Source organism: Homo sapiens, chromosome 13 (genome assembly GCF_000001405.40).
Source record: "Homo sapiens chromosome 13, GRCh38.p14 Primary Assembly".
Taxonomy (NCBI): Eukaryota; Metazoa; Chordata; class Mammalia; order Primates; family Hominidae; genus Homo; species Homo sapiens.
Window position 1 is genome coordinate 66,009,061 of NC_000013.11, and position 144,179 is coordinate 66,153,239.

The window sequence follows — 144,179 nt, forward strand, 5'->3', positions numbered from 1 at the left end:
TCTAAAAGGCAGTGCATCAAAAGACATTTGCTTTCACCTGGCAAGTTTAGTAGTACATCTTTACCATGTTTTGGGGGCTATGTTTGGTCTCTGACACTGCAATGTAAGTTATTCTGCCAAGAACTTGAACACCTATCGTTTTGAGAGGTGACAGCATGCTGGCAGCCCTCACAGCCGTCGCTCGCTCTCCGCGCCTCCTCAGCCTCAGCGCCCACTCTGGCTGCGCTTGAGGAGCCCTTCAGCCCGCCACTGCACTGTGGGAGCCCCTCCCTCGGCTGCAGAGGCCGGAGCAGGCTCCCTCAGCTTGCCAGGAGGTTTGGAGGGAGAGGCGCGGCGGGGGGGGAACCGGGGGCTGCGCGCGCGGTGTTTGAGGGCCAGCGTGAGTGTGGGCGTGGGCTTGGCGGGTCCCACACTCGGAGTCGGCCCAGGGCAGTGAGGGGCTTAGCACCCGGGCCAGCAGCTGCAGAGGGTGCACCGAGTCCCCCAGCAGTGCCGGCCCACCGGCACCGCGCTCGATTTCTCACCAGGACTCCCAGGGGCTTAGGAGTGCGGGTGCACAGCGCAGGACTGGCAGGCAGCTCCATCTGCGGCTCCAGTGCAGAATCCACTGGGTGAAGCCAGCTGGGATCCTGAGTCTAGTGGGGACTTGGAGAACCTTTATGTCTAGCTAAGGGATTGTAAATACACCAATCAGCACTCTGTGTCTAGCTCGGGGTTTATGAATGCACCAATCAGCACTCTGTATCTAGCTAATCTGGTGGGGACTTGGAGAACCTTTATGCCTAGCTAAGGGATTGTAAATGCACCAATCAGCACTCTGTGTCCAGCTTGAGGTTTGTGAACACACCAATCAGTGCCCTGTGTCTAGCTCAAGGTTTGTGAATGCACCAGTCAGTGCTCTGTGTCTAGCTAATCTAGTGGGGACTTGGAGAACTTTTGTGTCTAGCTCAGGGATTGTAAACGCACCAGTCAGCACCCTGTCAAAATGGGCCAATCAGCTCTCTGTAAAACAGACCAATCAGCTCTCTGTAATATGGACCAATCAGCAGGATGTGGGTGGGGCCAGATAAGGGAATAAAAGCAGGCTGCCGGAAGCCCCAGCGGCAACCCCTTTGGGTCTTGTTCCACGCTGTGGAAGGTTTGTTCTTCGCAATAAATTTTGCTGCTGCTCACTCTTTGGGTCTGCACTGCATTTATGATGTGTAACACTCACTGTGAAGGTCTGCAGCTTCACTTCTGAGGCCAGCGAGACCAGAAACCCACTGGGAGGAATGAGCAACTTTGGATGGGAGGAACGAACAACTGCAGATGTGCCGCCCTCAGAGCTGTAGCACAGTGAACGTCTGCGGCTTCGCTCCTGAAGCCAGCGAGATCACGAACCCACCAGAAGACAAAATCTCTGAACACGTCCGAACATTAGAAGGAATGGACTCCGGACACGCCTTTTTTTTTTTTTTTTGAGACAGTGTTTTTCTCTGTCGCCCAGGCTGGAGTGTAGTGCAATCTCGACTCACTGCAAGCTCTGCCTCTCGGGTTCATGCCATTCTCCTGCCTCAGCCTCCAGAGCAGCTGGGACTACAGGCGCCCGCTGCCACGCCCGGCTGAATTTTTTTGTATTTTTAGTGGAGACGGGGTCTCACGGTGTTAGCCAGGATGGTCTCGATCTTCTCATCTGCCCGCCTGGGCCTCCCAAAGTGCGGGGATTACAGGCGTGAACCACCGTGCCCAGCCACTCTTTAAGAACTGTAGCAGTCACCGCGAGGGTCCGCGGCTTCATTCTGGAAGCCATTGAGACTGAGAACCCGCCAATTCCGGACACAATTTCATAGTACATCAGTATGGTCCAATACAGGTAGGTGGTGTCCTGATTATAACACTGTACAAGCAGGAAATTGATGGTGTCCCACATGCCTTGTGCAAAGGTCAACCTTAAATAAGTTTTAGGAGTCTTAGTGAAATTTCTATGAATCAAATGGAATGTGGTATATGACGTAACTATATCTTTAAAATTGAAGAAAAGAACAAGTGAAGAAACGTTATATTTGTTAGGTCTTTTAGGTTCTGGAGGCAACGTATGCCAGCTATAGGATTCTTTAGTATACAATTTACCAAGTAATGTGTAAGGCTGTAAGGCTGACAGATTTGACTTGATCCCAGAAACAGCAGTCCAGGTAGTTCTGGTTGCAACAAATGCAACTCTGCCTTTCGTTCCTTGTGATAGAGTAGCCTCTGGCGCTTATAGAGTTTGTGGCGGATAGACTTAATCTTTTAAGTAATATGTCCTGAGTACTCAGCCCTTTTAATGACTGAACACCTATTCGTGTGGGAAAAAAAAGTGAATATATCACCTAAATGGCCATTATGAATTGGGTTTTACCTGATTTTTTTCAAGTCACATAGTTGGGTATACCCACCAGAATCCATCATAAGGAGCAGTAACTTGCCATCTTTGAAATATAAAACGTTATTGAATGAGAATTCCTCCTCCCTACTTATTATGTTTGTCCGTCACACCGTCCACAAACTTACTAAATGCTTTATTTTCTGACACACTGTTCCACAAAATTCTATTTCTGATCAGGAATATAATTTTATTGCAAGAGACTAGGGCAGTTATTTAACACTCATGAGACATTAGTTTTATTGGATATGCTATTGCTCATATATGTAATAAACAAACTGTGTAAAACAAATAATACACCAACATAGGCATGGAACCAGCTAAGAGAAAATATGTCACGAAACACTGTCCTGGGTGACACTGCTCATCTAGTCTCACATAGGAGATACCAGTGCTGTTTCTCTTATTCAATAAACAAAAGACTTGGCTTAGTAGTGGTATCTTACACTATTATGTCTCAAGACACCAGATTAATGCTACATTATTTGGGCAATTTTTTTTTTTTTGAGATGGAGTGTAGTTCTGTTGCACAGGCTGGAGTGCAGTGACGAGATCTCAGCTCACTGCAAGCTCTGCCTCATGGGTTCACGCCATTCTCCTGCCTCAGGCTCCTGAGTAGCTGGGACTACAGGCACCCACCATCACGCCCGGCCAATTTTTTGTATTTTTTTTTTTAGTAGAGACAGGGTTTCACCATGTTAGCCAGGATGGTCTCGATTTCCTGACCTTGTGATCCGCCCGCCTCCGCCTCCCAAAGTGCTGGGATTATAGACATGAGCCACCGCGCCTGGCAATGTGTTTATTTTCACTAGAGATTTGCAGTTTCATGATATATATATTTTTCAACTTTTATTTTAGATACAGGGAGTACATGTGCAGGTTTGTTACATGGATACATTGTACCAAGGTACTGAGCATAGTACCCAATAGGTGGTTTTTCGACCTGCACCATCCTCCGTTCCTCCACCCTCTACTAGTCCATAGTGCCTATGGTTCCCATGTTTATACCCAGGTGTGCTCAATTTTTAGCTCCCACTTATAAGTGAGAACATACTATTTTTGGATTTCTGTTTCTGCATTAATCCATTTAGGATTATGGCCTCCAGATCCAGCCATGTTGCTGCAAAGAATATAATTTTATTCTTTTTTATGGCTGTGTAGCATTTCATGGCGTATATGTACCACATTTTCTTTATCCAAGCCACCATTGATGGGCACCCAAGTTGATTCCATGTTGCAGATAGCATGGCAGTGAATATGAGTGCATGTGTCTTTTTGGCATAATCTATTTTCTATTTTCCTTTGGGTATATACCCAGCAAATTATATCCATGACCATATCAAAGTGAATTAATATGGAAAGTAGAATAAAATTAAGGTTTAGATTTAGAGACTCCTAGTTTATCAATTTACGTTATGTCTTATTTTAAAGAAAGTTTTCTAACTCATCTAATCCTAGGTTTTCTTAACTTCCCAAAAGTGAAATTAAAACAAACCTCATAACCTGCCTTCAAAATATACTACAATGCTATAATCACAATAACATAGTACTAGCATGGAAACAGATGTATTGACCAATGGAACAGAATAAAGATCCCAGAAATAAATCCACATATTTACCATCAATGGATTTCAAATACAGATGCCAAGAACACACAATAAGGAAAGAACAGTCCCTTTATTAAACAGTGTTGGGAAAATTGGATATCCACATGTAGAAGAACAAAATTAAAATCTTATCTTGTGCCACATAGAGAAGTCAACTCAAAATAGATTAAAGACTTAAACATGAGTCTTTAAAGTTTAAGACTACTAAAAGAAAACATAGGAAAAAAGCTTCATAACATTGGTCTGGGCAATTATATTTTAAATATGAATTCAAACGCACAGTCAGCAACAGCAAAGATAGACAAATGGAAATACTTCAAACTAAAATGCTTCTGTAAAGAAAAGAAAACCCAACATTCAAAAAGGAGAGAGATAATCGAAGGAATAGGAAAAAATATTTGCAAACCACACATCTTGTAAGAGATCAATATCCAAAAAATACATAAATAACTCAAATAGTACCTAAAAAAGAAATAACTGATTTAAAATTGGGCAAAGGATCACAATAGACAATTCTCAAAGGAGGTCATTCACAGTATTTTTTAAAAAAGCTCAATGTCACTAATCATCAAGAAAATGCAAATTAAAATTACAATGAAATATCACCTCACAGCTGTTAGAAAGGCTGTTATCAAAAGATGAAAAACAACAAGTACTGGTGAGAATATGAAGAAAAGGGAATGCTTTCACAGTGTTGATGAGAACGTAAATTAGTATAGCCATTATGGAAAAAAGTATGGAGTTTCCTCAAAAAGTTAAAAATAGAATGACTCTATGATCCAGCAATCCCACTACTGGGTATACATCCAAAGGAAATGAAATCAGGATGGTGAAGATAAATCTGCACTCCCATGTTTATTGCAGCATTTTCACTATTTACAGCAGGCAAGCTGTGAAAATGTTTATCAATGGATGAATGATTTTTTTAAATGTAGTGTATATACACAATGGAATTTTACTGTCTTAAAAAAGAATGTAATCTTGTCATTTACAACAACGTAAATGAACCTGGGGAACATTATGTTAAGTGAAACCAGTCAAGCACAGTAAGACAAACACTGTATGATCTTACTTATATGTGGAGACCAAAACAGTTGAACTCATAAAAACGGAAAGTAAAATAGTGGTTGTCAGAGGCTGGGGTAGGGCTGGGGAAATTGTTGGTCAAAGGATACAAAATTTCAACTGGACAGGAAAAACAAGGTAAAGAGATCTATTTTACAACATGGTGGCTGTAGTTAATAACAAGGTAAAGTATAATTGAAAACCACTAAGAGATTACATTTTAAGTGTTCTTACCACAAAAAAATGATAGATATGTAAGGTGATGCACATGTTAATTCCATTTATCCATTCCACAGTGAAAACATATTTCAAAGTATCATGTTGTACATGGCAAATACATACTTTTCCTTGCCAATTTAAAAAATAAACTAAAGAAAAATTAAAGTATATATATATGTATATATGCATAGACATATAATGTTTGCTAACATTGCTTGGAACACAGCAGACATTTTTTAATTGGTACCTAATGTTATATAACATTTCCTGCATTTTACTTAGGGCAACACCTTGAAACACACTCATTAAATGTTGGGCTGCAAGAAAACTATGCCTTCTGAAATACTTCCTGCTTAATGTTAAAAAACTGCACTCTAATAATTTTAGAACATGTCTATAATTGAGAGTAAAAACACAAAAATGCAGAAAACGACTATTTGAATAGTATATAAAATTTGTTGACCTTCTATCTTGTGCCAAGTACATTTAATATGTTTTTAAATTAATCTTTCCACTACTCAGTGAGATGTCACTGCCTCTTCATATCAAAATCTCAAAACTGTAGAAGAACCCTTATTTTAACCACAGTGTCTTCTCATCTTAGTCACCAGAATTCCTGAGTCACATTTTGATTGAAAAAACTCATGTAAAATAGATGCCCTCATCCCATCTGAAAGCATGAACAAACTTCCTGCCCTACCTCCATTTACTGTCATCCTCCAAAGGTTATCTTCTTTCAGTACAGTTTGAAACAAAGTGTTGTTCTCTTTTTCTGGATCATTACAAATCCTAGGTTTTTGTTTTTCTTTTAGTTTGTTTTTTAACTATATGATCCCAGCACCACCATACACACCTGTTTTTGTTTGTTGTTTCCTGAAAGTAACTGCATAGAATTCCCAGGCTGTCAGTTTTCTTTGCCAGCCCCCATAGTGCCATAATACCACTAAAATAGGGATTTGGGGGAAAATATGTTTTACTGAAGATTTAAGGTACTGGAAAATGTATTATAACTAGAGTTATGATGCTAACTCCAGCTTTTATGAAAACCCCCAAATTTCAGCAGTTTTACATAACAAGTCACAGTTGTCTACACAGTTTTGAGGTGGTGAGTCTTCCGAGTGGCTCTCTACCTATAAGTAATTCTGCAAGCCAGGCTCGATTTACATGGCTGCTTTTTCTTTCCCTGTTGCCCACCACTTCCCATCATCATATACCACATCATTCAGGGAATCCTCTGAATTCATTGCCCCAAAAGCAAAGCAAACATAGAAAATGATATAAAACATGTTACAGCCAAGGTAAGAATAAGTGTATTTCACTTCCATCCACCCAGGAAATGTTTATAATATTAGCTATAAATTTTGAAATGACTTATTTTAAAATGGTTTGCAAACTTTATATGTATACATGCACATACACATCACACACATTCTGGAATCAGTGACCTATCCCATATTAATTCTAAGGAAGGCTGGAAAAAGTAGTTTTCATGTGTGCCCAGGAAGGAAAAAGTAAGATTGTTAAACATCTAGCTAGTTTGTGTTACTGAGTAATCATGGACAATACATGAAACAAGAGAACATTGAATATTACATAACACTCTTCTATGTGTTATGTCTCTCTAGACAATATGGAGCTTCACTAGCTAAGTTCTGCATGAGCCCTGGTCCCCCATCAGGTTTCCAGCATCTGGGTTTTTTTATTTCTCTTCACACTTTCTTCAACACTAGTAGCCACTTCCAAAACTTATGTAACTACATTTTGCAAAGTAATTTAACTCTTATTTTTTCTTAAACTTCTCCCATCTATACACTGTTCTTACAACCATGCCTTGGTAAATTAAAAAGAAACATTGTTTTTCTTAGGCAAAGGAAATATTCTAAGAGGAAATTTTCTGTCCTGCAAAGCCAACCAGCTCAACATGTAGATAGCTTTAAAATAGACAAGTTTTCTCCTTGTCATAGAATCTTTCAAAAGCCCTATACCTTTTTTTTCATAAAGCAAAAGCTGTTTGCAACACCAAGAGGTGGCCTACCAAATGAGAGATATTGATGGAAAGAAACACTCATCATAGTTTTTGTGCCTGTTATTCAGAGGTGCTGTGTGAATTACATGAGATAATATATGCAAATGCTATGACACAAAACAAGTGCTCAATAGATCTTTTTTCCTCTTCTTTTATCCCTTTCTTTCTCCTCTAACTTAGAACCTTTCCTCTTGGTTCTGACTGTCCCAACATGAACTTGACATTTTCAACCCAGCATTTATTATCTTCCCTGGGACATGAGGTCTGGAGATATGGGTCTGAAGTTCTGAAAACACTGAAAATAGTGGGGAAAAAATAGAATATTGTTTTCCCAAATCAGCTTTATTTTAAGGAAAGTTTACTATTTTAAAAAATCTATTCTGTATTAGTACTCTCTAAACACAATTATTTCTTTGACTTATTTTAGTGGTGTTGTTTCTAGAGTGGTAACAGGCACTAGAAATATACTCCCAATGTGGCTTATTAGGTAATGAAATTACTTCCTTAGATTATATATAATATACAATGCTTCAGACAGGTGAGCAGCCTAATTGCTTTTCATGTCTGCTCTATACTGGTCCAGAAACAAAGGGTTGAATCTGTAATTTAATATTTTTCTTCTATTAATTATATTTTTAAAATAACTACTTCAAATACAGAACTCAGTTTTCTTTTCTCCAATGTGGCCCCAGAAATTTACATACTAGTAACTGGAAACAATCACAAACACCTTCTTTCTTATCTATCCCACAATTGTTTAATAAATGTTTGTGAGAAGATAAAATACTGCTAAATTACACTAAACAGAACATTGGTACAGACATGAGAATGGCTGATACATAAGTTTACAAAACTTTGCTTATAACTAGTTTTGATAGCAGTTCTCCCAAATCTCTCTGAAGGGTAGATCAAGTTGTACATATTAGTTCTAGGATGTCTCCATGTGATATACAATCTTGCTCTTTCCTTAGGTTCAAAAATCCCTACCTTTTCATTGAGAGACAATCTCTCACTCGACTCAAAGACTAAACAAGCACATGTTAAGCTTGCCTGCCCAACATCAAATTTCTGGAGACAAAAAAAATTCAAAAATACATGATTGCGCTAGAAAACAAGAAAGAGAAAAGTCTGAGTCTCATAAACTGTGCAGAATTCTTCAAACATAGAAAACAGACAAAATTCGTTTGAAGAAGGAATCTATATCTAAGATATATGCCAGAGTGTATTTCTGTCATTACGGGCTCATGGAGAAAAACAACTGAAAAGGAGGGAAGGGAGGCAGTGTTATCCTAAAAGGTTATTTCTTTGATTAACCTGAAGAGGCAGCCAGGAAATGTTTCCTCTGTATGCTGCTAAGTTGTATCAGGCAATAGCCACTGAGGCATATGCCTGCAGGCAAAAGCACAAAGTTCAGGAATTTGGTGTAGAGAAACAGGGCAATGCCCCAGACAGTGGACGATACTCGGGTAGAATGTGATGCCCATAAGCAGAAGATTTGCTTCTAAAGCACTGTGCCCACTGCCTTCCCTGCCTTTCTACTGCTCCTCTAGTAAGGAGCAAACAAAAGTTGTAGAACCTCCAGCCAAGTCTTTAATCACAAGTAGGCTGGGCAAAGGATCCTAAAGGCAACCTAACAGATATCTCATGTAGGAAAATAAGTACATTTGATAGCCAACACTGCAGAACAACTTGACCAAAAGGACTAACACGAAGAATCAAAATTAATAGAGCAAGCAGAAAAGATGATAATTTTTCTAATTACAGCACTTAGGTAAATTAATGCCATTATGTAATGTTGTAGTTATAGAAGAAAAACCCCAGATTAGGATTTGAAAAAGTCAGTAGGTACAATCAATTGTATGGCAAATTTAAAAAATACCCAATTAATTAAAATGGGAAAAAGCCAAAAATAATTTAGGGCATGTCAAGTACATATACACACATATGTAATTTAATATAAAATGGTTAGCAAGAATAAAAGTTAAGCACCTTTTTATCACAGCATATTAAAACAGGTGCCATTCTCTTGGGGGCAAAAAGTTTCTCAAATTTAACCTGTTTTAGTCTTTTCAAATTACAGATGGATGTCTAAGGCCAAGAGAGAGGCAGTGTTTAGAGTAAGAGCCCTCTGCAGACCATCATAAGGATGCACCAGAAGGGAGCCCTCACATTAAGATTCGGATCACCCCTCTGCAAAACACAACTTTCCCTTCACTCTTCTGTCTACTTTTGTATTGACCAAAGCCTATTCCAGTGGGAGCCTAAGATCCCTTCTTTATCCTGGTAAGACCCTTTTCCAACTCAGCACTCATACTTCCTTTAACGCTGACTTATGTCCTTTTGAACCAATGCCATCATGCCCTTCTTCCTTGTTCATAGCAGTCCAATAAAAAGTCCCAAATCCCAGATCACGCCTCATTTCCAAACCCCTAATTCTACTGTTTTTGTACAACTCTCTTCTCATCTAAAAATTCTTCACTATATCCTCTGAAACTCAATGTAAATTGCCAATATGCTCCTCTTTTCTCCTCCATCTTTTCTTTTTCTTCCTGAATTAACTTCTTGAATTTCTTTGTCTGCCTCTGATGGTACTGCTTCTCCTGAAGCCATTTCAAGATAGGACTTTTCCAGAGTCCTCATCATACTGGATTTGGAGGTACAGTGACTGTTGTTCATTATGGCACTTAGAATATTGCCCTTCTCTGTTCCTTCTGCTTTGACATTCAAATAATCAGATTACACCTCCCATCACAGTTCCTTGAATTGCAGTCATTTACCAATTAAGTTACTTCCCCTTATTCCTTGAAGATTTTAGCCCCAGGGTAATAATTTTTAGCGCATATTTTCTTTAGTAGCTCGACACTATTTCTGTCATAATTTTTCATAACATCAATATCTACACTCATGTTCCTGTCAACATGTTGGCATCTTGGGGTTCTAACTTTCTCTCTTTCAATTATCTTTTCCTCCATTCTATCTTATCCATTCCTTTCTGTGATCCTACTTTGATTTTATCATTACCACAACTTTATTCCCTTTCTAATCAGAAAATGCCTAGCTCTCCTACTGCCATTTCCTATGTTTCTAGCTATTTTCTACAAATACCCCAATTTGAACAATCTCTCAACCCACTTCCATTAATCTGACTAAATTATGCTTGGTCCCTCACTCTCCATGTCTTCTTTTCCTGTCTTACCCAACTTAAATCACATGGTAAACCGTTCTTGTTTCTTTCATATACCCTTCAGTCCACTGGCCCTTGTCTTTTTGTCATAGTCTTTTAGCAAAACAACAATCTTGGTTAAATCTATCTTTCTTCCTGCTCTATGATGAATGTGGCTAGAGGAAAACTCACTCCTAGTGATTCATCTCGTTTTAAATGTAGTAGCTTCTTAGTTCTCGCAGCAGTTTCAATCTATTAGCCAAGTCCATTTTCGTTTGGACTCTTAGCTAGACTCCTACCATCTTAGACAATTCTTTTATTCTTTCTCTTCGCTTTTCAAATTTCCAATGTCTTCTCTCTTAAGTTCATTCTCAGCCAGTGATTGTATTGAATAGTGCATCATGCTCCTCTGAGACACCTTCTGTTTCTTTTTGTTTGTTTGTTTGTTTGTTTGCTTGTTGCTTGGCCCTTGGTTTCAGCGTGCTTTCACTTCAGGTGGCCAGCACCTAGGGCTTTTGTTCAGAGAGCTGTCTCCGATTAATGGAGAGTTTTGCATCAGACGTACTAGGGATTTGTCACTAGGGAAAACAAAGAACCACTGATGCATGTTGTTGTTCAGCTAACTTTCCTTTAGTCAGGGTTACTCTTCAGCATGATTTATACTCCCAAGTTCCCTTACGAAATCAAGTTTCTGGCTGGGCGCTGTGGCTCACGCCTATAATCCCAGCACTTTGGGAGGCTGAGGCAGGAGGATCACGAGGTCAGGAGATCCAGACCATCCTGGCTAACACGGTGAAACCCCGTCTCTACTAAAAATACAAAAAAATTAGCTGGGTGTGGTGGTGGGCGCCTGTAGTCCCAGCTACTCCAGAGGCTGAGGCAGGAAAATGGCGTGAACTCGGGAGGTGGAGCTTGCAGTGAGCCGAGATCATGCCACTGCACTCCAGCCTGGGCAACAGAGCAAGTCTCAAAATTAAATTAAAAATAATAATAATAATAATGAATTTTATCTTAACCTATTTTCCTTTTCAGCTACAATCCCATTTTTCTTATTCTTTGTGCTATGAATGTCCTTGAAAGTATTGTTTCTACTTGCCACTTTCAATTCCTTTTCTCATGAACCATTCCAGTCAGGTTTTTCTTTTTTTTTTACATCACTACCAAGAAAATGCTCTTACTAAAGTTACCAAAGACCTAAAGTAATAGATTCTAAATCCAATCACTATTTCTCAGTCCTTATCTTACTTGACCTATGAGCATCCTTTGATTCAAGTGATCACTCTTCTCCCTTAAAAAAATTTCTCCACTGAGCTTCCAGGGCACCTCACTCACCTGTTTTCCATTAACCTTACAGTTGGTACTTGCTGTCCATCTCTCCAGCTTCTATATTTTAAGTTTATTTTGGCCATGCTCTTTGAATCTCATCTTAAATACATATACTCACGCCTTGGATAATTTCAACTTATCTTCTGGTTTTAAAATCCATTTACATCCTGATGAATTCTAAATTTAAGTTTCTATTATACTTCTTTTTACTTCAAACCCATTTATTCAACTCTTTACTTATTACATGTACTTAGATGTATATAATTATCCAAAATGTAACATATCCAAAACTGAGCCTCTAATATTCCTTTTTAATTTTTTCTTTTCCCACGATAGTTCATATCTCAGCCAATGGCAACTTTACCTTTCCAGTCATGTAGGCAAAAATATTTGAATCATTTTTGACTCACCTTTCTTTTGCCTCTCAAAACCATCAGGAAATTCTCTGGCTTCTCTTCAAAATTCAGAATTAGACCACCTTTCACTTTACAACAAGCTAACAATCTTTCTCATGTGGGTTATTGAAATAACTGTCTCTATTGTCTTTCTTCTGCCTTGTTTTCCATTTCCTCTCAAAATTGCAGCCACTGTGATCTTATTAAAATATAAGCCAGCTCGTGTTATATCTTTGCTCAAAACCATCCAATGTCTTCCCACATCACTCAAAGGAAAATCAGAATATATATATATATATATATATATATATATATATATATAGGCCTTAAAGTACCTACAAGATCTGACCTCTTCCATTACTTCTGAGATCTCATCTTGTACTGCCTCCGTCAAGTACTTTTCTTAACCATAGGTAACATCTTTCAGTTTATCAAACAAGCCAGACACTAAATCCTTCCCTCCCCTCCCCTCCCCTCCCTTCCCCTCCCTCCCTCCCTTCTTGTTTCTCCCTCTTATCCTAAATCAGATTAGTTCTTTATAAAAGGCACTTTGTCATCTAGGACTTCACTGGCTTCCTTGCCGAAAATTTCAGTTCTCCTTCCTACATTGTTTTTATTTCTTAGCACATATCAGTATCTAAAATTCCACATATTTTACTTTTCTGTCTTGTTTATTGTCTATCTATTTCATAGATTTTAAGGATGATGAAGTCCGAGATATCTGTCAGGTGTTTCCACTTATGTATTCCCAGTACCTGGCACAAGATCAGAGCATAATAAATACTAGTTGAATGACTAAACACATGTTAGAAATCATTAACTCTGAGAGGTGGAACACTACAAACTAACATATCAAAACAAAGAAACTTCATTTATATCTTACTGGTGATTTTTTTTCTGAAAAGTAAAAGATGCTCAAGTCACACAAATTATAAGAGCTGAAGTTTGGGCAATTCACCTAATATTCTCTATTAAATTTTTAATATCAGCTATTTAGATTCTAGTATTCCCTTATAACAATCTATTTCTTTGTGATATACGATTATTTATTTTTTCCAAAATTATGAGTATTTGCTCCATGTCAAAATGCACTTCGTTGTGATTATCTCTGTGATGGCGATTGTAATCATTGATCTTTCATGTTACTGTCGTGATTGTTTTGGGGAGCCAACAACTGTACCCATGTAAGATATCAAACTTAACCAATAAATATGAGTATATTCTCAGTGTACCACTAAAGAGCCATTTCCCTATCTGTCTTCCTCTCCTGGGGACTCCCTATTCTAGACACAGTATTGGAATTAGGCCAATTAATAACCCTTCAATGGCCTATAAGCATTCAAGTGAAAGGAAGAGTCACATATCTCTCACTTTAAATCAAAAGCTAGAAATGATTAAGCTCAGTAAGGAAGGCATGTAGAAAGCTAAGAGAGGCCAAAGCGTAGCCCTTGTGTGCCAAACAGCCACGTTGAGAATATGAGGAAAAAGTTCTTGAAGGAAATTAAATGTGCTATTCCAGTGAATACATGCATGATAAGAAAGTGGAACAGCCTTATTGCTGATTGGAGAGAGTTTTAGTGGTCTGGCTAGAAGATCAAACCAGCCACAATATTCCCTTAATAATTGGGAACAATCCTTTCAAAAAACCAGCTCCTGGATTCATTAATTTTTTGAAGGGTTTTTTTTTTTGTCTATTTCCTTCAGTTCTGCTCTGATTTTAGTTATTTCTTGCCTTCTGCTAGCTTTTGAATGTGTTTGCTCTTGCTTTTCTAGTTCTTCTAATTGTGATGTTAGGTTGTCAATTTTGGATCTTTCCTGCTTTCTCTTGTGGGCATTTAGTGCTATAAATTTCCCTCTACACACTGCTTTGAATGTGTCCCAGAGATTCTGGTATGTTGTGTCTTTGTTCTCGTTGGTTTCAAAGAACATCTTTATTTCTGCCTTCATTTCGTTACGTACCCAGTAGTCATTCAGGAGCAGGTTGTTCAGTTTCCATGTAGTTGAGCAGTTTTGAGTGAGTTTCTTAATCCTGAGTTCTAGTTTGATTGCATTGTGGTCTGAGAGACAGTTTGTTATAATTTCTGTTCTTTCACATTTGCTGAGGACAGCTTTACTTCCAACTATGTGGTCAATTTGGAATAGGTGTGGTGTGGTGCTGAAAAAAATGTATATTCTGTTGATTTGGGGTGGAGAGTTCTGTAGATTGATAGAACGCTAGCAAGACCAATAAAGAAAAAAAGAGAGAAGAATCAAACAGATGCAATAAAAAATGATAAAGCGGATATCACCACCGATCCCACAGAAATACAAACTACCATCAGAGAATACTACAAACACCTCTACGCAAATAAACTAGAAAATCTAGAAGAAATGGATAAATTCCTTGACACATACACTCTCCCAAGACTAAACCAGGAAGAAGTTGAATCTCTGAATAGACCAATAACAGGATCTGAAATTGTGGCAATAATCAATAGCTTACCAACCAAAAAGAGTCCAGGACCAGATGGATTCACAGCCAAATTCTACCAGAGGTACAAGGAGGAACTGGTACCATTCCTTCTGAAACTATTCCAATCAATAGAAAAAAAGGGAGTCCTCCCTAACTCATTTTATGAGGCCAGCATCATCCTGATACCAAAGCCTGGCAAAGACACAACCAAAAAAGAGAATTTTAGACCAATATCCCTGATGAACATCGATGCAAAAATCCTTAATAAAATACTGGCAAACCAAATCCAGCAGCACATCAAAAAGCTTATCCACCATGATCAAGTGGGCTTCATCCCTGGGATGCAAGGTTGGTTCAATATACGGAAATCAATAAATGTAATCCAGCATATAAACAGAACCAAAGACAAAAACCACATGATTATCTCAATAGATGCAGAAAAGGCCTTTGACTAAATTCAACAACCCTTCATGCTAAAAACTCTCAATAAATTAGGTATTGATGGGATGTATCTCAAAATAATAAGAGCTATCTATGACAAACCCACAGCCAATATCATACTGAATGGGCAAAAACTGGAAGCATTCCCTTTGAAAACTGGCACAAGACAGGGATGCCCTCTCTCACCACTCCTATTCAACATAGTGTTGGAAGTTCTGGCCAGGGCAATTAGGCAGGAGAAGGAAATAAAGGGTATTCAGTTAGGAAAAGAGGAAGTCAAATTGTCCCTGTTTGCAGATGACATGATTGTATATCTAGAAAACCCCACTGTCTCAGGCCAAAATCTCCTTAAGCTGATAAGCAACTTCAGCAAAGTCTCAGGATACAAAATCAATGTACAAAAATCACAAGCATTCTTACACACCAATAACAGACAAACAGCCAAATCATGAGTGAACTCCCATTCACAATTGCTTCAAAGAGAATAAAATACTTAGGAATCCAACTTACAAGGGACGTGAAGGACCTCTTCAAGGAGAACTGCAAACCACTGCTCAATGAAATAAAAGAGGATACAAACAAATGGAAGAACATTCCATGCTCATGGGTAGGAAGAATCAATATCATGAAAATGGCCATACTGCCCAAGGTAATTTATAGATTCAATGCCATCCCCATCAAGCTACCAATGACTTTCTTCACAGAATTGGAAAACAACTACTTTAAAGTTCATATGGAACCAAAAAAGAGCCTGCATGGCCAAGTCAATCCTAAGCCAAAAGAACAAAGCTGGAGGCATCACGCTACCTGACTTCAAACTATACTTACAAGGCTACAGTAACCAAAACAGCATGGTACTGGTACCAAAACAGAGATATAGATCAATGGAACAGAAAAGAGTCCTCAGAAATAATGCCGCATATCTACAACTATCTGATCTTTGACAAACCTGACAAAAACAAGCAATGGGGAAAGGATTCCCTATTTAATAATTGGTGCTGGGAAAAGTGGCTAGCCATATGTAGAAAGCTGAAACTGGATCCTTTCCTTACACGTTATACAAAAATTAATTCAAGATGGATTAAAGACTTAAATGTTAGACCTAAAACCATAAAAACCCTAGAAGAAAACCTAAGCATTACCATTCAGGACATAGGCATGGGCAAGTACTTCATGTCTAAAACACCAAAAGCAATGGCAACAAAAGCCAAAATTGACAAATGGGATCTAATTAAACTAAAGAACTTCTGCACAGCAAAAGAAACTACCATCAGAGTGAACAGACACCTACAAAATGGGAGAAAATTTTTGCAACCTACTCATCTGACAAAGGGCTAATATCCAGAATCTACAATGAACTCAAACAAATTTACAAGAAAAATCAAACAATCCCATCAAAAAGTGGGCTAAGGATATGAACAGACACTTCTCAAAAGAAGACATTTATGCAGCCAAAAGACACATGAAAAAATGCTCATCATCACTGGCCATCAGAGAAATGCAAGTGAAAACCACAATGAGATACCATCTCACACCAGTTAGAATGGCAATCATTAAAAAGTCAGGAAACAACAGGTGCTGGAGAGGATGTGGAGAACTAGGAACACTTTTACACTGTTGGTGGGACTGTAAACTAGTTCAACCATTGTGGAAGTCAGTGTGGCAATTCCTCAGGGATCTAGAACTAGAAATACCATTTGACCCAGCCATCCCATTACTGAGTATATACCCAAAGGACTATAAATCATGCTGCTATAAAGACACATGCACACGTATATTTATAGTGGCACTATTCACAATAGCAAAGACTTGGAACCAACCCAAATGTCCAACAATGATAGACTGGATTAAGAAAATGTGGCACATATACACCATGGAATACTATGCAGCCATAAAAAATGATGAGTTCATGTCCTTTGTAGGGACATGGATGAAATTGGAAATCATCATTCTCAGTAAACTATCACAAGGACAAAAAACCAAACACCGCATGTTCTCACTCATAGATGGGAATTGGACAATGAGAACACATGGACACAGGAAGGGGAACATCACACTCTGGGGACTGTTGTGGGGTGGGGGGAGTGGGGAGGGATAGCATTAGGAGATATACCTAATGCTAAATGACGAGTTAATGGGTGCAGCACACCAGCATGGCACATTTATACATATGTAAGTAACCTGCACATTGTGCACATGTACTCTAAAACTTAAAGTATAATACTAATAATAATAAAAATAATAATAATTGGGAATAATCATTCCAAAGCATAATCTAGAGCAAGGCCCTAAGTTTCTTTAATTCTTTGAAGACTGAGGTAGGTGAGGAAGCTGCAGAAGAAAAGTCGGAAGCTAGCAGAAGTTTGTTCAGGAGGTTTAAAGAAAGAAGCCATCTTCATAACATAAAAGTATAAGGTGAAACAAAAAGTACTGATGCTAAAGCTACAGCAAGTCATCCAGAAGATCTAGCTAAGATAATTGATGAAAGTGTCTATAATAACAGATTTGCAGTGTACACCAACAAAACCTTTTATTGGAAGAAAATGCCATCTGGGACTTTCATAGCTAGAGAGGAGAAGTTAATGCCTGGCTTCAAAGCTTCAAAGGACAGGCTGACTCCTTGTTAGGAGCTAATGCAGCTGGTGAGCTGGTGACTTTAAGTTGAAGCCAATGCTCATTTACCATTCCAAAAATTCTAGGACCGTTAAGAATTTTTTTTTAGTTATTATTATTATTTTTTCTTTTTTTTTTTTGAGACAGAATCTTGCTGTTCTCATCCAGGCTGTAGTGTACTGGCCTGATCTTGGCTCACTGCAACCTCCGCCTCCCGGGTTCAAGTGATTCTTCTGCCTCAGCCTCCCAGGTGTCTGAAATTACAGGCACCCACCACCATGCCTGGCTAATTTTTGTACTTTTAGTAAAGACAGGGTTTCACCATGTTTGCTAGGCTGGTCTCAATCTCCTGACCCCAAGTGGTCTGCCCGCCTCAGCCTCCCAAGTTGCCAGGATTACAGGCATGAGCCACTGTACCCTGCCAGAAATGTGTTAAATCTACTCTGCCTGTATTTTAGAAATGGAACAAAGCCTGTATGACAACATACCTCTTTATAGAATAGTAAGCCCACTGTGGAAAACTACTGCTCAGAAATAAAAGACTTCTTTCAAAACAATAGAGCTCAGTGACAACGCATCTAGTCACCCAAGAGCTCTGACGGAGATGTACAAGGAGTTTAATATTGTTCCTAAGCCTGCTAACACAACAACCATTCTGTAGCCCATGAATTAAGAAGTAATTTCAATTTTCAAGTCTTATGATTTAAGAAATACATTTTATATGTCTATAGCTGCCACAGAGAGCGATTCCTCTTATGGATCTGGCAAAGGAAATTGAAAACTTCTGGAAAAGATTCATCATTCTGTATGCCATTAAGAACGTGTGATTTACGGGAGGAGTTCAAAATAGAAACTTTAACAATTGTTTGGAAGAGGTCGATTTCACCCCTTATGAATGACTTTGCAGGATTAGATTTCAGTGGAAAAAGCAACTGGAGATATGGTATAAATAGCAAGAAAGCTGGAATTAAAAGTGAAGCCTGAAGATAGTTCATTAACAGTGAATCGCTGAATTGCTACAATCTTGTGATAAAACTTGAATGGATGAGGAGTTGCTTCTGATAGATGAGCAAGGAAGGTGCTGTTTTTGAGATGGAATCTACTCTGGGTGATGATTCTGTGGCAGATTGTTGAAATGACAAAAAGAATTTAGTGCATTACATAAACCCAGTGGATAAAACAGTGGTAAGGTTTGAGAGGATCGACTCCAATTTTAAAAGTAGCTCTACTATGGATAAAATGCTATCAAACAGCATTGCCTGCTACAGAGAACACTTTCTTGAAAGGGAAAAACCATAAATGTGACAAACTTCCTTGTGGACTTGTTTTAATAAATTGCCACAACCACACCAACCTTCAGCAGTTGCCAACCTGACCAATCAAGAGTCATCAATGTCAAGGCAAGACCCTCCAGGAAGAAAACGACTATGATTTACTGAATTATCAGATGATATATCTGAGGTATATAATATCTATATTTGTGTATACCAAGGTATATACATTTTAGATATAATTCTATTGCACACTTAATAGACTACAGTGTAGTACAAACATAACTTTTATATGCACTGAGAAACTAAAAAATTGATGTGGCTTACTTTATTGCAATATTCATCTCACTGTGGTGGTCTAGAACCAAAACATAATGTCAAAGGTATACCTGTATTGTGAAAGGTATAAAACGTGTTTCTTGGTTCAATTTTGGTAAATGGATGTCCAAATGTCCCAGCACTCTTTGTTGAAAAGACTATCATTTCTCTATTGAATTGCCCTTTCTCCTCTGTCAAAATTTTGTAGACTGTATTTTTGTAGGTCTATCTCCAGGCTCTTTTTCTGTTCCATTTATCAACTAGTTAGGAAACACGCTCACTATTTCCAGTTTCTGGATGAGATTGTAAAGATTTGACACCATTTCTTCCTGGAATGGTTGATAGAATTAACCAGTAAAACCATTTGAGCCTGGTGCTTACTTCTGTGTAAGACCATCATCACTGATTCAATTTCTTAAATAGATACAGTGATAATCAGGTTACATATTGCTAATTTTGTGAGTTTGGGTAGTTTATATGTTTCAAGGATCTAATCCATTTCATCTAAGGCATTAATTTTTGGCCATAGAATTGTTCATAGCATTCTGTAATTTTCCTTTCAATGTGCACTATAGGATCAGGATTGATGACAGTTGTTTTATTTGTGATGTTGTTAAATTGTGTCTTCTCGATTTTTTCTTAGATAGCATGATGAGAGGTTTATCAATTTCACTGATCTTTTAAATGAATTAGCTTTCAATTACTTTAAAGTTCTTTGATTTAAATATTTATTCTGCTTAGTGTTCTCTCAGGTTTCTATATCTGTGGTTTGGTTTCTGTTGATATTTTGAAGACTTCTTGTCAATTCTTTCTTCATGTATTTCTTCTGCTCAAATTTCTCTTCTACTTCTGATATTCCAGTTACACAACTGGAATCATAAAATTCCTTTTGAAGATTTTCCACAATTTTGGGATCTTCTGATATGCTTTTGTTTGTTTTCGCATTTTAGTTTGCTGTCATGCTTGCTGTGGCTATAGGTTCTAGAAAATTCAGTTTCCTCTACTGTCCTTGTTTATGTCTCCTCTCTTGGCTCTGGGTTTCCTAAGGACTCCTCAGAGAGATTCTGTGCCTTACAGCTTTCTCAGCTACAATCCACAATTATTTTTACTGGAGCCTGCTTGATGTAGTGTTTAGGTGTGAAAGATGGAGAGTATAATATAATCTTCCAATTAAGTGTCAGTCTTTTAGTAGACTTCTGTCACCTTCAAACATGTTTATCCAGTGGAATAGCTTCTCCCCCTCAGCTCCCTCAATACTCTAGTCTTCTCCATGGCTACCGTGCTCTGTTTCTTTAAATACTTGAACATGTTGACATTTCCCCTTTAGTTGAGACGGGAAGATAGAAGGAGATAAAGTGGAAGAAATACCCTTCTCCCATGTGGGATAAAGACCTGCAAAGTTCTTCCATCTAGAGAGTAAACATTTATTACAGAGAGAGCTCAGTTTGTGTTCCACAATGATTACACTCTTACCATCCTCCTGCCAGAGTCATGCACATGAGAACCAGGATGAGGTTTCCAGAGGTAAAACTCACAAAAATATGCCATCCCCAAGACTACAGACCCACAAATTTCTCATTCAGTTACCATTTTGCAATCAGCCTCCCACTTTAGTCAAAAGTACCATGTAAGTTTTTCTACCAGTTTATGGTTTCAGCACCTTTTACTCCTTGTAGGCATATCTTGACTGTGACTCTATGCATTTGCCTGTCTTTCTAGATTTGAGGGTGTTGGTTTGTTCTGTGACCTCAAAGAAGAATGGGACAAAGAAAAATTGTTGATTTTCAGTTTGTGAGGATGGAAATGAAAACCTTCTAATTCTTTACAGTCATAGCTGAAGCTAAAAGTCTCTTCAATTTTTATGCAGTGTCAAGGCTGAATATGTATTACCTATATCTTATAGTTTCTAAAAGTACCTCCTAGGGGTGATGGTAACAAGACACACTTAAACCTTAGAATTCTTCTTTTGGGAATACTTACAATTTTAGAAATCTTTTATGCTATTTAAAGCAGACAAAGTTTTCTTAAATTTACTGAGAAAAGTCACTAGAGAATTCTGCTAAGAGAAGTCACTCTATTGATAGCTATTATTTACAAATCATATCTAGATTTATGATATGGAAAGAGCAGAAGGAAGAAGAACATTTCGATCTTTGAAAATAACAAATAAAAATATTTTATCCTTTTATGGGGGAGATGAGATACAGAAATACTTTTTCTCCTGTAGCAACCATTTCTTTGTTGAGAAGATGTTTATGAATCTAGAGGGACAAGAGAAATAATTTTTTATTTTCACTGAAGGTACACAGACATAGAAACCCAACAGCTTATGACTACCAATTTAATGTGTGATCTTGGGGGAGACAGATGTTTCAGCTTTGTCCTCTGTAAATTGTGAGTGATATTTTCACTCCACAGGTGTCTTGTAATTATATTAGAAAATGCATCTAAAACTTCAAAATCACTACATATAGTTGACATTCAGTGATTATTAGTTGTTGTTGTTTTTATTTTTTATTTAATTCTGTTGCCTACCATTTCCCAACCTAACTCACATTTTTCTGAAGGGACATTGGTCCTTACATTCTCACTTAACATTGGATTTGCCCTTGTGAAGAAGAATAGAAGACACAACCTGACAATAGAAAAATAACATTGAGTTATTTGTATAACCTGAAATCTATGCTACTTACTTTGCACATATTATCTTATTAATTTTCACAGTGTGTCTGTGTTTACAGATGTAAATCTAAAGACCAAGATATTTTAATGGCTTTGCCTAAGATCATGCACATAGAGAGTGAATAAACTAGAATTTCAATATAGTTCTATCAACAGCGATAACCATATTCTTATAAGAAATCTAGAATTTCATAAAATATATTTCATATATGAATAATGTCAATTTTCAGGAAATGGACAAAGACTGACCACCTAAAACATGATAACATAATTGTAGTATCTGAAGCTAGATATCAGGTAGATGCAAATTCAAAAGCAAATCTGAATAGAATATGTTTTGCCTAATGAAATTGGCATGGTCAAGTGAAGAAGGAACTGATGGGATTTTCTTGTCAATCACATTTTCATAAGCAAACAGCATTATTTTAAAAAGTACTTACAAGATAGATATATAAAACAAAAGTAGAAGCTCCATATAATATGATCTTCCAAAATATTCAACCTTCTCTCTGCTATAAATCAGAAACTAAGCTAACTTTAGGATGCTGACTTGGTAAGGCTTAGGCTAACAGAATAACTAAAATAATGGCATAAAATATGTTTTAAACATGCATGCTTGTGTGGATATTTTAGAAAAGTGTGATTGGTATTGCTCAATACACAAAGTAATTTTATCAGAGATTGCATCTGGAAGAAAAATGAGAGAATTTGCTTCTTGAATTGGTGTATCATGAGCCACACGTGAAAAAAAATTTGCTATCTATATGTGCAATTACTGTGAAATAAACATGTGTCATCTGAGGTTATTTTTAGTTAGATGATGTTTATCTAAAACCCCTTGTTTCATTTAACTGTAACTGATACTTGATCTGTAGTGTTATTGTTTTACAGCCTGATAATAAGGCATATAATATCTAGGAATGATAAAAAAATGCCTGATAGGAAGTCATTATACACAGTATATCCTATCTGATGATATGCAACAATTTTTTTCTTCAAGTACTTACTGAATATCTAATCATTGACAGGCTGTGGGCTAAGCACTAGAAATATAAGAAACTCAACCCAAAAATCACAATGAAAATTGTGTTAACAATTTAGCACATAATGACTATAAATGTTATGATCACAAGTATACCCAAGTTTGGTTCATATGAAGCCAAATTCCTTTATTTTTTTAAGATTTCTCATATATCACAAAAGACAAAGACCAGATTAGAAAGTATAGGTTGGTGGTCTGCCAACCTATTCTTTTAATTACAATAGGTCTAAGTAAACATTCTTGAATCGTAGCTCACTGGTGCTATGGAGGTTAGCATTCTGCATTTGACAGATTTAAATCCAAATTCGCCTACCTAGCGGCGTGTAACTTTTGAGCAATTATTTAACCTCTTCAAGCTTCATAGTTTTTTTAAACATTGAACAAGATAAAATTTAAAACCTTTATAGAACATAATATGATCTTAATTTTTCCTCTTAAGATTTATAGGAGCAGTTAAAAATAATTCCTCTCTTTTTCTTTGAGACTACAGAAATGTTCTTACAAAAACCTAAGTTGTGTGGTAGAGCTGAGATTAATATTGTGAGAACTAGAGTGAGACAGACTCCAAAGTACTTAAATTAAGGTTCTATTCCTTATAGACTGTGTTTGTGAGAAGATACTCTAAACCCAATGAAACTTAGTTCCTTACCTATAAAATGCAGATAAAAGTATCTATTTTATATAATTAATCTGAGAAATACATTTTCAAAAAAACCTGTTAATCATCTGTACTCGTTAAATTATGACCCTTATTCAATTAAAATCAAGCAACTTTCTTCACTCTCATTTATTCTTACTATTATTAACATGTAATGAGGTAGAATGTAGGCTGAAAGCAGTATTTCCTATCTCAGATGCCTATGGAGGAAAGCAATATAAATAGGTGAATCTGAAGCAAAATAATACAAAAAGAGAAGGAGAGTGTGTAAACTGCAAAGTGCATGCCCACGGAGAACCTTTTCAAATTGAAAAAGTTTTAAATGCTAGTTGGACGAAACAAATCAAACCTGTAGGACTAATCTGACCCATTGGTCCCATTCTAAGTGGCTTAACATGGTGCACGAGGGAGTTAGAGTATAAAACAAATAACTTTGTTCTCTATAGTACTTTTCTTCTTTTTGGCCCGGGGAAAATGTCTCCATGTGTTAGAACATAGGTTGTATATTCTTCAAAGATGCATGGCCCTAGAGGTTTAAAAATAATTTCAGAAATCACACACCTAGTGATTGTAAATCTATATAGTAACTTTTGGAAGAACTGTTGTTGGTAGGTGACTTACACCATTTTTGCAGTGGGAATTAAAAATAAAACACACAAGGAAACTATATCTGTACTTGTAACTTTAAAGAATTTTGTGCATGCTCCTCTGAGGTTAATCCTAATTCAAGACTAAGGAAAAAAATGTGAAAAGCGGCAGAGAGCTATGCTTGTCATAGCCTAGTAGGACCTGTCATGTTCCACATCACACCCTAATATCTAAAGTAAATATTTATTAGAATACAATTTTGAGGCCTTCCTTATTACAGGAAAATGAGTTTGCTCTTGGTGTTTTCTTAAATTGTCTATTTTTAATCTTATCAACTCCTAGGCAACTTTTTCGTCCAATAGATAAGCATGGAAAATTTATAATCTTCAGTCTTTCTTTGTGTACACCTGGTATGCTCAGAGCTGTTGGAGAAAAATGTCGCAGTTAGAAATTTAGGCTCTCGGTGGGACATAGGCAACTCTTCCATGTTTCCAGAATCAGCTTAGCTCCCATTATCCACAACAGCCATTTAAAACCTCCTCCACCCTCATTATATCTCCAAACCCATGTCTCTACTCTGAGCTTGAGATTCCACCTTCTACTTCATAAAGAAAGAAGAGACTCTCAGAAAAGACTAGTCAATTTTATGAATCTTAATTAGAGAATAAACAAAACCCTCCCCTATCTGGCACATTCTCCCCAAACCACCCCAAAACACAACTACACTAACAAAAACAACTGAGACTAAAGATAAACTATGGCTTCTAAACAAAGAGGTAATAACAAAGCTTCTCATTGTGTTGCAAATTAAGTGAGGTGCCTTTTATTAGAAGTTACAATTAGCCTATCTGTTCCTTGAGGATAGAGAGGAATTTCATTTGACTTCTCAAATACTTTCTGTACCACTCATCAATAGTGGCATCTCATAAATATTTGGCTGAATAGATTAGTATACACGTGTAAGTACCAGAGTACTTAGATGCATTCTTGAAAGACTAAAATATACGACAATCTTTCATTGATATATGATTCTCTGACAATTATGTGAAGAAAATATGAAATTTAAATCTAAATTGTGTAGCTTAGAAGAAAAACATAGTCCATCCCCTTAGAAATAAAATCAATGCATTAGCTACTCAATTGTAGAATAGAATGTACTAAACATGAAAGCATTTCAATTAGGTCTTCCTTTTTCCAATTAAGCTGTTTCATTTCTTTCACATTCTTACAGTTCTCTTTCCAAATTGCATTGAAAGCTATATGAATGAACGGGGTTTCATTTCCACAAGCTGCTTATTACTTTTATGATTTTTGGTACATATAACATAAATAAACTGGCCATCAGAGAAATGCAAATCAAAACCACAATGAGATACCATCTCATACCAGTTAGAATGGCAATCATTAAAAAGTCAGGAAACAACAGGTTCTGGAGAGGATGTGGAGAAATAAGAACACTTTTACACTGTTGGTGGGGACTGTAAACTAGTTCAACCATTGTGGAAGTCAGTGTGGCAATTCCTCAGGGATCTAGAACTAGAAATACCATTTGACCCAGCCATCCCATTACTGAGTATATACCCAAAGGACTATAAATCATGCTGCTATAAAGACACATGCACACGTATGTTTATCGCGGCACTATTCACAATAGCAAAGACTTGGAACCAACCCAAATGTCCAACAATGATAGACTGGATTAAGAAAATGTGGCACATATACACCATGGAATACTATGCAGCCATAAAAAATGATGAGTTCATGTCCTTTGTAGGGACATGGATGAAATTGGAAATCATCATTCTCAGTAAACTATCACAAGGACAAAAAACCAAACACCGCATGTTCTCACTCATAGATGGGAATTGAACAATGAGAACACGTGGACACAGGAAGGGGAACATCACACTCTGGGGACTGTTGTGGGGTTGGGGGAGTGGGGAGGGATAGCATTAGGAGATATACCTAATGCTAAATGACGAGTTAATGGGTGCAGCACACCAGCATGGCACATGTATACATATGTAACTAACCTGCACATTGTGCACATGTACCCTAAAACTTAAAGGATAATAATAAAAAAAAAAGTATGCAATTTCACAATGGAAAAATTTTTTATTCAATACTTACCCATTCAAAGGAAGAGGGGGTGTAGAGGGAAGGAAAGAGTAAAGAAATACTGTATGGAGAAAAGTAGGAAAGTATATTAAAATGAAGCAAATCAAATAGGGGTGCATAAAAAGAGAATGGTGTAAATAGAAACAGCCTGTAAACTGGGGAAAGCAGATATTTATGCCTAAATCTGCTTTCCATAGAATATGTGCTCCTGGAGGAATGGCAGCATGTCACCTCCTGCTTTGATTCTATGTAGTCTCTGCTCTGCTGTGTTTAGTGTGGTCACTGAAAAATTATATTAACTCACCAACTAAGTAACCCAGCAGCATAAGTAGAGGTCTTCTTGCTGCAATGCTTTAAGGTATGAATTAAAATGTAAACTGGTAAATTATCAATAAAGCTGACATAAAACTTTTTGTTCCCAAAGATAGAAAGCAAAAAGAGCATGGCCTTGGGGTAATACACTATGCCTAAAGGCTAACCAAGTCTCCAGCCACATATTATATTAGAGTGTTATTACATTTTGTCTATTAGGGGCATAGTACCCTTGAGATTTTACAGGGTTTTGAACATAAATCCTTTGGAAGCTCTAATTTTAGTTGATGCAGAAGTATATACCATGGCTCTAATGCTCATGAATGGGACAATATACCAAATCATTTCTTGAGATGCCTAATGTGAGTGTCAAATTACCAGCCTCCACCAAGCAAAAGGGAATGCTAATTAAAGGGGTAGGACATGTTCCAGTTGTTCTAATCAAAGAGAGCTTAATCCTTCCATAAGCTGGCTGGCTTTGTTGGAGGAAATTCTGAACAACCTTGTTACTTTTGATAACTGTAAGCCACTGACTCATGGCCCCTTGACAGCTAGCTGAGCATGTAATAACATTTCTCTGTATTTTGGGACTGGCTTAGCTGGCTTTATAATAGATTATTGTGGATGTTAAAGTGAAATGTTAGTCTTTCTTTAAAGCTCTGTATTCCCCAGTAATTAAGGTTATAAAAAGGGCACAGAGCACAATACTGTTTCAAGGTCGCCAAACACAGATGTAACAGCCTTCCGTTTGTGTAAATAAGGTATTAACCATAGGTTTATTCTGCAATTGTGTCATGAAAAATAGGTTTTTCAAGAACAGTTTAATAGAAAAGCATTTTGAGGTGTATTAAAAATGCGGTCTTTTTCCTTTTAGTTCAAAAAAATTAATGGCTAAGAGGAAAAATCAAGTGACATTATAGAAAAGCAGTAAAAACGATAAAAAAAAAAAGAAGTTGAATGTTATCAGGTAAGAGAAAAACCAGACACAAGTGCACAACTTCATCCAAAAGCATTTGAGGTCATTTGGTATAATAAGAATCTTGGAGAAATCACAACCTTTGGCATGAAAATGTCTACAGAGACCACACAAACAAGGATTTCACTTTTACTTTCAAGGTGGTGACAGTTATTGGCTGTTTGTGTTTCCGATTCATTGTAAATGGAAAAAAGCCAAAGAAAAAGTTCACCAAAGAGAGCCATTTAACTACTTGTTTCAAATAAAGAAATTAATATAATTTCATTCAACTCTAGTTTTGATATTCACTCACCATTTGAATGAGATCCTCATATTAGTCATTACAATAGGGAGAAATGTTTCATCCTGTATTTCATAAGAAATACTCCTTTGTGATGTTCATTTGCTATATAACTTAAAATTTAAAAAAAGAAGAAAGCTCTTCTATTTAAGTATTGCAAAGGTAAAACAACTTCCTATAGAGCAGAAGAGTCACACTAATGGTGTAGACTTCTATTCAGAATGATCCTAGCGTTGGGAAAGAATAATTTACAGTGTCAGGAAGGCAATCATATTTTCATTCTACCAGATAAGATCAGGGCAGGTACTCCCCAAGGAGTGAGGCTCTTTGCTTCATTTTTGAACTGATGAAAGAGAAGATGTGCAATGCTTTATAGTGCAGACAAAAATGTCATACCAGTAATTGCTATGCAGGTGCTTAAGTACATGCCAAGTAAAACCATAAATTATATTTCTCATGCATTAGGCATTAATTGTGTCGGTAGTTAAAAGAACAATTACCACATAATATGTAACTTTTTAAAAGATGGAAATAATCAAGAAAATCATTCAGATAACCTTTTGTAAAGAATTAAGACTTCTTTTCCTTTCAAGGTATTTTACATCTCTTGTCCTATTTATCTTCTAAGCAGAAATCTTCATTTTAGTAAAACTCCTTCTATCAGGATGCCATATAGAATATACTGAAGGTGTCTAAAATTTGTCAGATACAACTATAATTAATAATGTAATGAATTTATTTAAAGTTATATGATAGAAAAAAATGAAGCTTGCATAATGTTCAGGAAGTCAAAGCCATCCTAGAATTCACCAGCCCCTTCTCTCTAACCACATAAATTTACTCAGTTCGAACTTTGTAATAAGACAGATAAATGTCTCACACCCCAAAACCCAGTAACCTTATTTGGCCTGCTCCTTCTGTCTGCACTTTTCTTGACATAAATTCCACCTCACATTGGCTTCTGGTGAGCCCATTAACCCAATCTTGGCCAATCAGAGCTCTGCTTTGGTATTGTTCAAACAAAAGTTGGAGAAAATAAGTGTCATTTTCCTATACAGCCTTAAGGCAATAAACAGACAAGCACTGCACTGACCTTGGCTGTGGATCAAGTATCACTGAGTGATTAACACATAGAGGGAAACTAAGGAAAGAGCAAGAGAAGGAAATATGCTATTCAGGTTTCTGAGTCCAGTTATCCTAAGGCTATCTGTACCATTGACCTTTCTGAGATTCAGTTAAGTAAGCTTATTTCCAACCCGCTCTGGTCTGTGATACTTCAGGTTTCTGTTTACTTATAAACAAAGGAATTGTGGAACATACATCTGCATTCCCACTTGACTTTGTTATTTGTTAACATATTATGTATTAATTGCTTAAGATGTATACTGCTTGCATTTGAGTATAACTCAACCAGTTCCTAAGTAAACAAACTTGGTCTCTGGTCTAAGCCTCTCTGTGATTTAAATCTCTTACACATAATTACGTACTAACCATACTTGCCTCATGTGAACATTATGAAGATTAAATTAGTTAAAATATGTAAAGGAGTTAGACAAGTACCTGGCACAAGATAATAAAAACCATTAAAACAATAATATTAGGTTTTATTAAGATTATAGAGCTGGCCACTTAAATTGATCATTACCTTTAATCATAACAAAAATGTGTATCAGGTTGCTATTATTCTTCCCATTTTACAGATAAACAGAATAAAGAAGTGGCAGCCTCAGCATTGAATCTCAAGTTTGTTTGAATCTGATTTTTATGTTTTTCCTTTCTATCAGGATACCTTTGGCAATATTAATATGAAACTTATCCCATAACATTATAGTCTATAATATAAGATTCTGCCTTCTCTTCTAGATCATAAATTCTGTAATGGTGGTAACTATACTGAGTTCACTTTGCTAACCTCAGTGCTTAGCAGTGTACATGTTCTCCCTCTCCAACTCTTCCCCTTCCTCCTTTTCTTTCCTCCCTTTGCCATGTGAAATACACATGTTCAAGGGCTGTGTGATCTGTCTGAAATTATTTGGTATGACGCTCTTGGCTACCCATATTTTCCCCACTTCCACAGAATATTGTCATCCAAGGAAGAGCCTTATTTGCTTCCTTTGTCTGTGGCCTGATAATTGCTTTCTACTTAGATCTGGTAGGTTCTCTTTCCTGCTGATAACCTTGTATCTGTTCTCACTGTTCTGGGTTTTGGAGGGAGTTTCCAAAATAACTCAGCTTTCTATCTATGGTCCTACTCTCTCCAATATTCATGGCTTATGACATGTTCCCACAATCACATTGCCTTTTATTCTAAATTTCCAGCATAGGCCTGGTATGGAGCTCTACTCTAGATCTGCTAACCTTGATTATTAATGATTAGTAATTGCCACTTTTGATCCAAATTCTTTCTTGCTAGCACCAAGATAAATGTTCCTACTCCAAAGAGCAACATCTCTCTCCAGCACATAGCACTTATGCGTTTCCAGAAGGCCATGCTATCACCACAAGGCCATGCTATCACCACAAAGCCATGAAGTTATAGTATGTACATATAAAGCCAGAAGTGATTAGAGCAAAGGTGGCTAGGTAATATAATGTCACCATGAGTCTCAACGGCTGTGGTAAAGCCTAGCAAGTTACCAGTGACAAGTTAGGCCAGCTGAGGTCAGTGAAGTTCATGGCTCAGTAAAGAATGGTTTATATTGTAGGAGATTCTTTCTTACTTTTAGTTATATAAAGAAATGTCTTCATTACCAGATCAAACTTCCTTGTACTTGTAATATATTTTTAGTTAGCATGAGTGCCATATCCAAACATCTGTTATCTATTACCCTGAAAATACTAAATTTATTTTAATAATTTCATAAGATTTGTTTAAATGTATTACTTATATTTAAACAACTAAAGTATCTCTGTGTAGTCAATAACAGGTCATATAAAAATGTCCTGAGACTGTTAAAAATGACCTAATTAATATTAACTTATTAACTTTGGCAATCTTTGTTTAATAATTAATCTAATAGACTTTTTCAGTGTAACACAGTAGCTATCATTACAAATATTTCTGAATACTGCAAAAGTGGTAGGTTAGAGAGCTATGCAAATGGAAATTATGTGCCCCTTTTCTCAATACATAATAGAGTGAAGACATAAATAAAACCTAGATTAGTTAGCTTTCTATGGGGATTACCCAATAAACAGTGAGACATATGGATTACTACTTACAGGCCACCAGTGGGGAGTGTAAATTTGTGTAGCCACATTGGAACACTATTTGGTGTTACTATTACACTCCTATATCCTGTGACCCACCAATTACACTTCTAGCTATACCCAACAAAGAAGAAATGAACAATTTTGCCAAAGACGGGTAAAATAATATTAGTAGCACTGTAATAGTCACAAACTAGGGGAAAAAACTCAACAGTTTATTAGAGTAAATTTTTCTTTTAAATGTGGTATAGTATACTAGAAAATATTATAAAGTAATGAATGCACAAATGAATACAACATGTAAAAACGGGAATGAGTGTCTTAGTTCATTTGAGCTGCTGTACCAAAATACCATAGCTTATAAACAACATAAATTTATTTCTCACAGTTCTGGAGGCTGGGAAGTCCAAGGTCAAGTTGCCAAGAGATTTGGTATGTAATGAACGTCCACATTCCAGTTTTTGCTGTGGCTTCACATAGTGGAAGGAGTGAGCAAGCTCCCTTGGGTCTGCTTTTTAAGAACACTAATTCTGTCCATAAGTGAAACTCTCATAACCTAATCACTTTTCAAAGGCCCCACCTCCTAATACCATCATTGTGGAGTTAGGATTTCAACATATAAACTTTGGGGAACACAAACTATCAGATTATAGCAAAGAGCTTCACTTACATAGTATTGCAGAAAACAAATCAGACTCAAAATCATATACCATATTTTAAACAACATAGACTGGATTTGTCTGAACTGTATACAAATAGAAGCCAAGATAATGATTATGCTTTGGTGGGGTATAGCAATTGGAAGTTATTACAAAGGGGTCTTCCTGGATACTGATAATGGTTACTTGGGTGTATTCACCTTCTGAAAATGCATTGAGCTCTGCAAGGATAATATGTGCACCTTTCAGGTTGTATGCTATCCTGCAACAGTTTAACGAAACCAGAAAAAGGAGTCGTACAGTAGAGTATTAAAAATGGCAACTTCTGCAAGTGTTCAGAGAAGGGATCACCCAATTCTAGAGCAGCTGAAAAATGTCTTATAAGAGACATAAAGATTAACTGGAATCTTGAAAGTATAGGTGTAATCCAGCATTACTCATCTTGTTATGAGTACCTGTTCCGATAAAGTTCAACTGAAAATAAGAGACAGAAAATGAACAAATGAATCAGTGTAGCTCAAACAAGATAAAATGCATTTCTCTCTCACTGAAAAACAAATTTGGAGATATGTTCAGTTGAGGTATGGCAGATCCAAAGTATTCATCAGAAACCCAGCCTCCTGTCTTTCCACTGCCTCATGATACCATACGTACAGCTATATTTTTGAAATCTTTATGGTTCAATATGACTGCTGAAGATGCAGATATCAGAGCCAAGGTGTTGACTGGTAGAAGCAAACAACATAGAAGGACAAACAATGGATTTTGGAGTTGAATCCATTCCCCTGAAACTATTATCTAATAGTTGCCACACTACCTTTCCACCACATTTCTGTCTCATTTGTCACATGATCACGCTTATCCTATAAAGAAGTTGAAAAATGCAGTCTTCCATTCTGAGAGGTAAAGTGCCAAGTTAAAATGAAAGTCTATTATTAAGACAGGAAAAAGGATTTTATTATAGGTAGATAAAGTTTTCTGTCACAATGAAGAAAAATAAACTGGTTATTCCCAAGGGACTACTTTTGTGAAACACCGGCTTGAAAGGATAGGACTGATTTTGAAGCAGAATAGAAGTGATTTCTCTGTAACCACAGAGGATAGTAAAATGTGGCATATGTCTTTGTACAACACATGTTTAAGTGGCCATATTTTCAAGTTTTATTTTATTTATTTTTATTTATTTATCCATGTCCAGAAAAAAATGGCAAAATATAGAACAAAAGACATTTCCTTGCATAGTTGCAAAGCTAAACACGAAAGTAGCTTTTGCAAATTTTTTGAAATACATCAGAATCCAAAGTTGCCTCTATGTAAGCAGGGACACCTATTAGTGATAGGTTTCTTTGATTTTAGAAATTCTTGCTATAACTTTCCAGCAAAGATACTGATTATGGTAATTTCCCCCTATATTCTTTCCCTAAAATTAAATGTGCTTAGAGATCATAACTATAAATGATTCTGAGATAACACTTACACTAACAAACTCAAGAGGTATTTCAAAGGACTCTTTTGAATTTTTTCGACAAAAGGGTTTCAACTTAGAGGAATAACCTCTGAGATGATTAAAGGCTGTCTCCTACTAGATTTTACATCCCTTGAAGGCAAGAACAATTCATTTTTAAGTGTCTCCCGAATCTAGTACAGTGTCCAGTAATTAATAGATTTTCAAAGTTGATGATGGGATAAATGAGTTGGATTGTGGCAGTGAAAACTAGCTGTACACACACATAAAAAATGTGTCCTATTCCTTGTATAATGTGAAACTAATGATGGAACATTGCTGTTCAGGACTTTTTGAATCCAGGTGCGGTTAGGTGACCACTTGTCACCAATTGAATGGAGCAGGAATAATGAGTAAGTCTCTGGGCTAGAGCATTTAAAAAGCAAGTTTATTGTGCTCTCTCCTTCTGCAAGTTGAAAATAGATATTCTGAGATCCTGCAGATGGTAAAACCATAATACGAAGCTGATCTAGATTGTATCACCAAATGGCATAAAGCTACTTTCAAATTTGAACAGCTGTATTAGACTTTTGGCTGAGCAAGAAATAACATTCTATTGGATTAAGCCATTGGGATTTGGTGGTCCATTTGTTTAAAAGGCAACATAAATACAACAGAGACAAAGATGACTTCCTAGAGATAAAATATACAGCTTCATTTTTTGTTGAGTTACTGTGAATCTGAATTGAGAGAGGTGAATGAATGCTAGTCTAATTGTACTGAAAGCTTTTGTATGTACCAGCACCTGTACTTGTATAAGTCATTTGGGATTTTTTTCTTAATATAGATAGGCATATATGTAAATATCATTATTCTGTTATTTTCAGCAATAACAATGAAAGAAATTAAGGCTCCGTTATTAGACACAAATTATTTCCCCTATTTTGAGGTCTCAAAAATGTGAATGTCTCTTTTTTTTTTTTTTTTAATACAGTGTGTTATTCCCTGAAAGAATGTTTCTTCTAACTCAGAGTTTCTTGACCTCAGATTTATTGACCTTTTGGCCTGAATAATTCTCTGTTGTAGGAAACTATATTCATTTTGTAGAATAGTAAGCAGCATTCTTGACTTCCACTCTGTAGATGCCCATAATATCTTGTGACCACCAAAAATGTTTTCAGACATGAGATATTGACAAATATTCCCTGAGAGTTTCAGAATGCCTCCTGGTTGAGAATCACTGTGAGGTGAACCTTCAGATGCCATTCAGTTACTTTTACTAAATCCTAAAATGTAGATATAGATCACCAGAAAAAAAAAAAAAGAAAAATCAGCAGGTTTTCCCTACAGCATGTCTCAGTTATTCAAGTGGAGTAACCTCATGCTAAAACATGTTTGTTGCTTTGTAATTTAAAAACTATAAAATAGAAAGTCAGTAATAGTGAGTCAATTTATTCTAATTTGGGGGTTGCTGATAAAATATCTGTAAGTTGTATCAATGCGTGGTTCACAGTATGCTTTCAAAAAACCTGTTGAAAAATGTCTAACCCTCTCCTGAGTTAATAATTCCACCAAATGACATGTTTGCTATTTATTCATTTATTCAAGAAATACTAAGTTACTAAGGACAGGATCTATGCTGACTGCTGGAGTCACAAGAAGAGGAAAGTTAATAATTATGATGGTGTCTTGAAGCAATTTCCAGAAAGACTCAATTGCTCCATCAAGGCCCAACAAGGCATATAGTGCAACCTGTAGCCACAAATATAAATTTTTAAAGATAAAGGTTTACAACCGAATTGGCTTAAAAGTCTACATAAAAATTATTCAGGAAGAAAAAAGCTTTGATTTATGTGTATTATAGTTTTGATGTGTCATTCAGTATGTAAACATATGAATAATAAATGAAATTTCTCAAATACACACATTTGCAAGATGATCGTATAGTTATCACAATGTACATAATATGGACATAAGTTATAATATTTTTATAGAAATAAATATTTTATATTTATTTCTGAAATAAGATTTGTATTTTAAGAATATTTTATCAATACATTTATGAATGCTTTGCATATTCTTTTTATTCTTTAAACTAAAATGATTACTAATAGATTACATGTTCTAATATTTCAAAACAGTAAAATCAAAAAGAAGACTTAGATGAATATAAACATGCTTGAAATTTTTTATTTGTCTCCTAAGATCTTATGAAAGCTTTTGAAAGCTTGATCTTAATCCTTTACTTTGCTTCATTTTAAACTAGACTATAAAACCAAATTCCAAGTCAGAGTTTAATCTTCATTACTCAATGCCTTTTCTGATGAGAACTTGTATTTTTTTGACATCAACGCATTTGCTAACACATATTACTCCGTACATTTTGTTTAACACTAACTAAAGAGTTTATTTTCTGTTTGTGAATGTAGTCATTGGATATTCTGACTGGTCTAGGCTGTTAATATCTCTACAATCTCTAGAGAGGTGGAACTGGCCAAGGAGTTCATTCAAATTGTTCCTCTCCACCTTTAGTGTTCTTCATAAGACATAGTTCCAAGATAGTCAGTCACAATAAAGGAGAAGCATCAAATTAGCACATTGAAATCCTGCCTAGGTTGCAGCTTAGGACGCATTCTATGTGTGCTACAGCAGTGCTTGGCATTAGTAGGCTCTCAATTCACATTGCTAAGTGAAGAAGGAATAACTGAATACAAAATGGTACGCTAATTCAATCTTTCTATCTGGATTCAGTCAACGTGGAGTCTGTGGATTCTATTAGTAACTTGCCTAGCTGTGCATGTTTTAATATAGATAAACAATTTGATAGCTTCCTAACCTGCCTTGCTACTGAATGATGACTGGAGAACGTAGGACTGCCACTGCTTTTGGAAATACTGCTAGTGGCAAAATATAAGTATACAAGTTAGAGACGTAGTTCTTAATTGTTAGTAGAAAGAGAGCTTTCCCTTCAGAGCAACATATTTCAAAACAGATTTTGAAACATTTACCTGAAACATGAGCAAATAGATTTCTCAACCTCTGGGGCATTTTCAGTCTTTATATTTTTAGCCAGTTGTCTATCATTTAGAATAGTAACACCAGTTTCAACCATCCTACAACTACAATATTTATTCTGGGACTTTTAGAGTTGCAAACATTCCTTTAGCTGCTGTGGGAGTTTTATTGATAGATAACCTCTGGTGTTTCAGGACTTGGAAGCTTAATATCCCTGCACTTGAGAGCTTGGTACAACTCTGCCTCCTCCTACTATAAGTAAAATCATCAATTAGCTGATTATCCTAACACCTTAGCTAATACCCTTATCTGAAAATAACTTCTGCTAACACTGGCATGATACAAGGGACAGTACCTTGCTCATGGCTTCTCCCTGCCAAGTTCTGATCCTTCAGTTCTTCTGCTTCCAGACCAAGCAAAAATGATGCGGGGAAGAAAAGATGCAAGATCTCCTTACTCTATGGTTTATGTAAGCCTGATCTAACTTTACGGTATTTCCCTTCTAATCAGGATCAGATTATAGCATCAAGAATGTGCAAAATATCCACAGGCTTTCAAAAGGCAGCTTCTTTCCTTCTTTTGCTAAGGGGTGTGGGAAGGGAAATTTCAGTAAGTTCATCTCTTCCTTAGAGAAGATAGTTTCAATGTTAATTTGATTATTTTTCTATTTCAGTGTGATTCTGTTCCAAAAATCTTTTCAAGTCTGTTTCTGAAACACACATACGTATGTATATATCTATGTACACTCAAATATTGAACAGTTAATAGTAAAGATTTCTCCGCTTTTCTTCAGGCACCTTCTAACCCACGACTTCTGTTTCTTAGAAGTGCCTAAGGCATTGGAATGACATCAAAGAGCCAGTAACTTGGCATTTACTATATTAATACTAATCTAGGGGAAATAAGAAACTATTAGAGTATATATTCACAACCTTCAAGCTTTCACTTGATCATAGCAAAATGTTAACATGTAAACACTTCAAAGAAACAATGTATTTTTTTCTTGGGTAATTTAGCATTCATTTTGAAGGAAAAATTAGTATCCTTAATATATTTGCAATAGCTAAAGTTCAGGTCAACTTTATCTAGCATGTGAAGGTCAGTTATTTGATAAATAGTGACCACTTCATACTTGGGAAACCCTGCTTTTGATAAATAATCTCCAGATAATAATTGTTACTTCTACTGCTTTATAAAGACTGCTTGAGTGTGGGGTCAAACTAACCTTTCATTAAATCAAAGCAGTGAACCAGATGCTTAGAATAAGGATGATAATTAATCCATAGCCTCGTAGAAGAACAAAGGCTCATTTGAAGAAGGCATTTATATGCTAGAATCATTTCTTTTGTTCTTGTTTTGTTTAGTATCTCTTGGTAATTGAATTCATAAGAGATTTGAGAAACATATTAGATAACATTTATTATGTGACAGCATATCAGCATTTCAGAAAACCCTCGTGTATGTACCTAGAGGATCAATTTACCTTTGATCCAATTTTATATTATGATTAAGTATCAAAATCAAAATGTTATCAAATGATAAACAATAAATTCTACCTTGGTTTCATGGATTTGGTTTCTACAAATTGTATTAGTCTGTTTTCATGTTGCTAATAAAGACATACCCAAGACTGGGTAATTTATAAAGAAAAAGAAGTGTAATGGACTCATGATTCCACATGGCTGGGGAGGCCTCAAAATCATGGAGGAGGGTGAAAGATACATCTTACATCACAGCAAGCAAGAGAGAGAATGAGAAGCAAGTGAAACAAGTCTCCCTTTATAATACCATCAGATCTCCTGAGACTTATTCACTACCCAGAGAGCAGTATGAGGAAACTGCCCTCATGATTCAATTAGCTCCCACAGGTCCCTCCCACAACATGTGGGAATAATGGGAGCTATAATTCAAGATGAGATTCAGGTAGGGACACAGCCAAACTGCATCATTTCATCCCTAGCCCCTCCCAAATCTCATGTCCTCACATTTCAAAACCATTCATGACTTCCCAACATTCCCCCAAAGTCTTAACTCATTTCAGCATTAACTCAAATGTACACAGTCCAATGTTTCATCTGAAACCAGGCAAGTCCATTCCCCCTGTGAGCCTGTAAAATCAAAAGCAAGTTAATTACTTCCTGGATACAATGGGGGTACAGGCATTGAGTAAATACAACCATTCCAAATGGGGGCAATTGGCCAAAACAAGGAGTCTACAGGCCCCATACAAGTCTGAAATCCAGTGGGGCAGCCCAATCTTAAGGCTCAAAAATGCTTTCCTTTCACTCCGTGGGTCACATCCAGGCCCCACTGATGCAAGAGGTGGGTTCCCATGGTCTTGGGCAGCGCCACTCCTTTGACTTTGCAGGATACAGTCTCCTTCCTGGCTGCTTTCACTGGCTGGCATTGAGTGTCTGCAGCTCTTCCAGGTGCATGGTGCAAGCTGTTAGTGGATCTACCATTCTGGGGTCTGGAGGACAGTGGGCCTCTTCTCACAGCTCCACTAGGCAGTGCCTCAATAGGGACTCTGTGTGCAGGCTCTGACCCCTCATTTCACTTCTGCACCGTCCTAGCAGGGGTTCTCCATGAGGGCCCCGCCCCTGCAGCAAATGTTTGCCTGGGCATCCAGGCACGTCCATACAGCCTCTGAAATCTAGCGGGAGGTTTCCAAACCCCAATTCTTGACTTCTGTGCACTCACAGGCTCAACACCATGTGGAAGTTACAAAGGCTTGGGGCTCGCACCCTCTGAAGCCATGGCCCGAGCTCTACATCGGCCCCTTTCAGCCATGGCTGGAGTAGCTGGGACACAGGGCACCAAGTCCCTAGGCTGCACACAATATGGGGACCCTGGGCCCAGCATATGAAACCATTTTTTCCTCCTAGGTCTTCAGGCCGGGGATGGAAGGGGCTGACATGAAAATCTCTGACATACCCTGGAGACATTTTCCCCATTGCCTTGGGGATTAATATTCAGCTCCTAATTACTTATGCAAATGTCTGCAGTCGGCTTGAATTTTTCCTCAGAAAATGGGATTTTCTTTTTGATAGCATTTTTAGGCTGCAAATTTTCTGAATGTTTATGCTCTGCTTACCTTATAAAACTGAATGCCTTTAACAGCACCCAAGTCACCTTTTAAATGCTTTGCTGCTTAGAAATATATTCCACCAGATACTCTAAATTATCTCTCTCAAGTTCAAAGTTCCACAAATCTCTGTGGCAGCAGCAAAATGTCTCCAGTCTATTTGCTAAAACATAACAAGAGTCACCTTTTCTCTAGTTCCCAATAAGTTCCTCATCTCCATCTGAGACCACCTCAGCCTGGACTTTATTTGTCCATATCACTATTGGCACTTTGGGCAAAGCCATTCAACAAGTCTCTCGGAAGTTCCAAACTTTCCCACATGTTCCTGTTTTCTTCTGAGCCCTCCATACTCTTGCAACTCCTGCCTATCACCCAGTTTCAAAGTTGCTTCCACATTTTTGGGTATTATTACAGCAGCAACCCAGTCTCAGTAACAATTTATTGTATTAGTCTGTTTTCATGCTGCTAATAAAGACATACCTGAGACTGGGTAATTTATGAAGAAAAAAATGTCTAATGGACTCACATGGCTGGGGACTCAGTTCACGGAGTTTAGTGGACACAGTTTAATGGACTCACATGGCTGGGGAGGCCTCACAATCATGATGGAGGCTGAAAGGCATGTCTCGCATTGCAGCAGGGAAGAGCAAGAATGAGAACCAACCAAAAGGGGTTTCCCCATATAAAACCATCTGATCTCGTGAGGTTTACTCACTACCACACAAGCAGTATGGGTGAAACTGCCCCCGTGATTCAATTACCTCCCACTGGATTCCTCCTACAACTTGGGAATTATGGGAGCTGCAATTCAAGATGAGATCTTGGTGGGGACACAGCCTAACCATATCACAAATGATCATGAATGGGTTTCTTTCTAGAAATATATTGAAGAAAATAGATTCTAGCAAGTTTGGGTAAATCTGACTAGGCCAAAATGTAAAATTCCATTCCTTCTTGTGTTTATGTTAACAAAACTAGGTTCTAATACTCATCAAATTTTTTGTACAATTTTTTGTATCAAAAAAGAAAAATTTTTGTGATACAGTCTAAATTTTTACAAAGATTTTTATAGTCCTACTTATTTTTTATACTAACCGTGCAAGGGAAGAAAATTAAGCAGAGCATATCTAAACAATCTAAGAAACACAATTCCCCGTATATACCCCAAAATGAAGAAACTCATCTCAAATCATAACTTAAAAATAAGCATTAGAAACTGAAGCAGACTGGCATTGCACACAGCAAGTCTTAACAGAAAAAATAATTTTAATTCATCCATTCAGTAAATATTTACCACTTGCTTTCCATATGACAGCCACTGTCCTATTTAATATAAATGAGCAGTAAATATTCTATGGTGACAATTTTAAAAAATCAATAAAAATTCCACAAAAAAGTATTTAAAACTTTTACAGAATGGGCAGCCCACATTTGAAATTGAAAAATAATTAGAAAACTAGGAGGAAGACAGATAATTGTATAAAAAATGTTTGGCAATTTGAAATACTGCCAGTGGATCAAGTAAAAAGAATTTTATTTTTTTCTATTGGTAATAAGATGGAGAAATATTTATTGAAATAAATTTTATTGTGATGATGAGACAATTATCAAGGTGCTGTGGTTCAAGTGAGGAATATGAGCAAGTAAAGAAAGTAACAGTGTTGAAAACTCTTAAAATACCTTGAAGAGAAGAATGCTGTGGTGGAGGATAGAGGATAGAGAGCCAACAGATTGAGGATCTTTAATGAGATAACTTGGTAACTTAATGCTTATACACTAATGAATAGACCTTAGCAAGGAGGGCAGCAATAAAAGGAGAGAGGAGAAAAAGTAGCATAAAATTCGTAAGTGATATTGCTTCCATTGGAAAAGGAGAGTTAAAGAACAGGGCAGGGCAGACACAAGTAAGTTTATTTGTTTGGTGGCAGAAGTTGGGATTCATCTTGTTAAATGACTCCTATTTCAATGTAAATATGCATTAATTCAACAATTTCTACACTATTGTTGATATTTCTGAATGTGGGAGAAAAGTGGAGAGGGGAATTTAAGGAGAGTTTAAGGCAATTTATAGAGACTTGTGCAAAATATTTAAATAGTTTGTATAAGAAACGGGAGCAAGAAATGAAGACGGAATTTGGAAAAGGTTGCAAGGTTCCGGGTGAAGAAGAATGTCATAAATTAGTATTGGCAAAAATCTACATAATTCTGCAGGTATCTCTAATGGTGCTTAGTAGCCAGGTGTATGTGTAGAAAAGTTAGGCTTTTGTTGTTGTTGTTGTTGTTGTTGTTGTTTTCTTCAAGCAGTGTGGCTAAAGAGCAATAGGAAAAAAGAGAACTGGAAAAAAATAGGATCAGAAAATGATTGAAATGATACACCAAGTTTCAGAGACATGATGAATGAAGAGATTATGGAAAGGGGTACAAAGAACGAAAATGGAGGGTTCAAGGAACAGGAGGACTATCTGCAGTTGAAGAAAATGTATATTGATAATAATTAAGATGAATAAACTGGTTGATAACTGGGGAGAAGAATGCTTCAGTTCAAGTTTTAATTGTTTAAGAGTTGCCAGGTGATGATAGTATCTAGTGTAGGAAAACACTGAGAGAAGATAAAAGTCACTAAAGGTGAAAAAAATTATAAACTGAAACCCAATCTAAAAAGAATTTAGATGGTTTCTCAGTATGGGAACTACTCTAAATATAATGGATAACCAGAGAAGTATTAGAACCCATCTGAGAGTAATGACAACCAAGAAAACTACCTTTAGTAAAGAAAATAATGGAATAACACTTCAAAGTGGATAAAAAGAAAAGAGAAAGAAGATATTTTATAGTGGAAAGTGCACAGCATTTAGAACGTGACAGTCCTTCATTCATGTCCCAACTGTACCATTTACTAGATCTGTGGCATTGTCTATCTGAACCTTGGCTTTATCAATAGTAAAATATAGATTCTCTCAATATATATTTATCATGCTATTTCTTTATGCCAGAGAATGGATTAAATAATTATAACCTGTTCTTTGGATGAAATAAATGTATTATAAAACCAGATGTGTAAATATATGAATATTATCTCATAGAAATTCTGTTTCCACAACAATAAAAAATTAAGTATATGTTTCAGTACTTTCATGTGAAGATACCTTAAGGTTATTAAAATACATCAGAATAATTTCATCTTTGTCTAATATATATCAAATTTTGTTGAGCTTTTTTGAAAATCGCATTGTTACTTCCTCTTTGGATGGTAACATGCCCTGAGATTTCTCTTAGTTGCTTTGTTTGCAAGGGCCTTATATGGCTATAGCATGTCTGCCTCCTTGTTATCAAATATAATATAGTATAGTGAGTTCTACTTTATGATTAAAAAATAAATTTTCATTAATAATATACATTCAGTTAATATAAATTTTATCCTAATATAAAATTCATATATATATTTATATATAGTTATATATATAGTATATATATACATAGTTTAAAAATTATATAGGAGATTCTTTGCAGAGATTGCTATTTCAGAATAGGTGGGTCTGAGATGAGTGAAAACACCTTTTTAGGACCTTTGAATTTTAAATTAATTTATCAATTATGTGAGAAGATATGCTGATGCTTAATACTTACTGAAATTAAACATAATTAAACAGTTTCATCACCTATTTTCCAAACAATTATTATTGTCATGAGGATGTCTGTAATATCACTAAAGCCTATTGCATGCCGCTGGTATCTTGTGATGAAAAATTGACAAAAATGTTTAGATTTAATTTAGCTGAATATATTGCCTCCTAAAAATAGAAAGAAAAAGAAACAAATTATATTAAAAAATACTCCTAAGAAAAATCTGTTTCTAACTAAAGCAATTTTTATTAAACCCAATCTATCCATGCTTTTCCAGGTTAATTGGAATTATAAGGATTCCCTTTCAACACTGTAAAAAATCTCTTAATTGTAATTGGTCCTGTGACCTCTTGTCTAGGCTGCCATGGTGTGACAGCTGACCACTTCTGGCTCTAACTAGGCATCAGAGGAACTTTTGGTTGTTCGGTTGGTGATGGCTGAAAATCAGTCTTCACTTCCTTTATTATAGGTAGGCTGAGGAAATTGTATTTGCTTCTTTTTTTTGTTGTTGTAATCAATTACTGATTCCTAAGCACATTTTTCCACACTTGTTTAAACATCTATTTTCCTAAATGTGAAGACCACCCAGCTATTGTGAGAACAGATTATCACACTTTTAGTATGTTCTCAATTATTCTCACATTTACTTTCTACATCACCCACTTTAGGGTTTACTAAGAGTTACACAATTCAGAGTGTGGATTAGCATTTCACTTAAAGAGCACTGGTAGTTTAACACTTAGATTCATAATGCTCTTCCATCTCACCAAGAGCCTGTTTTTAAACCTAACATCAATCTACAAACATAATAAGCAGGATTATACAGAAACACACATGCAGAACATTTTCATCATAACAGATGAGTGGCTCTCAGAGCAGACAAGAACCCATAGGGTATTCACTGCCATGACTCACTCGTCTCTTCAAAATGCTGTATGCTTTATACATGCAATTTTAAAATCTCACTGCTTCTTAGCACAAGTTAAGATAGAGCCTGTTGCTCCCCCTGAATGTATCATGTTCATTTCTACTCTAAGCCCTTGTTTTATGTTTTCTCTCCATATTGTTGGGCCTACATTTTCCTTCACACCTCCTTCATCTATCTTACCTATTTTGAAGGTACTAGTTGAGGTACCACTTCCGCAATGCTTGTTTGATCCTGCCAACCCAGAGTTCACATTATTTCTTAAGTAGTTCTTTCACCAACCGCATTTTTTTTTTTTTTTTTTTTGAGCAGGTACTGTTATCTTACAAGAGGAAAAGAAACCCTGGCTTTGAACTCAGTACTGGGCAAATAATATGTCCTCAGTTTTGAGAAGGGTGTGGATATTACCATTTCTTATTGTCAACACAACAAGCAAGGATGAGATGCATCCATTCAAGCTTTTACTTCTATTTGCCTTCATTTTAGTGCTATCCTGGGGAGTTGCAGTTCTAAGTCTCAGAATGCTAGTTGTTGGGTCTTGCCTTTAGTAGGAAGTTTCTGCACTTAAGGATGATACTGCTCTGTGAGTAGGCTCATTTTAATTTTCCGTGGCAAAGAATGAGAAATTTTTTTTCACTAGACAAACTGGGGCCATATACAACTTTTTTTTTTTTTCTGACTATAGATGCAGAGACTTTTGTGTGCCACGATATAAACAATCCCTGGACTGTGACTGGTCCCATAAGGCTTGATCTGTCAGTTCACATCCCTTATCTAGCTTCTTGCTTAGGTAAACTGAAGTCCTCTTTGAAGGAAGCAAGGTAGAATGTGAAGGAAGGAATAAACAGCTCCACTCAATTTTCAGGCCTAAGATCATAACCCGCATCAAAAGCTAGAGAAACTCAATGTTAAATGAATGACATTAGATTATCTTACAGTTATTACCAAATGAGTAATTTCCTTCCATATGGTTCTTCATGCACAGGTACCTCCTCAGGAAACTCTGAAAAAGAAGAAGTAGAAATAGTATGAGACAAGAAACAGTCATATTCCAAAGGTAATAACATTCTCACTTTATCATGTCAAGTTGAAATATGAAAATGAAAAAGTTTAAAAATGTGATTTATTTAGATTTAAAACATTATTCAAGCCACAAAGACAACCATTATGATACAGACCAAACTGTACTTAAATATATTTAAAAAGCTTGATTTAAAAATTTTACCCATGATTTTTCTGCTTTGATTGCCTTTGTTTACCTGATTTTTCCTTCTTTTCCTATTCAATATCAAAATATTAGATGCACATGATAAAAAAATCAAATTGCAAAAGTTTATAATGAAAAAGAATTTCTTATTTTTACCTAGTCTAGTATCCTGGTAAGACATATTAATAATCTAGATTTTTTTTTATTTTAGAGGTTTATAAGGTCATAGTACTTAAAATATTATTATATCAATAATTCTAGATCTATCTATTGGTGTTCTGTAATGAAAAGAATATTCAACTTCTAATACCATTCAATAGTCCTCATTCAACTCACATTTTGATGGGCATCATTAAACTATGATACGATTTATTAATGGCTTTTGTGACAAGACATAAATTCTTAAAATGTGTTTTATTTTTCCATGAAATGTATATACCTCTTTTCTTAAAAAGCCCTGCAGTATGCTAAGATTACTTGTCACTGTCTTAGTCAACAAATATTCATTTAGTATCTGCCATATGCCAGACACTGTTTTAGGTAAAGAGGATTCAGCAGAGAACAAAACAGAAAAACAGACCAACAAAAATGTCCCTGTCCTCAGGAGGCTTACAATCTGATATATCAGAATTATATATTATAATTACATATACATATACAATTAAAATAATTAAAAAAAAAGAGAGAGAGAGAAATGCAAACCAAAACCACAATGAGGTAACACCTCACACCAGTCAGAATAGCTATTATTAAAAAGTCAGAAAGTAGCAGATGTTGGTGGGGTTGCAGAGAAAAGGGAAAGCTTATACCCTGCTGATGGGAATGTAAATTGGTGCAGCCACTCTAGAAAGCAGTTTGGAGATTTTTCAAAGAACTTAAAAGAGAATCACCATTTGACTCAGCAATCTCATTATTGGATATATACACAAAGGAATATAAATTGTTCTACCGTAAGGACACAGGCACATGTATGTTCATTGCAGCACTCTTCACAAAAGCAAAGACATGGAATCTACCTAGGTGCCCACCAATAATGGACTAGATAAAGAAAATGTGGTACATATGCACCATGGAATACCATGCAGCTATAAAAAAATGAGATCATAGCCTTTGCAGCAACCTGGAAGGAGCTGGAGGTCATAATCCAAAGTGAATTAATGAAGCAAAGGAAAATTAAATACCATGTGTTCTCACTTATAATTGGGAGCTAAACATTGAGTACACATGAACACAAAAAAGGGAACAATAGACACTGGGGCTTGAATTTGAGGGTGGAGGGTTGGAGGAGGGTGAGGATTAAAAAACAACCTATTGGGTGTTATTCTGATTATCTGGGTAACAAAATTATCAGTACACCAAATCCTCAAACCCCCTTGACATGTAATTTACCCTGTAACAAACATGTACATGTACCCCCTGAACCTAAAAGTTGGAAAGAAAACAAATTGCTATATGAAAGTTTCCTTCATATGAATCTGTTTATTCAGCTGTTTTTGTAGCAGTATCAAATTATTTTATTTGAATATGGATTAAAGAATAATGTGCCTTAACTATACTTTAAATTTATCCACCTCACTGTCATATTCTACATAAAACAGAAAATTTTCCCCCATTCACAGGTGCCCTTAAACCACCTTTCCCAGGATGGACTTACTTTGTTCAGGATTATTGCTCAGATATCATATTTCTGAGTTAGAAGGAGTGTTTTCTGAATCCTTGTATATTTAGAGTCACGTTTTCCTGAACTCCCATATGTTTTCTCTCTATATATCCTCAAGTAACTTCAGAAATAACATATGGAGTATAAGTTATTTGAGTACTTGATTGTTAAAGTTATCTTCATGTTGCTCTTATAATTAATTGACATTTTAATATAGATATTGAAACTCAAATCATCATTTTATCATAACTTACAAGGCTTTGCTTCATTATTTGTAAAATATTTTGTGTTAATAATGAGAAGCTGATTCCAGTCTGACTCTTTTCCGTTGCTGGTGACATTTTTTTGTTCAAGATTTTTAAATTCCCTTTTCAACCAGGGTATTATAAAAGTTCTTGAGGATATGTCTTTGTGTGGGCTTAAAACTTTCTTTGCTCAACATTTGGTGAGGCTTTTCAATCTGTCTAGTTAGGTCTCTGTTTTCAGTTTTAGAAGACACTGTTTTAATTTTCCCTTTTGATCCATTTTGTCTGACCTTTCTTTCTGAAAATCCTTTTGGTGAGAATTGAACCTGCTGGATTGACTTTTTTTCCCCCATGTTCAGTTTTCTTTCACATTTTTTGTTTGTTTTACTGAGCTCTCCCTGATAAATTTTATCGTCTGATATTTATTTATAATTTTTATTTATTTGTGATAGCTGATGGCTCTTTTCTCTGCTAGTTTTTTTTCATATCTTTTAAACATTTTAATTAGCATAATACCTTCTTTCTCTAAGAATGACAATTAGAATAGATTTTTTGTAAATATTCTCTCCATAATTTCCATTGATCCCAAGGCCCACTGCTTTGTTTATTTTGATCTTCCTTTTTAATAAGTGTTAATTTTTTTGTATAAGTCCTTCATTGCAAATTTACATTTCATAAATGAAGAAATAGGACAAGTGAATAGTTTGATGTAAGGGGTATGAGCTCCCTGCTGAGTTATTGGATCTGTTTCCATGTTACATTTCCTCTGAAAAAGAAGGCTGAGAGGGAGATCTGGGGATTTAGGTGGAGCTTATGGGCTGAAACCTTCAACTTTAGGGAGCATGAGCACAGGCATTAGGCTGTGAAGGCAGGACTGTCTGAAGGTAAGCACTTCTGTGCCTACCTGGGTCAATACCTGACCTTGGAACCTTTATTGTCCAAAATCAGGGCACTCATTTTCTTTAGAGAAATCTTTCTTCATTCTTAACTCAGAAGAAAACCAGGCTGTCAGCCATTTTTTGAGTGTGAGGATCATCACATTTTCAGAGGGAAGTACTGAAAGGAGATGAATAAAGGCTAGGGGTGTCTATGGACAGAAATTCCTGTTCCTCACCATTCTCAGTCTAGTCCTGGGTACCTATCCAACCCCAGCTCTGAGGTCAGGTCTTCCTAGAGCACCCATCTTCACTGCAGACCCCTCATGCACTTACCCTAGGCTGCGGCTTCTGCTTCTCTGTCATAGGCATTGATACCTTGAATAGGGGTAAAGTCCAGTTCTGAGATCTATTAAAATCACCTCAAGCATTCATGATCTTTTCTACTCCTTGTTTATGCTAATAGCTTTTTTCCTTTTTATAAATGTATAATGTCACATCAATGGCAGCTTAGTAAGAAGAATGTATTATACAAGCATATATGCTAAGTCTGCTATCTTGAACTGGAAACTTTGACCGTTTTGCTATTTCTAGAATATTTGGAGTGGTGAAAATAATTGTTAAACTTCACATTATTCTCTTACCTTTTATAATTGAGCAACTTGGTGTACATATATATGTATATAACACTATACTATATACAAAAATTATGTATATATACATGCAGACTTATATATAACTAATCCATGCCATTATAGTTATTTATATATGTAACATGCCCAAAAGATACCAGATACTAATTCATTAAATTTACATATGTATAATTGGAACATATAGGTGGCATTACATTTATTTCACCATTCACACTTTAACTGAAATAGTCTCATACCTTTTTTGTGTTAATCATGTTTGTTTTTTATGGTAATCTAGTATTACGTTAGAGATCCTATGTTAAATTCCTGTAAACAATTTTAAATTAGCTCATACTAATTTAATGAGCTAGCTGTTCATTAAAATTTTGACTTGGTTATAGTGGTAGTGTTATTCTATAAGGGAAACAAAGAAGTGGTACATATTGACAAAAAGCAATCATTGTTTACAGATACTATTTAAAAAGCATAATTCAGAAATGACTGATTATTTTTCTTTTCTATTTTCCTAATTCATTTAGGGGAAAAATATATATTTTCCTATTTATCTTTCTATAAAAAACTATTTTGTATAAATTTTAGCCCATATAACAAAACTTAATTGAAAGATCATTATAATTATCAGGCCAGGCACTGTGGGTCACACCTGTAATCCCAGCACTTTGGGAGGCTGAAGCGGGCAGATTACCTGAAGTCAGGAGTTGGAGATCAGCCTGGCCAACACGGTGAAACCCTGTCTCTACTAAAAATACAAAAATTAGCTGGGCTTGATGGCGGGTACCTGCAATCCTAATTCCAGCTACTCGGGAGGCTGCGGCCAAAGAAGAATTGCTTGAACCCGGGAGGCAGAAGTTGCAGTGTCCCGAGATCGCATCACTGCACGCCAGCCTGGGCCACAGAGTATATATATAGTTATTTTATGTGCAAATTTTCAAATAAAGACATTTATACTATGATACCGTATATAAGTTCCAGAAAAGCCTCTTGTTTTATAGAATTGTGCCTAAAAAATTACAGAATTAGGAAAAATTTGTTTAGAAGGCAGACAGATCTAAATATATGCAAACATTAAAGAGTATTATCAAAAAATACAAGTTAATAAAATACTAACAAGTTTTAAAGTATGAATTTAACTTCAATTAAATAATTGTGAATGTAAATAAAATCCTTAAAAAACTATAAAGAAGTCATATCCAGAATAGATAAAGATCTCCTACAAGTTAAAAATTAAAGGCAAGCAACTCAAGAAAAATAGATAAAATACTTGAACAAATATTTCATGAAAGGGGATACTAAAATGTACAATACACATATGAAATTATACCCAATTTTATTTGATTAACAAAGGTAAATTGAAACCAAAATGAAATACAACTGATGTGGTTACCGTAGCCTTGTAGTATCATTTGAAGTCAGGTAGTATGATGCCTCCAGCTTTGATCTTTCTGCTTAGGATTGTCTTAGCTATGTGGGCTCTTTTTTGGTTCCATATGAACTTTAAGGTACTTTTTTCTAATTCTGTGAAGAATGTCAGTGGTAGTTTGATGGAAATAGCATTGAATCTAAAAGTTACTTTGGGCAGTATGGCCATTTTCGTGATATTGATTCTTCCTATCCATGAGGATGGAATGTTTTTCCATTTGTTTGTGTTCTCTTACTTTCTTGAACAGTGGTTTGTAGTTCTCCTTGAAGAGGTCCTTCACATCCCTTGTTAGCTGTATTCTTAGGTATTTTACTCTCTTTGTAGCAATTGTGAATGGGAGTTTACTCACGATTTGGCTCTCTGCTTGCCTATTGTTGGTGTAAAAGAATGCTTGTGATTTTTGCGCATTGATTTTGTATCCTGAGACTTTTCTAAAGTTGCTTATCAGTTTAAGGAGTTTGGGGGCTGAAATAATGGGGTTTTCTAAATATAAAATCATGTAGTCTGCAAACGGAGACAATTTGACTTCCTCTCTTTCTATCTGAATACACTATATTTCTTTCTCTTGCCTGATTACCTTGGCCAGAACTTCCAATACTATGTTGAATAGGAGTGGTGAGAGAGGACATCCTTGTCTTGTACCAGTTTTCAAAGGGAATGCTTCCAACTTTTGCCCATTCAATATAATGTTGGCTGTGGGTTTGTCATAAATGGCTGTTATTACTTTGAAATATGTTCCATCAATACCTAGATTCTTGAGAGTTTTTAACATGAAGAGATGTTGAATTTTATAAAAGGCCTCTTCTGCATCTATTGAGATAATCACATCCCTTGTTAGCTGTATTTCTAGCTATTTTATTCTCTTTGTAGCAATTTTGAATGGGAGTTCATTCATAATTTGACCCTCTGGTTGTCTATTGTTGGTGTAAAGGAATACTTGTGATTTTTGCACATTGATTTTGTATGCTGGGGCTTTGCTGAAGTTTCTTATCAGCTTTCGGAGTTTTTGGACTGAGACAATGGGGTTTTCTAAATATAGGATCACGCCGTTTCTGTTTGCCATTTTCTACTACCATTGAGCATATATGCATTTTATGACCATGCAATTCCATTCCTGGTTATGTTTTCAAGATAAACAATAACTAGTGCTCAAGTAGGAAGTCTTGACAGCACCATTTGTCATACATAGTTCATCTGAACTTTACCTGGTAATTGCGGTGACCATCTTTGTTAGCTAATTGACTTTATCCATGGGAGGAACAAACTTCTTATGTCTTTATGATAGATAGTTTTGCAACTTAGAGCGAGGTGCCCAGCTCACCAAAGTTAGGCTCCCACCCTTCCACAGAAACAGGGAGATAGGGTTGCTATCTCCCTTGATCTTTACATTTCAAAGGGATGGCTCCCAGATCCTTGAGAAAGAAATTCCTGGGTAATAAAGCTGACAAAAGGCCTACCTACTTTTCAAAAGAATATATAGATATTGCAAAAGGAGGAGAAAATAGTTACAGGTTTTCTAAGGAAAATGTTCTAAGGGAAAAAAATGTGGGGATAAGTCTCTTCCCTTATTTTCAATAGGAAAAATTAAACCTCTCATTTTAAAATTTTAATTGTCTTTATAACATTTACATAGAAATTCTGTCTGTATGTTAAACCTTAATACAAAGCTTTATAAATGATAAAAATACAATGAGTGTTAAAAAACTTTGAGTCTGCTAAATTATAGTTTGAGGGCCAAATGATGGCTGAGAGCAACTCGCAGTAAGCACTTCTAAAACACAGCACTTCAATGAATTAAGTAGCTAAAAATAAGGTTTACAAATATTTTCTCACATTTCATAGGTTGCCTTCTATGTTGTTGATTGTTTCCTTTGTCTTGTAGAAGGTTTTTAATTTTATGTAGTTCTACTTCTTTATCTTTGGTTTTGTTGCCTGTGCTTTTGATGTCATATCCAAAAAAATCATTGCCAAGAACAATTTCAAGGAGTTTTTGCTATTCTTTATTTTAAGAGTTTAATGGTTTAAGATATTACATTTAAACTTTGAATCTATTATGAGTTAATTTTTTTAAGATACTGTAAGACAAGGGCTTAATTTCATTCTTTTGCATGTGGATATCTAGTTTTTCCAGCACCATTTGTTGAATAGACATTCCTTTCCCGATTGTGTATCCCCAACACCCTTGTCAAAGATTAGTTGACCTTATATGTGTGGGTTTATTTCTGGACTCTCTATTCTGTTTCATTGATCTATGTTTCTGTTTTTATGACACTACTATACTGTTTTGACTATGTTTGCTTTCTAATATAATTTGAAATCCAACAGTGTGATGCCTCCAGCTTTATTTTTTCAAAATTTCTTTGACTATTTAGTTACTTTGTTGTTGTGGTTCCATAATGTTTAGTATATTTTTCTATTTCTATGAAAAATGTCGTTAGAATTTTCATATGGATTGCATTGAATCAATAGATTATGCAGTATGGGAATCTTAACAATACTAATTCTTTCAATTCATGTACATGGGATATCTTTCCATATATTTGTGCCTTCTTCATCAGTTTTCAATGTACAGATCTTTTACCTCCTTGGTTAAATTCATTAAGTATCATATTCTTTTTCATGGTATTGTAAATAGGATTGTTTTCTTAATTTCTTTTTCAGATAGTCTGCTGTTAGTGTATGGAAACACAACTGATTTTTGTATGTTAATTTTGTATTATGAAACTTTACCAATTTTTTTTATTACTTCTAACCGTTTTTTGAGTGGCATCTTTAGGGTTTCTACACATACAGTCATGTCTTCGTCAAACAGAGGCAACTTAAATTCTCCTTTTCATTTTTTATGCTTGCCTACTTGCTCTGGCTAGGTCTTCTAGTACCATACTGAACAGAACTGATGAGAGTTGGCACCCTTGACTTATTTCTGATGTCAGAAGAAAAATTTTCAGTCTTTCGCTATGATTATGATGTTAGCGGTGGGCTTGTTAGCGGTGAACTTTATTAGTGAAGCGGCTACTTGTCTGGAGAATATACCCTGGGGTTCCTCCTTGCGCGCCAGGAAAATTGAGGACACGGACACACACAAGGAGTTTAGGAGCAGAGGTTTAATAGGCAGAAGAGAAGAGGAAGAGAAACAGCTCTCTCCATAGAGAAAGGGGTCTACAAGTGGAAAAGGATTGACTGGCAGCAAATGTGCCAGATTTTATAGTCCGGTTTGAGCAGGCGGTGTCTGATTTAGGTAAGGCTCACAGATTGGTATGACTTTTACATAGTGCAAGGGGAAGGCTGATCGCTCCATCCTAATCTTATTATGCAAATGGGCTTTCCAGGTGATGGAAGCCATCTTGTCTGCTCCTTACTGCACACGTGGCTGACAAAGAGAAGGGAAGATGGAGCCTCCATCTTCAACATGATTGGAGCAGCTGCTGATATCTATGTCTGCAGCTCAATTTTGTAGGCTGCTCTTCGTTAGAAAGGAAGATAATTTGGGGCTGCTTTTCATTAAAATGAAAAGCCTTACCGAAGACTCCCATACCCTTACTATCAGCCTAATTGATTTCTTCTTAACTTCTATATCATTAGTTCGTGGTACCTTCCTTCTATACCTAATCTATGGAGAGTTTTAATATCCAAAGTATATGTGAAATGTACACAACTTTATAACAAGTAAACACATAACCTAATTTAAAAATAGACAAATCCTGAATAGGAATTTTTCCAAAGAAGACACACACATGCCCAACAGTCATAAAAAATAGTGCTAATCATCACTAATAATCAGAACAATGCAAATCAAAAACACAATGAGATATTACCTCACAGCTGTTAGGATGGCTATTATCAATAAGACAAGTGAATACAAGTGTTGGCGAGGATGTAAAGAAAAGGGAACCCTTGTACAATGCTGATGGGGATGTAAATTGGTTCAGATATTATGGAAATCAGAATAGAGGCTCCTCACATAATTAAAAATAGAACTACCATATTATTTATCACTCCTACTTTTGGGTATGTAGTCAAAGGAAATAAAATCAATACCTCAAGGAGATATCTGCATTCTCATGTTTATTGCAGCATTATTCATAATAGTCAAGATATACAAATAATCTAAGTGTCCACTGATGGATGAATGGATAAAGAAAAAATGGTACATATATATGAAGGAATATTATTTAACCATAATAAAAGAAGTATATCTTGTCATTTGCCACAACATAGATGAACCCAGAGGATATTAGGCTCCATGAAATAAGCAAGACACCAAAGGAGAAATAACCGCATGATCTCACTTGAAATGTGAGGAATCTTGAAAAGTCAACTCATAAAAGCTGAGGGGAGAAGAATGGTTGTTAGGGCTCAGGAGGGAGGGGAAAGGGGATATATTGGTCAAAGAATAGGAATTTTCAGTTGTAAGATAAACAAGTTCTGGGGATCTGATGCATAGCATGGGTGGTGATGGATGTGTTCATTAATCTAATTGTGATAATCATTACACAATGTTTACCTATGTCAAATATTTATATTGTACATCACGAATATATTCAATTTTTATTTGTTAATTAAATATTTCAAAATAATAAAAAAGAAGTACTGAAGGTGACTGGAGAATCACCTTAGTACAAAAGAAGAAGCTTGGCTGAATGGAGTTCAGTATTCCTCCAATCTTTTTTTTTTTTTTGAGATAGAGTCTCGCTTTGTCGCTCTGGCTGGAGTGCAGTGGCACAATCTCAGCTCACTACAACCTCTGCCTCCCAGGTTTAAGCGATTCTTCTGCCTCAGCCTCCCGAGTAGCTGGGACTACAGGAGAGTGCCACCACGTTCTGGCTAATTTTTGTATTTTTAGTAGAGATGGGGTTTCTTCATATTGGCCAGGCTGGTCTCAAACTCCTGACCTTGTGATCTGCCTGCCTCGGCTTCCCAAAGTGCTGGGATTACAGGCGAGAGCCACAGCACTCAGCCCTCCAATCTTGCTATGCTCAACTATGCTAGTGTTCTTTACATTGAGCTGCCAGTATTTGCTTGACCAAAACCAACCAACCAAATACACAAACAAATACATAAAACCATCATTAACTTTGTGACAAAAATTATATGGGAATCACAACCAAAAATAGTACTGTTTTATACTCAGAGCATTCCCCTATTTACCAGTCTCGTGAGAGTTAGTTTGTGTCACAGATCTCATGTTGAAGCAGAAGAGGTTGTATTGTTCACAGTGACAAATTCGCCATGAAGCTAATGAATTATTTTCAGGGACCATGGCTTGAGGAGACACTTTCAAAGGCCCTGCTAGGAACTTCAGCTATGTAATTTCAGGAAACACAAATTTTCATAAAAGTACAAAATCAAGATCTTCTTCTTCTTTTTTTTATCTAAAGAGATTCCACAAATTGTATACTCTTGAGGCAACTCACAAACTAGATCCATTGTCAGATTGCCCCATTACTTTATTTTATTCAATAAGTAAAGGAACAGCCCAAGTTATATGGAAAATGAGAGGTGAATAAGGAAGCATAGTTTTTTCCTGTTTTAATCTCTTTATTAAAATGAAGCCTTAATCAAAAGACAGTGTAATTTTCATAAAACACTGACTAAAATGTTAGCTGTAAGTGTTTTCTCAAGGTTTATTCCAGAGTGCATGAAAGTCAAGAAAAAAAGAAAAGAAATGGTTTAAAGTGCTGATTAGAAATGAGAAGCCCTGTAAATGAAAATGGAAGGTTTAATGATTTTTGCCTTAGTTGTTAAACCCCTTATAATGCATATCATTAGAAAACGATTTAAATATCTGGTGAAGAGTCACAAGGGGGCAAATTCCAAAGGTGGTTTTGAACTTATTAAAAATGCAGTGAAATCGTAACTCCACATTACAATAGCAATTAACTATGGTTAAAAGTGCCCTGAAGAGATGCAATTACTTTTAAATTAATCCTGCAATTTAAGATATATATTTACTGTATTTATTTATCAGCTAATTGATAAGTTGCCAGTCGAATGAATATGAAAGTCACCAGTATGTAACATAGTGAACATTTTTTATTTATTTGAGGATATTTTATTGCTGGCTCTTGCAAATAATACTTGTGATGACCATCTTCCTCATTACAGGAAAATGTAATAGTCTTAGAAACTAGATGAGAATAAGGTGGTTACTAGAGGGCATGTTCATTTATTGAGTTATTTACATTTATAATAGTTCATCAGAGCAATAATAATTCTTGTTGAAACAAAATAATTATTTTCACATTTTTTAAATAAATTGACTATAGTTATTTTATAATATTCTGGAAAGACAGGAAATAGAAATTTATAACAAATACTAAACACAGTTATATTTCTAAGTGGCTTTTCCCCAAACTCTATTAACAGATTAGAAACATTTCATGATTGTTTAATGGAGGGTGGATTTCTATTAATCAAATCCTATTTTATACCAATTCCCATCATTAAAAGAGAAACCTATTTTGTCGAAAGGAAGAAATGCCGCTGGAAAGTTTAAATGACAAAATTAAGGGTAGAAAAATTTAAATATGTATTAGAGACAAAATGATAATTATACAGACATTTAAAAATCTTAATAATAAAACCATTTACAAAATGATTCTCAGGGGAATTATATGCTACAAGATTTGAATTATTTACAGCAGGATTATTTATTTTCACTGATTTGAAAATTGTAAAGCATGTAATCCTTAACACTTTATCAACTTGGTTAAGTTTTCCACTAGCCTCAAATTGTCTTATTACTTATTACTCTGTACCTTGAGTGATATATTGCTCTTTTTTTCCTTCTCCTCTGTCACTTGACATTACTGACCTTTTTTGAAACATCTTCACCTAGTAATATCTATAAATTCTGTCACAGTATTATCGAAGAGACACTCTTAAAGTAGAATACAAAAACATTTCAATTATTTGACAATGGAGAAAAAGTTGATGGTTCATGTTTAGCTGAATCACATAAAAGAACAGTGTGGTCTGTAAGAGATGACAGTAATAAGTCTCAAAAGGCTTGAAAAAAACCTATAAAAAACCTATAATTTTTCAATTTAAAGGAATAATTACTTAAGATGAACATCTAATTTAATTCTCAAATTGTTTAAATATATAATTTTCAAGTAACTTTTAAGTTATGTTGGCAGATAAAATCAAAGGAGTTATGAGTTACAAATCTCAGTCTCTATCACTTTCAAACGTTCTAAGACCTGCAAGACATTATTTTAGAAATTACTTTAACATATATTTCTAAGGGGACACAACAGAGGGAGGGGGTTTAGGGCATAAAACAGGATTATTTAGTGAAAGTCTACTTAATAAATGGTGAGAACCACCAAGAAAACCAATGTCAATTCTAACACTGGGATATAAATGAAAGGATATTACAAAAAAAATCTGAACAGGTTATTTGTGGAACTAAAATGTTGTTAGATTGATATGAAAGTTTACAGGGCCAAGAGGAGTCAAGACCCATTATAGAAGAACAAGGTGAGAAGAATTGTTTTATCAGATTTCAAGATATAGTACACAACTATTTCATTAAAATCCTGTAATACTGGCTATATAAAGAAGTAAATCAATGATACAGAATGAGGAGAAATTAGAAACAGGTTTACTGGCATGAACGCTAGATCCACAATAAAGTTATCTTTACAGCACAAAGGGAAATGAATGGACTAATAAAAGAGAATAACTTCATGACATCTGTATAGTGAGAGAAGTTCTAAAATGACAAAAAGGAGAAAACATAAAGAAAATGATTGATAATTATGAATGCATCAAATCTAAGAACTTCTGCTCATGAAAAAAAGCATTAAAAAATGTAATGGTAGCAATAAGGTGGCTGAAATGTCACTCACAACAACTGACAAGGGGCTCATATCCAAACTACATACAGTATCCCTAAAAAGAAATCATTGACAAACACACAACCAATAGTTTAAAAAACAATTCAACTCCTTTCGCTCAATATTATTCTTCAATATTCACGTTGTTGCTTGCAATTGGTGTTTTTTTAAATTTTGATTATTTGAATAAACAATAACATAATTATTCATTCTATGGGTGATAGGTATTTGAATAGTTTTTCCATTTGGGGTAATCCAAAACAATTCTATGAGTATTCTTGAATCATATATTTTGGTGTATATAAGCACATGTTTCTGGAAGGTATATAGCTAGAAAAGAATTGCCAGGTCACAGTGTACAGAGATATTTTACCTGACCAACACTGAAGATAAATCATTCTGACACTTGTTAAAATAGTAAGACTATTCAAGATGAAAAGTAGCCACTTGCTACTTTTACCTGATATACTTTTTCCTAAGGGCAGACAAAGAACTTAGACATCAAGGCAATGAGAGGGGAAGCTTGGTCAGATATCAAGGATGATCAGATATCAAAGTTGGTCAGATAGCGACAGTGGCAGGATTCTCGCTAAACTGATTTGCAAGACTCTTGGTAAAGGTAGGCCAAGGTTGAGGCCTGGTCAAAGAGAACTAGTAGGAGCCTCACCAAATTTTGGTCAAGGACTGTGTAAACAGATAATGTCAACTTTTCCAAACGTGAATATATATCAATTAACACTATTCTATAGCAGTGTGTGGAAACTTATTTTGCTCAACAAACTTGCCAACAGTCAAGCTTTTCAGTATTGTGCTTGTGGGTATCTAATGTTATTTTACTGTGATTCTTTTACTTTTTTGTTTTCTTTTTGTTGATGAATAATGAGAGAGGATACATTTTCATGTTTATGGGCCATTTGGATTTCCGTTTTTAGAATATGTGGATTTGTTTTCTAACCTATTAGTTGTATGTTTGTCAATGATTTATTTTTAAGGATTCTGTATGTAGTTTCGATATGAGCCCCTTGTCAGTTGTTGTGAATGACATTTCAGCTACCCCGCTGCTAACTTGAGCATCTGTGAATTTTGGTATCTGAGGGGGTCCTGGAACCAATTCCCCACAGATATGGAGGGGCAACTCTATTACTCATTAAATTTACTAACTCTGGAAAAATATTTTACTAATTTGTCTTAGATGTTTATTTTCTACAGTGAATCTCATAGTGTATTTTTTACATCATGTAAAAAATGTAGCAAACTAATTGCTACAATGCAAACATAAGCTATGAAATTGAGTTATTTTATCTCTGTGTTATATTTGAAATTTTGCCATTGAATGCTTTATTTTAGTGGCAGTTTAGGTTGTTATATTCATCATGTAAAAAAATGTTTAATGTTTTAAAATGTTTAACTCATTTCTCAAAAAAAAACTTTGAATGGACAAATTGATATTTTTACTTTTATTACCCTACATCCTCCAAAACTGGTATGGGTTTGAGTGTCCTTTGAAGTTGGCCTTTAGTACTATCTTTTATAGTTTGTCCCAGAAGGTGGAGGAATATCTTGAAAATGGGGAACATGCAGATTTTCAAAAAAATTACATGAAGTTCAACACAACAGTTAAAATAATTCTAAAGAAACATGGTTTTCTTAAAAATGTATTATTGGAATGATGAACAATACATAATCAAATATAGACTACTGATATTTTACTTGCTTTTAATATAGATAATATAAATAATTTCACAAAAATTTAAAACAACCTATAAGAATAATCCTAATTTAAATGTTTCAAAAATTCACCCAGTACACACCAAATTAATGCTTTTATTAATTTATTATTAGAATAGAACTAATGTATTTAGTAACATTTATATTCAGATTCCAAACATCCGGTAAATCATTCAAATTCCAGGTGTATATCTCACATCTATCACTAGATTCTTAGTGTCATACTGTCAAATTCCAAAAGGCAGTCCTTGAATTAAATACTCCAGTTCAAGCTTTAACATAGGAATGAAAGTTGATCTAACTTGACAGTTCTCTAGAAATAATCATTCTGACATGTCAAAGATGGTACGTGCCTGGATCTCTACATTATTCAAAAATAATGGAATCTAGGGAAAGGAAAAGAAATGACAGAAAGTCCTACACCCAAGAATTAAATACTTTAAAAGGGGAAAATGGTATAATTTATATGGAGTTAGGTTGGGCATGGGGGATGAGACTATAACAGTATATTTCATTATATCTTTTCAACCTTGTTCTCAACTTTTTCCCACATTCATTGAACTTTCAAACTTGGAAGACTATTGAAAAAGATAGATAAGGCAAACTTTTGGCATTTAACAGCAGTAGTCAGTGATATTTTTCGAGGTGAAGTTTTGGTATATAATAAATAACAAGTGTACAAAAATACTAGAAAAAGTTAATCATCTTGTATCTAAAATTTGAAATCAATTACTCCCTTTTCGTAATCTTACCTTTGTAATTTGGCTCAAGATCTTTTCAGCAGCTACTGATAATGCTCTATTTGACTATCTGTCTTGTTTATTTATGTCAGTGATTGATTAAAACTACTGAATATTTCCCCCATTTCTACCCATTCTATAACAGCAATGACTAAATCCAATTTGATAATACAAAATAGTAGCCTAAAGGTTTTTATTCATCCAAAATATAATTAATGATTTTTTATCCTATATCATCCAAATGAAGACCTAATCTGCAAGAATCATTTCTAGAGTTGATGTGGTAGTTCGGATACCTTTGCCTAACACAGCCTTAGATCTCTACAGTGAGGCCACCACAGTGGTACTACAGTCAGCCTATGAAGAACAAACTAGCTGAGCTGAGTCAGCTGGGTCATCTACTGCTCCCTGCTCACAGAGGAAAGCTGGAAGTGATAGATAGCTCCATTAACTCTGTCTGACTAATGCACACTTGGGGAACACCAAATTGGGAACTTTTTTTTTTTTTAATCATTCTGAGACAAACTGCAGGGATGCAGTTTGTTTATTCTCCACTCAATAAGGAAAATTGTTGGGCAAATGAATAATAGCTGTAGAAAGCAGTGAAAATAATATTTTACATCATAAAATAATATTTGTCTTTTAATTAACACATTTCAGTCCAGACTGTCAAAATATTTTTTCAGCATTATTTACAAATATCTGAGAAAACTTTGACATTCAGCCTATCAATACAAACATTAAACATTTTTAGCTTAAACAGAATAGCAATTCTCATGAAATGAATATGTACATAGCTGGCATATTATAAGTCCCATTATACAATGGGGCAATATTTATGAGATTATTTTGTAGACCAGGACTTAAGTACAATTTTACTATAGAGTCACAATTGTTTTTTTAATATGCTTTATGAAACATTCAAAGGAATTATTTCTTTTTAAATTCAACGAGAGAAAATAAAATGTGAGGACTAGGTAAACTAATTCCTTAAGTTCTTTACAACAATTTTTTTTAGGAATTGTTAGTTAATAAATAGGCTCAGGAGAAAAGCACAGGCAATGATGCTTCCCTACCCTTGGCCAGTATGAAAAAGAGTTTTTTACAAGAGCCTGATAGAATAAATTGATAAGCTTCTAATGCTGTGATTCCTTCTTTTTTTCACATTAGCAGCCCTATGTAAATTGTATAAAGCACTTCAGAAGTTAATAATGGTAATGGAGAAGAAAACAAAGTACAAGGCAATTGTAAAAATGGAGGGAAAATGGAGTCATTTCAAATTCACTGTTCTTCTATTAAATATCATTGTAACTAGAATAAACAATTCATTTTTTTAAATGTTTAAAATAGCTGTATCTTCAGGAGGAGTTCAATATTTTCTTTGTAGATTTGAGTACCTGTTAAGGTAGTCAGAATTCAAAGATTAATACTTTCATCATCTATGACCTTAAGGGAGGAAGAAAAATATGTAAATTAAAAATTGCAAAATAACATGTGTCCATTCAACCTCTATTATTGAATACCCACCATAGCTCAAGCACTATGATTGGCCCTTTCACATAATGAAGAGAAAAGGTAGATACAAGCCTTCATGGAATTTAGGTATAAATTAAATGATCACACAGAAAAATATAACATGTCAAAGGTGATAAGAAACCATGAAGAAAAGAGACATACTGCTAAGGAAGATTTAGTAATCTGGGTCAAAAAAGGCTTTCCTGAGAACAAAACAATTGAGTTGATATGATTGAGGTGAGTGAGAACTTATTGAATGAAAAATTTAAGAAGCATTCTCCAGGCAAAAGAAACACCATGTAGTAGGAGGAGACATGGCATATGTGATGAACAGAGGCCAGTGTGACTGGAGCTCTGAGAAACTGGGGGAGAGTAGTCCAAGCGAGGCCGGAGAGATCAGAATAAAACAGCTCAAACAAGGCAGAGCTGTTTTACAAATAGTAACCTTTACAAATAGTAACACTATTGTAACCAATACAATAGTGGTACTTTACTTTGTAAAGTACAAAGTAAAGTAAAAACTTTACTTTGTAAAGTACCACTTTACAAATAGTAACCTTTCTTTTGGATCATAAAAAGCAGGAAAATTTTAAGCAGGGGCTAACATGTTTAGATTAGGAGGTTCTTAGAACTATCATTGTGTCTGAAGTGTAGAGATAAGATTAAAGGACAGGCAAGACTGATGAGGAGTCTATGGAAATAGTTTATGAAAAAATGATGGTATTAAATAGATTAAAACGGCCGGGCACAGTGGCTCACACCTGTAATCCCAGCACTTTGTGAGGCCGAGGCAGGCGGATCCCGAGGTCAGGAGATTGAGACCATCCTGGCCTATATGGTGAAACCCTGTCTCTACCAAAAATACAAAAATTAGCCAGGCATGGTAGTGCGAACTTGTAATCCCAGCTACTTCAGATGCTGCGGCAGGAGAATCACTTGGAACTGGAGGCGGAGGTTACAGTGAGCCGACATCACGCCACTGCACTCCAGCCTGGGCAACAAAGGAAGACTGTGTCTCACAAAAAAAAAAAAAAAAAAAAAAAAAAAGATTAAAACACAGGATGACAGGATGTCAGTGAGAGGAAGGGAAGTGAATGAAATCAAGAGATAACTTGTTATGTAAAAACAACAAGATTTGGTGATAGATTAGAATAGGAAGGCACTGAGAGAGGGAGAAATCAGTTAACATTCACATTTCTGACTTGTGAAGCTGGATGGACAATGGTCCTGTTCACTGAGATACAAATAACTGGAATAAATAACTGGAACAAATAACTTGTCACTTCCCAAACAGGGGAAGTGACAAGGAAAAGGGAGATTGTTAGGTCCTTTCTGGACTTGTAGAATTTGTGGTACCTTTGAAGCATACAAGTGGAAAAATGTCAGAGACGTTCAAACCCAGAGGGACTCCATTGTCAGTGAGGGCTAGGAAAATGAGGCTGAGGCTTGCTGGGCTGCATTCCCAGAAAATGAGGCATTCCTAGCCTCTAGATGTTCACGGTTAAGGGAACAAATTAATAATGTTTACTAAAACAGACCCAGACTTGGGAGTGTCCAGATATCCCAACATCTGGAGAACAAAGGCATTCCTAATTTTGCTTTAAAGATAATAATATCAATTCTTGCAAAATACAGTAATTAAGAAAATTAATCCTTTATTACAAACCCTTGTAGCAGAGCACATCTCCCCAAGTTCTATTTTTATCATATATATATATATATATATACACACACACAAGCATTGTGCCTAGGGCGGATGTGTTCCTCCTCTTATTTTCAGGAATGCCCTACTCTGTCTATGGAGTATCTGTCCTTTGACTACTTTACTTTCTTAATAAACTTGCTTTTACTTTGCACTGCAGACTCTGCCTGAATTCTCTCTTGCAGGAGATCCAAGAACCCTCTCTTGGGGTCTGGATCGGGATCTTTTTCTGGTAACAGAAATGTCAAGAAGGTGATTGGACGTGTTATCTTATAGATTAAGTATAAAGCAACTTGATAAATAGCACAGAGAGCATGGGAGAAATTACCAGTGGAAGAATACAGATTGAGAAGACATTCTAGGAAGAAACTTTTGGTATTACCAGTATTTAAAGACTGCATACAGAAGTACAAACCTCAAAATGAGGATATCAATCAAAAATTCGTTTCCAAAAAATGACATTAACAGAATAGGAGGGTGTGGACTCATAGTTGTAGAATCTCGTCGCTCCATGCAGGATCTTTCTATAAAGCAGAGTAATGTTAAAGAATAATGCTCATGAGTGGCCAAATAATTTAAGCACAAAGTATATACATTGGGTATATGATTGTGTTGACTAGCACAAATTTGTCTATAATATAGCATATTGAAATGATGATCAGAATCTTCAAGTCAGAGGCAAAGTTGAATTCCCAAAGTGGAAAAATAATGAAGCAATGTTATAGAGTTCATGAGAGGGATGAGGGAATGAATTTGAGATGCAGGTACAGATTGATGTTATAAAAGTCAAAGGACAGGGCTTTAGTTTTACAAAAGGCAGGGAAAAGAGGATGGAGATGGTTGTAAGATAGGTTGTTTTAATTGTTAGCAGGAAATTTAGAGCACTCTTATCTGACATCTAATTCCTCTGAAATACTTGTCAGATCAGCTTCTGGGAAGCTGAGTGTGACTTAGAGAAGCCATTGATTTCCCAAGATGTTCCAATCCTTCCAATAGATACATGAGCATGTGGCTGATGTCCTTACTGACATTTGCTAGAGAGTTGCTGCAATTTTTAATGTTTTATCCACTCTTATCTACGATAGGAGTTTTTGGATATTCATGTTTTGTGGGGAACTGGGAGATTCATAGGTTTAAATTAGATAAATAATATGTTACACTGCAGAGCATGAAAGAGTATGTTTGGAAGATAAATGTAATAAATACAGTACCGAAAAGAGTTTGAGCAAAGGGCTGTGGAAGCATAGTACAGGGGACAGTTAACATGGCTAAAAATTAGTGAAAGCTTCATGGAAACAATTTGTCAGCTGGGTCTAGAAGGATGAAAAGTGATGATCTCATGGTATTAAGGAAAGGGGTCCTGATCCAGACCCCAAGAGAGGGTTCTTGGGTCTCATGCAAGAAAGAATTCAGGGTGAGGTCATAAAGTGAAAGCAAGTTTATTAAGAAAGGAGAATAAAAGAATGGCTAGTCCATTAGAGCAGCCCCAAGGGCTGCTGCTTGCCCATTTTTATGGTTATTTCTTGATGATATGCTAAACAAGGGGTGAATTATTCATGCCTCCCCTTTTTAGATCATATAAGATAACTTCCTGATGTTGCCATGGCATTTGTAAACTGTCATGGTGCTGATAGGAGTGTATCAGTTTGGATGACCGGGGTCACTCTCCTGGCCATCTTGGTTTTGCTGGGTTTTGACGGGCTTTTTTACAGCAACCTATTTTATCAGCAAGGCCCTTATGACCTGTATCTTGTGCTGACCTCCTATCTCATCTTGTGACTAAGAATGCCTTACCATCTGGGAATGCAGCCCAGTAGGTTTCAGGCTCAATTTACCTAGCTCCTAGTCAAGATGGAGTTACTATGCTTCAAACGCCTCTGGCAATGGGGAAAGGAGAATGATATTCTTAACAAAAGAAGCACCATTAAAAGAAGAAGGCACAAAAGTACATTTAAGAATTAAGTGTAGCTGGATTCAGCCATGGGCCATGATCATCCTGTCCTGCTTTCATCTAAGGCATGCAGCCGGTCTGGCTCTGATTAGATGCCCTGACAGTAGACACTCTTCTCCTCACGATGAAATACCGGCATATTTAGCTTAGAGAATCAGTGAGAGAAATGTAGTTACCATACTTTTCTTTCTGGTTGGATAAACTTTACTCTCATTCCAAAAGAGAAATCGTCAGTTATTCTTATAGAAAAGTTAATAAGCTAAACATGTTTTTTCATGGTTGTTCATAAAAATCAACACAGAACAATAATAAGATAGATGTATTATTTCACATCACTTTTTGTTATTCTCACTTGTGGTATTATGCATATCATAAGTGATGATTTCTGAAGAGTTAAAAAATTTAATCTATTTTGGCACTGTAGTTAATGACATTAGAAAATTGATATTAATTACCAAAGTGAATACTACTAATAATAAGCTAATATTCTCATATTTAATTGTCAATGAAAGGATTAGTGGCCACAGTCTAATTCACTCTTTTGCTACTAAGCTTAATGTTATTATGTCAATTTTTATTACTATGCTTATTTTTCTTAGAACTTTTAATATATCAACAATGTGTTTATTGGTATGTTCTACAGCATATAGTTTGTGCTGATTTGAATAAATGATTTCAAATAACAATTCAATGCTCTCATTATTCATAGCATAAGTGTTTTGTTGTATTCTATATTTACAGATATGTATCATGTTGACAATGTGTGTTCAAACATTGAATTGCATGATGATACGACATCTGACATGGCATTAGCACTCTAACAAATTTTTGCTTCAAGACTAATAAAGAAATAAGGTTCACTATATTAACAGCTGTAATATCATTTAAATTACCCAAACTATATAATGCCTAGCTATTTCAGAGATTTTTTTTACCACCTTAATTTTCAAAGGAACTTGATTTTGTTACTCTTTTGTTTAAAATATTAATATATGTTATTTATATTTTTAAATATATAAATTCTTAAATATTTACATTTTTATATGGTGCATATTATTACCTAAACTGTTAAAAATATTACTACTATAATGTAGTAGTAATGTAGTAGTAATCTGTAAGTGCCTATTACTACTAAGCTGTTACAAAAATATATTTTTAACATGGTTTTTGTCTCTCTTTATTCAATACTCAGTGTTCAGTAACTAAAGGACAGCTTGTCTCAAAATAGATACTTCGGGAACATTTATGGTTAAACGTGTGATTTGTTAATGATTTTTATTTATCTTAAGACATATTTCATAATATTTGTTTTTTTATGTTCTTTCTCCCAGCACTACACTTTAGACAAGTTGTTTTCCATATATTTTCATTAGGGCCAAAAAAAAGAAGAAAACCAACCCTTAATTTTTGAACAATATGAAAATATTATCATTATATAGTTTATCTGGAGCATTTTGCTATACATATAGGACTCCATAGTTAAAATTGGATTAAGTCATAAGAACATTTACTGTTTGCTTAATTTCCAAAGTTGGTGGCTAAGTTATTTATTCTGTGACTTAAAGAAACCATTGATTTCCCAAGATGTTCCCATCCTTCCAATAGATAAGTGAGCATGTGGGTGATGTCCTTATTGACATTTGCTAAAGAGTTGCTGCAACTTTAGCATTTTATCCACTCTTACCTCTCTAAGCAAGAGTAGCAGTTGCAAATTAATTTTTTAAAGACTTTTTCCTTTGTGTACTTTTGCTGTTTTATCAGAAAATAAAAAATTTCCAAGGTGCCTAGGAAGTCTTCCTCACCCTCACATCCCATTGGCTAGACTCGAGTCACATAGTGCGATTGTAATTTTGTGTCAACCTGACTAATCAGTATTTGGCTACAATCTACGGAGAGCCTGAATAGAACAAAAAGCAGAAGAAGGAAGAATTTGCTGCTTTTTTTTTTCGCCCAGCTGCATAAGCTGGGACCATCACCTTCTGCCCTCAGATTGGAACTTAAATAATAAGCTTTCCTGCTTCTCAAGTTCTCTGACTTAGACTGAATCATTTCAGTGGCTTTCATGAGTCTTCAACTTGCAGATGGTGAATCATGAGACTTCTAGGCTTGTGTAATCCGTTAATTTATCTCCCTCTCTTTCTCTCTTCCCTCTCTCCACTTCCTCTTTCTTTCAACTCTTATCAGGTTAGAGAACCAATTCCAGAAACCCCAGAACCTATTCAGAGAATTCAAATTTAAAATTCTGTTTCTCTGTAATGGCCCCCTCATCCCATCCCAAGTCAATTGCAATGCAAGACAATTCCGATTTTCCTCATGACATGCCCCTACCACCACTCTTTGCTTCTAGACCTATTATTAGACATAAAGTCCCAGCAGGCCCTTAAAGGTGAAGTACAAAGTATGACCCATGTAGAGGTACGCTATGCACCAAAGAAATTTTTTGAGTTTTATAATTTATACTGACAAATGTGGGGAGCATGTGTGTAAATGTATACTAAGGGTGTGGGAAAATGGTAGAAGGAAAATAAAGTTAGGTAAGGCTTAACTTATTGATATGCATTCAATGAGCAGAGATTTTTCATTTAATATTGCATATCTAAAAGTTAGAAATGACTCTCACAATCTACTTCTTTGGTTGGCCAAATATAGATCAGAAGGTAGGCCACAGTGAGAAAATTGGAAATTCTGGAAATGCTTTGGTTCAATATAGAGAAAGGGATTCAAAGGCTTAGAGAAATTCAAATGTTAGAGTGCTTTGTCATTTAACTCATGTTCACACACACCTGGTGAACCCTAGCACCTTTGAAGAGTTCTGTGGTTACTGTAGATTTCTGTAGGTCTAATCTCACAATGGGATCTGCAGTCACTGAATTAGAAAACCTAAATGCAATGGGAATAATTTAATCATAGGTGGGAGTGGCCAAATGGTGGCATTCAACTTCCAAAAACAAGATGGGTGTGGCTACTATAATAGCACAGTCAAAGCAGCTTCAGAATAATCTGACTCATGCAGACCTATGTTATTGCTAAATTGATCATGGTGCTCCTACAAGTGAAATAGCCTACTAGAGCCTACTACATTTCATTTGATCTGTATAAGCAGAAAACTTTTAGGTCAAGTGAATAAAAATCTAGCCTGAATCTAAAAACTGAGTAATGGTCCCTCAATCAATTTCCAGACATGAGCCGTTGTTTAGATGAATTTTCAGACCCCAACTCCTTGAATAAGGGGAAAGTTGGGTTCTCCTGAAGAAGGACCCTGATACACGACAGAAAATTTATACTGTTAATCTTTCTCTCAGATTTTCTCATAGGAGCCTGTGGCTTTTTATGAGGGTAACTTTGCACTGGGGAGAAGAAAATAATCAGAAATTTTAGGGATTATTGAACATCAGCTCCAAACTTACACTAATTTCAGCAGATCCAAAACATCATTGTGACCAACCAGTGAGCATATGGGCTTATGGAGTTCAAGTGATCAATTCAGTTTTAGCTGAGGTTCATCTTACAGCAGGCCCAGTGTATTTATGGGTCCATCCTGTAGTTATTTTCTCATTTCTGGGATGCATAATTGGAATAGATATATTCAGCAGCTGGAAAAATTCCCACATTGCCTCCTGGACCTGTGCAGTAAGGGCTATTATGGTGGAAAAGGCCAAATGGAAGCCACTAGAACTACCTCTAACTAGGAAAATAGTAAATCAAAGAAATATCACTCCTGGAAGGATGCTGAGTTTAATGCCACCATCAAGGACTTGAAGGATGCAGGAGTGACGATTCCTACATCTCCATCCAAACTAGCATATTTGGCCTGTGCAAAAGACAGATGGAATTTGAAGAATGATGGTGGATTATCATAAGCTTAATCAGGTGGTGATTCCAATTGCAGCTGCTGTACCAGATGTGGTTTCTTTTCTTGAGCAAATTAACACATCCTTTAATTCCTGGTATTCAGCTATTGACCTGGAACATGTTTTTTCTTCATTCCTTTTCATAAGGCCCACCAAAAGCAGTTTGCTTTTAACTAGAAAGAAATTCATCTTTACTGTCCTACCTCACAGGTATATCAACCCTTAAGCCCTATGCCATAATGTAGTTCATAGGGATCTTAGTCACCTTTTACTTCCACATTATACCACAGTGGTCCATAGCATTAATAATACTATGTTGATCAGTCCTAGTGAGCAAAAAGTAGCAACTATTCTATGCTTATTAGTAAGATATTTGAATACCAGAGGGTGGGAATTAAATCTGACTAGAATTCAGGCACCTTCTGTCTCAGTGAGATTTCCAAGGGTCCAGTGGTGTGGGGTGAGATGATATATCCCTTTCAAAGTGAATGATAAACAGTTACATCTGGCTCCTCTTGCAACCAAAAAGAGGAAAAAGTGCAATGGCTAGTTGTCTTCTTTGGAATTTGGAGGCAACATACTCCTCATTTGGGTGTGTCATTACATCCAATTTACTGAGTCTTCCCCAAAGTTGCTAGTTTTGAACTGGGACCCAGAAGAAGAGAAGGCTCTGCAATGAGTCCAGTCTGCTGTGAAAGCCACTGTGTCACTTAAGCCATAAGATCCAACAAATCCAATGGCGGTTGAAGTGTCAGTGGCAGATAAGGATGCTGTTTGGAGCCTTTGACAAGCCTTTATTGGTGAATCACAACAGCGGCTCTTAGGATTTTGTAGCAAAATCCTGCTAAAGGATAACTAATTTTCTTGAGAAACAACTGTTGACCTGCTACTGGGATTTAGTGGAAACAACACTTAACCATGGGCTACTGAGTGAGTTACCATACAACCTGAGCTGCCCATCATGAGCTGGGTCTTATCTGATCCATCAAGCCATAAAGTTGGGCATGCACAGCAGAACTCTGTTGTCAAATGGAAGTGGTATATATGTTGGGCCTGAGATAGCACTAAAGGCACATGTAATTTATGTTAAATGTAAAAGGAAATCCTCCCCTGTGGGCAGAACTTTGGGCAGTGCACCTGGTTGTTCACTTTGCCTGGAAGAAGAAATGGACAGACATGTGATTATAAACCACTTCATGGGCTATGGCCAGTGGTTTGGATGGATATTCAGGGAATTGGAAGGTACATAACTGGAAAGTTAGTACCAAGGAAAAGTGAAGAAGAAACATGTGGATAGCCCTTTCTGAATGGGCAACAAATGTGAAGATGCATGTGTGCAATGTCAAGTTCCCACCAACAGATGATCTCAAACGAAGAGGATTTTAATAATTAAGTGATAATTAAGGATGAGCCATTTTGTGGGCACCAGTCAGCCCTTTTCCCTAGCAACCCTTGTCATTACCCAATGAGCTCATGAACAAATCAGCCATGGTGCCAGTGATGAAAGTTATAAGTGGGCTTAGCAACATGGACTTCCACTCACTAAGGCTGACCTGGTTACAGCCACACCAAGTGCCTAATCTGCCAGCAGCAGAGACCAACTCTGAGTCTCTTGTGTGGAACTGTTCACTTGATAGATCAACCAGCTACCTGGTGGCACGTTGGTTACACTAAACCACTTCCATCATGGACGGGGCAGTATTTTGTTCTTACTGGAATCGACACTTTGAATATGGATTTGCCTTTCCTGCACACAATGCTTCTGCCAAAACCACCATCCGTGGGTTTAAAGAATATGTTTTTTTGTGTCATTGCGTTCCACACAATATTGTCATAAAGGAACTCATTTCACAGCAAAAAAAAGGAAGAGTGACAGTGGGTAGAATGTTCAGTTAATAATTCTTTTTACTTTACAAAAATATATCATTATTATCCTGTCCAAGGCCTCTCTTTTAATTAATTAATTCATTCATTCATTCGTTCATTCATTCCATGCTGTCTTCATTTCACTTTCCCATTCTCCTTGTCACATCATTGGCTGTCATTCCAATGTGTCTGATATTTATCTTTTATTTGTATGTATTCTAGTAAAATACACTTTGAGTAAATGTTTTTTTAAAAGTTTATTCAATGACAAAAGTGTTTTTTTAAAACTTAACATTATATTTTATAGAATTTGTTAATATTTTATCTTTACATATAGTGAGATGTTTCTGTTGTTTTTTTATTTTTTATTTTTTGCTCAATAACAGTATAATGCATCCAGCACATTTTGATTATTCTTTCCTACAGTGACATGTAGATAGCCTCCAACTCACTTCTATATTAAACTATACTGCAATGAACATATTTTAAAATGTCCTTATGGATCTGTCTAAAAATTTCTCTAGATTATTTATAACCAGAAGCAGAAATCTATGACTGTTAGGTAATGGGGTATTTCAGTTATCAGACAGTTTGGTTTAGATGTATTATTAGAAATGTACCTTAATTTCTGTTAAAATCTTGCCCAAAACTTGGCAATCTGGTGGATATAAAGAAATTTATTATTGTATTTTAATTTTCATTTTCTAGTTAATAATGATTTTGAGCATATTCTCAACAATATTTTTCTTAGTCTTTTGTGTTTCCCCTTCTGTGATGACTTTTGCCCATTTTCTTAATATTTCTGTCTCTTTTGCTATCACAATTGTAGCAGGATTTTTGAGTACATTCTAGATATTGCTATGTTGTCAGTTTTCGAAATTACAAGTATCTTTATCATCTCTCTCTTATTTTTATTCATGGTGTTGTTTCTAGATAGCAACTTTATTGAAATATAAATTGGATACAATACACCCATTTTAAGTATAGAGTTTGATAAGTTTTGAAAATGTACTCACCTTTTATAAATGTGCTCGAATTATAACAAGAATCAAGACTCCATTAAATATTTTTTAACAAATTCTTAATTTTAATGTAATACAGTCTAATACTTTGCCCCACTTTTGTGTTTGGAAATATTAAAAAATTCTTCCATTTTGGTCAACCATAAATATCTTCTTAAATTAACTTCTGTTAATAATTTCACCTCTCACCTTTCAGGTTATTTTTATAAGCAGATTAAAAGTTTTTTTTTATTTTGTGGCTCACAATAAAAATAAAATTTTTGATGTGATTCTATTTTTGCAAAAGCATAATAATTACTGAAAATGTGGTCCCAAAATAAGAAAAAAACAAACAAATGAAAATAAAACTCTTCCCTAAACCCTAGCTCCAACATTGTTTTTTAAAAATCTTCTTTTGTTTTAATGAATACTTAGTAATTGTTCATATTTGTGGGATACAGTATGATGTTTCTATATATATATACATTCTATATTAACCAAATCAAGTTTTAATCAACCTTAAGCTTACCTTTTATATGGTGTTAGGTTGTAGTCCATTTTTCATTTTTTGTGCATACACAAGCCAGGTTTTCTCATCATCAACAAAAGTCTATTTTTGATTTGATTGTGTTTCTTCCTATATATGTAGATTTCTGCATATATGTGGTTCAGATTTTAAGCTCCTCAGATTCTGTTCAATTCGTCTGTATGCCAATACTTGCACAACTTGTAATTATATTTTTATTTACCTGGCTTTGTAATATGTCTTAATATTTGGTAAATAAAATTATTTTTCAAAATATATTTAGCTGTTAATTATAGAATGAGTTATTGACTTCCTAAAAAATCTATGGACAATTTTGATTGGAATTGATTAAATTTTATGTATTATATTAGAAAGAATTGTCAGCTTTATATTATAAGTCAGACTATTTGAGAGCTAGGGATATCTACTTATTCAAAACTTCTGTTATGCTTAAATTTTAAAATTATTTTTCTCTTTGTTCTAGTATATACTTTAATTCCTAGAAATATCGGTGGCTGTTGTTTGTTTTATTTTAATTTACTTTATTTCTGTTTTTGCGATTGCACATTATATCATTTAAAAATTATATTTTCTATTTAGTTATTGATTGTGTAGAAGCATTTTATTGATTTTTAAAGTTGATTTGGGATTCAAAAACTTCACTCAGTCTTTTTATATGGTTTGATACTTTTTCTGTCGGCTGAGTTGATTTTTTCATGTAGGTGAACCTGACGTTTGCAAATAATAACAATTTTATCTTTTTTTAAGTTATCCTTATTTGTTTCCTTTATTTTATAAGACTAGTCACACTTTCAGCGATGTGAGTTAAAATCAATCACTACAGTGTTTGATTACTCTATTTTTCCCTGCCATTTCATAAGTTGTTGTTTTATTTGTTGTGAGACTATTTCGTACCTATATGTGCATGGTGGCCCCTCCTTGTTTTATATGACATTCTTTCTTCTGGTCCATTCTTCTGAATACTATTTTATCATTTTTTCATCTCAACTTTTACTTTGTTAGTTTCTGACTAAGATAGTTTTCTATTCAGCCTTTTCATCCCTTTTTTAACAACTTTTCTTTATATTTTATTTCTTTTTGACTGGATTTCATTTTATAGTTTATTTTCTCTTATCATAAAAATGCTCTAGTACCATTCTTTTTCAAGTTTTGTTAACCATTTTATGACCTGTATCTCAGACAGTGCTTACATAACACATGTTGATAATAAATGTTTTTAATGCCTAATGGACTAAATAAATGCTGAAATAAAATATTTTATTTAACATTTATGTGCATTCAAAAATAATAATTATACCCTACCAGGCCTAGGTACTGCATAATCCCTTTTCTGCTCACCACAAATAACCATATACTCACATATCAATGACCAGAACCATTTACAGAAACATCACATGGTCTGTTTTAAGGTAAGCTGTAGGTAGGAAGAAGATGAAATCAGGGTCACGCCTTTGGGGGTATACTATTAAATAGGGACAACTATTTATTTCAGAATTATGGAATGGTGTGGTAAAATAAGGGTAAATTAAAATTAAATTTTATAGTTAAATCACAGGGTACCCATGGATATATTTCAAAATGCTGTTTCCTGAGTCTCTTATTAATTAACTTTGTTCAGTTGTCCTCTCTCTGAGTGTGTGTCTCTCTCTCTCCCAGAATTATTTTATGCTTTTCTGAAATCCTATGTTTCTACAAGCCAAAACCAATCTAATAATTATTTTTCAGATATCAAGAAGTAAGGAACTGCTTAGTTGGACTATCCACAGACATAAAATTAGAGTGTTTTTCATGTTTCTGTTGAAATATTAATTTTAGAAGATATATGAGTGCAAATAAATGTTTACTTTTTCAATTCTTTCCTTCTGAGACATCTGATTCTCCATAGGAAACTTTCCTTTGCCTTTTAAAATGCCTAATATTCTCTAATATTACGCAAAAAAGTTTAATCTCTTACAACCACTAATTCCTTGCCATAATTCGTGTTTATTTCCCATTTCCCAATAATCCCTTTCTTTATTAGTATTTCTGCCACTAGCTATTCCTACTGCCTCCCACAAAGCATCCAACTCTCTACCTTGCAGTTCTTGTCATTACTACCTGTGATTTCTACCAGATCTGAGGCCTCAGTTATTTTTTTTTTCAATAAGTTTGTTCACTCCTTCATCCAACATTTACTACACACTGACCATGTTTGAATTTCTGAGGATGTGATATGTAATGCATTTTTCTTACTAAATGCTATACCTTTTAAATATATGAACTTCCCAGTTTACCCTTTTTTAGTGTTTGTACTCTTGTAATATAATTATCTAATGCTATACTTGCTTTTACTGGAGACCTTATCTATTTTTAATTTTGATTTACCTAAAAGGAAGAAACCCTTAATTGATCTATGAATTTTAATTCCCTTTATGGCATTTTTAAAATATCAGCAAAATATGCACAGCTTGCTTTGTCCTCAGCAATACATACATATGCCATTATTATTTAAGTTTATTTTATTTTCCACTTAACATGTGAAAAATAATTTTTATAACACTTTGTCAAGTGTGAGAATTAGCTTCTGATAACAAAGTGAGTTTAGGTCAAAGCTGGATAATGCTTTCATTCTTAAAGAATAAAATTTGATCCATGAAAAACTGTTTACTTTTAATTGGAATATTTCCAAGATAGAATATTTTACATGATAGCATTAAACATACATTGCCATTTTACACACTGTTACAAGTGATTACATAAAATATGTAAGATACACAAGATTTGTTTGAGTTTAAAGCTTAACAGGATTAAACCAATAGCTCGTACACTTTGCAACTGTTCAACATCAGCCAATAAGGTTCATAAATATAATACATACAAACAGATGCATACACACATACCTTTATGGGTTTCAAATAGCATTTTTAAACACATTCAGTGCTTTGCTGTCTGTTAGGCTTACATTTAAATCTAATGGTATCATAAAATAAATAATTTGGTCTTTTACATGAATAACACACTCTACTAGTCAGAACTTCAAATTCAAAAAGAGTACTGCACATGATTCAGGATTTCACTTTAAATTACTTTGTAATGAAACTTTTTGGGAAAATATTTCCAACAATTAAAATTCAATAAATCTTTCATTTATTGATTTATTTTGTTGTGGGATAGAGACATGCGATGGAGAGGGAAGGGATAGCAGTGAACAAGATAATAATAAGGAGTCAATCGACACAACTCTCTGTATCGCAGTAGAATCTTATTATAATGCCCTTTTCAGAGGTAGAAATATCATCTTTACAATTTTTTTGTATTTTATAATTACACAGTGAACCTTAGTAGTATAAGACATAATTCTTTGTAATTTTACAGAATTGCAAGATAAAGAGTACAGCAATTTATACAGATAAAATGATAAATGACTCGTGACATTAATCTGAAGTAAATATATTCATATTTCTTTTTTTCCCTGAATAATCACTCTTGCCATTACTTGTCTTATTAGTAGGAAGTATGGTATTTTCCTCTTCATGGTTGTCCCTACCCTATTGTTAAAACAAACAAACAAGAAAACTTGATTGGGTTATTAAATCTAAAAAGCCCATTCTGCTTTCACACACCAAAAAGAGGGACATTTGTTGTATGACAAATCCATTTTCACTGTTTTATTTTCCTGTTGCATAGGATTGCTGATAAAGCAGCATATCCTTATGAATCCTTTGTGTACTATGGGTATGGCACAGACAGCCCATTCTCCAGAGCAGAACTATTGGAAAACTTTCTTAGTCTAAAAAATCGACTTCTCTGTTTCTTACTTACATGCTCAATCACTTTTCCCTAAAGCTCAAATACCATCCAGATGGCAGTGGCTAGGATACTTTCACTCAAGTTGCAGGATTAAACATTTTGCTGTAAATAGTTCTTTGCAAAAATTACTTTAAGTATTTTTAAAACTAAGTCACCAACCGAGACTTGTTCTCTCTTCAATAAAATTTTATTTCACTGGACTTCTATGTTTTGCTGTCACTAAATCTTCTGTAGGGTCACTATAGACCCAAATATTTCTCTAACTTTGAATCTGCAGAAGTTTGGTGATTCTATCCTGTGTTTGCCATAAGATCCTGAGCTCTATATGGAAAAAAAAAATCACCATTTTGCAAAATTTTTCATTCTGAAGGGACAGCAGCATATGTGAGTATATTAAATGCCTCAAAAACTTGCCAGGATTTTACTTGCATATATAAAAGAATCATTTTATTACTATTACATAGTCTTAAGAAAAGTTATAGGCCGGGCGCGGTGACTCACGCCTGTAATCCCAGCACTTTGGGAGGCCGAGGCGGGCGGATCACTAGGTCAGGAGATCGAGACCATGGTGAAACCCCGTCTCTACTAAAAATACAAAAAAAATTAGCCGGGCGTGGTGGCGGGCGCCTGTAGTCCCAGCTACTCATGAGGCTGAGGCAGGAGAATGGCGTGAACCCGGGAGGCGGAGCTTGCAGTGAGCCGAGATCGCGCCACTGCACTCCAGCCTGGGGGACAGAGCGAGACTCCGTCTCAAAAAAAAAAAAAGAAAAGTTATAACTAATGTTAAGGAGGAGGAGAAAAAGACAAGAATAATGACAATAATAACAACAGTCTTGGTTCACCAGCTACTATATTTTAATAACTTAGGTAAAATACAATACAGGTAGAATATATGCAAGATTTTCATAAACACAGATGAAATTAGACTGCAATGGTTTCCATAATACAACTTGATCTATTAGCTAACAAAAACTCTTATCTGAAACATCTGAGAAGGTCGGGGAGCCAGAAGGAAAATGCACAGTGGACACATCATGACAATTGCCATAGCATTCTTGAACCTTCTCTAGTTGGTCTTCAAGTCAACAGTTTTGCCATTCATAGATCCTTTAAACCTATTTTACGGATCTTGAAGCACACAGAACATGGCATGTGAAATCTGTATGAGAAAATTAAATAAGAAAAATTTTGAAAATCTCTGGGTAGATGCTTTATTCTATTTGCAGGGCTATAAAATTCAGTTGTGCAGTTTGTGTCCTGCCCAAATATGCTAGGTAGAACCCATGTAGGGGCTTCAAGCCAGCCCATGCTCCGTCTTTCAAGGCTCTGCATAAGTTTGCATTTAGCCTGGAAGTACAAATGTCCTTGACTAATTTGTCTTCCCATAGAGGGAACCATTTCTTCCAAGTAGTATATCTGGGGAAAAGAGTTTTTTGTTTGTTTGTTTTGTTTTTTAATAATTTGTGCAAGAGCACTTATGCTAATACATATCTGCTGGATGTCTTTTGTGGTGATAATAATAATCTCATAAATTTTTGCTAATTATTTACTTATGACTTTAAAAATGTACCCTTCTTTCAAATAATCTAAGCAATAATGTTTGAAGTTTGAAATATTTTCCATATGTCACTTAGTAAATGAGAATGAAAACAATGCAAATACATCAAATAAAGTGCTATTTAGAATCTTAGCCATATCAATGCAAGGTCAAATTGAAATGGATAACTCAGCTACCCGTCCAGTTAACTTAGAGACTTCTTGTATTAAATTACTCATTGACAGAGAAAAAAGTAAACCATTACTGAGAGTTTATTCATTCCTCCATCCTCCGGCTTCTACTTGCCTGTGTGGACAATACTTATACTTCTTCCATTTGGGCAACACATTCACTCTTGCTGCCAAAAAGACAGAATATCTGAAATCTGTTTTTAAGCAGTGTCAGTTTTTCAAAGTAATAGGCTCAACAAGAAGAAAAGAAACATCTGCTATCTGCAGGGTTTTTTTTTTTTCTTTCCTCCCAACATCAATCTAGCAAGTCTTTGGCAAGCAGCTTCTTGCACTCTAAGTCACAGAAATGTCAAAGGAGAGTGGAAATGAGAGTGGATACCTCTGTTGAAATGTCACTTTGAAAGTAAATAAAATCAGTTGAAAAAAGGCCATCTGAAAACAAGGAAACTTAGCGGTCAGGAGATGAATTTCATTGTACTCACACAGTTGAAGTAGCCACATACAGGAAATACACTTTTTTTCCTAAATTATGCTTTCTAGTTTTTGATTGTTTGAAATAATAAAGGATAATAGAAATAAATATAATTTTAAAATTAAAATTTCTTGAAAGTAATTAAGATTACTTTCTACTGAGTATAAATCAGCATTTTAAGTGAAAATATTTATTATATGGAAAAACCATCAAGTACGTCTATTTGTAAAATTACCTTCATAAATAAAATTATAGATATCAGAGGATTTCACCTTGCAATAAGGTGTGAAATCTCTAAATGCAGAATATCTGGGTTTAATTTTTAGCTCCTGCACTTAGTTGTGTGACAGTGGACAAGTTACTTATCAATCCAGTGGCCAACTGGCTGATCTGTAAATATTGATAACAATAGCACCTAACTACATTTTTGTTAGTATTAAAAACATGCAATGCACTTAGAATTGTGTGTAGCATACCATAAATATTCAGTATGCTTGCTTATTATCATTATTAATCAAAATATTCCTAATGATTTAACACTATCCCTTCTGTCATAAACCTACACATAAAGAAACAATTTTTTCTTTCAATTTTCAGTTACTACGTTGACCAAAAATGTTGACTCCTAAGCAAACAATGGTATTGAATTCATGCGTTCCTTAGAGAGTTATCAGTAAGCCAGCTGAAAATAGAGAAGACCCAGAAGAATCTTCTAATAGAGAAAATTGGTGGTTAAGACTATTCTTCAATCGTCCCAAAATTAATAGCAAAATTACTATCATTACAATTGAAAAATAAATAATCAGACAATTATCAGATATGGTTGCTTTGTTGAACTAATGCTATTTATCTAGCATATCTAGATATAGCTTTATCTAGATAAAGCTCTTCCACATCTCCAAAAGGAACCCATGTTTACTTAGTTCTTTTTCAGACTTGTCTACAGTTATTGTCCCTAACTCCTTTAATTTCCCATACATAATAATGCAAATTTTTGCATATCTAGGTGAAAGTCAAGAAATAGAATCACCTCAGATGATTTTGTTTGGAAGATTAGAGGCTAATTTACATGGTATTTTTATTAAAAAGTGCACTCTGTTTTTGTTTTTTATTTACTTATCAACATGTTGTATTTTACATCTTCTGTGTCCCTGGTTCTTTTGTCATAATTGTGAAAGATGGTGTTGGTATAGGTTATATAAAGATGGGGATGTGAAGTTTTTCCCTTCCTTAGTTATGACTCTGGTCTCCTCCATCTTCAATATTCACGTGGATGCAAATGGATCCAATACTTGGTTAGCCAATACTCATTTTTCAGTAAAATGATCTTTTTCCCCTAATACTTAAGTAAGTTTTTCCTTATACCTAATTTCCTTGAAGTAAGTTTTTTGTATTTTGTTCAAATAAAATTTCTAGGGAAGTTGATTAGTGTGGCATTCCTGAACATGCTGGATGTCAGCCTAGAGACAATGCTATATTCAGATTTTCAGATCTAATAATCCATGTTTTTTATGGATAAAAATGTCTTCCAGAATTAATTTCCTGCCAGATAAATTTTGTTGAAATATCTTAAAGTGCATTATAGTTAGCCAGATAAGTCAAAATAGAGGTATCCATATGCTTTACTTACTGGGGTATTTACCCCAATATCTGTCTGGCACTTGGTAGAAGGTAACATGGTAACTAGCTTCTGCCAGTTTCTGTTGAGCTTTGGAACCAGAAAATTTCAGCTAGGCATCATGTGTACTTACAACCATTCTCCATGCAGCATGGCAAGAGAGAACTATCACAGGGATATTTCTTAAATGGTAAAACAATTTTGAGACTATCCAATATCAACATTTTAAAATATATCCTCAGGTTATATTTCTGAGCCACCATGTTTGGTAATTTATCTTAAATAACGACTGGCATTTTCCAAATAGCATTAGAACAACAAACATTAAGACAAATTGCCATTAGTCACATTATAATTTTCAATTCTGAAAGGTTTTTTAATCAAAATGTTTTAGTCTATTTCTCTTTGTCTCTTGCTCTTATCTATGTACACAGTTTATTTCCTTTGCATAAAGGACTGGCCAGTAATAAAAGAATGCCCCAACAAGGCAACTTCTGTTATTGCTTTGATTGAGTGCTCCAGAGAACTTCCATTTGCTGAGTATGTAATATCAGATTTGGGAAGTCATTTGCCGTAAGAGCACTTTCTTTATTGTGTGAGAATTTTGTTTTTATACTTTCATAAGTCTTTAAACATTTAGTTAATGTATATAGATGTTTATAAATTAAATTTTAGTAGTTCATATAATATCCATAATAAGAGGACTTTGGGAGACTTAAAGTCTGATTTTCAGTGTGATTATTTTTACCTCCAATATACTTTATACAGAATGAAATACTGTTACAAATGATGGATCCAGAAAATCTTATCTGGCAACTTGCTGTTATTTTCAGTAAGCCTGATGATGAAGAAGAAAGGAAAGAAGAAAAGGTAAAACTCAAGATGTGCTATAGAGAAATGTCTTTAGATAAGCAACTCTGGCTAGATTACTTTTTATTAATATTCTGCTTTTTCTATTTGACATTGAGACCATTTAACTCATTCATTCTATGTTATTCCTCTTTGATCTATTAATACAAATTCATGTCCTGAAGCATAATTAAAATTAAAATAGTAATTGAAATTAGTTTTTACCATGGTATCTGACATACAGTCATAATGTTCTTCTAATAACATTTCATATGAAAACACTGTTATACTCTAGACATACACAAAAACCAAAACTTAAGCAGCTTTAAAAACTGCTTATGATAAAATATTTAAATACACAAATATATAATCTAATAAATAATGATTTATCTATTTCCAGTTTGAACAATAAACTCATATTCAATTTTGTTGTGTTTATCCTTTACCCATTATACTCCAAGAGGTTATCTTCGAAGAGATAATGACTGAAAAATTTCAAGAACTGATAAAAGACGCCAACCTACATATTCAAGAAGGATAAGTATCCAAAGAATGGTAAATCAAAATAAATCTCCATCCAGAAACAACTTAAAAAAAACACACACACAATAAATGAAAACTTCAAGATGAGATGCTACAAATACATATTTATCAGTACTTTAAAAAATTACATTCAAATGCTGCATAGCTGCAAAATTTATAGAAATTACATAGTTACATTGATTATCATCTACGAATTTAACAATACCTACAAAAATGGTAGAATAGAGATTTAGATGAATGCATAGAGAATCTGTCTAAGAAAATTAACAAGGTATATAGGTCCTATAGAACACTGAATCTAATACAAAATACATACTGTTTTCAAATATATATAGAATATTCACTTACTGTAAAATATACCTCAACAAATTTCAAGGGCTCGGAAGGACATTACAATCTGTATTACAGAGAGTATAAATAGATTACTAAAAATAAAATGGTGACCAGGAAAGTATAAGCTACAAAATTAAGAAAAAAGATTCCAAATATTTTTGAGTCAAAGTCACAGTGCTACTAGAAATTGGAAAATATTTATAAACTTAATTAAAAATATTTCAAAACTTATCAGTTAAGGTTATATTACTTAAAGAGAAATAGGCCAAATCAAGGGTCAGTAAACTGGCTTGTTGCTCAAAGCCAGCCTATTGATGTTTTTGCACAGCTATTGGGATAAGAATTTTTGAACACTTGTTAAGGGTTTAAAAGTAGGGTTTAAAAAATGTAAAGATATTTGACAGAGTCCATATATGTCCTGCATAAGTTAAGATATTCACTATCAGCCAATTTACAAAAAAAAAGTTTACTTATTTCTATATACATGCTTATATTAGAAAAGAAAAATAATGAACTGAAGAGAGCATATTTCCTAGGAAATTAATAAAGGACCAGTAAAACAAACCTTAAAGAAATTAGAGGAAAACAGTCAAGATAAGAATAGAGAGTAATAAAATAGAAATCAAACATATGTTTGCTATCAACAAAGCCAAAGCTGTTTCTTTGAAAGTCTAATAAAAGTGACAAGCTTCTGGTGAGACTGATCAAGAAAAAAGGAGAGTAGGCACACATAAACAATGTTAGGAATGAAATAGGAGATATAACTACAGATTCTCCAGACCTCGAAATGTTATTAAGAAGCTACAATGAGCAAAAGGGATATGAACAGATGCCTCAGAATGTTAAAAGTTAATAATATGAAAAAATTATGCCAGCATCTAAAAACACACATGATGCTGAATGCAAAAATTCTAAATAAGATACAAGCAAATAAAACTGAGCAATGTATTTGAAAAATAATACATCATAACCTAGTTGACTTTATTCCAAAAAGCAGATTGCTTGTGATGTTTGTGATAGTGACAGGAGGCTCAGAAATTCTAGGCAGACAGGGGTGGGTCCCTGACAAAATCCCACCTTCAAGCCATAAAGCCTGAAACCCGTGGCCCAAAGTGAGAACCTCTATCCCTGTTTTCCTGCTCCAATGTTGCCTTTTCCTAAACTACCAATGGCCTGCTCTGCCCCACATCCTATGCCTATAAAAACCCCAGACTCAGCTGGTAGACATGACTATGGCTGGACGTTGGCAAGAAGTGGCTTGACTTTAGAGAGCTTAACAGTGTAACTTTGTAGAAAAATCCGGATGGAGATGACTGGACTTCAGGGGAAGGTTACCTACCTTTCTCATCTGCTTTTCAGCTCCCTTTCCCACTGAAAGCCACTTTTATCAGCAATAAAATCCCACTCATTTACCATCCTTCAATTTGTTTGTGCAATCTCATTTTTCCTAGATGTCAGACAAGAGCTCGGGAGCCACAGTGGGGAAACAAAAGGCTGTCGCACTGGCCCTTTGCCCTCGCTAGTGGAGGGCAGCCACCTTACACTAAAAGGCAAAGGGCCCACTGAGCTATTCACACTTAAGCCATTTGCAGATGGCAGAGCTAAAAGAGTCCTGTAACAGGCCCTCTTGGGCTTCAGGAATGAGAGGCACCCCCTCCGGATGCTGCCAGTGGGCCTGCGTGGAGCTTGTTCCTGCCAGTGCCGACGCAGCAGGCCTGTTCCAGCCTTGTGTACTCCACTTTCCACCTCATTTGTGCTCTCCCTCCCGCAAGGAGTTGAGAGCAGTGGGCTGAGTAAACGAGGTACCACTGTTGCGAGTCCCGTGAAGGGGTCAGGGAAATACCCTGCTTCAGTTGGATAAACAGAAAGTCACAGAATGGAATTTACCACAGCAAATAAAAGAAGAAATACATTATTGTATCAGTGCATGACTAAATATCTAGCAGAATTCCATTTATTTTTATTGTTTTTAAAAGTATTTTTATCAAACTAAAATTAGAAGGGAAATTTCTTATCCTGAAAAAAAAATCAGATGAAAGTTATATATAAAAAAAAAAGTGAAACTGTATTGGATATCATATATTGATGTTAATCTTATTTAACATCAAAAAACCCAAAGAAGCCTACCATTAGTACTCATAACTTCTATTCAACACAGTTCTGGCATGCCTCGCCAGTGAAATAAGAGAAAACGGAAATAAAAACACCTTCAGATTCTTCTATAGAAAAGAAAGGGGTAAGCATTAGAAATAAATAAAAGTCATTATTCACAAATAATATGGCAATGCACATCGAAAAGCCAAAGGATTTTTATATATAATTGTTAGAATTAGAAATAAAAAATAATATTAATAACATTTCCCTATTTGGGTAAGAAAAATTGATACTAAAATGAAATATAGCATATTAGAGCAAGAAATGTTAGCTTTGATAACAAACCACTATACAAAGCTCACTGGCTACAGAATGAATAGGACCTAGAATTTGCTTGTTATTGTAGTAAAAAATAATTTAATTGTACATTAAAATAAGTAAAAGAGTATAATTGCATTGTTTGTAACACACAGGATGAATGCTTGAGGTGAGGGATACTCCATTTACCCTGATGTGATTATTATGCATTGCATATCTGTATCAAAATATCTCACATTAACACATAAATATATACATCTACTATGTACCCACAAAATTTAAAAAGTAAAAAGAAATCTCACTGGCTAAACAAACAATAATAATTTATTTTCAGTCAGGACAATAGTTCAGTCAGGTGTTCCATGAGTAGTCTTGTAAGTTATATTAATGGATCCTGCCTCTTTTTGCATCATGCAGCATCATCTTCAAAGACTTCCTCAGAATTCTCCACTCAACTTTTATATCCATTTAGCCAAAGAATATAGAGAAAACCCAGAGATTGCTGTAATTGTTTAAGAATAAGCATGGAAGTGACATATATCACATTAAGGGGGCCTTGAAATTTTAATATTCCTATGTTCCCACAAAAATGAAAAGGTTTCCTGATTATCGATCTGGTTCTCCTACAATAATTGTTTGTATGTGTGTGTGAAAAGTGTCAATAATTTTTTTCTTTTTTCCATATATAGAACTCACCAGCCACCTTCTTAAGGAAACATAAACAAACAAAAACAAAAAGTTTCAAATCCTACTGAAAGCAATGCATTCATTTCAGGGGCCAGGCTTTCCAGTTGATGTGGTTTCTTGTCTTTCAAGTATAGTCATGGTTCTTTGTGGAACAGAAATCTGTAAAATAAAAGTAAATTGTCCCCATTCCCTCTGCCCCACCCCCATACTTCCAAAATAGTGATTAAATAGGTACCAGGTAATGACAATAATTTTTCCCCTTCTGGGGAAGGGCGAATAATAAATCCTCAAGGTTGCCTATGTCCAGTTGGGTACAGTGGCTCATGCCTGCAATCTCAGCATTTTGGGGGGCCAAGTGGGGGGCAGATCATCTGAGGTCAGGAGTTCAAGACCAGCATGGCCAACATAGTGAAACTTCGTCTCTACTAAAAATACAAAAAATTAGCTAGGCATGATGGTGGGGGGCCTGTAATCCCAGCTACTTAGGAAGCTGAGGCAGGAAGATCGCTTGAACCCAGGAGGTGGAGGTTGCAGTGAGCCAAGGTGGTGCCACTATACTCCAGCCTGTATGACAGAGTGAGACTCCATCTCAAAAATAAAAAAAGAAAAAAAAAGTTGCCTATGTCCTAATTTCTAGAATACATAGTACAAAAAACCTTTAAAGTATGAATGAACTAATGATATTGAGAAAGGTGGACTCCATATAATCACAAGAATTCTTGTAAAAGGGACACAGAAGGTTCAGAAAAAGAGGGAAGATTATGTGAGAATGGAAGTCTAGAAAGAAAGGAAGATACTATGCTTCTGGTTTCGAAGATGGAAGAAGGTGCCACAAGCCAAGGAATGTAGGCAACACTTAGAAGTTGCAAAATGCAAGGAAACAAATTCTCTCTAGTCTTTGGAAGGAAGGAATGTGGCCCTGTGGAACCACTTTAGACTTCCAACTTCCAGAACTGTACGATAATAAATTTGTGTTCTTTTGTAATTTCTTACAGTGGCTATAAGAAACTAATACAGATTTCTGGTAACTGGAATGGGGGGCTACTTAACAAATAATTAAAAATGCAGAAGTGGCTTTCATATTGGGTACTGCATAGAGGCTAGAAGCATTTTTTTTTCTTTCTTTTCTTTTTCTTTTTTTTTTTTTTTTTTTGAGATGGAGTCTCGCTTTGTTGCCCAGGCTGGAGTGCAGTAGCGTGATCTCGGCTCACTGAAAACTCCACCTCCCGGGTTCACGCCATTCTCCTGCCTCAGCTTCCTGAGTAGCTGGGACTACAGGCACCCGCCACCATGCCCGGCTAATTTTTGTATTTTTAGTAGAGACGGGGTTTCACCACATTGGCCAGGATGGTCTCGATCTCTTGACCTCGTAATCCGCCCACCTCAGCCTCCCAAAGTGCTGGGATTACAGGCGTGAGCCACCGTGCCTGGCCAGAGGTTAGAAGCATTTTAAATGGTATACCTTGAACAGACTGTTATTAGAAAATGAATATTAAATACTCTGCTGGAGATAGCTGAGAAGGAAGTGAGGAACACAGTAGAGGAAAGCAAGATTGTTTTTTAGAAAACCTAAATAATCAGAACCAGAATTTTGGTAGTTAATATGAAATCCTCCTGTTGAGGGTGAGTACAAAGAGAATTATGTGGAGAAAACCTGTTAGAGAAAACCTAAATCATCAATAAAAGTGGTGCTGGTGAAGCCTCAGAAGCAATTGAAAAACATGTTGCTGGAAACTGGAGGAAAAAAGGATCCTCGTTGTATTGTGGCCAATCTTTGCTGAATTATGTCCTACATTTATGTGGAAAACAAAACTTGTAAGCAATGAACTTGGATACAGAGCTTAGATCTTCTACAAATTTTAAAGATGTGTTCTGATTTCTCCTTGCTGTTTACAATAAAATGAGAGAGAGAGAGAGAAAAGAATTGATAAATTGAGGGAAGAATGACTAAGTAAAACAAAACTGGAACTTGATAATTAGGGGAATTTTCAACCTATCCAGACTGAAGAAAATTTAAAATAAGAATATTCACTGTTTAAAAAGCATGCTTTAGAGAGATAACCAAGTATGTTACTGGACAACCTTTTTCTAGTGCTTCAGAAGGAATAAAAGGTCATAGCATTGAGTCACAAAGAAGGGTCTTTGAAGTGATTAGGCACATGATTCACTGATCTCATCAGTCACCTCGGCAGAAACCAAGAAAGAGAAGAAATTATCTTGAAAAGTCCTTTGGAAGAGCCCTCCTGTCTAATGGAGTGAGTCTCTGTGACTTACACAGGAGACCCATGAGATTCTTTGGAATGTTACAAGCATAAACAGGGCAGTTTGGACTGAAAAGGACAGAGGGAGAGCACGCTGGAAGAAGGCTGTTGGAACCTGAAAATTCAATAGTCATGTAACTAGCTAATAAAACTATTAAGTCACAAACTGGTGCTAGCTATGTTCATGAAAAAGGAAGAATGTCTCAGAGAAGGGAGTCTTGGGCTAGCATTGCGACAAAAAAATATATAGAATATACTATTCATAGAAGCACACAAAGATAGTAAAATCTATAAATAAAATCAGGTGAATGATTAACAAAATTTAGGGTAGTTACTAATTGTAAGGAACAGGTAAAAGGCCTTGGTGGTGGTACCTGAATGTGCATTTTGTTATTGTTCTTTAGCCTTTCCAAACATATTTTGTACTCACTCACACACCCTTGCACATAACTGGGAAAGCAAAAGGAATGAATGAATATATATATATATATATATATATATATATATATATATATATATACACGAATTTATTAATGTAAAAAGAGATATAGTGTTACCTTAAAGAAAACAAACTGGGAAAATGCTTAGTAAACCTAAAAGGGAAAGAAAAAAAGAAAAAGAAAACTGGGATGGGAAAAAGCAAAAATACCCCAAATGTAAATAAAATGGGGCTAAAAAAGTAAACATGTAAAGAGGATTAAAAAGAACAATCAGGGATATTTTGTTTATCTTTGTGTCAATAAATTGATAACCTGCATTATATTAATGATTTTTCTGTAAAACTACAAATAAACAAAGTCGACCTTGGAAATATGAACATGTCATTTACTGCATAAGGGACTGGAAATATTTTCAAAGAATTACTCCCAGTCATTCTACAAATAAGACAACAATGAGAATTTTTCAGGTGAATTCTATAAAGATTTAAGTAATAGAAAATTATTGACACTATTCTAGAGCACAGATTGGAAAAGGAAACCTCTTAATTTTATTTTACAAAAGTATATTCTCTACGATAGTGCTCATGCATGCATAAATGCACACGTATTCACAAACTATTGACCAAATTCCTTTATGAATATCAATCCAAAATAATTCAAATAAAATATTAAAAATTTAGAATCTTGGAACACTTTGAAGACTAATACACCATGACTAAGGAAGAGTATCTAGAAAGGTTCAATATTATGAACTCTATTAACACAATTCACCATATAAGTAGTTCAATTGTCATAGAATCTACACAGCTTTAGAAACAATACTTAATTTTGCCCAATATTATGCTGAACACCCTTCAAGTGTTTTCACAAAATTTTTTCAAATAAATAGTTCCCTAACATAATTTTAAAACCAAAGCATACCATATTTAATGATAAAACAGTTCTATTAAATCAGGAATGAGAAAAGTAAAAGAAAATATAATTGGGAACTATAAGGCAACATTGACATTTGAAGACTGTGTACATTTAAAACCCAAGAGAATAACTAAAAGCTATAAAAAATGTACTCAGTAATAGGACTAATTACAGAATTACTGTTAGATTATGTATGTATATAAAGAAAAACACACACACAAACATAAGAGATAACAACCAATATATTCTTGCAATTGAAAATGTTGGGAGAGGCTTACCTAGAAATTGTAGTAATTATAAATCTTAAAAATTTCATTTCTAGAAATGAAACCTACAGATAACTCACAGAAATATGCTAGGCACAATTAGAAGACTATTTCTTGCAGCACTATTTTGAAGAGCAAACAATGGGAATCAATTTTTATTGATAAAAGACTGAGGAAGATCATTACAGTCCCAATCATATATGAGAATAGTATTCAACTGATTAAAAACTCTATCAAAATATACTGGTTTAGAATAACCTTAAAATTAATTCTTAAAAAAGCAAATAGTATGTGTAATATGCACTATTTATGCAGAACAAAATATCTGTTTCCATGAGTCTAGAACATTTCTTGAACTATACATACATATAAAAACTGTTAATTGTGCTCTTTTGGAATGAAGATTAATGTCGTATGGCAATGGGATAAGACTTAGAGTTATATGTATATTGTTTTGAATTGTTTAAGTTTCATCATGTTTGTCACTTTTCAACTCAAAAGTCATACTCCTATATAGGGATAGAAGAATAGATGATGGATGGATGATTAGATAGATATATAGATAGATGGAACAAAATAAGTATAAGCTTTTTAGAAGACTACTATGGAAATCATCTCATTTAACAACCATCTTATTTGTCTCCTATTTTTTTCTATTTATTTTCTGGAAGAAACTAATTAGTTTTTTGTTTCTTATTTATCCAGACTTTCCTGCTTACTACCTCCATGTACACATCACTCCTAGTAAATTATCGATAGTTCCTTGTATACTCAGCTTTCTCTTTCTTGAGTAGTCACCTAATTTGTTTCCAAGGGTACATTTAGACTAATGTTAAACTTTATTTTATCTTACAGAACTCTGATTATCTGCACTGTAATCACAGAACAAAATTTTATTTGGCCTATACATTACAATCTCACGATCATTCCATCTATAACCATTGTTTACATAAAGTCCTAATTATTAGCCAATATATGAAGATTAGTAAGAATTGGAATGGTAAATTGACTTGGTCATTTAACAAATATTTATTGGCAACTTACCATATATGCATGGCATTCTGCTGAGATAAGGAAATAAAAGAATGAAAAAAATTCCTACTCTCTAGGCTCATATTGAAGGAGGTAAATAAACACATACACAAACAATCTTAATGCAATGCATGCTACAAAGAAGACATGCACAGAGTATTAAGGGGCTCGCAAAAGAAAAGCCTAACTGCATAAAAAGTAGTCATGGAAGCTTTTCAGAGACGTAACAGGCTGCAAGTGCACTAAAGAATCCTTTTGAATTTGCCTAATGTACAGAGAGAATAAACTAGCTAAACTATTAAGTGTTAGTGAATGACAAGTTCAGCAAATAGCATTTAGCCCAGCATGCCTGAAAGAAGAGCATATGGCATGGGTGGAAAAGTGATAAATCTTTAAGGTGAAGGGCCTTGTTAGATGTGCTTTAGTGTGCATTGTGCTACAAGCAGGGAAAACTGTTAAGTGAAATAAAAGTTTGGAGGACAGGGGGAAGAGTCATGACATAATCATATTATTGTTTTGAAAATATTCTGGCAGCAACATGGAAAACAATATAAAAAATGGACTGAAGCAAGGACAAGTCTGGAGTTGGGAGATACATTTTCCTGATATTGAGACAATTCTTTATAAAGGCTGGAAGGTAGAGTTACATATAAGAAGATGAAAGGTTGTAATACATAAGAATGTGGAGGCTTTGGGCCCGGCGCGGTGGCTCATGCCTGCAATCCCAGCACTATGGGAGGTGAAGCAGGCGGGTCACTTGAGGCCAGGAGTTTGAGTTACCAATACGGCAAAACCCTGTCTCTATTAAAAAAAAAATAAAAAAAACATTAGCTGAGTGTGGTGGCCCACGTTTGTAGTCCCAGCGACTCAGGAGGCTGAGGCAGGAGCATATCTCCTCAACACGGGAGGCGGAGGTTGCAGTCAGCTGAGATCGCACCACTGCACTCCAGCCTGAACGACAGAGTGAGACTGTGGCTCAGAAAAAAAAAAAAAAAAAGTAGAGGCTTTTAAGATCAACTAGTTCTGCCATTTAATCAATTTTAAATTATCCATACGCTGTCTCCAACAAGTGTTTATACAGCCTGTGTGAAAAGACCAGGAAAGCCAGAGGATTAACTCGGTACTTGCCTTGGTAACCTATTATGTTTTTTATATTTTGGACAATTCTCAATGTTACCAAATGTCATTGTAGCCAAAGTAAGCATATTCATCTATTGCACCTTTTTTTTAAAATTTTTAATGATTAACAGCCCTATTTTTCCCTTTCCAACCTCAACCTTCAAAACCACCCAGAGAGTGTGTTTTTATCCTCCTTGGACATCAGTTTCAACTTGCAAGGCTTTGGAATCAGTTTTCGCTTGTACAGTATATATGAATAATTAAGCTACACAGAGCAGATATATTGATTAGGGTGGACCTGAATGTTATAATGAATTCTGACTTACTTGATTGAGTAGAATTTTGTGCTTTCTTATGAACTGTGTTAAATAAAATTAATGATTGAGTATAAGCCTCCTTTATATAACTCAAGACTTGTATTACATAAACACTTTTAAAACAAAAGAATAATATCATGTAGTTGAGAAAATCTAGATAATAAAGACTAAAATAAACTAAGGCCAATTAAAAAAAACAACAACATAATTTTAAGTTTAGAAATATGTGTCCAACATAAAGTGTAAATACAACTACATAAACTCAAATGCAGTACTTTTGAGTTTCAAACCACATGGTTTTAATCATAATGCCATATTTACTGAGTTGATAGAAGGTAAGAATCAGTATTAACAGAATTCCTTAACTTATTAATTTCTTATTAATTTTAAATTTTAAATTTTAAACTTGTTTTTCCATTATAGTCACATAAATAACATTGTGAAAAGCACCATTTGAGATATAAAAATATATTTGTATAATAACTTTTATTGACAAGAGGATAATAAAAACCATGTTTTGAAAAAATAAATACTTGTCTCTGGAACCAAAACATAAGTTGGTAACTTTGTAATGCTGCAGGTGTTAAATGTATATATGCAGTATGTGTATATGCATACAGATAGACACACACATATGTACCCGCATATATGCATAGTGATTAGCATTGTGTTAAATATGTGATCTTCAATGTACTAAATGTAGAATCAGTTTTGCAGTACATTATCAACTCCTAGCTTTCAAGGCATCATCTATCCCCAGTAATTTTGCCTATTCTACTGATATGATTCCCCATAGTAATTTTTCACCATATATATGCATTTCATTATTGATATCCACTTGTATTGATACCTGTAAATAATTCTTCAGAATAAATTTTTCTAATTTAATCCCTATACTCCTCCCATGGGACAGGAATCTTACAAATACAGAAATTAAAGTTTCCAAGAGTTTAAAGTGTCCAACATAAAATGTAAATACAACTACATAAACTAAAATCCAGTACTTTGAGTTTCAAACCCCAGGGTTTTAATCATAATGCCATATTTACTGAGTCGATAGAAGGTAAGAACAGTGTTAACAGAATTCCATAACTATTTTATTTGTTATGCTTTTATTTTCCAGGCATGGTCTCATTTTCATTGGGCTTGGGGAAGTAGAACCCATAGCCATCAATCTCAATGCCACTTTCCCAGTACTCTTGGAAATGTTACTTTTTTTTTTTTTTTTTTTTTTTTTGAGATGGAGTCTCCCTCTGTAGCCCAGGCTGGAGTGCAGTGGCGCGATCTCAGCTCACTGCAAGCTCCACCTCCCAAGTTCATGCCATTCTCCTGCCTCAGCCTCCCAAGTAGCTGGGACTACAGGTGCCTGCCACCAAGCCCGGCTAATTTTTTTGTATTTTTAGTAGAGACGGGGTTTCACCGTGTTAGCCAGGATGGTCTCGATCTCCTGACCTCATGATCCGCCCGCCTCGGCCTCCCAAAGTGCTGGGATTACAGGCGTGAGCCACCGCGCCTGGCCAGAAATGTTACTTTTAATTATAATGATAATATCAAATTTCATTGGCAATAGCTGTAAAGATTACCACATTAAATCTGTTTCTGATAAACCGGTTTACTGTTAACATAAAAATATTACCCAATATATCATTGATTATTATCAATATATATAAATTTCCATTATCAAAATGTATTTCATGGAAAATCTTTTATTTAGGGTAGATTTTAATTCTGGAAAAAAGTAATTATGTAACAAGGGCATGTATTACTATTCATTTGGTTATGAAAAATCTTAATGCCAAATTTAGTTTTACTTGAGAAAATACATTTGTCTATAAAACTCTGCATATTTTTGTTCTTTTTAAAACCTCATTGTCTTATTTATAGCCATGATATCTTTTACAAGTGGATTTTAAGTCATGTAAAATAGATCTCTGTGTAAAAGTATGTAGAATAGATTATGATCTATGTAAATAATATGTATATGAACATTTAAAAAGTAAGAAAATCTGGATCTGAGAAACTGAGATATGTAAATTTTAAAATAATGTTCAAAATGTAATTTTATATTTCTATACAATTTTAAAATATTCATATAAGCTTTTAATAATAGGTATCATATGGTCTTGAAAAATATGTCTTGTAGTAGTATACACAGTGAACAAGAAACTGCTATTCAGGAAAACTAAAATTGTTTTAGAATGTCATTTAAGGACAAAGTTTAATACAAAGTAACTTCATTCTTATGGGTATAATTAAAAGCCTATCAAAAAAAGACCAAAAAAACAGTAGCTGAGAAATAAAAAGTGGTTAAAACCACGTAAATGGCAAATTTCTATATAACTTGCTTGGCATCCAATTTTTGTTAAATATTTAATGTTTCTAGAATGAATGCCTGCTTTTACATCTGTCTTCTTGCTTTTCTCTATAGGAAAAGTGAAGCAGATGGGGACAGTGAGACAATATAAAGATAATTCTTCTTCCTGAATGTGAATTCACTAAATAGTTAGAATTTTTGCAGCAGCAGTCATACACCATAGACAGAATGATAGTCCTATAATCTCACTATACATAGAGAACAGCTGTTTTATATATTGCATACTTTATTCCTTTTTTTATACATACATTACACACTGAAAACATACAAGACGATGTGCGTATATGTCTGTGTATATATGTATGTATATTCATATGTATTTGTATATATTTTTGTTTCCAGATTTTTTCAATTAATATTTTGCCACAAGTACTTTCCACAATGTTTTATTATATCAATATTCATAACGAATTGAAGTATAAATTATTAAACACTCATTTTTTTCATTTTTTTGCTTTTTAAATGTAAGATAAATAGTAACCTTTGTATCATACCTAAAGACACTGTTAATGTAAATAGCTAATATTTGATTAATCGAGGCCGTGAAAGTAATCAACATTTTAAGAGTCTTGACTCTTATGGAAATTTGGCATGTGTATATATATATATATGTGTGTGTGTGTATGTATATCTATGTGTGTATATATGTGTGTGTGTGTATATATATAAAGAACAGTAGGAAAACCAATGAATCTCAGAAACAGGTGCAGTTTTGAAGATTTTATTTTGGATTGTAAGACTAAAATTGGTTGGTTGAAAATACATAGCATTCATACAGATCACTTTAATATTTGTTAGTACATGAGTAAATGAACAAAGCATTAAAAGCTCAAAGACACAATGGATCCCAAAATTGAACACAAGCAATTATTGAAGCAAACAATGCATGCTAGGTGGGGGTTTCTATTTCTATGATAGAATCCAATTTCCTTGGATATAACTTACTGCTGATTTTAAGACTCTTCAGGTGATATTAGAAGATAAAATATAACCCATTTAAAATAAAATGTTAGCTTGGGTATTCAAAAACCATTGTAAAACTACATAGCAATAAAGAAAGGTGATGGTTCCATCACATTTGCAATAATAAATTTATTTGGGCACAACTATAAGACATTGGGAAAATCCCTGTCCTTGTTCATTCTGCATATCCAAGTAAAAACACAAATCTGGCTTACTTGAATATCTGTAATTTATATAGATATTAATTCTAAAAATATTAACAACTGTCCAACAGGCTAAGATACTCCACATTTTCATAAAAAATTCGTATGCCATTATACTACTATTTCAAAATCACTAACAATGTACATTTTTTTACAGATACTTTAAAGTAAAAAAATTGTTCTAGAAATAAAGACTTCTACTTAAGAAGTGGGGATCTTATTCTAAAGTTCCCGTGTAAGCTCACTCCCTGGCAACCTACTAAGCACCAAATTCCTATGAATAATTTACTCAGACTTCTAAAATATTATATTCTTTAATTACAAATTAATGTCTGATAGAACTCAGTCCTTCGTCCACTTGTGCCGCTATTTGTAACAGTATTTCAGAACATAAACTCTCCTGGGAAATCTGCATCATAAAATTTTGGATCTTCAAAATTCATAGTAGACTTCTCAGGTAAGGGCAAGACTAAGGCATGTCACATACACACACACACAAACACACACAAATCCCCTTACACTTAGAAGGAAAAAAAATTCTAAACATACTATATAAGGAACTTCACAATAACATCAGGTGATGCCTTGATTTAACTGATCAAATAACATTTGTCCTCAATATATATTTAAGTACATTAAAAATGAAAATTTTGTAGGTATAAGTTATTATTCTCTCTAAAATTCTGGCCAGTTTTTCTTATATTTCTCACCAAGAGAGAAAAACTTGGCAGCTACTTGTAGTTGGCTGTGGTATGCTAACCAAAAATCTTTGCTGATGCACAATTGCATTTAATTGTAATTATGCATAAGGCACATCCACATAACCAAGCAAAGGGAGGAAGATGTTAGGAAGATATTACTACCTGTGGCTTCCTGACTCAGGGATCAGTTAAGAACATGCTTTATTTTGGTGTGGAGAAGATTCAACTCATCCTTCACCCCTATAAATGACCCATATTATCAAAGGATGCAAAGAGGTCTATCCATATGGGGGTATAAATTATGCTTAGCATTTTAGGGGCCATATGAACGCTATGCTAGTGTTTTCTTAAGAAATCTTTTATGAGATTCGAATTACCCAAGCTTCAAATCCACTGATTTATTTTTCAACATGGGTGAATTCTTTCCAGAAATGTCCAATTGCATCATTATAAATCCAACAAATATTATTAATTTCCCATTATGTCGGGGCACTTTATGTGAACAAAAAGATTAATAAACAATCACCCCTTCCCTGAAGGAGCTCAATGTAGAAGTGGATGATAGAAACTACACCATAATTACTAAAACAGTAGTGTTCTGTATCTGTTAACTAAGTCAACAGATAAGAAACAAACCTGGCCACTTAATGACTGTGATCAAGAAAGCATTTATTTTGATCCAGAATTAATTACTTCATCTATTTTTGATAAAAATTCACAGAACACAGTAACATTTTGATGTTTCCTACCCCATCCAATACCTTTCCTTTAGAAATGTCTCCATATAAATGGTACGCTAGGAAATATACTTTATTCTCTAGTCGTACTCTGAAGTAGCCATTCATGGTTCCTATGACTACTCTAGGATTCAAGTTCTCTTATCTGAAAATGAGAATGCAAATCATTTCACAGATAAAAAGTGTGGCATCAATGCTACTTTTAAAAATCTCATGATTCATTAAAACACTTCATACTCACTGTACCCCAAACCTCTATTAGGTGCTTAAGTGCCTCCAAAGCTTTATCAGCTAGTACTCACATACCACTTACAGGAAACATTTGCACTGTGAAGGGTACATGTTCATGTAGTAAATGCCAAATGTACAAAGCTTTAAATAATTACAACGTGCACACTTAAAACAGATCCCCATTCTCCGGCTGAGTTAAGTACTGCCAATTTTGAATGTGCACTTAACATCTGTACACATATTTTATCTGCAAAACTGACACAATTTCTAAATCACTTTTCACTGAGAGGTAACTAAAATAGAAAATACATAATAAAAAAAGAAAGCAATGGCATGTAGTATATGTAATAACTATTAATTTAAATATAGGAGATAATACTATATGTCATGAATATTAGTGGATGTATATCTGATTGATTGTTTCAGTTAATATGTTGAGTACTTTAACGAAGGAAGTAAAAACAGCAGTACAGAACCTCTGCTGGAAGTCAATACAAAACTTAAGCTGAGGTCATATCCAGTACCTAAGAAAAGAATGATTAAACTTCGTCAACACTTTAAAATGCCATCTCAAGACCAGTTTGAACTTTTCATGAATTAATGCATGCATACTACTAATTCACCTCTAGAGCTCTTCCAGATCTGAAGATTTTACTTTTAAGCTAAAATAGGAGAACTACTTAAATGATGAATCAATATGTTTCTATAGTCATAAAAGTAGTTTCAGTGCTCTTTCCAAGTATCGGCATCTATTAAGAAAGTATAGTATATTGAAATTGCTTTTTTCTCTTTGTATATAAAGAAGAGATTCAGTGAATCTTATCCTTTTGCCATTAGATGAAAGACAGTTCACATATAATTAATGTGGACCCAACAAACTACTTATGTCTGAAGAATATTGTTCATATGGGAAAAAAGAGATTTGGAATAGTTATACAAGTAACTGAGAAACCAATATGCAGTTTTTTAGGAAAAAATCTTGAAATCAATATGCAAAGCTTTTTTTAAAAAAAATCTTGATTTCATTAATTTTTGAGACCGAATTTTCCAGTGCACATGTATGTACTATGAAGATGATATTTTAGGATATGGGCTATATAATACTTTCATACCAATCATTCTGGTCCACAATAAAATACTTTATTTCTACAAGATCCAAACTATCTATTTGGGTGCACAATTGGGTTTATGTGACACAAATCATTGCAATGATCATCTACATTTTCTATACTCTATCATTTTATATAAATAACAAAAATATAATTTTATAACATTCAAGACTGAATTAAGAAATTATTTGCAAAATTTAAAATTTTAAGAAAAAAGAAAAACTGAACAATTGCTACATATTACTTAAATATGTGTTATCCTCCTTTTCAGTTTAAATTACCTTAAAGAAACAATGCTATATAGTCAGCCATGTAGGTCTTTAGGTGTCTAGCTGATTTAGAGGTTTTAATAATCAAGTAAGTTAACATTACAGAGCAAGTGCCTATGACAGAAGGGAAAAGTTCTGTAAGATGTTAGATAATCTCACAACATAAAACTTTAGTTTTTAAAAATCATTATTGGTCTTGCATATGATTCTTCTAATGTAAATGATCATGGAGTTGTTTTTACTCATTTGGTATCATTTATGCTTTGTTCTTCAGGTGTTTTATGGAAACAACACAAGTATTTAGGTTTCCACTTTGTGCTGGGAACTTTCAAACTTTTTCTCCATCTACACTGTTTTCAGGAATTACAATTACATACTTCCATCTGTAACATTCTTTATTTACATAAGTTATTCTCAACAAGAGTGAATGTGGGTTGCTGTATGATTTAATATCTTCCACACTTATTTCTCTGGCCTCTCCTGTTGAAAAATAAAACTCAGTTAATGTTTGTTGAAGCTCACATGTTTTAAATCTTTGTGCTATAAATTATGTTCCTATGACCAATAGGGTGCATCACACCAGAGCATGTTAAAAGTGTAGAATATAGGACCTTACTCAAATCTGCTTAATCATTTGGGTTAAGTGGTATTACCTCGTCCCATCAACTATGACTGGTATTTCAGAGTTCTATCGGGCAATGTATGCCAGAGTGTTCCCAAGGAAATATCTTTGGCTATCTAGTTCACAGGATTTGTGCATGTGGTGACCATATTCAAAATTTTGTGGAACCCTCTCGAATACAACAAATGACTACAATATGTGAGAGAATACCATCAATGGCATGAAAGAATGGTTTACATTTGTATCAATGCTGAGAAGAGTAAGCTAATTCTATCAGGGCCAGTAGATTCTGTTGAGAATATTGTGAAAACGTTGACAAAAAAGGCATTGAACAAATCACCTTGCCATAGATGAATATTTTCCAAAAGCAGTAATTGCTTAATTATGCTAGTAAAAATATGTATTAAAAAAAGATTTGTGAAAGTCTCAGCTGCTTGAAATATTTGATTTTTTGTCCTTAGTTGATTATTAAATTCAACAAATATGATTGTGCCAAAACTAATCAGTTTGAGAAGCACAGTAAAAAAGTGCCAAATATTAGATGAATTCCTCATCTCTTTATATTTAATGTTCACTCTTCTATTAGAGTAAAATAAGTCCTAGATTCTTATTAATTAAATGAGTATTGATTAATTATACAACATTGTTCTCTGAAGTCAGTATATAAGGAGAGATGATTGTGTTTATTGTGCTGACAACAAAAAGGGAGACAACACAGTGAATTTCACACGCCAAGAGTCTTCATGCAGGAATCAAAATCACCTCTCCAACTCCCTTATCTTTTCTCATCACTTCTCCATATGGCACTTATCATTGTTTAGTACACCAGACTCTTTCGTGTCTTCTTGCTTTTGCCCAAACTGAATCCTTAGCCAAGAACATCCTCCTCTTCCCTTCTTCATTCACATCTCCCAGCTTGAGATTCTCATCATCATTTTTTAAGACATGAATCACATAAAAGTTTATCTATGTGTCTTTTCTCAAGAATCAAGGTCAATGTATTCTGTGTTGCTATATAGAGAAGTTGGTATATATTGCTATTATAGCATTGATCTTATTATATTGTAATGCAATGTTATGTGCTTGCTTCTCACACTAGCCCAGACATTTTTCCAGGATAGAGACAGTAGACCATTCATTCTGGAGCTCCACTTGCACTCAGCTAAATCCACAGCATGCTCACAACAATGCTTTTTGAATGAAGGAATAAATTTTTCATTGATTGGACATTAAGATAAATTCATACATGTAAAGTCATCCTTTTTTTATTCATGCACCACAGCATCAACAAAAACACGCATTTATTGAGGGCTTATCTAGTGTTAGGCACTGGACTAATGGCTTTACATTCATTATTTATCTCGTTAATGCTCACAACAATTCTCTGAGGTAGGTACGATTATTACCCCCATTTTAAGATAAGGAAACTGAACAGGAGAGATCACACATTTGCAAATGGGAGTGTCAAGATAAAATCTCAGATCATCTGACTCAAGCGCTTGCCCTCTGAATACACAAAAAAACAGCCTCTTACATGATTGATACGAGGGCTAATAAAATGTTTTGGCTAGTGGCATAAGTAACAAAATATCTAAAAATAATCTCCTATTAACTGCAAAAATAAATGACTCCCCTTCTGAAAGTTTTCACTGCTTTCATCCCTCCCAGCCTGCACTATATTTATTAATGCATTATGCTTGCTTGATATAAAGAGAATCCATTATTTGCTATGGTATTATTCTATTTATATATAACTAGCTCACCACAATATAGTCCTAATTTATCAACTGTCCTACACTTAAATTTTTTTATGATGAATGTATTTTACTTTGCTTTTAAAATCATTTCCATTTGTTTTGTAAGATCATGGAATATAAAATTGGTTGAATTTTTAAACTTATTCCTTGAATAAAAGCAGTGGCTATTGTTTATATTTTAAAATAATGCTTTGATTATCATCCTAATCCTTCATTTAAAATTTACAAAGACAGCACTGATTTTTTGCAAACACCCAATAAAGATACCGCATCCTAAAATTAACTTTTGTTTTTGTGAATGCATATGAAATTCAGTTATATCAATATTATGCCTTTGGTGTTTCTAAATTAATAAGAGAAAGGTAAATTGAGATAAAATTTAAAATTCAATCATCCATAGAAATCACAACAGTGTTAACCTATGGGGCATAGAGATTGACCTTAATGAAAAATGAGGAAACTTTTTAGGGTGAAGAACAGGCTTTACACTTTGATTTGTTTGTTGGTCATCCAAAAACATATGTTTCATTCTCATTTGTCCTTCATTAGATTGTATTTTATTTCCCTATCTCCTTGAACTGGATTTTTTTGTACAATATGTTTTTAACATTAGATTATTACTAACTCTATGTCATGTAGTCTGAATTGGTTTATATTATTAGAGCCAAATTTGAATGTATCTTAATTAAGTATCTTAAAAGAGTATAAAAGAATACTAAATACAAAACTTCCATCCATATTACAAAAGGTATAAGCTAGGGCTTTTATATGAGCAATAATAAATTATTTTCTTGGGATGTTAAAATTATTTCCCTATTTCAAGATTACGTAAAGAGACAACAATATTTTTGTTGCTTCAGATAAGACTCAAAGTTGCCATGATATGAATATGACCATTTATAATACTAACATATTTGCAAGACAGTATGACCTGGACTATTCAAGTTTGAAAAAGAAGTGAAAAACCTTATGCTCTCCTCCTCCCTAGTGTGGGAAATCTGACTTCTCCCTTCAGGTATTACAGAATGCATTTATTGATTCGTTGGCACTTTCATGGACATAAGCAGACAACCACGGTATGCCAGATGCTGCACTAAGTCCTGCAGCCATCCAGACAAATCCCACATTACCCAGCCCACAAGGAATTCAACGACTAGTGGGAAAATAATAATAATAATAATTCTACAACAACTTCTACAAAAATTAAAAAGTAAAAAACTAAGACCATTTTACTTACTGGGGATTTTTCAAACATTGGCCCTTTAAATAATACGAAGCCACATTTACAATATTATTTTTGTCTAAATTTATAAGAACAATATTCCTACTCAATAGAAACACTATTCCTATTCAATGAAGGTATAGTTTTGTGAGGAGATAGCTACAAGCAACTGAATTTGTTATAATTTGATTAATTCTGTAATGGTGTATATGCCTTTTGACTTTTATACTTAAAGACTAATTTTAATGCAACATTTACTGTAAAATAAAATTACCACCCAAACTGTATTTCAACTACATTTAACGTGCATTGACTTTTTGACAGGCTGTTTTCCAAATATTTGAAAACATTTCACAGAAAGACTTCAGTTTTACCTTGTTTTTTGCAATAATCAATTCTCTCCTATTACATATAACTTGAACATATTTATTTAAAAGTATACTGAGGAAAGTAGAATATTAACCTGTAGTTCAGAATGTGACATGTCTGTTCTCATGCTAATACCATGTCTGGTTATTTTTGAGTGTTTTCAGACTGTTGAAATGGAATCTGTTCATTCTGGCTTGAATTCTGGTACATTCAGTAGATGCCAAGCAGCAGTGTACTAGTCGGAATGCATGCAGGTGGCTCTATCAAATAATATTTTTCTAAAATTTTCAGTGAACAGAAATAGAAGAGAAATATATTTCCTCTTGAATTTGCTTATCTTGAATATCAGATGATAGTCTTATAATTTATCCAAACAGTTACATAATTGCTAGACATTTTGTTTTGTTTTGATATGATTTGATTTGGGGACTATACCTTGTTCTTCTGTTTCTTTTAATTGCCTTTAAGATTTATTTATTAGCTTAGTCTGATACATTTCTGGACCAAATATTGTTTATTAGTTTGGAAAAGATCTAAATTCAGTGTTGTTTTAAATCAAATAGCTCAGGTTTCTCAAATTCCAAATAAATGAAATTCTGAAGGAGGTATGGAAATGCATGAAGGAAATTGATAACATTCTGTAGGGGATTCTCTAATGTACTGCTCCTTTAGGACCAAAGGACACATTCCTCCTGCTGGTGGAAATGTTGCTGGCAGATGGCTGAGCTGACAGTCTTCTTCAAATTCTCTTGCTTGACTAATATCATGCTCCTCAAAGTCAGGCTACTTCCCAGGACAGCCTACATTCAATAACTAATTCTTGTGCTCATATAGCCATCTACCCTCCTTGTTGTCACTTAATACAACTCTAAGGGTTCATCCCAGCTTCAGAGCTACCTTGCAAGACATCTGAGGTCTTCACTGTGACAGAATTACTGCTTAACTTCACCCTCGGTCCAATTCTGCTTCTGCCTTTCCATTCTTCCGGTGTTAATCTCCAGAGTGCATACTAAAATTTCTCTTTTTCAAAGCTTGCTTACAGGGAAACGCTATCTGAGACAAGCTCTTTCCAGCAAACTCTAAGAGAGGATCAATTGGCTTTAATGTTACCTAGAAAAACCTAAGTTAGTCTGTGACCTAACATATTAATGAAGAAACAAGCTCCATTCTCTGCCAATAATGTAATACAATCTAAAGTCCGCTTAAGCATGTGAAGGAAGTTGGTTTTTCTCATTCCTTAGATATTCTAATTAATCAAACAATGCAAGAGGGATTTACTTAGAAGGCTATGAAAAAATGGCAATATAGGGAAAAAAAAGTGACAGCTGTTCAAGAGAACCATAATATTTTAGAGCAGATTAGTAGGATTAGAGTGCCTATAGTAAAATCACTGCACATGCACACAATGATCCTTTTTTACCTTGGGCAAAGCTACCAAGTAGTCAATGCTTTTTTTTTTTTCTCTCTCCTCCTCTTTAAAAATATGTTTTTTTTCCTTATGTGTCTCTTCCATGGTTAGTTAATAAAAAGGAGAAGGAAAGTTAGAGATGAAGTAGAATTCAAAAACACAAAACACACAAATTTGAAGAGGATGGTAGTTTTAAGTTATATTATTCAGTTCCTTTATCTTAAAAATGAAAGGTTTCATATCCTGAATAGCTAAGTTTTAGAAATGGTACGAGAGCTGGGTGCAGTGGCTCAAACCTGTAATCCCAGCACTTTGGGAGTCCGCAACGGGCAGATCACTTGAGACCAAGAGTTTGAGACCAGCCTGGACAACAAGGCGAAACCCTGTCTCTACAGAAAATATAAAAATTAGCCCAGTGTTGGTGTGGTGGCACATGCCTGTAATCCCTGCTACTCGGGAAGCTAAGGCATGAGGATGGTTTGAACCCGGGAGGCAGAGGTTGCAGTGAGCCGAGATATTACCACTGCACTTCAGCCTGGATGACAGAGCTAGATTCTATCTCATTAAAAAAAAAAAAAAAAAAAAAAAAAAAGAGAGAGAAAGACATGGTACTAGAACTAGAAGTTGGTATTAAAAAAAAAACAACAAAAAACTGTGTTACTTTATTGCCAAAGCTTTTGGACACTAAACTTGCATATTTTTACAAACTGCCCTCAATTTTTTTTTTTTTTTTTTTAGGCAGAATCTGTGTTGTGCAGACTGGAGTACAGTGGCTTGATCTTGGCTCACTTCAACCTCTGCCTTCTGGGTTCAAACAATTCTAGTGCCTCAGCCTCCCAAGTAGCTAGGATTACAGGCATGCCCCACCACACCCGGCTATGCCCCCAATTATAAGATCCTGCAGTATTGGGGGGGTAGATACCATATGAAAATATTTTTGTGGCAGTTTGAAACGTTCTATGAAGAAGTAGGTATAAATGTGCCTTTTATAGTAGTAGGTAAAACCTATAATAAAAAAAATCGTACATGAGTGTACCTGCTATATTTCATTAACATGCTATCACTTTTAATTATTTCCAAGTTTGGGTTTTAGTTTTGACTATGGGGAACATATACTGACAATTAAACTTCTTGAATCACATAACTAATAATAGAACACTCCACCATAGAAAAATATATGCACTATTACTTTTTTATTACACATTTTAGGTGTCAGTTTTATTAAGGAAAACAAATATTATTAATAATTTAGAAATGTTACTAATAAAGAATCATTTTATAATTGCAACAAGGCATAGCATACCATGAGGTAAAGTTGATTAATATCTTTCTATGCAGATGGGAGGCAACAAAGAAGTGCATTAATCAAAACTACAGCATTGCTTGTCATGTTCTATTGCTTAAGTATTCCACAGATCACTCTAGCCATTAAATTCTCAATAAATCTAAATAACGTGTTGTATTAAATTAATTCACTTCTTAGGGAACCGGTTCTATAGACATTAATTGTATATGTGTGGACTGAAAATGTATTTGCCTCAGAGTTGTTTGACCATTTACAACTCAGGCCATATTTATATTGCCTGCTGTTGGCCTGTTACAAATCACGCAATACACACTATTTAGAATATAGCCATACTCTATGAGAATAGATTGCACAAATCATTTAAGCCTCGGAGTGGAAGACACAGTTCTCATCTTATGAGTGACTATTTTTGTGCATTTGGAATGCATCAACTAGGCTAGGCTGAACTACATAGCCTAGTATTCCTTTCTCTGTCTGTTTCCAATTAGAATGGGCTACAAGAGATTCTTGTGTGATATTTAGAAGGTGGAAGTGAGGCAACAGCCATGTCATAGCTCCAACACATTTATGGGTTGGCTCATCTCCTTGGTGAGGGTTAGTACGTGGCTTGCAAATGCTCAATCTGCCCATGTCTGTTTTCATCTTCTCATTTTCCAGGGCCAGTTCTGTGTTTAGCTCCATGACAAGGGCACCAACTTCTTCCACAGGGCACCCAGGTCAGTAAGCTTAGAGGCAATGAGAACTGCCTGCTTCTGCTCATGTGTTCCAGCTTGTCCTTGCTCTATCTCAGTTTATATTCTTCTTTCTTCCAACTGACTGTTTTAAACTCCAGCATCAGATGGGAAGACAACAACCTTACAGAGACTGCCTAAGCAGATCAGACAAGTGCTTAATGTCAAATCCCTATAACAATCCCTATTTCTTTTTCTTTCTGTCTCTCTCTCTCTCTCTCTCTCTCTCTCTCTCTCTCTCTCTCTCTCTCTATATATATATATATATATATATATATATATATATAAATATGTGGAGCTTCACTGATAAAAGCTATCCTAAAGTTAAGCAAAAGGGTTTAGACTTTAGGGAAAGAAGGCAAAAATACAAAACAAAAACAAAAGAAAAAGCTAAAACTTTCACTGGTTTCTTCATCCTGAAGGTAATCAAAGAAATGTCCCACATCTACAGATAATCCTGAGGGATAGTAATTATCATGTATAACTGAATAGATATTTACTTTTCTAAAGCAGAAAGTTTCAAACATTATTTTATTGCAAATCTGTATCAGTAAATTTACGGATAGACTATAGTATATGCATATTTATTTTATGCATTATTCACATGCAATCATATCTATCTCTATATTAACATTTTACAGATGTTTTTAAATTTTTAGATACAAGTAACTAGATACTAAAAGACCAGAATTTTCTCTCTATGCCAGATTTCATCTTGTGCACCCAATACTACTTGTATGCCAATTATTTAGGATGGGGCAATTTTTAATTTTACAGACTAGTTCATAAATTGGTATGCCTGCTCTTCACTAAATCCCAGTAGATTTCTCACCTAATCATTGAAATAATCAAAAGCATCCTTGATGTCTATTTTTCCCCTAGGTTAGCAGTACTGCACCTAGATGAGATGCTAACACTGATATAGAGATCCACATAAGAACAGCTAAGGTGTGGCAATCTGATCACATTTGCTTGTAATTATATTCCCAGCTATAGGTATACTCAGTTGGTGGGGTTGTTCCCATTGATAAAATGTATGTTCTCCTTCATTTACAGAGTCCTCAATGAACTAGACATTTCATGGTATAATGGCACTAACATAATGCACAAATTCAAAACGAGTTGAAAAAAGAATTGGGTGCAGGGAACACACAATGTTAATTGTAAAAATTGTAAAATATGGTAAGAGTCTCAGTAAAACGAGGAAAACTTTCATTTTCCAACTCATTGTTATAGCATTATGCGGAACAAACTTCATTTCCCGTGTTGCAAGTAAGTTAATTCTTTTCATCAATTAACCTTTGCTTGAGGGTACCCTGGTGAAGCAAAACTGCAAATGACTTTTGTAGCAACCCACATTCAAATCCAAAAGCATGATATGGTCAAATTTTGTGTTAAAAATACACACAAAATTTACAACTATGTTTATAAATTTTATATAGTTATGTTTACAAAATTAACCAGTGTTTTATTGTATAACAAGAACAAAATCTAAATAACAATTACAATTGCCTTCCAAAGCACAGGAACAACATATATAATTATTTTGCATAAATAATCAATTTTAAAACCCACTGAACTCTGCATTTTCTGGCTCAAAAGATAATTATAATTTATAAAGTAGTTCCTTATTATGCAATTCATTTAACTGTTCTTGTAAATATTTCTGTTGCAAATGAAATTTTATTGGTTTATGGAGGAGAAAAAAAATAATGGCAAAGTTTTCTAAACTTTTGGCTTAAAGTCATTTCCAAGATATATTTCCACTGTCAGGATTTATCACCAATTTTCATAATTGATGTTTCATCTATAATACCACAGCTTTTTTCATACGATATAGATAATTAGCTAGCCCTCACTTCCAGCTGATTATTTCTGTCCTCGGAGGAACCTCATGGTATAATAGACAAAATGTCAAGAGTAATTAGGAATAATGATGGTGGCAACTATGCTATCAAATGACATGCATCCAGGACTGATTATTTTATGCCTTGCCTTTGAAGAAGCTATTTAATGCTTTAAAAATACCTATGCTTTAATTTTTCATGATGCAAAAATAGCAAGATTCTGAAAAATAACAGAATGCCTCTATATTTATATATATCATGCCCACTAAGCCTGGGTTAACTTATTCATTTTCATATTTAATGAGGTAAAATCAATCCAGCCACAAATACCCTGCAGACTTAGCAGATTACAGTATTCTTGCATAAGAATAATTTTGATGTCTTCCATATGATCTTTTAAAAGCTAATGTTACTATTTATCACACTGTATAAAGTCAATAAAAATAATGGTTTTCTTTAGCTTTGTCTGGGATTTGATACATTTGTCTTTATGATACTAATATATGTGTTTTTACTTTTTAGGTAACCTAACTTTTCCAGGACATTTCCCAATAGTGGTTCCACAAGGTGATTTAGCTGAGGAGAGAAAAGCAATGTGTAGTTTCATGTTATTTTCATTCTAATTCACCTAGTGTTATTTCTGCCAAATTATATAGAAACCATTTATGTTAATCCTGTCATACACTGTGGATCATGAAGAAATTACCATTTACATTTAAGACTGATAAATAATTATCAAAATATAAATGCATTTCATAATATCATGTGTATCAAATCTCATAGTATCTAGCATAATACTTTTATTTGCACTTCCCTACAGTTTTGAAAGTGTTAATATTGTTACATTACTATTACAATAACCTCTTTGGTCCACTTAATGTCTCTCTAAGGAAATGCAAGAATTTTGTCTAATATTATAAGTAAAAACCGTGTGCTTCAGAGGATAAATGATTTATCTAAGGTCATACAGTTAGTACATATAAATACTATTAAAAATGAAAGCCAGTCTTTTTAGAATTTCTATTATATTAATCCAAATCCTACTCCAACTCCTCTAATATCATATTATTTGTAGAAGAAAGTCAGATTGATAAACTTTTCAAATATTCTCATTAGTTCACATTGTAAAAGAAAGCTCCTGAAATATAACTATTTAATTTCACAAAATAAACACCTAAATTTTACATAATATAATGAAACATGAAATTGACAATCCCAGTTTTAGAAGAATCCGGTTATGCAGTACAAAGACAATAGAAGCTTAGAGAAAACCTGTTTAATTCTTTTGTATAACCTTCACTCCCAAAGTCCTGTGCATATCACCTTACCTGTCAATCAAAGTCAAGTAGTGTTGAATTTATGAAGTCAATATCCACTTTCGCATCCGGAAAGAGTAGAAATGCAACAGCACATAATGTATCATAAGGTTATCTTTTACTGGTCTCTTAGATTCCTGAAAGATTTGTCATGAAAAAGAAAAGGACACAAGAAATTTTAATGAAGGGCTGCTGCTCAGTGACGCTTACTCCTGGGACCATACTGTCTAGAAAACAATAAGGAGAGCTGCTTCTATAAATGTGTAACATCTCTGAAGATAAAGTAATTCACTGCCACCATCTAAATCCATGCTAATCATATAAAAAGGGAGTAAGGCTGAGAGGAAGAGAATCTAATGCCTCATTTAATGAGAAACCCTATTCTTCTCAATCAGTCCATTTCACGCACTATAAGAGGGAGGCTGGTATTGGATTAAGCCTGATGCCACAAAACAGGTTGACAAGATTACTGAGATCCTGAGGACTCAGAAACATGCACAGGAGTAGGAGACTAATACAGATCCCTTTCTTCTCTGTTGCCTGGAAAAGAAATTCACATTACCATAAATGCCACATGTACGCAAGTTGCTTATGCTTAGGATCTGGTTAGAAGGAAGTTTTGAGACTGAAACCTTTACCTATCTTTAGTGTGAGTGCTTTTTTGATTTTGATGACTCAAAAAAGAATACATTTGAAAGTTACTGTAATGATACTATAGATGTCACAGTTACCTTCGGCAGATTTTGCTAATGGTTAATAGTTCTAAAATAGAAAAAACTCATATTAATAAATTAGAAGAACTCAAGGTACATGTTTTTCAGATCTTTATAACATTTTAAGATAATTTTTATATATTTTAAATAATTTTACTGATTAATATTTATGATTTTATGTTAGCTTGATGCTATATAGTTGGAAAGTTAATAATTTACAGACTACTTTGTAGTCTAATGGCTGTACTTGACTTTTGCTACTGCTTGACGGCTAGCAACTTTAATGTTTCTGACTTAAATTAAGAGAAAAAAAAGAGTCAGGTACCTACTCTTGTTTGGTTACTTTTCTGAGGGGTTCTTTTAACGGAATTCCATGAAGTCGTAATGCCGTCTAACAAGAATATTGATTGTGAAATAGAGCCTTGTTCCATTATCTTCTTAGAGGAAGCCCAGATAGAGGTGTTTTAAAAAGTTGAGTAGCATTGCTTCTTTGCTCAATATAAGCGTACTGTTAACTCTCTGGAGTACATAAAAGGAAAGTTTTCAGAGGGATTTGCTACCTAAGCAAATGTTTTCATTTCCACCCTCCACCCACAATTTAAAATAAATGAAGAAATGCTACGGCATCTAATATCCTCTGACTGTGAATGTGTATATTTTAATTTAGAGAAACTCTCTAAACCTCTAGATTTTACTTACTAGTTTGGTAACAACTATGAGCAATGAACACTATTGCCTGCTATCTCGAGACCTAGGAATTGACAGGTAGTGGTTCTAGAGGTAGCCAGCAATGTCAATTATCTGGCCCCAGTGTCCAGTGAAACTAGCAGACTAAAGCTCAGCAAGTTGTGCCATTGCATTCTGAGTGTGCTTAGCAAAACTCAGAGGATCTACTTATCCAGTGGACATTATCTTTTGTTATTCGTCATCGTTGCAGTTGGTTATTCCCAAATTCCAAACATATTATTAGAATTCAGCAACCCTACCATTTTATATTATAATGAAGCATATAGAAAAAGCTATTTATTTTAATAGTCTGTCAACAGAAAATTTCATTGAACAATTCGAATAATGTGAAGTTCCTAGAAAACATTGGTATATGGGGAAAATGACTTCTGATATCCAAGCAAATATAAACTAGAACTAATTCAAATGTTTTGAATTCATGACCTGAGGGTTTCTATATTGCAGACTATATTAGAACTTAACCACATATAAAGAGAAAAAAATGTGGCAGTGAGGTGATTTCTGATAGGTAGGTCAGAGACCTGAATTTACGCTACTTACTCACTACTAAATACTAACTACATTTCTTAGGTTGCTGAAAAGCTTGAAAGACCCAGGTAATTTCTAATTAGTCAAAGAACTCATTGTCAGTATTTTTGCTGACTCCTAGTAGGAATTATAGAAGTGAAAGTGATGGTCCTTTTATCCTGGCTTGATGACTTATCCACTGATAATATACAAGCCAATAAAAAAAATTCATAAAGAGAATGCTTTTTGAATTTTCACCCTGAGAACTACATTGCAACAATTATAAAAATGATTCAAGGCAATTTGTGACAATTTTTATGTTACTAAGAGAACACTTTGCTGAGAAATTTGTTAAGCACATTCAAATATGTTTTATTAATTCCTCCCAATTTTTGAACATTTTAATATTTTGTTTTTCTAATTGGTTCCTTTCAGACATAATTTATTATTAGTTCACTGTTTCCCATTTTAAAGACTTTTCATCAGCTTCAAAATGCCATGTCCTGAGATGACTCCTATATGTCATGGGCTTCCAGTTTCAGAAAAAACAAAAACAAAAAACAAAAAACGCTTTATGTCTTGGATCTTCCTGGAGTTTTCTTAGCTCATTTTACAAACCAAATTCTTCTTTTTTGCAAGAGTATCTCAAGAGAATCTTTCTAAAGCCTGTCTTTATGTCACTAATACTCTATCAAATTAGTTTTTTGTTCTTCATACAGTTTCAGAGTTACGTGATTTTTAAATATCTATCTACCTATCATCATCAATTAAAATTATTTCATCTTGCAAAATTATGATAATGTCAGAATTCTAAACAGCTGCTTCATTTCTTAACTTTCCCTTATTGATTCGTCCTACAGAGTATCCGTACTTACACTGGAATGTGCTTTAGGATCTTTCATACTTGGTAGAGATTAAACAGGGGGTGGAGCAGACTTGGTCATGAGAAAATGTCATTGAGAAAACCATGAGCAGTTGTGTATGTCAGAATAAGTGGAGTAAAGAGACTGGAGAAAATAATCACCTTAAGTCATTGATTTTTCCCAGAATCATATCCAAGCCCATGACTTTCTAGGGAGTCAAATTATTCAAAAGGTTGTAAATTACATAGACCTCATCGTTCCGACAATTCACATAATGAGAACATAATTTTGAAATAACACGTTTAACAGATAATTCAAGATTACCTTGTTGTATTTTCCTATTGCCATATAAACAAAAATGGAATTACTAAATTGATGTTTCATGAAATTACACAAGCTTTCTTCCCCATGATTATAACGGGTCCTATGCTTTCACTGGATCTAGTAGGGCACTTAGCATGGATTATACTCTTAGGAAAAGAGCAAAACAATATGTGCTAAAGTTATGTTTTTGTAAGCAGAGTAGTTACAGGTAATTACACAATTCAAGCAGAGTAGATTCAAAGTTATACAGTTTGTAGAATAGCATAATGCTGTAGCAGTGTTGCCAAGAATCTGGAATTTTATTTCTAGCATTAGTTCTTATTCTAACTACGTGTGTGAACTAGTAACATTGAACTAGTCACATTGCCACTTGTTATAAGTTTTCTCGTCCATAAAATGAGGCACACAGCCTCAATTTTGTCAATTTTTTTCTTCTTCTAATATCTACGTTTACCTCAGTTTTTACTTCATTTTGCTTAGGATGGTAACCTTCAAATTTCTGACCTTTTAATCATATTTGAAAGTGTTTACAGATTGACAAAATGTTTTTTTTGTTTTTTTTTTTGAGACGGAGTCTCGCTCTGTCGCCCAGGCTGGAGTGCAGTGGCGCGATCTCGGCTCACTGCAAGCTCCGCCTCCCGGGTTCACGCCATTCTCCTGCCTCAGCCTCCCGAGTAGCTGGGACTACAGGCAGATTGACAAAATGTTAAGCGCTTCACCACATCTACTTTTCTTTGAAATATACTTTAAACAATTTCTAAGTATATGTATATAAAAATGTTAGAAAATAATTTAAATGCCCATTTAAATTCATTCATTTAAAGGCAGTATTCCCCTGATAAAATACAGGTTAGTGACTAAACATGAACTGTCTTTTAAGTGAATGAAATGAGAAAGCAGTTTTTAAACAAGGGTAATCTATACATTTTGTGTTTCTGTTGTCAGAAGTAAATGCTTATCCTAATCCATTTAAGCAAACAGTATTAATGATTAATGAAATTCTTGATCCTGTAACTAGACCTACAAATTCTTGAATAATTAATAAGGTACTCAACGCTGTACAGAATATGCATCTGCTATGAAATTTGGTATGTGTGTGTAAGTTATTAATATCGAAAATCTTATACAAAAACAGGAGGGAAAGACTGGGGTCAAAGCAGTATCTATTAAAATATACAAGTTTTTTTTTATTTCTTGTTTTTACAAAAAAGGTAATTATGATCAAATAGCAAAAAGAATGACAAATATTTTCTCTATTATGACTTCTCTATGACAAAGGTGAATATCTATTGAGGAAACACTGAATTGTACGTATTGTTGTGGATTTTAAGAATACTATGAAGTCAAAGAAATATAAGATGAAATAAATATCATAATTGTTCATATTACTTAGTGTCTGTGAAATTGAAAGAAAATTATTTCAATGTGCAATTTTTTTCTAGGCATTACTTATATGTTCAGTGGAGGCATATACACATTTTGAGAAACCAAATAGGAAAATAAGTTTTTCCAAAAGTCATTACCATGCCATTTTAAATGCGTAAAAGTTAATTCCTTTCTTGAAATTTTATCTGACATTCTGATTTTTCAGGTATAACTTAAAAAAAAAAATTTATGGTAGCCAAGGAGTCATAGAGACTTAGACTTGAGAGGAATTTTTAAAAGCACTTAGCTCAATTTCTTTATTTTAAAAAATAGAGAAATATTAAAAAAAAATTTTTTGTATCTATTTAGGGTGTCGTAGCGCAGGTTTCTTACATATATGTATTGTATAGTGGTGAAGTTTGGGCCTTTAGTGTAACCATCACCTGGGTAGTGAACATTGTACCCAATAGGTAGTTTTTAAACCTTCACCTCCTCTAGCCCTCCCACTTTTCATGGTCTCCAGTGTCAATTATTCCACTCTGGATGTCCATGTGTACCCATTGGTCAGCTCTCACTTATAAGAGGGAACATGGGGTATTCGACTTTCAGTTACTGAGTTATTTCACTGAGGATCACATTTTTAAAATAAAGAAAATCAAGTTCAGATGGGTTAAAATACTTAATAATTCCCTCTAAGTCTGTGGCATTCCATGCCAGATGTCTTAGGTGAAGGCTTAGTTTTAAAGTTATTCATATGTTGGAGCAGCTCCCTAGTCTAAGATAGTTTCCAGGACAGTCTAGAAATTGCCATTCTTTGTCACCTTGGAAACGTATCATAGTCCTTCTATGGTAGAAAAGTGGATGGCACGTAAATATTTAGGATACCATTGATATCAACTATAAACTATTTTCATATCATTATCAATATAAAAATGATTAAAATATTATAATAGTAATAGTGACATGAACTACTTTTAAACTAACAATAAAATCATCTGCCATTTTGATAATATTGTCAATATAGTTCAGCTGGCTTATATGTATTTAAAATTACTCTGTCATAAGACTTTATCTGCTTAATTAAGCTAATATGAAGCACTAGCACACACATTTATGCTTTATATATAGTTATACATAAATCTGTACAGTCACAATACTGTAAATGTTTCACTACTCTGGGAATCAGAGACCTTTGAAGTAACATTGCAGGACATTAATAGTGTCCTAATTTCTAAATAAGGAAACTTTTGACAGCTCAAATGTTTCACGCTTGTCAATGAAAATAGAATTCTGAGGATCTTATGATCTATTTTCATTTAAAATATTTTTGAACATGAATTATGGGTCATTTGGGAATATACTGTTAAATAAGGAAAGCACAGTCTCTATCCTCTAAACATGAAAAGAATAAAGTAAATGATTACAATATAATATTTCTTAAGAAGGACTCTAGTATGTCATAATAGGAAATGATTCAAGTACAAATTAAATTACTTTATATGGAATTGTGATTTTAAATACATTTTGTGTTTTTTTTTTTTGTTTTTTTTTGTTTTGTTTTTTGTGAGATAGGGTATGCTCTGTCACCCAGGCTGGAGTGCGGTGTCGCGATCTCTCCTCAGTGCAGCCTCCGCCTCCTGATTCAAGCGATTCTCCTGCCTCAGCCTCCTGAGTAGCTGGGATTACAGGCACACACCACCACGCCCAGCTAATGTTTTTGTATTTCTAGTAGAGACGGGGTTTCGCCATGTTGACCTGGCTTGTCTCGAACTCCAGACGTCAGACAATCCGCCTGCCTCGACCTCCCAAAGTGTTGAGATTACAGGCATGAGCCATTGCGCCTGGCCCATTTTTAATCTACAGTTTTATGAGTTTTGACAAATATAAACATCCATGGGACCACCATCCCAAGCACTGTATTTCTATCACCCAAACAGTTTTCTCATGTACTTCCCAGTCTTCCCCCAAAACTTCTACCAGGCAACCATGGTTCTGATTTAAATCACAATCAACATATTTTGTCTGTTATAAAACTTTATATTATAGAATCATACTTATATCCTTTAGTTGTAATACCAAAATCCAGGAGTTTAAATTTTTGAATTAAAACACATAAGAGTACAGGTAAAAATATCAAGCTGGGTCTTACATTGACGGATTCTATGATAGACAATACTAGTAAATTGGTCACTGGGTCTTGGAATAGTATTCATTATTCTACACCAACTTTTTTTTTCTCTTGTATGCTGCATTTTTATACTGTATTTTAAGACTGCATTTATGAATTTTACATACATAATATTCTCAGAGTTAAGATCATTCATTTTAATGCATCACCTTCTAATCAGAAATGTTTTTTTTTAAAATAACTGTTCTGTTTCTATCTTAAGAATTTTATAGATTTTGTAAATAACTAGGTTTCTCTTCTCATGTTCACTGATTAATGTCAAAATTCTGGCCCAGTCATGACAAACGTATAGGATTTATGGTATCTGTTTTAATGATAGCCTCATTTCTAGCTTCATTGTATATATTTAACTTTTTAATTTTCTTTAGTTATTTTTTCAAAGTTATCCAGTTCTATATCACATATGTCAATATGAGCGAAATTCAATAAACTAATTAAATCATTTAAGGTAAAGATTTAAATAATTTTTCAAGTTCGTGTAAACTTCTAATCATTTAATAATTAGTTTAGAGGAGTACCCACAATTATCTTTGCCTCAAAATTTATTTTTTTAATGTCTTTTAATATATGTATCTTGGCTTAGAACAATCTCCTTTAGAACACTGAGCTGACAGATGAGTATTGGAAATAAAGTGGATTTGAAGGATGCTGGATACATATGACCCTTTGTTGTTAGTGTTTATGTGCATTGTACTGCTAGAATCAAAGTCCAAATTCTACCAGCTGTTACAGCAACTCAGTCTTAGCCCATTACTTTAATTAATCTAACCTTATTTTCAATGCTTCCATCTTCCCGTAAATAGAAAGTCAAAGGAGAAGCCACAGAACCAGTGAACTTTCTGAGATTAATTACGAGGAAAAACTGTCCTCAACATTTCTTACATAATAAAACTGTTTGATCTATAACAATACCATGTGCATCCTCAAACATTTGAAATGAAAACTTGAAGCCATTAAAAATCTACTCATAATAGAAATTATTACTAAGCTTAGCCAGCTGTCTTTTCATTCATAATAAATCGATAATTTACATCATACACATATGGCTTTTTAGTTATACAAATATTGAAATATTAAAGTTGCAACTCCTATTCTCTGTTGAGAATAGAGATACTGGTAAGTTTTCACCATAAGGAAAAAACAAATGCCTAATATTCAAAATATAAATATTTTATACATGTCGCTTAATCACCTTAAAGACAAGAAGAAAGTGGCTGCGACAGTTGCATTAAGTACCACTTCAGAATGAACATTTTGCTTCATAATGTGAATACAAATGCATATGTTTAAATGAAACATGTAAAAGACCAGAAAAACTAAGCTGACAATGTGCATTATTGCATTTGTGAGGATTATGCTTTTGGCCTTAATTTTTAAATTTCTAAACACAGAAATTTAAAACAGCTGAATTAAATTAGACTTGTGTTTAAAGATAAAAACAAGACTATTTTATATTTCCCAAAGATTGTTTTTGACCCTTTAAGTAGGAAATGATTTTCTAAGCCTAAGTAAAATAAATCAAAGAAGTACTCTGTTATGCAAGTTTTTTAACTTCAGAGTTATGACTTCTAAACTGCCATGCCCACCAAGGGCAGCTTCCAGGGAATTAAAATAAGGATAGGCTTGTGGCATGGCAAATATTTGACAAGGATGTCTTCCCATGCCTAGTCAACTCTATGAAATACTGGAAGGTGTCTCGCAGGCTTTCTGGACATTTTATTCCACTTGGTAGCTAAACTCAAAATTTTAATGTCGGATAGATATTGAAATCTGATTGTGCTATCAGTTTTACTAGCTCACTTAAGGCAAATCACTTCTTTTTGCTTTAATTTATTATGTTGGAAATGGGAATCTCTATATTGATACTTATGAAATTGTGTTCTGTAGAGCTCTTAAATAAAAATCACCTGGATGTTGTTAAAAATGCAGATTCCTGAGTTCCACCACATCTCTACTATGTTAGAATATTAGCTGTAGAATCCAAAGAGATTCTTTTTCATAAACTTTCCATGCAATATATATGCAACAAACATTGAGAGCGACTAAACTAGGCTGATAATGTCAGATGTTAGAACAAGAGAAATAGAGTCTAATAAGAATACTAGACCGCTTATTCCTTCCAGGAATAAAGAGGTGAATTCTCCCTTCTGGAACCTCATATTGTCATGCGCAGGAGACAAAAGAGAGCTGAGGAGCTCCAGTGCTTCTGGAGGGACTTCTGTCTTTTTAGTCTCTATTCCCATCTCAAGGATCACCAGAAAAAAAAAAAAAAAAAGATTTGTGTATGCAGAAACAAGAATCCCATCTCTCTCACTCCCCAAAGGCACAGCCTCACCTACATGCCTGTCAATACTAACCTCATATGGTCTCTACTCTTGTTATATCCGTCAAAAGAGTTCCAGAACTTCCAGATCATATCACACCCCTAGGACTCTTTAATTCCATCAGTTCTATGATTAACGAGGCATCACCTCTACTCATTCTCACTATCTAATTTATTTTTCTTTAGAATAGTTATCAGTATCTGAAAAACAATATGTATTTTACTTCTTTATTTTTATCCTTATTTCCTCCATCATAATTTATGCTCCAAGACAGGAGGAATAGTTTGTCAATAAGTACTTTATAAGTAAATAAACTAATTAAATATTTGTTCATATGTAACATTACCATTTATTTATCTATTCAGTTACAATAAATGTATGACAAATTCTATAACCCATTTGACTGTGAAGGTAACTTCTGTTCCTCAAGAATGGAGGGAGTACATTTTAGCTTTATAGAAGAAGAGGGAATTAATTTTTTTGTATTCCCCTCATATTGGAATGCCCTACTTCACCACCTCACATGCTCATTTTGTCAATCTGATTTCTCCGCCTTCAATTACCTCCTTTTCTGTGAAGTGGCCATGGTCTTTTTAGACCTCTTTGATAAAATTTTCTCAGCCATTCTTAATAAAAATCTTATAATTAAAATTAAAAATAAGAATAACTTAATATAATGATCTAACAATAAATAGTGTTAATGTTTTATCATTATTTTAAAATCAGAAGCCTGTCACTGAAGTCCATTTATTGTTTTTTAAAACCCTCACATTTGTCCTTACCTTACATCTTTATTTTTTTTTTCTTTTTAGTATTTTTTTGAGATGAGGTCTTACTCTGTCACTCAGGCTGGAGTGTAGTGGCATGATCTCAGTTCGCTGCAACCTCTGCCTCCTGCATTCAAGCTACTGTCATGTCTTAGCCTCCCAAGTAGCTAGAATTACATGCTCCTAAACACCACGCCCAGCTATATCTTTACATCTTCATTCCAACAATCAGTACCATTTCATTACCTTGTTATAGCTAGACAGCAATGTTGTAAATAATTTTTAATTAGTGACCCATCAAGTAAGTCCATCTTCAGTCCTGGTTTATTTATTGCCAGAATGTTCTTTCAGAAATAAATATCTAATTATATCACAAGCCTTCTTAAAATTCTTCTATGTTTTCATATCACCCATTGGATAAAATCCTTAATCATTTCCATTGACATAGAAGATCTCCATTACCTTGCCTTTAAATATTACTGCAAATGATTGCTGTCATCTTTCCTAACCTTACCTTTTCCTTCACAAGACAAAACTATATATACATTCCCAAATATAGAGAAGTTTTTTTTTTCTTTTTTTGTTTTTATGCCTTGACACATGTTCTTCCCTCATTTTGAGAAGCTCTTCCACCCACTTAAGGACTTGGCAAAGGACTACTCAACTCTAACTCAATTAGATTTTCTGTATGAAAATGTCTCTGATTTTCTAATTTTATTGTTCATTATCTCCTTGCGTCCCCACTATGCACTTTGCATGATCTTATCACTGGTATTCTTTACACTGTTTTGAAATTATTTCTTTGTGTAAGGCAAGTCATTTATGATTTATCTACTTTTAACTTGAAAAGAAAAGCTGAAACAGTCTTAGTTCCTATGATGTGGCTCCCCACAGCCCAAACCACTGAAAGTTGGATCAAAGATTAGCACTAAATAGATGATTGCCTGATCAATAGACTGGCAAAAAATAAAATAAAATTAAAACAGATAAACTTGGTGATTATATTTTATCTTTCAGAAATTTGAATTGGAAAATGTGGAGAGAATAAGGCAGTTTTAGCAGAGAATAAAGCTGCAAAGACCCATGGAAGGAAATCCTGATGTAGTTTATGACAAGAAAGGAAGAGACAGGTTCATAAACAATCATGGCATGCCAAATCTATAAGGAAGCAAAATTTATGAGTAGACAGGATCTATATGACAAAATATCTAGACACAGCAGAAAGACAAAGTAAAATTATAGCAAAAGGGGAAAATGACAGAAATTTGGAAAGAACATGAGTCACACTATAGTAGAGCATGTAATCATTAATGATTCGGTCCAAACTCCTACAGCTATGGCTTTCAGTACTGTTTTCGATTGTTAAAGAACTTAGGTTTCTGAATTTTCCTTTTGGTCTCTTCTAAAATGGTTTCTATCTGCTTATTACCTAATTATGCAATTTCTTTCCTTGGGTGCACAGTTACTCTTAAATTCTTCATTACTAGAAGTAACTTGAGTGATTCTGATCCTTTTAACCACAAAAGCCTAACTAGAAAATCTTTTTCCACCATAGTGTGAATTTCACACAGGCTAGGAAACTCACATCTTTTCTCACCATATCTCTGATACATAGTAAGCACTTTTATTTCCTCCATTTCTTGATGCTATTATCATGTTCCAGTCTGTCCTAAAAATCATACTGCTTACTCTATAAGTTCTCACTTCGATGCAATCGGCAGAATTATATTTTAAAATCTCTCACAGTAATTACCATGATGGAGTGGGGATAGGGTAGCTGGCTGAGCTAAATTCTATCTGGAAAGGTTCAGAAGAGCAAACTGCTCAATCCACATAATGAACTAAGTATTCAGGGTGCATTTTATCTACAGCAGTCACAATGGGGAACACCAGAGACAGTATAAACAGCTGGTCATTGGGCCCAGAGAGCAATAAAAACCTAGAACACCTGTTGTGTTTATGAAATGACACAATCCTTACCATGCCCTTTGCAAAACCTTCCCATTATTCCAAAGTGCCACCTTCAAGCCCTTAGCTGGTCCTATTCTGGATTACAATTTGTTCAAAGGACAATCATTTTTGGATCCAAAGCCATAACCAACTCTATACAATTCAATATTCCTCATCACTTCTCAGATCTGGATGCTTCTCATTTTTGACTGTCACAGTACAAAAAGTCTCATTTGATGAGAGTGCCTATTTATCATCCAAAGATCTTCTCTCGGTACTTTAAGTGGTTCTCTATACCCTTCTCCACCCTAGAGTAAAGCTACATTTAGTAAGATTTTTATACTTTATGGGTTATAAAGGTATCTTTAAAGTACCTTTGCTTGAGATCCTGATAGAGCTGGGGGAGAGAGAAATACAAAATTAATTTCCTGGCAGAGTGTGCTAAAGCTGTAATGAAGAATGAATCAATGGATGATGACTGCATTAAAGACAAGTGGCCTGAGACCATGGTCTTATAACATTTTTAAACACGTAAAAAGAATGTGTGAAATAGGACTATTAACAATGATAAAACCAAATTATTTGGTGATCGCAGCAGAAACAATGAAGGCACTTTAATATTCTCAGGTGTAGGACCCACCGTCATTAAGCTGAGCACTCAAGTAGTCTGGCTTCACTTTTCCTTTTTTTTTTTTTTTTTTTTTGAGACGGAGTCTCGCTCTGTCGCCCAGGCTGGAGTGCAGTGGCGGGATCTCGGCTCACTGCAAGCTCCGCCTCCCGGGTTCACGCCATTCCCGAGTAGCTGGGACTACAGGCGCCCGCCACTACGCCCGGCTAATTTTTTGTATTTTTAGTAGAGACGGGGTTTCACCGTTTTAGCCGGGATGGTCTCGATCTCCTGACCTCGTGATCCGCCCGCCTCGGCCTCCCAAAGTGCTGGGATTACAGGCGTGAGCCACCGCGCCCGGCCACTTTTCCTTCTTTTATATCAGGAAGAAGGCCCTTACGTACTCTTGCTAGGTACGCATTTAACATATCAAGAAAATCTTCATGCATTTGGTCCTACCTCCACCTATACCATTTTTTCTGGAGTAATAATTTTAGATGTTTTAAAATGTTTATTTAGAATAGTTATTAGTAATACATTTTATTTTAAATGTATAGCATTTTATTAAAGAGTGAAAAAGATATATAATAAACATAGTTTTGAATTCGAAATGTCTTAATTACTAGCTCTTCTCATTCTAAGATTTTTTTTTTTTTTTTGAGATGAAGTCTCACTTTGTTGCCCAGGCTGGAGTGCAGTGGCGCGATCTCGGCTCACTGCAATCTCTGCCTCCCGGATTCATGCCATTCTCCTACCTCAGCCTCCCGAGTAGCTGGGACTACAGGCTCCCCCACTATGCCTGGATAATTTTTTGTATTTTTAGTAGAGACGGGGTTTCACCGTGTTAGCCAGGATGGTCTCGATCTCCTGACCTCGTGATCCACCCGCCTCAGCCTCCCCAAGTGCTGGGATTACAGGTGTGAGCCACCGCGCCTGGCCCTAGAGAAGAAGCTTTCTATTTAGAATAACTTGAAGGTCCTGGATAGAGTATATTCTTTGTATAGTATTTCTCTAATTCTAGGTAAAGAAAGAATAACCCAGTGTTATTTCTAATTTATAAGGAAATTTGGTCACTGCTTTACCTTCAAAGCCTAGCAAATTGCATGTAACATATTAGGTATTTAAAAAAAACACACAAAATATTTGTTTAGTGAATGAGTGAATAATCATAAAACACATTTGAAGCTAAAGAGAAATTAAAAGTCCTAGAATCTAGATACCCTTCCCTGTGTTACGGATTATGAAACTGTGTCCTAGAATGTATTCGTCTCAAAATCATCAGCCTAATGAATAGTAGGATTAAAACCAGAAGCAAAGTTGTCAAGGACAGTATTAATTTCATGATACCAGGTGCTCTCACTGTTTCTAACCAAATTTCTCTAGTAACTACTATTTGATTAGATAACAAAACTACCTTTTTTGCAGGTCAAATGCAGTCAAATATGCAGACATACATAGGTAGATAGATCTAAATATGTAGATAATATATATCGATACGCTAGATTATATATATATAAAATATCTAATATATATCTAATATATCTAGCATATCTATATATCTAATATAGAGGGATATACTAGATATCTTACATATATAGTATATATAGATATCTATAGATATACTAGATATCGTATCTAATATATATATAGTATATCTATGTATTAAATATCTAATATATGTACCTATATAGGTAGATAGACCTATTACATAGATATAGTAGATATCTAATATATACATAGCTGTAATAGATATCCATATATATCTAACATATCTATTTATTGCATACATATCTAATATATATCAAATAAATATATAGTTATATATTAGATATCTACTATTTCTACATAAATAGGTCTATCTACCTACACATATATATTAGATATCTAATATATATATAATCTACATATATTTATGTATGTGCAGATATACATGTGTACATAAATTCACCTCTATGTAGCTATGTATATCTATACATGTATATGCACACACACATATATCTTAGAAGTATTTTTTCCATCTGAATTATGAAATTTAGAGAACAAAGGGAAAACATATTCCTTTCTTTGCACTTTCTTTTCGATTTATTCTAATTCATTAAAAATGTATTAAGTGAGTATTAGGTCATATGAGAAAGACTAAGTTGTATGCTTTATATTTAGCATCTGCCTGTAAGAATTTTCTTCTCCTTTAAGTGACACCATTGTTACTTCTCTCCAAATCCTTCTTCTTTCTTAAGAAATTAGATCTTTCCTTGAAAATTGTTTCCTCTTATTATAGTACTTACATATCAAATTTGTTCTTTAAAAATATAAATTTAAAATGTTAATCTGTACTATTTTCATATAAAGTGGTTTTTAAAACACTTTACTATTCCTAAGGGAAAGATCTTAGTTTAGTAGACAAAAACATTAACAAATTAATTTTATTTATTAGCTAGTATTTTTAGGCATTCTGTCACTATAAAGATGGCAAATTGAAATATCTATGTATTGCAAAGTTTCTCATTTGCTAGGAGAAATGGAGGAGGGCCTTAAATTAATATGAAATCTCCCTAATTTTTATGCTACTTAAAACTACTTGGAAAATCTACCTTGCACCCTGTCTCCTCACAGTTTGGGATGGGTCAGTCTTATTATGCTTAAGGAGAACTTTCACACATGACTGTGACATGCATTTCAAAAGCCCCAAAATATATAGTTTTTGGGAAACATAAACTTTATTAGGAAACTTAATAGAGGGATTAGAAAATATTGACAAAAAAGGAAGTTGTTGAAAATTAACAAAGGATCTTCAAGATAAATGAGCACATGTATGAATTATGTAAATAAGGTGAGGTCTAGAATAAAGAAAAATGTATGATTTGCAGTATATTTTTTTCTTTAAACTTTAATCTATGACTTTGAGAAGAATGGAAAAGTTGAATCAAGTGTATCTGCAAGCCTTCCTGAACAAAGAGACTCCAAATGCCATAATATTAAATAACTGCAGAAATGGCATAGCTGTTATACAAACATAGTTTTTGTCTTATTATCTAAGCTTGTATATGTCAATGCTAGAAGCTAAAAAATTCCAGATTAGTAACCTATAATGTGGAATATATTCACTCGTAAGTGGTAATTCCTTCAGGGCAACAACCTGCATTATTTGTAGTTTAATTTTCTATAATCACCATATTACCTCATAGAAGTGTTACAAAGTATGACTAATTAATGATTATAAAGCATTTTAAAAATTCATTGTGTTATATTAATGCTAAGTAACAATGATAACAACAATGCCAAATGTGTTGTACACCAATGGCCCCTTACAAATAAAAAAACATATTAAATAAACATTTAATTTCTCATTGCTGGAAACATTATTTGTTGTAAATTAGCACAGTTTTATATTTATAGTTTACAGATCTAAAAAAAGACAATATTCAACTAATGATTCTATTTCAGTCGCAGAAATCAGGTACTAGAAAATATCTCTCAAATTAGAGGATAAGAAGAGGTTTAAACACCTAAATGTGATTTTTTTATATTCGAAGCTCAAAATATTTCCAATAGAAGAAAATTACACACTTGATTACATACATCTACTTGTACAACCATGCATTTGCTTAATTCAAATGATATCTACATTAGTGATAATATCAGAATCAAATTTGCTACATTTTCAGTGTTCTGAGACCCCTCTAAAATTGTCTATAATTACTATCTAACATGTTATAAGACCTGATTATGAAATCATGTGATCTGTTAATTATTAAATTATGGTCAAGCACATGGATTACATTTATATTCTCTGAATAATAAGCAGAACATATATAGTAATTTTTCAAAACTTTCATTATCACTGGCAGAAAAATATACTCCCTATTATGCCAGGACATGGGAAGTTTGCTATGCATTCTTCTTTGTAGCACTCTACATGTTCTTATTTGGGTATGCATACATCTAGTATTGAGCCTATGTATTTCAGGAACAAACCAACCAGCAAAGAGAAGTGGAGAGTTGGATGCTGGGAGTAAGAGCAGTTTGGTAGAAAGGTTCTGTTCTGTTAAACCAACCAACATTTTCCATTGCCCTAGCCATAATCATCAATTCCACTGTGGGAGAATACAGTGCTGTACTTTGTATAGCTAGGTCTGAAGTGCTTTTTTCTCACCTACAAGGAGATGAAGACACTCACTGTTAGCCATAATCACTTTTAACCATGAGGGAGGTCAGCCTAAAGACAAACAAAAAGGACAAAAGTGAAGAAACAGTAAAGAAACGGAGAAGGATCCTTGATAAAACCAGGTCTCAAGCCTTTCTTACCTCTAAACTACTCAGATACATGACCTGATACATCTCCTCTATTTGAGATGAATTTCATCTTAGATATATTTTATCCAGTTTAATTACTAATTCTCAAGTATATTTTAAAAATTATCACTTGTCACATTAACTGGATATTTATAACAGCATTTCTTCTACAGTGGTGTAAATTGATGATTGTATATGAAAGTCATTCACACACACACATTTCAAATACTATGTATGTTTTCATTGTAAAAAATTTATATATTTTTATTTTTAAGTTATTTCTATGATGAAGTTTTCTCCAGTTCAGAGATTCTTTTCTTCTCCTGCTTTTTTCATGATTTTTTTTTCAAGCATTATTTTTTTTTTAGTCTATGCTACTTCTCTGCAATATGACTGACTAAAATGTTTTAGGAGATAGGTCAAAAACTCAGAGCCTTGTAAACTCTTCCATTTCTCTCTAGGTCACTGAATGTCTTCCTTACCACTGAAGTATACACAACTTGGAAAAAAATAGAATTTTTATGTAGACAGGTGGAAACAAATATTAAATACATTGATAGATTTGATAGATGTTTGAGAATACATATTATATGTCTATGCCAATATGGCTATATTATCATTATATCATTTTACTATGTCCCTTGTAAAGATGCTACCCTGATACCTACCATTCTTTAAACTCCATATGAAATACCGTACTCCTTAAGTGTGGGTTGCTTGGTGGCTTATTTGCAAAGAGTAATATAGAGAATAATTTCACAGTGGAGCGACCTGGAATAGACTGCCTTAGCTAGGTGATCATGATTAGCATCAACACTGATTAAGTCATTGATTCATGTATTATTGCTATGATCTGATGAGAATGGAACTTACCACTGCAGTCTTCCAAACAAAACTCCATAACTCTAGTCCAATCATGAGAGACACATTAGACAAATCCCAATTAAAGGTTGCTACAAAATATCTGACCAGTATTCCTCAAAACTGTCAGTGTCATCAAAAACAAAGGGATATATGAAGTTCTTACAGTCAAAAGGAACCTAAAGAAACATAACAACTAAATGCAATATAGTATTCTAAAGAGGATCACGGAACAGGGGGAAAAACACATTAGGTAAAACTAAAAAAATCTAAAAAAAAAAAGAGTATGGGCCTTAGTTAGTAATAATGTATCAATACTGATTCATTAACTATGACAATATTAGTACAAATATACTAATGTATATTGTAAATAATATAGGAAACTGAGTATGAGGTATATGGGAACTCTCTGTTCTATATTCCCACTTTCTGGGAAACCAAAAGTATTTTAAAATAAAAAGCTTATTAGTTTATAGTTTAAAGAATAAAGTATATATAAGATTCTTGAGCTGGCCTAGCTTAGCAAATTATTTTCCTTTGACCCATGACACTAAGTCCCAAACTAAAAACAGGTGAAGTGACACCCTGGAGCATTTTCTACACCCATGACATTGAACTCTTGAGCTTCTACATATAGGTAGGGAAACAAAACACACAAAAAGGAAAGAAAAACAAGGAAAAAGAAGGCTTGCTCTCTGGCTTTTTTAACTATCAACTTGTTGGCTTGTCACAAGCCGGAGAGCTGTTGTGCAAGTGTGAAGAGCCCAGGAAGAAGCAAAGGCCAAGAGAACACTTGCCCCAGTCCATTTCTGTTTACTTGTTCCAGTCCCCACATTTCTTTTCCTTTGTTTTTTGCTTCTAAGCACCCCAGAATCATTGGTGTCCCTCTATATTATAACTTCTTCCCCTAAATACTGAAATACTCACACAGCATTTATTGCATGTTACTTAATCAACAAATACATTTGAAATAGCATAGATATTGTTAATACAAGTTATAATATATTTTAAAGAGCTAGTAGAGTGTGGTCATAATTTTAGGACATGGTTAGTTACATATGACATGATCTTTAACAATAGGTCTTATTTATAACTTTAAGGGAAATTATAGTGAGAGAAATATGAGACATATTCTCTTGTTTGTAACTTCATTGCCATCAAATGTTGACTTCTATACTAATGCATATGTAGGAGGTATGTATCTTGTGACAAGGTTTTACTACAACATGTCTTTTGTTACATTATTTAGTGTAAACTTGTCTCTAGTTAATAATTTTTTCCCATGTAAATGCACACTCATCTTCATGTTGCCCTTTCATCCAGTCTCATTATCATTTTTACATTGCTAAGACTTCAAATATAAAGTTACAGGTGGATAGCTATCTGTTGCCATGTAGTGAATCACCGCAAACTTAAAGACTTCATACAACATATATTTGTTATCTCATATTTCTGTGGTCAGGAGTCCAGGTATGACTTACCTGACTGGTTAGGGTCTCAAAAGGCTATAATCAAGGTATTTGACAGGCTGTGTTTTCATCTGATGGCTTGACTGAGGATGATTCCATATCCAAATTTTCTCACAGTGTTGGTAGAATTTATTTCCTTGTGGCCATTCAGCTGAGGGCCTGCCTTCTTGCTGGCTGTTGGTAAGAGGTCATCCTCAATCAATTCTGAGCAGCTGTCTATAATTTTTAGAGGCAATGTCACAAGTGATTGAAGTAGAAAACTATCCTTTCACTGACTCTAGTTACTAGCAATGATGTATCTGATAGAAATTTCTAGCTGAAGAGCAAGAAAAAGCAGATGTTAAGAAAGTATCATCTATTATATACTCTGACAGTTAAAAATATTTTCAATTCTTTTGTGTTAGTCCACAAGACAGCTGAAAAAAAGGAAGGTGGAAAACACATACATGTAACCCAAAGGATGTCAGCAATTAGAGAACTTTGCTTCTGTGTCACAGATGGCAGATAAATGTGACATCAATACAAATTTTTGACATATTTTAGCTATGTAAATACCTATTTTTTAAAAAACAGGACAGAGATTACTATTTAATAATTTTGATTCCTGTATGCCAAATTAAGATTTAAGGTCTAAGTTGACCACACAGGTCAATCTTTTTCACTCCCATTTTTCACTGCTGAAATGAACAGTGTAGAACTGAAAATGAAAGAAGCAAAAGAACTGTGTTTATGAGCTTACAATTTTTGAGGAGAGTGCTTTTAAGAGACTTCAGAATGAAGTCACTGAGCAATATTACAACCATATTTTGAAAACCCTTAAAATGAACTGTTTGCAATGCTCTCATAAATGCTCTCTTCTGAGCTCAACCATTTCTGTTTTCTTTCTGCCCATGTGCTTGAATGTTGCCCTAGAGGCTAAGGAATATCAGTCATAAGCACTAGAGTCAGACTGTGGCCAGAGTTGATACCAATGTACAAATCTATCTTTCTCCATTTGAACAGCCTGCTAAGTTCTGCATGCAGCCTCTGGCTTTGAATGGTTTTTTAACTCTTCTGTAATGTATACTCTGAAAATATAAGGGCTATATTATTTTTTATCTCTCTACCCACTGGCCTTTTTTCCCTTCTATTCTCTCATTTGAATGTCCAGTTTAGATCTAATGAATCTGATGATTACCTCAAATTCCCTAACGTGAGTGTCTCCAACAATATCATGGTTCCAAGACATCTTTGTCTTCTTCTTCAATTACACAAATGACGTATTACGAAATAGAGCAAGAGAGCAAACAATAGCAATTTAATTTTAGAATAAAAGTATTGTCCAGGTTTCTCTACAGCCTGTGTTTAATCAATAACTTTAAAATAAAATAGGAGTAATAGGAGAATAAAGGCATATGATAAAGCACAAATTTCGGGTACAGAATAAAGTTCTCTCAAAGCCTTTGGCTCGGAAAAAAAAAGATAAGAATAATATCAATGATGTTGCTGACATTTTCTCTACTTTCCCTCACTGTCCACTGTTGTCTCTTCACCCTTCTAGACTGTCTTAACTATTTCAGAGGATTAAACCTAGCTGTTATACAAAAGCACATCCAGCAGACTTGGTTTTTAACCGAAAACTAAAATTGGGCAATTTTGCTACTTATGTCCACCCAAGTGTTAAATGATGTATCAGCAAAATAACCATTTGTAAACTCCCCCTTCTGTAAATGAACATTTAGAAATGCCGTGTCAAAGACAGTTCAGTTCTACTTTTTAAAAGGGCATATCCTGTTCATAAACATAGACGCCTATTCTTACTCATATCAGAATACAGACCATTACCACTGAATTGGAGCTACAGCCACACTCATAAAATAAAACTAGTGATAGTTTCTCTACTAAGAAACCAACCACACGTATAAATTCATACACATTATGTGGTTCTGGTGTCTGCCATCTGCAGCACATAAGCAAATTCCCCTAATTACTGACATCTCTCCACGAAGGCCCATGTTCTCTATGTGTGTTTTCCACTTCCCTTTTCATCAGCTCCCTTGTGGACCAAAAGCACCACTTCTGCCAGGTGAGCTTAACAGATGTCATCTTCTGATCTTGCCAGTAAAAGGTCTGTTGCTTTGTTTTTAGTTGGGATTATTTCTTGTTAGATTGTACAATGATTGTGCTTTTCAAACTGAGCCACCAGCTTGTAGCCCATGTTTCAGCATACGATCTTTATCAGAATTAGAAATTATAGTCTCAGAACACCTATGGCACACCCATAAGAGGTATATAAAGCATGCCAAAAAAAACCCCATGAAAACAGTGATGAATGAAGAATATGATGGGGCCAGATACCAAGAAATGAGAGCAAGCAGTACTCACACCTAGTGTGTGTGCAAGAGGTAACACCTAGGGATAACTCCCGGGTCAAGGCTAACAGGCATGAGGAAGAAAGCAAGGTATGTAAACTTGGAAGATGACAAAACATTTTCATAGAATATGTTTCTTTCCCGCAATTTTTCTTTGAAAATTCCAGGTTCTGCCCCTGTATGTTAGCCTTTTTTTAAAAAAACAAACAAACAAACAAAAATCCTAGTATCTGAGGCCACTGTTTCTGTCAATGAAGACTATGTTCCACTATGTACTTCCTCAAATTAACCCAATTCTTTGATGTCTACCTATATTTTTACTGGCATCTCCTTCCTGTAATAAGCATTGATTTCCTTCATTTCTACATTACCATCGTGCTTATGATCTTTACCTTACAAAGCTAAACTTTACTCAGTCATTCCACAAATATTTACAAAGCTTACAGCATGTCCCAGTTGTCCTTGACATATGTTAGCTTTTTTCTTCTACTTAGATATAAACACTTCAAGAATAGGTATTTTGCGAGATAAACGTGTTTTCATCTCTCCTGTATTCTTTAGTATAGTATAGGACACAGAGTTGAAATTTAGTATGCACTTTTTAAGAAAAAGATATGGTGGTATTACATGTAGAAAAACAGATGTAAGTATTACAATTAAAACCAAATATGGACTAAGCATATTCGCTTTATATATTGAAAGTCAGTAGGTAAAATCAGCAACAAATTTGCTGGTGAAATTGCAAATTAGGTCATGAACTGGGGCTATAATGTTTGGTATGCTAAAAAGGGAACAGATTTAAAAATCTGTCAGAGTAGAATGGTTAGGATCATAACTGTTTGGAAACAAGAAGTGAAATTAAGATAAGCTTTTATAGCATGGCTTCTAGGCTGAGGGATGGATGACTGAACAAATGGTAGTATCATGAATCAAAAGAATGGTTTTTGTTGTTGTTTTTTGTTTGTTTTTGGTTATCCTCTATCTCCCACACTAGGCTTACTTTCAGCTTCTGTACCTAAGTCTGATTTCCTGCCAATTTTACTATCCAAGATGGATAAACTTTTTAGTTCACAAATTTTTTTTGACAAATAACAAAACAGAAACCAAATGAGCACAAAGATGGATAAGACCCAGCTGTTAATTTAGTTAGGCAGATAGTATACAAGCTGGGGAAACTGACATCTGAATTGAGTGTTAAAGAACACACAGGATTGGACTGAATAGTGGATATTCTAAAAGCTAAAGGAAACTGCCTATTCAAGCCCTTGGAGCTCAGAAAGGACACATTACCTTGAGGGAAATTCCCGGATTTCAGCCTTGGATTGCTTTTCCATACCTGTTTATGTTTGTTTGTTTTTTGACAGAATCTCACTCTGTCACCCAGGCTGGAGTGCAGTAGCGCTATCTCAGCTCACTGCAACCTCTGCCTCCTGGGTTCAAGCGATTCTCCTGCCTCAGCCCCATGAGTAGCTGGGATTACAGGTATGCACCACCACCCCCGGCTAGTTTTTGTATTTTTAGTAGCAACGGAGTTTCACCATGTTGACCAGGATAGTCTTTAACTCCTGACCTCAGGTGATCTGCCCACCTTGGCCTCCCAAAGTGTTGATATTACAGGGGTGAGCCACCACTCCTGATGCTTTTCCATCCTTCTGTAAGCAACTGGACCATGCTCAGCTATGTCTTAGGGTGTAGTGTGCTTTATATATAATAATAAATGTAAGGAATACTAAATTTAGAAAAAAAAATCAACTCAAGGTATCAAACTTTCAAATGTCAAGAAGATAAGACCATGATTTGGGTTTGAGTTTTGGTTTCATTTCTCCCTTTTACACTGTGTGTAGATAAAATCATAATAATGACACATAACTTTTACTTTTTCTTTTTTTTTTGAGACAGCATCTTGCTCTGTCGCCCATGCTGGAATGCAGTGGAGCCATCTCTGCTCACTGCAACCTCTGCTCCCTGGGTTCAAGCAATTCTGCTTCAGTTTCCGGAGTAGCTGGGATTAGAGGTATGCACCACCATGTCTGACTAATTTTTTGTATTTTAGTAGAGACAGGGTTTCACTGTGTTGCCCAGGCTGGTTCCGAACTCCTAAGCTCAGGCAATCCAACCACCTCATCCTCCCAAAGTGCTAGGATTACAGGCGTGAGCCACTGCGCCCATCAAACTTTTACTTTTGCAAAGTCTCTTTAGAAAATATGCCATCAACACAGGTCAAAACAGTTTGATAAAGATTACTTAGTGTTTTAAAAACTACAGCATACTATTAGCTTTCATGCGCGTCCCTGTGAAGAGACCACCAAACAGGCTTTGTGTGAGCAATAAAGCTGTTTATTTCACCTGGGTGCAGGTAGACTGAGTCCGAAAAGAGAGTCAGCAAAGGGAGATAGGGGTGGGGCCGTTTTATAGGATTTGGGAAGGTAATGGAAAATTACAGTCAAAGGGGGTTGTTCTCTGGTGGGCAGGGGTGGGGGTCACAAGGTGCTCAGTGGGGGAGCTTCTGAGCCAGGAGAAGGAAATTCGCAGGGTTAATCACTCAGTTAAGGTGGGGCAGGAACAAATCACAATGGTGGAATGTCATCAGTTAAGGCGGGGCAGGGCATATTCGCTTCTTTTGTGATTCTTCAGTTACTTCAGGCCATCTGGGCATATACGTGCAAGTCACAGGGGATGCGATGGCTTGGCTTGGGCTCAGAGGCCTGACATTCCTGCCTTCTTATATTAATAAGAAAAATAAAACAAAATGGTGTTGAAGTGTTGGGGCGGCGAAAATTTTTGGGGGGTGGTATGGAGAGAGAATGGGTGATGTTTCTCAGGGCTGCTTCAAGCGGGATTAGGGGCGGCGTGGGAACCTAGAGTGGGAGAGATTAAGCTGAAGGGAGGTCTTGTGGTAAGGGGTGATATTGTGGGGATGTTAGAAGAAACATTTGTCGTATAGAATGATTGGTGATGGCCTGGATACAGTTTTGGATGAATTGAGAAACTAAATGGAATAACAGAAGGAGAAAAACAGGTATAAAAGGTCTAAGAATTGGGACGACTCAGGATATCTGATTAGAGAGTGCCTAAGGAGATTCAGCATAGTCCTGCCAGCAAAGATTATTTATTTACCTCAAGAGTTAAGAGTGATAGTTTGGGGATAGCACCAGGAGATATCAGCTGTGATGGCTTGGAAAAACAGTGTAAACTGGCAGTGTAAACAAGAGCAGGGCATCTATGAGTAGTTGGGAATGGTGAATAGGAGTATGACTAGACAGAAGATAGTAGGGATGACAAGTTTTTTTGCGGGCACAGTCTAAGTTGGTCTGGTGTCTGGAATGAGATTGGGGCCTAATAAAAAGGAGCGTCTATACAGGAGCTCAAATGGGCTGTACCCTGTAGCATTCCGAGGACAGGCCTGAATTCTGAGAAGGAAAAGTGGTAAAAGTATTGTCCAGTCCTTTTTAAATTGGTGGCTGAGCTTGGTGAGATGTGTTTTTAAAAGACCTTTAGTCAATTCTACTTTTCTTGAAGATGGAGGACCGTAAGGGATATAAAGGTTTCACTGAATACTAAGAGCCTGAAAAACTGCTTGGCTGATTTGACTAATAAAGGCTCATCTGTTAACAGACTGTATAGAGGTGGGAAGGCTAAACTGAGGAATTGTGTCTGACAGAAGGAAAGAATGACTGCGGTGGCCTTCTCAGACCCTGTAGGAAAGGACTCTACCTATCCAGTGAAAGTGTCTACCTAGACTAAGAGGTATTTTAGTTATCTGACTCAGGGCATGTTGAGTAAAGCTAATTTGCCAGTCCTGGGTGGGGCAAATCCTCCAGCTTGATGTGTAGGGAAGGGAGGGGGCCTGAATAATCCATGAGGAGTAGTAAAATAGCAGATGGAACACTGAGAAGTTATTTCCTTGAGGACAGATTTCCACGATGGAAAGGAAATGAGAGGTTCTAAGAGGCGGGCTAGTGGCTTGTACTATAGCGTAACCTGCCTTTGCTGGTGTGTGGCGATTAGGCCTGGTGGAACCGCCATCAATAAATCAAGCGTGATCAGGGTGAGGAACAGGAAAGAAGGAAATTTGGAGAAATGGGGTGAACATCAGGTGAATCAGAGAGATACAGTCATGGGGGTCAGGTGTGGTATCAGGAATAATGTGGGAGGCCAGATTGAAGTCCGGGCCAGGAACAACGGTAATTGTGGGAGACTCAACAAAGAGTGAGTATAGCTGAAGGAGCCGGGAAACAGAAAGTATATGCGTCAGGTATGAGGAAGAAAATAGATTTTGGAAGTTATGAGAACTGTAGAGAGTGAGTTGAGCATAGTTTGTGATTTTGAGGGCCTCTAAAGTATTAATGCAGTGGCAGCTGCTGCACGCAGACATGAGGGCTAGGCTAAAACAGTAAGGTCAAGTTGTTTGCACAGAAAGGCTACAGGGTGCGGTCCTGGCTCTTGTGTAAGAATTCTGACCGCACTAACTATGCCTAGGAAGGAAAGGAGTTGTTGTTTTGTAGAAGGTGCTGGGGTTTGAGAGATCAGTCGGACACAATTGGCAGGGAGAGCCCGTGTGTTTTTATGAGTGTTATGCCGAGATAGGTAACAGATGAGGAAGAAATTTGGGCTTGATTGAAGTAATGGGGGCTGTCTGTGAAGCTTTGCAGCAGTACAGCCTAGGTAATTTGCTGAGCTTGATGGGTGTCAGGGTCAGTCCAAGTGAAAGTGAAGAGAGGCTGGGATTAAAGGTGCAAAGGAATAGTAAAGCAAGCATGTTTGAGATCTAGAACAGAATAATGGGTTGTAGAGGCAGGTATTGAGGATAGGAGAGTATATGGGTTTGACACCACTGGGTGGATAGGCAAAACAATTTGGTTGATAAGGCGCAGATCCTGAACTAACTTGTAAGGCTTGTCTGGTTTTAGGACAGGTAAAACGGGGGAATTGTAAGGAGAGTTTATAGGCTTTAAAAGGCCATGCTGTAGCAGGCAAGTGATAACAGGCTTTAATCTTTTTAAAGCATGTTGCGGGATGGGATATTGGCGTTGAGTGGGGTAAGGGTGATTAGGTTTTTAATGAGATGGTAAGGGGTGCATGATCGGTCGCCAAGGAGGGAGTAGAGGTATCTTATACTTGTGGGTTAAAGTGGGGGGATACAAGAGGAGGACACAAAGGAGGCTTTGGATTGGGAAGAAGGGTGGCAATGAGATATAGCTGTAGTCTAGGAATAGTCCGGGAAGCAGATAATTTAGTTAAAGTGTCTCAGCCTAATAAGGGAACTGGGCAGGTGGGGATAACTAAAAAGGAGTGCTTAAAAGAGTATTGTCTAAGTTGGCACCAGAGTTGGGGAGTTTTAAGAGGTTTAGAAGCCTGGCCATCAATACCCACAACAGTTAGGAGGCAAGGGAAACAGGCCCTTGAAAAGAAGGTAATGCGGAGTGGGTAGCCTCCATATTGATTAAGAAGGGGATGGGCTTACCTTCCACTGTGAGAGTTACCTGAAGCTCGGCGTCCGCCGTGATGGTCTAGGGGGCTTCCGAGGTGATCGGGCAGTGTCAGTCTTCAGCCGCTAAGCCAAGAAGATCTGGGAAGGAGTCAGTCAGAGAGCCTTGGGCCAGAGTTCCAGGGTTTCTGGGAGTGGCTGCCAGGTGAGTTGAACAGTCCAATTTTCATTGGGGTCCCACACAGGTGGGACGCGGCTTAGGAGGAATCCCGGGCTGCGGGCATTCCTTGGCCCAGTGGCCAGATTTCCGGCACGTGTAGCAAGCTCCTGTGGGAGGAGGTTCTGGAGGAATGCCTGGCTGCTGCAGTTCAGGCGTTTGGAAGTTCTTGTGTGCTGGAGATGTGGCTGGGGTTTGTCTCACAGTGGAGGCAAGGAATTGCAACTTTTTTCTATTATTGTACACCTTGAAGGTGAGGTTAATTAAATCCTGTTGTGGGGTTTAAGGGCCGGAATTTAATTTTTGGAGTTTTATTTAATGTCGGGAGCAGATTGGGTAATAAAATGTATTTTGAGAATAAGACGGCCTTTTGACCTTTTAGGGTCTAGGGCTGTAAAGTGTCTCAGGGTTGCTGCCGAACAAGTCATGAACTGAACTGGATTTTTATATGTGATGAAAAAGAGCCTAAACGCTATCTGATTTGGGATAAAGAAAAAGGAGCGTTAACCTTGACTATGCCTTTAGCTCCAGCCACCTTTTTAAGAGTAAATTGCTGGGCAGGAGTGGGAGGGCTAGTCACGGAAGGAAACTGTAAGCCGGAGCAGGTGTGAGTAGGGGAGGTGATAAAAAGATTATAGGGTGGAGGAGCAGAGGCTGAGGAAGAATTGGGACCTAGCTCGGCCTGGCGAGGAGCAGCCTGGGGAGGAAGAGAGAGATCAGATGGGTCTGTAGAAAAGGAAGATTAGAAAGACTCAGCGACGCTTGGGGTTGGTACTGAGGGGACAGGCGGGAGGGAAAGAAGGAAGATTTGGGACGAGTTGCACTGGGCACAGAGACTAGGAAGGGACTGATGTGTAAAAGAATGCCTGGACGTCAGGCACCTCAGACCATTTGCCTATTTTACGACAAGAATTATTTAGATCTTGCAGGATGGAAAAATTCAAAGTGCCATTTTCTGGCTATTTGGAACTACTGTCGAGTTGGTATTGGGGTCAAGCGGCATTGCAGAAGAAAATAAGGCATTTACGTTTTAGGTCAGGTGTGAGTTGAAGAGGTTTTAAGTTTTTGAGAACACAGGCCAAGGGAGAAGAAGGAGGAATGGAAGGTGGAAGCTTACCTATAGTGAAGGAGGCAAGCCCAGAGAAAAGAGTAGAGACACGGAGAAGGGGTGGGGGGTTCTTGCCCTCCAGAAAAGCAGAGAAGGGGTTGGGGCACGGAAATAAGGGATTGGGGCACAGAGGTAAGAGGTCAGGGTGCGGAAATAACGGATTGGGGTGCAGAAATAAGCGATTGGGGGGTTCTTGCCCCCTAGGAAAGTGGGACTTGCCGCTAAGGGTGAAGGAGAAGGGGTTGAGGGGTACTTGCCCCTGCCCCAGGAAAGCAGAGAAGGGGTAGAGACAAGGAGAGAAGGAGTTTGGGTACTTGCCCCTTCCCCAGAAAAGCGGGACTTGCCGCTAAGGATGAAGGACCAAGGCAGGCGTCCCTGAGTGGTCTGACACCTTTGAAACGTGGGTGAATTATCAGAGAGGCGTCCCTGCAAGGATTAAACACCAAGGGAAGTCTGCCTTCCCAGTCCGTGACCGGCACCGGAGTTTTGGGTCCACGGATAAAACGTGTCTCCTTTGTCTCTACCAGAAAATGAAAGGAATTAAAATTAAGAGAAGGGAGAGATTGAAGTGTGGCACCAAGATTGAAAGGAGAAAGAGGTTGAGGGATAGTGAGAAGGGAGGTTGGAGAAGAGAGTAAAAAGAGTCCGCTTACCAGATTTGAAATTGGTGAGATGTTTCTTGGGCTGCTGGGTCTGAGGACCTGAGGTCATGGGTGGATCTTTCTCACAGAGCAAAAAGGAGGAGGACGGGGGATTGATCTCCCAAGGGAGGTCCCCCCATCCGAGTCACGGCACCAAATTTCATGCACATCAGTGTGAAGAGACCACCAAACAGGCTTTGTGTGAGCAATAAAGCTGTTTATTTCACCTGGGTGCAGGTGGGCTGAGTCTGAAAAGAGTCAGCAAAGGGAGATAGGGGTGGGGCCGTTTTATAGGATTTGGGAAGGTAATGGAAAATTACAGTCAAAGGGGGTTGTTCTCTGGTGGGCAGAGGTGGGGGTCACAAGGTGCTCAGTGGGGGAGTTTCTGAGCCAGGAGAAGGAAATTCGCAGGGTTAATCATTCAGTTAAGGTGGGGCAGGAACAAATCACAATGGTGGAATGTCATCAGTTAAGGCGGGGCAGGGCATATTCACTTCTTTTGTGATTCTTCAGTTACTTCAGGCCATCTGGGCGTATACGTGCAAGTCACAGGGGATGCGATGGCTTGGCTTGGGCTCAGAGGCCTGACATTATTTAACATTGTATGAATGCCTTGCCAGCTAAGAAGGTATGGGCAAAGCTGTACCCCAAGGGCCATTGATCCTACTTAGAACAACGTGAAAATGTCTCTCTAACCTACTACTGTAAGAATGGGTTATCTGGTAACAATGCCTGCTCAGGCACCACTTGTGCAACTAGAATCAATACCACTGTCATACACAATTGTGATAAGTTGTTTCCTAAGCACCCTCACTGTGTTCATGTGGTTGGTTGTGTCTACTTGGGTTCATATGTTTCTATTTCAACAACACTTGAGTGGTGTTCTTTCATTGGATCTTTGAAAATTAGCTGTTTAAGTGAGACTAACCAAACCATTTACTAGAAAGTTAAACAATGTATTCTACATGTTGGTAATTTCAATATATACAGCAATCCTTATTTTTACTTAACCATTATTTCCAATAGGACTCCAAATCTTGTGTGGTTAGAGTCAATATTTCAATACTAACACTGGTTATCTGTTTTGTGTCATTCTATTCTCTTGTTCTCACCGGTTATCTTCTAATGAAATAAAAAGAACTTCAGAAGTGGACTGCCTGCAGGGCTTTATTTGACACCTTCTGCATTCACTAAATCCAAAGTATATTGTCTACCAACCAAGAATGTTTTCCCTGCAACTGAGGCAAGCACTGATGTTAATGTTCCTCTGTTAATTTTTCCTTTAATGACTAGTAAATCCCTCTTCCCCACTTTTTGAGTTTACATGTTCCTACTCTGTTGTTCTATGCATTGAAGCTACAATCTAATGATCTCTTTTATCCTTCTAAGCTTGCTAAGCAACCAGGTGACTTACACTCTCTTGTCTGATGTCCAATAGTCCCTCTCATCTCTCCTGATCCCAGAGTGTCAATGATCCTTCTGCTTTCTGCTCTGAGTACATCATGAATAGACACTTGTCCTGCTGTCATCATTTTGAGTGTGAATTAGAATAATAACTATAATTTTTTTAGTGTGTCCTATATACCAGATACTCATATAAGTACTTGGCACATATTATCTAATGTAATGCTTAAAATTTTTTTTAAAAATGTGTAAAAGGCACTAATATTAGCCTCCTTGAAGGTAAGAAAACAAGATCAGAGAAAATATTTATATTAAGTGCAGTTACAGAGTTAATAAATGACTCAAGGCTATCTGACATTAGAACCTACGCTCTTGTCCATTAATTTCAACTGTGTGAGAAATAGTTTTTAGACAAAGTGAGACTTAGAGAATATATTCCTTTCTCTGACTATATTCCAATCTCTTTCAAAACTTGCCAACCGATTCCATATCTGAAGAAATAAAGTCTTCTTAAGCAGTGAAATGTGGCCCTCATACAAATTATTAATATGGAGGGAGGTGAAGATTATCTTTTAACATTTTTATCTCTTTGTTAGCTTCCCATCAATCAAGTTATAATGCATTTATAGTTTTTTTTCCAACCAGATAAACCAATATAAGTGCTTTCTTCATAATTGAGGTTGTAAAAGATCAATACCCAACATCCTTTCAAAGTTTGGACTGCTTAACAGAGACAAAAATTTACATAGTAGGAAGTTAAGGTACCAGCTTTCCTACTGATCAGAGTTACTGTAGAATTTGATTTAGGTGTGTAAATTAGTCTGAGGCACACATTCAGTCTTAGGCAACCCTCTCTGTGATGGCATGCCTCAAAGCAGTGGTTTGAATTAGGGGCAACCTTCAACCCTGAGGGACACTTGGCAACATCTTGAAATATTTCAATGGTCTTAAGTGAGAAAGTGCTATTGGCATCTGGTAGATTCAAGCCAGGGATGATGCCAAAGATTTGACAAAACACAGAACAGGCCATACAACAGAGAATTATCTGGTCCAAAATGTCAATGGTGCCATGGTTGACAAAACCTGAGATAAGCTTAGGGAAGGATCCAGCACAGAGCAGAATGTATTCTCTCTGTAAAGAAGCCAATCCCAAAGAGAAAGAAGTTGAGTAATGCTGCGTATATTTACTCACTTTCTCTTTCCAAATTTCTTAGTTTGATAATTCACTCGACTTGCCCTGGTAAGGAATGAGGGAGGAAGCAAAAAAGACCAAGCTTGTGTTACACTAATTACTGTCCCTCAACAGAAAAACGTGAGGTGAGGGGTAAGAAAGTCCCCCCATTCTCACATCTATATCCAATACATGTAGTTTGTTTCCATTTTTCTAAATGGATTTTCATGGTATAGGACAATGATAATTTGAGGGTAGGTTGACTTTGCATTATAAATTTGTTAAATTCATGTCCAGAAGCATAAAAACCTTTTTATTAAAATTTACATCTATTACACAGGAAGGAAGTGACCAATTACAATGGGTTGTTTTATCTATGCTATCTTTTAAAACTCTACTTGAACGCTCACATTCACTTTTCTTAAAGAAAAATGGAAGAAAAACTAATATAGTTGGCAAGAGAGTTATTTACTTTATTGATTAAACAATTCAAATGGGGTTTGACTAGTTACTACAATGTCCCAGACATACTTCATTAACCCTACTGTTAAAATTAAAAAGGGGAGAAAGGCAGCAAAGGACAGATAGGTAGAGCCATTTGAATCACCACAAAAAGTAAGTTCAAGTTGCTGGAGCAAAACTAAAGATGGATTAAAAAAAATTCACCTAACTGTATTCTTTTTTCTATTTTTGACTTTTATTTCCACTTTCATATTGTGAAAGAGGTCAGCATTCCCTTTCTTACCTTCCCTCTTTGAGCCTGAGGCAGAGGTAATACCCAGGAGGTTTTAGTCTGCAGTCAGGTGCCAGGCAGGTTTCCAGTCTCTATTGTTGTGATGTCTATATCAAATAATCTAAGACATTAGCAAGGACTATTAAACATCCAAGTGGAAACTGGCCGTTCTGACACCACTAGGCCTTCCACACAGAAACACCGTCTATTCTTAAACAAGAATAACAACATACTCCTCATTTGAAAGCCATAACAAAAAGGCCAACTCTCGAAGAAGAGGAAATGTTTAATAATATCCTAATAGTGTATCTTATTTTTTGAATATATACCATGAACCAGACATCACATAGAGACAATTGCATTATTTGCAATATCTCATTATATCCTTACATTATATCTATAAAGATGGTTCTATAACTGTCTCCACTTTACAGATGAAGAAACTTGTCTAATGTCAAACAGTGTTGTTTAGTAGACAAGAAGCCAGACACAATTTTGGCTGACTCCAGATCCTATCATCTTAAATCACTATGTGATGGCTGGGCATGGTGGCTCACTCCTGTAATCCCAGCACTTTGGCAGGCCAAGGAGGGTGGATCACCTGAGATCAGGAGTTCGAGAACAGCCTGGCAAACATGGTGAAATTCCATTTCTACTTAAAATACAAAAATTAGCAGGGTGTGGTGGTGCATGCCTGTAATCCCAGCTACTCGGGAGGCTGGGGCAGGAAAATCCCTTGAACCTAGGAGGTGGAGGTTACAGTGAGCCGAGACTGTGCCACTGCACTCCAGCCTGGATAACAGAGTGAGACTCCTTCTCAAAAAAAAAAAAAAAAAAAATCACTATGGGATAATGACTTCTGATTAAAGAACAATCATAGTAATTGATATTTCTGGAATTTAATAGATGCTAAATGTAAGATAACTATTAATATCATGGCAGTATTTTAATATTTCAAAAATCTTCTTTGCTTATCTTATAAGCCTTAACTACATCTAAATATTTTTCTTCAAATACTTTTCTAACTATTTACAAATTATCTTTTATGAAAGTCATGAATGACTTTCAGAATACTTCTTGAATAACAAAAAAATGAAATAGTCACTGATTAGGGAATAGGAAATAGAAGGAGAAATAGATTTTTAGCAAAAGATTAGTTCAGTTTAGAAATGTTGATTTTGAGGTACATTTTGCAAAAATTTTTTTTGAGAATTTGGGGGACTCTCTCTTCCTATCAAGACAGACTTTTTTCAAAAGTGAACCTCATTATATAAAGTTTTAGAGGAGTCATTCCTTCTTTCCTTCTAGCAAAAGAGCAGACACATGAATGAGGTGTCACTAGCCAGAGTACAACATCTCTCTGGCCACAGCGATTTGTTTGAGGATAGCATGTGATGCAGCAAGGTCGGTATAAGCTCTCCTTGTAATTTTTGTTGGTACTATTTGAAAACAGTGAATGATTTGAGAATGAATGACAATGTAGGTCTCTACTGGCTGAAAATTATCTTTGCCACCATCTTGTGAAAGCCTGTCATTGACATTTTCACAAAGCAAAGATTATTTTAGGAGAGAAAGACTGACTCATCACTTGAATGCCTGCACCAAGATATGCACCAAAGTAGATTTTCAATTATGAGAGCAAGTAAACTTCCTTTTTAAAAATGTTAATTTGAATTGTATACCTGTAATTTGCAATTATAAAAGATAAGATGTTGGCAGAGCACAAAAGTGGCACTTTTCCCATCTCCCACTTTCCCAGACTCTACTGAAGAGGGAGTTGTACCCGCATTGCCTGTATACTGCAGTACAAATTTTCAACTATTGCTCTGCTGCCACTTCCCACTGAAACTTTAGCTCTCTCGCTTCCTACTTAGTTATCACCTCTTAATTGAAGTCTTGCCATATCATTTTGCATCTTTTCCAAATGATCAATACAATTCCTCCACTTTCCTTGATGTTAATGACTTCAACACCTGGCTCACTTGTTTCTTATCTTCATGCTTAATAATTTATAGCTTCTTTAATAACAGCATCAATGATTCATTGACTAATCCATTCACCATTATCACTCAATTTCATCCTTCCTAATAAACTGACTTTCAACGTTGCATCACTTCACCTCTCCATTAAAATCACCACATTCATCTTGATCATTCCATTGCATAGTTCAAAAACAAAAATATAAAGAGGACTTTCACTTTTATAATGACTTCTGAAAATAATATTATACTTCATGTGTTTCTTTCAATTCTTACCATGAATTTCTTTTTGACAACTCTCTTCATATGGTATTTGACTTCTTCAACTTCAAATTTCTTATTCAAATGTTTCAATAGTATTATTATCACAGAAACCATACTATCCCTCTTGAATTTTATGATATCATTCATGTACTCTTTCCTATATTCTTGTTGTAGCTGCACTGTCCTGGGAAATGGAACAAAATCCATCCTATTGACTTCACAAGCTTTATTCCTCACCCCTTGCATCCCATATCTCTTTAAATTTTGGTGGGTTTGCCTCCAAATTCGTTCATTTTATTATCATCGTGTGCATTATTTCCACCCTAGACTGGCTACTTCATTTCTTGTTGGGGCTCCTCGTCTCTTTCTTATTTATTTATTTAGGCTTTACTATATTCTGCTCCACACACTTCAGTCACTTTTAAAATAAAATATTATTATATCTCCTGTTTAAACCTATCAATTGCTTTTCAATGTTAGGAAGGAAGGAAGGAAGCAAGCAAGCAAGGAAGGAAGGGAGGGAGGGAGGGAGAAGGGAAGGTAAGGGAAGGGAAGGGGAGGTGACGGGAAGGGAGGGGGAGGGAAGGCAGGGAAGGGGAGGGGAAGGGAGGCTAAGGGGAGGGGAGGGGAGAGGAGGGGAGGGAAGAGAGTCTAAACTTTACCTTGGTCCAGGAAGGAAGGAAGGAAAGAAGGAGGGAAGGAAAGAAGGAAGGAAGGAAAGAAGGAAGGAAGGGAGAAAGGCAAATCTTTACCTTGGCCCAGAAGAGGCCCAATGGTTTGACCCCTGCCTGACCATCTCTTCCCTATGATGTCATACCACACACTACTTTGCTCTTTAAGATTCAGCCAAGCTATACTTTTCATTCTTTGATTATGTCATGCTTCTCAACCACTGGTCTTTGCATATTTTTGTTCTTCTATTTAGAATTCCCTCCTCTCTGCATACTTTCACCTAGCTAACACCAGATAAGCATTTACATTTTTCTTAAACTTATATTCTTGGCGAGAACTCACCTAATGTCCCAGTTTAGGTCAGATGCTTTCTTAATTGGACCTCTAGGGTTATATTGCTTCTTTCTCTTTGCTTATCTCAGTTTGTAATATTGCAAACACTGGATCAGTGATCATTTAATATCTATTTCTCCCACTTGATGGAAGCCCTTGAAAACATAATTGCTAAATGGATCAATCAGTAAATGAAAAATTATTGAGAAAATTCTATGTTCCAGATACTGTGCTACA

At 35.2% G+C, this 144,179-nt stretch overlaps 2 long non-coding RNA genes across 2 annotated transcripts, besides 2 other annotated features; one reads left to right on the forward strand and one right to left on the reverse strand.

Moving 5' to 3' along the window:
• The first annotated feature begins 1,720 nt into the window (after window positions 1-1,720).
• Window positions 1,721-81,188, forward strand: LOC105370245 (uncharacterized). Its single transcript, XR_942035.1, has 3 exons — window positions 1,721-1,852; window positions 44,901-44,972; window positions 81,093-81,188. It is a non-coding gene; the product is annotated as an uncharacterized LOC105370245 (long non-coding RNA).
• Window positions 26,607-27,556: an enhancer, noted in NCBI's record as "VISTA enhancer hs881". NCBI's record gives its function as "enhancer in: nose[6/8]" and the evidence as "EXISTENCE:transgenic organism evidence [ECO:0001131][PMID:17130149]".
• A 13,389-nt stretch (window positions 81,189-94,577) lies between the features above and the next one.
• On the reverse strand, window positions 94,578-108,800 carry LOC124903225 (uncharacterized). Its single transcript, XR_007063892.1, has 2 exons — window positions 108,676-108,800; window positions 94,578-98,565 (listed from the first exon to the last, which is right to left on the reverse strand). It is a non-coding gene; the product is annotated as an uncharacterized LOC124903225 (long non-coding RNA).
• Window positions 133,471-133,972: an enhancer, noted in NCBI's record as "H3K27ac hESC enhancer chr13:66716663-66717164 (GRCh37/hg19 assembly coordinates)". NCBI's record gives its function as "activates a minimal SCP1, AML or CMV promoter by ChIP-STARR-seq in naive H9 embryonic stem cells {active_cell/tissue: H9 hESC(naive)}" and the evidence as "EXISTENCE:reporter gene assay evidence [ECO:0000049][PMID:30033119]".